The sequence below is a fragment of the Protopterus annectens genome, chromosome 6.part1, assembly GCF_019279795.1.
Source record: "Protopterus annectens isolate FY-2018-M chromosome 6.part1, PAN1.0, whole genome shotgun sequence".
NCBI lineage: Eukaryota > Metazoa > Chordata > Ceratodontiformes > Protopteridae > Protopterus > Protopterus annectens.
Window position 1 is genome coordinate 5,422,209 of NC_056738.1, and position 144,179 is coordinate 5,566,387.

Below are 144,179 nucleotides of genomic sequence, written 5' to 3' on the forward strand. Positions count from 1 at the left end.
CATATGATGTTACCTGTGCCACATCCCTGTCATTCATAACATTGATGCAGGGAATGGCTAATATGGTTCTGATGCACATGGTTACTGTACTACAGTGTACCACAGTACTGCAGTGTAACATGTTGTCAGGAGTATATTTTAATGCATACATGTCAGGTAGTGTAGCCATCCAGCAATGATGCATTATAGCTGTTAGTAACACTGGTTGATTGTGATATTATCCATTTGTGTTGTAGGTGTACACATGTCAGCAGAAGAATGGCCTGCAGTCATATTCCACAAGGGGTATGGCACTGTAGTGACACCATGGCTGTGACATATCTGGGGTACAGTTGAACACATGTCACAGGTTTGTATGACAGTTATTGCCTGTGCCACATGGACAGGTGACCCGCTGGGACGTGTATAATCTGAAATCTGATGTAGACCCATTCACACACATGCACACTCTTACTTGGCAACACCGGGACTAGACCCCTACCTAAGTATGTAGTGCTACTGAAGTGTGTGTGGCTTTTATTGCACACACCACACAGTGTTTAGTGTGAGGTGTGTTCCAGGTTACATGTTACATGCAGAACATCCCCAGACATGTACAGTATGCTAATGGGGGATGTAATGGTTTTATATGGGCAATACATAGTGTGACATACCATCATATACACATTAACAGACACATAACAGGCAGACACACATCCAGGAGACCTGGGCCTATCGCTGCTAACTAACATGACCATATGTCCAATGTGTTACAGGTAGGTTGCACACAGCACATGCATAACTGGGCTGGATTGTAGTATCAGTTACCTGTATGGTTGATGGTGACAGTGGTCACCATAAAGTTGTACATGGGACATATACCGGGTGTACCTTGGTGTAATGACAGTGTACACAGCACACACATCCCTCAGTGGATATTGTACTCCCTGAATTGACACTTTGCCATACCCACCATCACACATTGCCCACTACTGTGATACAACCCATTGTATATCTCAACAGTGGTACTACAGGTATATGCATCTAATGCACATGCCACAGGCATAGTAGGGTGTTGCACTGTCATGCCTCACCTATGAGCAGCAACAACACTATTTGTACTACTGTGTGGCAATGGGTATTATAATATATATGTGGCCTCGGAATGCTGTACCCTACAGATATACAGACATGCACACATACACACATTTGCCAGAACTCAGTGGGTATCCCATGCCTATTGACCCATTTGTCCAACACTGTTGTGCTGGCACTGCAAGGCTCATGTAGCCAATAGGGAGAGGAGTGTAACAGGGCACATGTAATGTCCCATACAGCAGCAGCCACAACTGACTATTGCAATAAGTGTTGAGGTGGTTGTGAAGGCCTTCATGGAATTCCCAAGTACAGGTGTACTAACACACAGACACTGCTATCTTCAGTAATGCACACGTACGCATGTGTCAGTATTGGGGTGCATTGCTGCAAGTGGTCATAGCTGTGTACCTAGCTATTGTCCATGGAGAGATGGGTTGTGTAGGGGATGTGTGTACAGTGGTATCCTGCCACCTGCCATGTAGCAGCCTGCAATCTATTGACAGACACCACTGTGGGGACCCTCAGGGTGAGAGTGATATGCATCAGCCAATCCTCTGGGTGCCTCCTGCACATGGCCACTGAGGTGATCAAGTTGACATGTATGCAACATGTATTACAGCACATGGTTAGTGTCTGTGATGGAGACCTGTACCCCAGCATGTTCTGTTGACTGTGGTAGTGTAGTGGAGGTACCCACGGCATGTGGTGCATACAGGGTGTTGTCTCCTATATGTGCCATTTCTTACACAGCTGGGCAGACATGTCAGTGTCAATCAAGCATAGGTTGCCTGTACATATCCCAGCTGGATACCTGCCATCTGTACATCTGTACAGGGACTGACAGTCATCAGCTTGGCAAGTAGCTATGCAGCAGGATGAATGTGTTGACAGACAGACATTTGACAACTATATGTATGCCATAACTACATGTTGGAAGCCCTCACTAACATGTGCTGTACAGATGGTAGTCTACAGTAACATTCCACATGTCAGATAATTATCCAGTAGAGGATATATACTGTGACACAGCTCACACACCACGGACACAACAGGGAGGCCTCAGAGTCCAGCTATGCCTGCAGGTGTGCCTGTTGTCAGTACTATATTTAGCACTCTACTCTTGCCTGGGAAAGCACTGTCAATAGTAGTACCACCATGATACACTACATGCCAGTGTGACAGCATGTACCCTGGGCTACTAACCCTGTATGTAACACATTCACATGGATTACAGTGCTGTACAGGCCTCATATACTTGTGTGTCCCAGACATGACACTCATACCCCTTGCTACTGTAATGACAGCACATAGGTGCATGTATTGTGCATGGCATTACACACACTTATTACAGATGTCATTACCCTGCTATGTTATTGGACTGGGTGGTGAGAACTGGTTACCAGGGCTAAACCATGCTTATCAGGTATCAACATTACTCCAATATAACAGCTAAGCTGATGTGTGCACTGGTAAGCGAAGCCTACACTGTGTAATGTAAGCACCCATACGTTTACCCGTAGCTTAGCACCACTTAGCTTCACGCAAACCTGCGCAAACGCACTTAAAGCTGCTCAAAACTGCCTTAACCACTCTGTATCCAACAGCACTTGTTCTGCCTAGCAGCAAAATGAACAGCCCTTGAGCCCAGGACCCTGTACACTAGAGTCAAAACACTTAACCACTACGCCATGACCACTGTGAAGACAGCTGTTGTTTTTCTAATATATCTGTGAATACACATGTTGATTAGTATTGAGCAATTGCCTTTACATCCACAATTGTGTAGTACTTGTTATTAATATGACTGTTGCATCACATATGTTGTTTTATCATAATGTACACATATCAGATACATACGGTGAAATACATCTGGGAAGGTATACACAACTGTGATGTTTACACATGACAGGAATATGGATATATGCCTATGCATATGTTGATATATGTCTACATGTACATACACATGTATATTCATACATATGTCTGTATACACATCTGTATAGTGCATCATATATATGGCCATGTGTGATATGGCCATGTGTAGATCTCTTTATATATATATATATATATATATATATATATATATATATATATATAGATATATATATATAGATATATGTATATATAGCTATATATGTATGCACATCCTATGTGTACAGATATGCCTATTTATGTAGATATATATGTAGATATCTATAACTATATGTGCATACATATATATTCTGATATACCTATTACTGTCGATATATATGTAGATATCCATAAGTATATATGCATATATATCTATATCTGTATATGTGTAGACATATATTGCTGTGTATATGTATATATTTCAGTGTTTATATGTATGTATATATATATATATATATATATATATATATATATATATATATATATATATATATATATATATATATATATCCATCTATGTATATCAATATGTATCTGTGTATATATCTATATAGATATATGGAGAAATATATATATACATATATGTTCACCATATGTCCAGAACATGGAGTGGAGTCCTACTTCAGCCCCAATAGTCCCAACCTCTTAGTGCAAGGGGATGTCAGGTATATATTGCAGGTATATAAGTAGACTGTTGCTACTGTAAAGGGGGTTGTCTTAACAGACATGTTGTGTGTGGGAGGTCACATCTGCTTTTAACATGTGCACCATTGGCTACTGACAGATATCCTAAGGATATCATAGTACAGTACCACTGCTAGCACAGTAATGATCCTGTGAACTACAGCAGAGATATGATCAATATATGTGGACAGTCTGGCACTCTGTGGTCAGTCCAGAGGTGTATACATATGCTCTTCATGTGAGACATGTGGACCACGCCTCCCAATGTGGATGTTAATAGCCATGTACATGGGTATATCATGTAAATACTGGACTACATATGCCCACACAGTTTATGCATGCACACACACCAGTCTGTCCTGACACATAATACCTGGTGGTGCAGGGGTCACATGGCCACATACTACCCAGTAGTTAGTGACATACATCTGTACAGAATCCCACTGATTTGTCAGAAATACACAACAGTCATGGTGGCCTGGCAGCAGTATGTCTTGCAAATAACTGGACATATCAGCACACTGGGTAATTACACTAGGCTGCTAGGCATGTCACAAAGCACTGTGCAAACTACAGGTAGACTGCCACAACACTGGACTACATTTTGTATGGGGGACTACACATGTACCTGCGATTATAGCGGGCTCTACATGCATGTCACAGCACAGAGTTACAGACACCTGTATGAAAGTGCAAACCCACAACCAATGTAAGCACAGCCACAGCCATATATGGTACACACGCATAATATGACACTATATGGACAATCTGATAAACACCATCCTTATATGTGCCACTCACACACTGACCCTACATACACTGGGTCATGGCACTGTGTGGTCCGATGGCTGTCTGTGGTATGGGACATGTGAGCCAATAGGGTACCATCCACTAGAGCAGCATGTCACATCAGCTAGAACAAGACTGACAACAATGGCATCTACCACAGTCTGTGCACAGCCTAAGATACGTATGTGCAATACACATACTGCTGACAATCACCCTAGGTACACAGACCTCAATACTTTATACACAACCACAGAATGGCCAAGCTATGTCCTCAGAAACAACCCCTGCTATACATAACATGTCTAGCAGTCTGATATCTGACTGGCTTGTTATCAGGTATGATGTCAATAAATAATGGTGTACAGGACATATGCATCTCTTACTGCAGGACATATGTACAAAGGTTTACAGACTTGTGGCTGGAGCTACGAACACTGCCCCAGTATTGGCATGTTGCTGTGATAACCTCATACATTTACTGTTGTAACCAGGGTTTGTTGTGACATATGCTCTATGAGGGATATGAAGTCAGTAACTCTCATGGCTGTCACCATGTACTGACTGCAATTCTCACACTATGCTTTTGCAATTCTCAGGTAGGTGTTCTGTGAGTAACACAAGAAACGAAAGGCTCCACACAGTCTGCTGATGACCCTACAGATGGGGGTTTCCTTAAAAACATAGCACTGTCATTACATGTATTAAAACATGTAGACCAGCCATATCCACGCACACCCTGTTAAACCGACATTACTCCAAATGCAGAATAGCAACACTTACATTCTGTAGTCATGTCAGGCACACCCCTCCTGTGTGTTGGCCTATTTCCACAGTGTATGTTGTTAGAGGTAAATCCCAAATCCGTCTGTGATGCTGTTTGCCAAACAACAGATCTAGGTCCTGCTCACAGTGAATGAAAAGGCCCAACACCAACATGATGTTCCTAGATATTGGAGTGTGTTTCCATGTAATTGGCTATGGGAATGTTACCACAGCTGTTCCACATGCAATCAGCTAGAGGAGGGCTGCAATTCATGCAGAGGCTATCAGCTGATCATGAACATCACTTAGAAAACACAAGCTGCTGCCTAAGCAAAGTAGCTGTAGTTCTCCACATCCACCAGAGAGGGAGTGAGAGAGACAGACAGAGACAAAGTAAGTCAGGGAGGGGGTGGGAGAGAAAAACCTAAGCATGTTTGTGTCACACACCTACCAGTACAGGGTTTCATGCCCCTGTCTAACTATGTATTGCTATCACATGTCTATGCAGTTATTGCATGCGCCACATAGCTTAGATATTGAGGAGCTGTCCAAACATATATGTTATGGTGAGTGACATCTGCAACAGTGATATAGTAGCAAAACAGTAGGTGTAGTACACGTACCTGTCCATATATAAAGGTGTCAGCATCAACACAGCCACACTCTCTCAGGGACTCACACACATTGACACACTTGGCAGGGTCAGGAATTCACTTCCTAACTAGTTAGTTTGCCACAATACAGTAATTTGCAGGTATCACATGCACTACAGGGGTTATCAGGAGGTTATATGGGCAAAGGGTATGTGAAGGTGTCTGACATCAGCCAGCATGCTTCAGTATGCCAATGGGAGTTGTAGTGAGTGTGAATGTGGTCGAAAGCATCATACACCACACACACAGACACAGTGTGCCAGTACTGACATGCTTGCATGCATTGCTTCACGGGTGTGTAGTGGTTGACTGTGCCAGAAGGCTATACAAGGCTAGGTGAAGGGTATACCTTGGCAGCAGGCCACATGACAATATATGCAATGTGGCACAGGGGTGTAGTGTCTGGATTGGCCCACACAGGTGGGTATTGTATTCACCATCCAGTTACCTGGGTAACTATTGTGTGTGGCCATTGCTGTGCAATGCTTGCCATGTATGTGTTTTTTATTCCATGACACGGATGCTGTCTGGGATGTGCACACGTCCCACATGCATGTACAGTGACATGTGGAACTGTACCTGGGGTGTGTGGCCCATGTTGTGCACACAGATTATAATCAGATGTGCCAGTCCTGGCCTCATGTGGCAGGAACTGGTAATGGACAGCAGGTTGACCCTGCACCTACATTGATAGCATGATACAGGTATTCTCTGGAGTCAGTGGCAACTGTCCATACAGGGCATGTGTTTAAGGCATGGTATGTCCTTTGTGGGACACATTTGATGGCACCACAGGTGTTGCAGTTGTCCAGTGGTGAACATAGTGAAGGCGCACTGTCTGCATGTACGTGCCTATTGTACTGATGGACAGGGTGCCATGTTCTCTGTGGTCCACTGCAGTCACACCATGGCTACTATCTGTGGGCAATATGCAGGGTGCTACCAACATAGCGGTTGTTCCCTAGGCCAGTGTGTTTGTGTATGAGACATGGGTTGAGAGTGTTCTCTGGGTAATACAAGGGTTGCTAACTTTGTTTGCCAAGCCTTGATGTCACATGTAGGGGTAAGCATTAGCACCCCAGCCTCTCGACTAGTTCACATCTGTTATCCTTGTAAGGTGGACATTGTGACATATAATAGGGCCACCATATAAGAAATTTGCAAAACCCACTCCGCAGTGAGTGTCACAGCCACCTCCACACAGAATGCAAATGACAAACACAGACACACTTGCCATGTCTGGGATTAGAACTCCTACCTAACTAGTTTATTACACTACAGCATTATGCAGTTATAGGACATGCCACAGCGATTACTGGAGTATTTTTCCCCAAAGGTGTATTTCACTGGGAATGACATCAGCAGGCTTGCCAAAGAAGGTCAGTGGAGATTGTAGTGACTGTGAATGGCCTCAAAAGCATTGCACCCTACACAGACAAAGAAAAACACACACAAACGTCTGCCATGTGTGGGAATAGAACCCCTGCCAAAGTACTATATCACACAACAGTATTATGCTGTTATAGGATGTGCCACAGAGATTACTGGGCTGATTCTTTCCCAAAGGTGTATTTCACATTGAATGACATCATCAGGCTTGCCAAAGTAGGGCATTTGAATTGTAGTGAGTGTGACTAGCCTAAAACGCATTGCTCCCTACACAGACAGAAACACACACAGTTGTTGTTTCTAGGACTAAAACTCTTAGCTAACTAATTTATCACACTACAGCATTATGCAGTTATAGGATGTGCCATAGAGATTACTGGGCTGCTCCTTTCCCAAAGGTGTATTTCACATTGAATGACATCATCAGGCTTGCCAAAGTAGGGCATTTGAATTGTAGTGAGTGTGAATAGCCTAAAAAGGAATTGCTCCCTACACAGACAGAAGCACACACAGTTGCCATGTCTGGAATTAGAACTCCTACCTAACTAGTTTATCACACTACAGCATTATGCAGTTATAGGATGCGCCACAGAGGTTACTGGGCTACTCTATTCCTAAAGGTGTATTTCAAAGTGAATGACATCAGCTGCCTTGCCAAAGTAGGCACTTGAATTGTAGTGAGTGTGACTAGCCCAAAAAGCAATGCTCCCTACACAGACAAAGACACACACACAATTGCCATGGCTGGGATTAGAACTCCTACCAAACTAGTTTATCACACTACAGTATTATGCAGTTATAGGACAGACCACAGAGACTACTTGGCTACTCCTTTCCCAAAGGTGTATTTCACATTGAATGACATCAGCAGGCTTGCCAAAAGTAGGGCATTTGAATTGTAGTGAGTGTGAGTAACCTAAAAAGCACTGCTCCCTGCACAGACAGAAACACAAACACAGCTGTCATGTGTTGGATTAGAATTCCTACCTAACTAGTTTATCACACTACAGTATTATGCACTTATAGGATGTGCCACAAAGATTACTGGGCTATTCCTTTCCCAAAGGTGCATGTCAAAGTGAATGACATCAGCAACCTTGCCAAAGTAGGGCATTTGAATGTAGTGCGTGCGAGTAGCCTAAAAAGCATTGCTCTCTGCACAGACAGAAGCGCGCACACACACACACACACACACACACACACACATACACAGTTGCCATGTCTGGGATTAGAAATCCTACCTAACTAGTTCATCACACTACAGCATTATGCAATTATAGGACACGTCACAGAGATTACTAGGTTCATAGGTTCATAGGTTCATAGGTAGGTACTAGGCTATCGGCCCAAGGGCCTACGTAAGCCTAGCCAGCAAGGTACCATAGCTTACGCCACCCAAGAAAGTTATTTTCCTGTGCCACTGTCCAGCAGAGACACAGAAATGATCCCCAGGGTGTATTTCCTATTTACCATCCATTCATCAAGATTTTTCTTGAAGAGTGCTAATGAAGAACTTTGCTTGACATAGACGGGTAGCTTGTTCTAGTTGTCACTATCACTCTATTCCACACATCTAAGTATGTGTACTTTTGGCATATTATAGTATGTTGTCCTTGGATATATGTGTGTATTCCTATCCAATGCATGTGCAAATCATGACTGGTGCATACTGAGGAGTGTATGCACTAACATCTGCAACTGTCAGATATGTATGGTCCACTGTTGTTGGCAGACATGAGCTTCATTTGTTAAGTGTGTGAACATACCCAGTATGACCTTTCAGTATGTTGTTGTCTGACATTGCCTTCATTTCTCTAAGTGTGTGAGCATGCCCAGTATGCCTTTCTGTATTGAATGTGTGGATCCTTTCCAGGTAGTTTGTACTCCAGTGCAGACCTTTGTGTTCTACACCTACAGGTCTCAAACTGTTTCTGCAGGATATCTGTAGATCAGTTGGCAATATGGGGTCAAACTGTGTAAGGGATAGAGTGTACTGTAGGTGATTGTGTCTGTGCTGCTTCTGCTACATGGTACTGGTATTAGCAGAGATATTCAGACATGTGTACTGTTATACACTGTGATGTTTTATGTCCTCAAGTACTGTCAGGTGGACATTTTTGCTCACAGTGATGTCCTGGGGAACACAGGGTGAATGCAGCTATGTCCAGTATTGTGGTCAAACGCCTACATATTCATGGAAAGTTATGCAATTCTGGAGGGGGAGCTGCAGACACTTGCTGTTGGGTCTGGACATCCAGTTCAGCACCTTGGTACAGTGCTGGCAGAGGATCCCATGCTTGTGCATCCATTGACAGGACGGTATAGCCTTATCTTGCTATGGAAATACCTCACAGCTGTACAGATTCACACAGGTTACCCAGAGGCAGGGGTCATAAGTCATGACATTACCCCTATTGTGGTGTATGGGCAGCTTTTTAGCCACCCATTTTGTGTTTGCAGCCAGGCATAGTATGTGCACATGGCTGTGTGTCGGACCTTGCACATTCCATCTGCCCATGCTCCCACCCCTGCCTCTATTATTCTATCATCTTCCATACATTATGCATACATTCTCTGATACTTTCCCTATTGTTATCACCTCATCACAGCTGTGTTTTGGTGTTGGGCCACAGTTCATGCAGTGGGACATGGTGGACATGTTACTGTGGTTTGTCCACATGGCCTTGCATATGGCTTATGTGGAGTGTGTTATGTTGTTATTTGGGTGTCCATGACATAACATACATTGGCAGTACGGGTGAGACGCAGGCCTTTGGCAGAGGCCTTTAGGCCTTTTGGTAGTGATATAGGCCAGCTGTAGCAGGCCGTTGCATTCTGTCAGTCCTACAGTCCCAGACTGCCATACAGTATATTCCCCTGAGGTGACAGGGTAGGTGTGCTAGGTGTTCATGTCAATACTTTCTATCAGTATTGATCAGGTGGTGTGGATGCTGGCAGGGTGCTACATAGAGCTAGGGACACACCTGCATGGGACATCTGCACTGCCTGCTGCATTCTTTTGCTATTGCCATACACAGGTGGGGGTCATATTGTACCCATTCCCAACAGCAGGGATACAACCAGAGAGGTACCTGTGGGTGGTGTTTGGGTAAGCTGGGTGCATGTGTGCTATGGACACTACTTGCATCTGACTCACAGATATGTATGGGGCATTCCAGTTATGCTGGCTTATGCAGGGACATCAGCCATTTCCCAATACATCAGTCCTATCACCTTTGTGATCTGCAGGTGTTCGGCCAGTCGACATCGGTATTCCCTACTACAAGCCCAGATAATGTGATGCATACCTGTATGTACAATTCCAAGGGGGTGTCTATTTCATGGTTACACATTATATACTGTATGTCTGGGGTACTTTTCCCTGTGTACTGCATGTATATCTAGCCCAACAGTCATGCCTTGTCCGTCTTTCAGATGGTGACACATATTACCACCATGCATTTACGATGGCTTACTGCTAGCATATGGGTAGAAATGTCTTTGGCACTGCAGTTGTGAGGACTTGGCCCTGTCATCGGCAGTAGTGGGCAATGGCCACCAGGTCAAACCTCAACATGAATACATACTGACCACTTTCACACAATATGAAAAACACACCAACCTAACACATGCATACCTGCATATTGTACAAATGCTACAATCTATCCTGCTACCTTGGCCACCTCAGGTAATCTGTGCTCTACTGGTATTGTACCTACACATACATGTTACTACATGTCTACATCGGATTGGAGGGAGGCACACCTGACTGTTACTATATTTCTACATAGGATTCGGGGGGCACACCTGACTGTTACAACATGTGCACATCGGATTGTGGGGGCACACCAGACTGTTACTCTATTTCTAAGTAGGATTGGGGGGGCACACCTGACTGTTTCTACATTTCTACTTAGGAATGGGGCGGAGCACACCTGACTGTTTCTGCATTTCTTCATCGGATTGTGGGGGACACACCTGACTGTTACTGCATTTCTAAATAGGATTGGGGGCACACCTGACTGTTACTACAGTTCTACTTAGGATTGGGGGGACACACCTGACTGTTTCTACATTTCTACATAGGCTAGGATAGGGGGCACACCTGACTGTTACTACATTTCTACTTAGTATTAGGGGGCACACCTGATTGTTTCTACATTTCTACATAGGATTGGGGGCACACCTGACTGTTACTACATTTCTACTTAGGCTTGGGGGGCCCACCTGACTGTTACAATGTGCCTACATCAGATTAGGGGGGACACACCAGACTGTTACTACATTTCTACATAGGAATGGGGGTAGGGAACACCTGACTGTTTCTACATTTCTACATAGGATGGGGGGGCACACCTGACTGTTTCTACAGTTCTACACAGGACTGGGGGGGCACATCTATTTCTACATTTCTACACAGGATTGGGGGAGGGGGTACACCTGACTGTTTCTACATTTCTACACAGGATTGGGGGCACACCTGACTGTTTCTACATTTCTACATAGGCTTGGGGGGCACACCTGACACTTGTACACATTTGCTATGACTGTACTGGTATGTCAGGTACTCCATTTCATTCTGTATTCTAACCTATCATGACGACTAGAGGCATATCAGTGTACTACAGGTCTTAGGTTTGATTGACCTACATATCAGTTTCTGACTCCCTACCCTACATCACACTGCCTGACCTGATGTAGTCTGTCTGCATAGGCCTGGGGGAGGTTACCCATAGGCATCATTCAGAGGCCTTAGCACAGCCTTTGTTTGTGTTTGTCTACACCTGTCCTGCTGGCTGAGACTGTTGTTGGGTATGTGAACCTCCCTGACTGGCATGTGTGTGTCATATGGACACACATGTGGCTTAGCACATTTCCTGAAGTGGGTTTTGTCACCATGTGTAGTACTGGCTACTATGGTAACACCAGTATTTCTTGCAGATCTCATGCTGCCACTGTAGATGTCTACTGTCTGCTGGCATCCCATTCAGCCACCCAATTCCCTTGCATGCTCACATCCGAACCATAGATACAAGTAACAACACATACTACTCCATTCAGCAATTGGTAAGGAGAGTGACTTACCTTGTGGGTGTGCCAGTATTGAGGATGGTGCTGGAGGGCTGCCTATGTCGGATGCACATAGTACACTCCCTATACATGGTTGAGCACAGGTAGTGTCATGTTTGGCATCCCTTTTACTGTATATGTGAGTCAGAGAGAGGTGTCATTCCCTGGGTCCCTACTGTGTCAGTGTATGGGCTATCCATTGCCTCTTTGCCAAGGCCAGGGCACACTGGGCATGCCTCCATCTGCCTACTGGGGCAGGCTCAGGTTGTTCCTCCTCTGAGTCACTCTGTGCCTGTGCAGGCCTTGGCATTGATGGGGGGGGGGCTGTGTGGCCCTGCCCCATGCTGTTCCTGCTGCAGCTGTTTCCACAGGATCATATTGTGTAGCATGGCACATATGATGACAATTTGAGTACATGTAGCTGGTGAGTACTGCAAGGCTCCACCGGATGTGTCCAGGCACCTGAACCATGACTTGAGCATCCCAAACACATGCTCTATTATGGTTCTGGTCTGTGCATGTGCCTCATTATGGAGTTTTTGTTTGGGTGTGTGTACATTTCTGATGGGTGTCATCAGCCACAGCTCCCCCACTAGGTGATCGTAAGGGATGTCCCCATTGGCAAATCTCTGGTACAGCTGCATCAGATGCTAGATGTGGGAATCATGATAGCTTCCAGGGCAGCCAGCACACACATTCATTATAATGCCCTGGGCATCGCACACAACCTGACAGTTGATGGAGGGGAAGCCCTTGCGGTTGATGTAGACCCTACCCTGCTCACCTCGTGGCACTTTGATACATATGTGCATGCAGTCTATAGCAACCACTACTTCAGGGTATTTTGCTGTTTGGTGGAAGAGAGATGCATATTGCTGGCCAACACCTCATAGGTGTTGAGGAAATATACGTGCTCACTGGCATGTGCTGATATAGCATCCAGGAACTGGTGGAATACCCTAGATGCTGATGCCTGTGAGATCCCCATGATATCCCCAGTTGGGCTTTGGGAGGTACCTGTGGCTAGTATCTTAGGCCTACAAATACCTTAGTATCCACTGGGATGGGTTCCCTTCTGTTAGTTCTGTGTGTCAGGTGTGGCGTGCACAGCTCTACAATTTGCTGTAGGAGGTCCCTGTCCACCCTATAGTGCTACACTATCTTCAGCTCGTGCAGCCCCTGGTAGGTTACCCTGGGTCTGTACACCATTCTCCGTCTTCTCACTGTGGGTTGGTTGACAGAATTCTCATCCTCACCACCCTCAGCCTCTTCCACATGTTGATGTCTGATAGCTGCTGCAGCCCCTATCATTTTGTTGTTTTTGTTTGTTAAAATTTCCCTGCTTGTATACACCGGTGGTGTAGAGTATGTGGGAAAAAACAGACGGAAAGGTGTTTGCATAGTTTATAGTAGTGTTCTGGGCTGGGCTGGTCTACTGCCTATGTAACTGGCTGATTCTGATACATTTCACCTGCCAGCTATACTAGTTCTCCTAGATTACCTTCGTACTGCTGTTTTCTCTTCCCATTGCCTTCCTGTTTAAGCCTGGGGGCGCACTGCACAAACACAGTGCTCAAATGTGCACAGAGCTGCTATTTCCTGGTTTACTTTTTCTTTTTCCCTTTAAAACCCTGTGCGTGGTGCCCACACCCGCTTAGGCAATGTAAAGAGTGCTAGGCAGCCTCAGACACACCCCCTTGCTTAGCTCTGCTAAACTAAGGGCAAACCTGAGCCACAGGACTCCAATCCACTTACAGTATGCCTGATACACACCTCTATGATGTCAGCTAACTCCTAGGCTTGCACCAAGCTATTCCTGTTCTTACACTGTTGGGTGCTGACTAGCATGCAGGGGAAATCTGAGATTCAGTATCATTCCCCTCATTTGCATAGGATTGCATGCTGATGCATAGTTATAGGTCCAACACTAAGCCTCCTCCCTTAGCAGCCACTATTCACTGACTTGTTGTCTTCTGCCTGCCATTGAGAATAATGGCAAAATAGTGATTTTTGGTTAGAATGCTTATTTTAGGTTTTTTATTTTATTTTTCACCCGATTCCATTTGCGTGCCACTGCCCTATACTTAAACAGCCTAGACTGGCTAAAAAAAAAATAAAAGTTAATTTTTTTTTATTTTTGCAACTGTTTTCCATGCCAGTGGCCATATATTTGGCCACTGACATGCTTTCTACATAATATCCATAGGTTCATAGGTTCATAGGTTCATACTAGGCTATCTGCCCTAGGGCATTTATAAGCCTAGCCAGAGTGTGTGTGGCTTTCGCCACCCCTTGGAATGAGAATACTATGCCCATTTAGGGTTTAGTTTACTGTGCCTCTGTCTAGTAGTGACACAGAGATGACCCCCGGGGTAAACCTACGATCTCCCATCCACTCGTCAAGATTTCTCTTGAAGAGAGTCAGTGAGGGGCTCTGCCTAACATGGACTGGGATTCTGTTCCAGAGTGTAGGGAGCCTCTGGGTTATGAATCTGTCCCTCCAGCACGTCCTATTTATTTCTGTGTTGGGGTTTAAATCTCTCGCTCTCGTGGCTCTGGTGGATTTGGATTTTCTGAGGTGGAGCATGTCCATCAATTCTGGATTGGACATGGCCTTGTACGTCCACCCTTTATTTGGAGCTGTCATGGCTCTGTTTTGTAGTTTGCAGAAATGTACTCAGTTACTAATCAAGTACATTTCTGCAGATTACACTAGTCCTGCATGGCCGGCTTCCAGCTTCCTGGATCACAAATTCACCCCATTTGCATGGATTTCACCTGCAAATGGGGTAATTTACATACAGGAGCTGAGTCCGTGCAGGACTAGTGCAGGAGCACTCGTGCACATCCTTACAGCTTATTTCTGGATCGCATGGCAGACATATTGCCTGCTGGAGCTCCTGCACTAGTCCTGCACACCGTGCAGGGCTTGCTGACTGTGGGGGTATGTGTGTTTGCAGGTATGGGAGAGGGGAGCTCTGTTGTTACAGTACTGTTTCCTGATATACTGTTAATAAGATGGATTCTCAAATGTACAAACTGTTGCCATCAAGTAGCTTGACTGCTGTAACATCATACTGATATTTTCTGTTTCCTATATATATATATATATATATATATATATATATATATATATATATATATATATATAGGTTCATAGGTTCATAGGTTCATACTAGGCTGTCTGCCCTGGGGCAATTATAAGCCTAGCCCGATTCTGTATGGCTTACGCCACCCCTTGATTTGAGTATACTGTGCCCTTTTTAAGGTTTTGTTTACTGTGCCTCTGTCTAATAGTGACATGGGAGTAATCCCTGGGACAAACCTACGATCCCCCATCCACTTATCGAGATTCTTCTTGAAGAGATTCAGTGAGGTGCTCTGCCTCACATGAACTGGAATTCTATTCCAGAGTGAAGGGAGCCTCTGGGTTATGAACCTGTCCCTCCAGCAAGTTCTATTTATTTCTGTGCTGAGGTTCAAGTCCCTCAGTGTGGCTCTAAGGGATTTAGATTTACTGAGGTGGAGCATGTCCATTAATTCTGGATTTGACATAGCTTTGTATGTCAGGCATAGATCGCCTCAGTAGGCGGTATGCAACTGAGTAGAGCTGGAGTTTTTTAACCGAGCAGCATATGGCATCTGTTTGAGACCCTTGATCCTCTTGGTGAGATACTTTTGGGGTCTTTCTAATTGCTGCAGGTGTCGGGTAAGGTACATCCCAAAAGGGGCATTGTATTCTATGATGGGCCTGATGAGGGATGAATAAAGGGGCACGATTACCTCTCTTGATCTAGATGTGAAACCCTTCGTGATGAGGTGGGCTATGTAGAAGGTCTTTCTAACCACTTTGGCAATGTGGTTTTCAATGGAGAGATTGCTATCAACTTGGGTCCCCAGGTCCCTAATAACTTTCTCTGTACTTAATGGGTTTCCACCTATGTGGTAATTTGTGGGCACATTGTTTTTGCCAAAGGGTATGACTAGACATTTTTTGGCATTTAGCTTTAAACCATGGCACTGGCACCAGTTATCTGTCTCTGTGAGACCTTTTTGAAGGATGTTTGTGTCAGCTGGAGAGTTGATTATGGCGCCCAGTTTGCAGTCGTCTGCAAACTTGGTGAGCCATAGTCCTCCCATGTTTGCCTGTACCTCGGAAAAGTATATACCGAACAAGAGTGGTCCCAGGACAGAACCCTGTGGGATGCCACTTGTGACCGGTTTCGAGTCTGACATGGCTCCAGCAACTCTCACTCTGTGGGTTCTGTCTTTGAGCCAGTTTGCGACCCATCTTGTGACATAGGGGTTTATATTTAAGCTGGATAGCTTATATATGATGCCAGAGTGGGGTATTGTGTCAAATGCCTTTGCAAGGTCCATATAGGCTGTGTGGACTACCTTCCCTTCATCTATGGCTTTGGTGACTGTTTCAAAGAAGTCAACCAGGTTCAAAAGGCAGGATCTGCCCTTGACAAAGCCGAACTGGGTAGGATCTAGTGTCTGTAGGTCCCCAATGTCTTTGTTTATGAGCTCCATGATGATCCTCTCCATAGCCTTGCAGACTAAGCTAGTCAGGCTTATGGGGCGATAGTTTCCAGGGTCCGTAGAGGCTCCACCTTTGTGGATGGGACCACTGTTGCTGTACGCCATTCTGTGGGCACATATCCTGTAGTGAGGCTGAGATTGTATAGCTGTTTTATTTGAGGGATTAGTTCCTCTTGTAGTTCATGTAGGACGCAACCTGGGACGCCATCTGGTCCCATGGAAGCAGTGTTTTTTGCTTTGGAGAGGGCAGCCTTCACCTGAGCATCCAAGATGTTTGGGAGGCAGCCCTCTGCCGGGATAGATACTTGCTCTTTTGGGGGGGAGGGGGTGGAGACGTTTGCACTGAACCTGTCTGCCAGGATATTGGTGATGTCTGTGGGTTCAGTGTATTTTTTGTCGTTTAGAATCAACTCAGAACAAGTCTGGGAGTTGCATACCAGGTTTCTAACATAACTGAAAAAAGCCTTATGATTGTCTTTGGTGTCCTGTGCAATTTTTCTCTCGAAGCTGGCCTTGGAGGATTTTATGAGGATCGTAATTTTTGCTAGTACTGATCAGAGATGCCTTCCTATTAGGGATTTTGCACTATCATGTAGTAGCTTCCTCCTTCTGTTGTACAGTTTATTTATGGCAGGGGTCCACCAGACTGGGCCTGCCTTTGGATGATTGGGTCTTGGTTTTGTTTGGGATAGCATGATCCATGCATTCCTGGAGATGTCCGTAGAATGCATTTATATAGGATTCTGCAGTTTGGGCTGTAGTTTCCACTGGCCCTGGGGCCTTGAAGGATTCCACTTCGGTTTTGGGAAGTGAGAAGTTCACTTTTGAGAAGTTTTTCACTGTGGTTTTCTGGGCTGGGGGTGGGGTCGGGATGTGGACATCCAGTGAAATTAATTTATGGTCTGATCTTACCAATGAGGGATATACTTCTGGTGTGGAGCATAGAGTCCCCATGTTGGTAATGATCAGGTCTAGTACGTTGTCCCCTCTTGTGGGAGTAGTGACTAGTTGTTCCATAGCATTTGAGTTTATAATTTCCAGGAATCTTTGGGCTAAGGTGCTGGGGCTTGAGTAGTGCTCCCAGTCAATGTTTGGGTAGTTGAAGTCACCCAATATAATGGTGTTCAGAGAGATCTTCATGTTCTCCAATGTTTTCAGGAAAGCCGAATGGGATTCCTGACTTTGAGAGGGTGGTCTGTAGGATGCTATAAACTGAAAAGCAGTCTTGCCCACTGTTAGTTGCACATGGATGGTCTCTGATACTTCGTGCAATGCCACTAACCTGGAGGTGTGGATATCCTTGATAAATATGGAAACTCCCCCTCCTTTTGTGGTTCGGTCCGGGTTTTGGGTCCGAAAAGCATGATACGAGGTATAGCCTGGTAGTGCTGGGGTGCTCTCTGGAGCCTTGAACCAGGTTTCTGTCACTGCACAGATATCGATGTTCTCCATACTGAGGAGAGCTTCGAGTGCGTGCATCTTGAGGTTAAGACTTCTGGCGTTTAGCAGCATTACCCTTAGTTTCTTGTTCCTTGTGCTGTCTATGGGGGTGGGTTTGACTTTTGAGCCTTGCCTAAAAAAGGCACTATGGGGGTGGGAAGAGCCTTTGCCAATATCCAAAAGGCCAGTGGTGACAGGTGCAAGCCATCCCTAGCGAAGCAACGTGGCTTGTCGAGCATGTCATCCCAGGCTGACAGACACTGGATCCCCTTTGAATGACACCAAAATTTTAGCCAATTGTTAAAATCAATCATTTTATCTTTGTACTGTGGCATCATTCTAGGTGAGGGTAAGATGCTGCTCACGGTCAGGGTCATACCAGCCTGGGCTACATGATCAGAGAGCTCCTCTATGTCTCTTTTCATGTAGTCCAGGGAGGTACATCTCAGGTCATTCACACCAGCATGTACAATGACTGAGTCATATTTGTATTTGCTTTGGAGTGACCTGAGTGCTTGCGTTATGTGTCGGATCCTAGTACCTGACAGGCAGCTCACCGTGACCTTCTCTTTATTCAGCCTGGTGAGCAGGACATCAGTGTGTCTGACAATAGAGTCACCTATAACAAGAGTATCAGGTGTGTTATTCAGCCTTAAGGGCTGTGGCTGCTTGGCACACTGACTTTGTGGGTTATGTGTTGTGTGTGTTTTGTTTTGAGGTAGCGTTTGCTTGGATGCCTGCTTTGGAGGTCTCTGTTGCTTAGGTAGATTTTTATTTAGAGCCTCCGAGTATGTTTTTGTGTATTTATGTGTTTGGTTCGCTGATGTGGTGGGACTATGTGATACTGGAATTGTGTTGTGTGAGGTTACCTTCTCCTCCTGACTGGTTACACCAGTTTTGAGATGAGAGAGCTCAGCCTCCAGTTTGGCTAAATAGTTGCATCTCTCACATATATTTGAACCTGTTTGGAGGAGGAGAGGGTTGTCCGTGTACATGAGACAGTTGTAACATTGCCTCAAAATTCCCAGATTCACCAGCTGGACTGGAGAGGAAACCATTGACTGACCTTTGGACATGCTAGAGTAAGAGGGAAACTGAATTTAAGATGGACCAATAGAGGACAGGGTAATCGTAGAGAGTATAAGAGTAAGTAGTGCTTATGGTTTAATAGTGCTAACTTGTAGGATTACTTAATTGGACCAGTGAAGGGCCTTAGAATGAGAATATGGTGTTTAAATTGAGAGATAGAGCAGTTCTAAGGGAAAAAAGTGAAGAACAGACTTTGTGGAGCCAGGAATAGTTTAAACCCAATTAGGCGGCGCTGCCCGTTGTTGCGCTATGCTCAAAAACGCGCAAAACTGCACAAAAGAAGGTTTTAAGAGAGGAAGATGAAGGAGTTTTGGAATTGACCCAAAATGGCCAATAAAACTACAGTTTCAAGTCAGTAACCACTCCCACAGGGGCAGGCAGGCTGCTCAATGTTTTTCACTGCCACTGATCAACAGAAAGAATTTCCTTTAGCCCAAGCAAAAAATGGCCTCACAGAAACTTACAAACAGTTCAAGAACAGCAAGCCTGTAACTGAACTTTTTTAAATCTCAGAAAAGTGGGAAAAAAGCAATATTTTTTTGTTTTTTTGTTTTTTCAGAGATATCAGAGGTTAACAAGTATCAACAAGTTATAACAGTGCAGTAAATGACCCCACACAAGAGTGCTAGGCCAAAGACAGATAAAATGCAAGTTTTGAGAAAAAAAAACGATTTTAAAAATAAGTGCAAACAGGAAATTCAGTAAACAGCTCTAGGTTGTGCTCTAAATACAGTTACTAATGCAGAAATCAGATTTAACAAGCCAGAAAATGCTCAAAATAGGCGGCCATGCAGAAAAACTTAGCAAATAAACAGAGGAAAAATACTTAAAGTCTCAAAAGTGGCTCCTTTCTTCTCTCAGCGTTTTCTCCTCTTGGTGGGTGCTTCACCAACAGCCAACAAGCCTGAAAAGATGCCAAAACCACGAGGCAACCAGGTTTTAAGAGAGGAAGATGAAGGAGTTTTGGAATTGACCCAAAATGGCCAGTAAAACTACAGTTTCAAGTCAGTAACCACTCCCACAGGGGCAGGCAGGCTGCTCAATGTTTTTCACTGCCACTGATCAACAGAAAGAATTTCCTTTAGCCCAAGCAAAAAATGGCCTCACAGAAACTTACAAACAGTTCAAGAACAGCAAGCCTGTAACTGAACTTTTTTAAATCTCAGAAAAGTGGGAAAAAAGCAATATTTTTTTGTTTTTTTGTTTTTTCAGAGATATCAGAGGTTAACAAGTATCAACAAGTTATAACAGTGCAGTAAATGACCCCACACAAGAGTGCTAGGCCAAAGACAGATAAAATGCAAGTTTTGAGAAAAAAACGATTTTAAAAATAAGTGCAAACAGGAAATTCGGTAAACAGCTCTAGGTTGTGCTCTAAATACAGTTACTAATGCAGAAATCAGATTTAACAAGCCAGAAAATGCTCAAAATAGGCGGCCATGCAGAAAAACTTAGCAAATAAACAGAGGAAAATACTTAAAGTCTCAAAAGTGGCTCCTTTCTTCTCTCAGCGTTTTCTCCTCTTGGTGGGTGCTTCACCAACAGCCAACAAGCCTGAAAAGACGCCAAAACCACGAGGCAACCAGGTTTTAAGAGAGGAAGATGAAGGAGTTTTGGAATTGACCCAAAATGGCCAGTAAAACTACAGTTTCAAGTCAGTAACCACTCCCACAGGAGCAGGCAGGCTGCTCAATGTTTTTCACTGCCACTGATCAATAGAGAGACTTTCCTTTAGTCCAAGCAAAAAATGGCCTCACAGAAACTTACAAACAGTTCAAGAACAGCAAGCCTGTAACTGAACTTTTTTAAATCTCAGAAAAGTGGGAAAAAAGCAAGATTTTTTTTTGTTTGTTTGTTTTTTCAGACATAGCAGAGGTTAACAAGTATCAACAAGTTATAACAATGCAGTAAATGACCCCACACAAGAGTGCTAGGCCAAAGACAGATAAAATGCAAATTTTGAGAAAAAAATGATTTTAAAAATAAGTGCAAACAGGAAATACAGTAAACAGCTCTAGGCTGTGCTCTAAATACAGTTACTAATGCAGAAATCAAATTTAACAAGCCAGAAAATGCTCAAAATAGGTGGCTATGCAGAAAAACTTAGCAAATAAACAGAGGAAAAATACTTAAAGTCTCAAAAGTGGCTCCTTTCTTCTCTCAGCGTTTTCTCCTCTTGGTGGGTGCTTCACCAACAGCCAACAAGCCAGAAAAGACACCAAAACCACGAGGCAACCAGGTTTTAAGAGAGGAAGATGAAGGAGTTTTGGAATTGACCCAAAATGGCCAATAAAACTACAGTTTCAAGTCAGTAACCACTCCCACAGGGGCAGGCAGGCTGCTCAATGTTTTTCACTGCCACTGATCAACAGAGAGACTTTCCTTTAGCCCAAGCAAAAAATGGCCTCACAGAAACTTACAAACAGTTCAAGAACAGCAAGCCTGTAACTGAACTTTTTTAAATCTCAGAAAAGTGGGAAAAAAGCAAGATTTTTTTGTTTTTTTGTTTTTTCAGAGATAGCAGAGGTTAACAAGTTATAACAGTGCAGTAAATGACCCCACACAAGAGTGCTAGGCCAAAGACAGATAAAATGCAAGTTTTGAGAAAAAACGATTTTAAAAATAAGTGCAAACAGGAAATTCAGTAAACAGCTCTAGGTTGTGCTCTAAATACAGTTACTAATGCAGAAATCAAATTTAACAAGCCAGAAAATGCTCAAAATAGATGGCTATGCAGAAAAACTTAGCAAATAAACAGAGGAAAAATACTTAAAGTCTCAAAAGTGGCTCCTTTCTTCTCTCAGCGTTTTCTCCTCTTGGTGGGTGCTTCACCAACAGCCAACAAGCCTGAAAAGATGCCAAAACCATAAGGCAACCAGGTTTTAAGAGAGGAAGATGAAGGAGTTTTGGAATTGACCCAAAATGGCCAGTAAAACTACAGTTTCAAGTCAGTAACCACTCCTATATATATATATATATATATATATATATATATATATATATATATATATATATATATGTGTGTGTGTGTGTGTGTGTGTGTGTGTGTATCTATGCTTCTGCATATATTGACATTAAAGGCAAAGTCATTTGCTACTACATTTTTTGTAGACCATCGTTAACATCTTTTACTGAAGTTATTACCTCATCTACTCTGAAATAAGTCATCATATCTGGTAATCATTAATGATTTCCCATTTTTATTTAAGAAAAGCCCTGTAGGTTCCAGTGGGAATTGTTTTTGAGGTAGACAGGTAGCTCCTACCTTCATTTGTAGTGTGCTGTTGCTCAGTCAGTACTTTGCTTATTGATTTATGTACGAGTTAAAATTTAGTATTATTAATTTGTCAGTCATTCACTTATGTAGGATAGCAATGAATTCCTTAACAAAGTTAAGATAACAGTATGCACTCTTGTCTCTTCGACAAGTGCTAATGCTATCTCTTCAAATTCTAATATGGAATTAAAAATCCAAGCTGTCCTCTTAACTTAAACACATGGCTCTGTATTTAACTGCATTAATATCCACATTGTATTTTGTATACTCTGACATATTCCATGATTTTACATAGAATGCTGAAGAGGTGAGTAGGTGTAAAATTGGGTCTGATAATGCACCCCTTTATAAATTGGTACCACTGCAGCCTGTCACCATTGGCCATGGACATGTTTGCATGCCAGCAGTTTATTTAGCATGATTTATGGGAGGTAGGCTTTCTTTGCTTCTGTGTAGTAAAACCACTGTGTATGTTTTCTGGTCCCATGGAGTTGAGTTTGTGTCCACTGTTAGAGTAAACCACCTTCCACAAATGTATTGTCTTCTTCAGGGAGGATCACTATAGCAGTGAATCATCACACTTGCGTGAATTCCCAAATGGTGGTTGTATACTCATTGAGGTGGACAGTTACATGATTCCTAAGAGGTCAGCCAAGCCAAAACTTAAACTACTACTGGACTGCTCCTAAATTGTAGTGTCTCATGAAAGAGTATACTGTAGTCCATGCTGTAGCTTTTAAGGTACCCTGCACATAAATGTGAAGTTTGATTGATAAACAAGCCATGTTTGAATTAAATATATGAAAAATAGTGCAACAGCAGCCTTGGTACAGGGCAATGTAAAAGATCTAGTCCTCATGAAGCAGTCCAAGTGACACATCTCAACTTCTCTAGGTATGGTTTTCCATATTTTTATTCACCTTTCTTCTTTTATGATAATCAGTATGTAGGTAGAATTGAACTTACAGTGGGAGTCAGAATTCTTCCAGGTTGACAGATTTGGAGTTTTGAGACTGTGAAGCAATCTCTTATCTTGTGATTGTCTATTTGTGCAGAAGCAATGGCCATGGCAGAAGAGGGATCAGGCTCATTAGCAGGGAATGCCATGGTTGTCTAAGCTAAGCAAGACCTATTAAGGTAACATTGGTTTTGTCTCATTTTGTTCTGAATTAGAGGAAGTTGAGGGAATGTATACATTAAGGTCTGAGACCACTGAAAGCAGATGATATACATATGTATTCTAGACTGTCTCGTGAGAAAAAAGGGTACACAAACAATTGATTTGATTGGAGTGATTTATAACAAAGAGGTCCACTTTTGGGATGCTCCACAACTGTACAATGCCTTCAAATATTTATGGATCCAGTTTTTATTCATTGCCCAATATATTTTTGCTTAACGTATGTACTGAATTAATCTGTAACCTTTAATATGACCTAATGAAAGTTAAAGGCTGTGTTGTAAGGTCTGTTCCCAAATCTGGATTATCTCTCTGCACAGTTGGAAGGACTTTGCTCTTCCTTGTTTATTTGCGTATCATACTACTTTAGTGCTCTCTGTAGTAATTTGAAGTGTCCTTGTTAAAAAATGTTCTGAAAGGCTGTCAAGGCAATGAGAACAGCTATTATCATCTTCAGAGTGATGTGAAGTAACCTTTGTAATCAAGACCACTTACCCTTCACTGAAAAGGTAATGAAGTGGGCTTCTCAAATACAATATGGAAATTTTGTTGATAGATACTGAACTTTGCTTGAAAGAAGTAAAATAATTCCAGCTGGTAATTTTATTCATGTCTGTGCAGTTAAATAATTATTTCCTTAACATTGGAGAATAGAGATTATTATTTCCACTGAATCTGTAAATTGGTTCCACAGATTTTTGAGATGCCATTGTGTCATTATTATAGTAACCCTGTACGCAATGTTAGGAGAATGCAAGAAGGCAAGTTCCTCTGGGATCTCAGAAAATGTCTTGCTGTGATTACTTGTCATTGAAAGAGTTTTGTGAGAACTGTTAGAAATTTTGCAAGATTTGATGAGTATGTATTTTTTATTCTTGCAATTGCTTACTGCTGAGATAATTTTCTTGCGGCTCTTTGAACTTCTGTTTGTTTGTACAGATATTTTTATTGGACTGTTGGACAGTACAAACAAATCCACACAATGTTTATCTTATATGATCTATCTCAAGTGTCTAATATACACATGGAGGTAGACCTTAAAATATAAAACTATCACAATCTCTCTTCAGATTGTCTTTTAAACCTACAGAAAACATTATCTAATCATCACCTGGAGCAGTTTAAAAGAGTTCTTCTTGCTTGTGCATAATTTATCTACTCTAGCCTTTCATTCTCTTACAATCATAGATTTTGACACAAAAGAACACATTACCATAATGTTAAAATACAAACCTGATCAAGACTTATTTCCTGCACCTCTCCATGCAAAATATGTTCATATACAGATGTTCTCTTTGCCAATGGTTTGTTCACACTCACTCACTCAAAAAAAAAAATAGGAATGGTTTTCTGCCTGCATTGTACTCCCTGACTCACTCGGAGTATATTATACGGCTTTAACTCATCTGCATTGTATCTCCAGCACTTATTACCATTTGACTCCTTGTACATAAAATGTAGTTTGGGTTAAGTACCATAGCTTGATCCTAAACCAACAGCCAGTGCTTAATGTAGTCTAACATCATACTTAGTGTATGACCTTCTTTATGTTCTCATATTATACTGTTTGAAGCCTAACTATGATCTTATTCTCCAACTTATCCATATCTATATATATATATATATATATATATATATATATATATATATATATATATATACATATATGTATTTTCCATGTAATTTCTGCTATCTACAAAAATGTCTACCTTCCACTTGCATGCCACTTCTGCCTTTAAGTCTTCTTACATCAAACCATTAAGATCTTGAGATTCTGTGTATTCCATTCTGTTACTAATTCTGCTCTTGTTTGGATGAGATCTTATATCTATAGGTTTCTGAATTCCATATGTTTTTGTTTCAAAATTCCACTTTCTTTCCCTTGCAAGGTAGCCTTTCCCCCCTACGTTGCTCTAATTAATTGATAATTCAACATTTTGTCTACATTAATCACTTTTCAGAACTAATAAATTCCAAACATATGTCTCTGGAGTGTTTCTCCCTTGACCTCTGCTGAAAATAAGCTGTGTTCTAGTCGGACTTTCCCAGTCAACATATTTTAAATAAAACAAACAAACAAACAAACAAACAAACAAACAAACAAACAAACAAATAAATAAATAAATATTCTTATATTTGCAGTTCTTTCATGTGTTTCTCTAACCACTTTTGACAATGCACTTGTCCCCCCCCATACCTCTCTTCCCCTCCTTTGCATCCTTTACCATTGAGCTATCACAGATGCGACCATACATATTAGGAAACAGGGCAGGCTGCAGTCCCCGTATTTGCCTGTCAGAGAACTTAAAGCACCAGCTGCTTACTTTTCAGTCTCCTTCTGTATGGTCTCTAAATGCAGTTCTGCAGATTCCTTGCATATGTCTACATATGTGAATTATGAGTGGTGTTATCCTATTCTTTAAATCAGGATGTTTATTAATTCATTCAGAAAAAAAAACATGATTTTACATTTCCTTTGGTCACAACACTTTGCACCGTTATGTTTTCTGTTAACTTCAGGTTTATCATGCTCTCATTCTTCCTGAAACCTGATCTTTATAAATCTGCTTGCAACAGTAGTACTAGTCATATCCTCCATACTGAAAATATAAATTGTGTAAATTCTTAAGTGTGCTGTCATACAGGAAAGCATTTATAACATACAAACATCAAACTTCTTAAACTTGTTGACAACTCAGATAATATCAAAACTATGCTTAAGTAAAAAGTTTCACAAGCAGGACACACATTTAAATAGTGACACCAACCAACGCCTATTTAGAAATAATAAACACAGCTCTAAGAAGTAACTATTCTACAACAGTGCAGCTATCTAGAATTACTCCTCTACCTTAACATGACAATCAAATGCCTTAAATGCATCAGTATATTACAGCAATGTCTATATCTGTTGTTTTTCATTTTAATTATTAACCTGTGAATTTATGTAATGCACTATCCATATCCTGTCTCTTTGCAGGTGCTTATATTCCACTCTCGTAAATCCCCCAGTCATTGTGTGACACCCGTGCCCTGGCCCAGCAATCAAGGAGCCTCAATTCTCACCACTAACACCAGAGAGGGGCATCTCATATAGGAGGAAAGGATAACAAATGCACACAGTAAAGTGCAATTTCCCTTAAGAGCACACAGGGATCACAGTCAGTCCAGGGCTGGTCAATCTCTTGCTCCCCAGGTCCCCAATAAGACTCCCCACTGGCGCAGCTATAGGGTCCAGATCTCAGCCTAGCTGGGCAAGCTAAAATCTCCAGCACCCTCTCTATCCAACCAGTGCTTCATGTCCCTGGCCAAGTAGCTGACACACGCACACTTTGAGATACATTTATACAACCACGCAAACACTCCTGGGGAAGGCTAGCACAGGTTCTCCAGCTGTGCCCCTTTTACTCAGACTATTCGGTAGTACCCTGCCACCACCCAGCTATTAATTATCAGCTACTCAAAGGCTCTTAAAAGGGTATCCAATTATTACTGTGAAATATTATTAACTAATTGGTAGTATGACTAAATAGTCTCAAGGCTTATTAGAGCGACCTGGTACAGGATCCTTATATATATGCAATGTACTCTTAGAGCTTAACTTATCTCTACACAAACCAGCCACAGTTAAAAGGTTTTAAAATATTTAATAATAAATAATTAAAACCACAAGTCAATACTTTCTACTACACAGTCAGTGCTAGTCAAGAGTTCAGAGATCAGAGAGAAATACTTAAAACAATACAGTAGGAAAGTTCTGATATGAATACAGAAAAACACTTAGTCTCATCTTTCTAATTCCTAGCTACTTCTAGGAGAAAACACCATTCTAACATACTACTTACATAAAGAGAGTATAGGGCAGTGCTGATTTGGATGTTCAAGACAAAAATGCTTAATGCCTTCTGATTCTCTCGGTTTAAATTGCTATTGCAGTTCTCATAAACATTACATCATCTTTTTACACTTTCCTGGTGTCCCCAGGCTACACATTAACTGCATTTACATTCTTAACATCTCTCTTTTGTTATCTTGCAGCTGGTCAGGAACAGAGCAATAAAATACATTTGCATGCTTAAATCTAGCAATTTAACTATTGGTTAAAACAATAGAAAGAATTTCTTCATCTAGACTTTTCGGCACCACTGCTACTTCAAAGGGTCACCACATGCTTTACTTTGGTAAGTAGAGTGCACTGTTGTCACATTTATTTCCAGTTCCACATGTAACAGTATTCCTTTACATTTAAGACAACAAGCCTGTAGTTTACATTCATATTTACAAATGATAGAATTATCTGCAAAAGTCTATCTGACTAGGCTGGCACCTTCACCCGTCTCTACCAGTCTTCACACATTGCATAGGCAACTATTGCCTGGCCTGTTGCCATTTGGTAGTTGTTTGTTAAAAACCTTTACATGAATTTCCTTATCATTCCTTCAATAAATGCACTATATCTGAAATGATAACCAATAATCCAGAATCATAATAGTTTTCTTCCTCATATTCCACAGAAATTACATGATCCCACTTAATTCTATATAGTCAAATTACCACTATAAACTTATAGGATATCTGTTATGAGTAGCATGTTCTTCCTTAAGGAGTCATATCATGATAAAATAAAGATATCAACATGCATCATCAGACCCAAACAACCTTAGCAAAGTCTGTCCATTTATGTCATGCTTTCACCCTAACTACCTCTGCCAAAAACAGCTGAACAGAAGTCACTCACCAGACATTACTGTTCAATTGACTATTCTTGGTAAGATCCATAACAGCAACTTTAACCACCATGTAGCCCTCCTATAAATTGTTGAAAAAATGAAGACCAGCAACACAGTTGGCACTTAGAGGGATAGTCATAATTTTAATTAGATTTCCTTGACCTACCAGTGACTATATCTTGTCTGCAACTTTCTTTTCAAATAATATTTGTATTTTAAACTTAAGTGTAAAGGATTCATGTGGATGGCATCCTAAAATGATACTTCCAATACTAGTCCTATGTATTTGAGAAAATTTGCCCCTTGTATATCCCTAATATTTCTTCTCCACTTTCCTAACCTATTCAAGCTCAGACTGTCTTATTGCAATTGTAAATATATTTAAGACTTCTGGGAGTGTCTGATGCATCTTTTCTGCCACCAAAATACAATCATCTGCAAATAACCAGAATAAGGCCTTTCTTCTTCTCATTCAAGGTCATATAATTGTTAGCTATCCTTTATTTCAAGTACCTTGATAACTAATATAAATTACACTAGGGATAGTAAGAAACTCTTTCTGGAGCCTCTGATTATTTTGGTCTCTTTTTGTTACCAGTCCTTTCATGAAGATATCAAATTGGGGTGAGTGGTATACAGCTCTTACCCACCTATGAGCCTCCCTCACCATATCTTCTGTCTCTTAGTACTAGGACTATAAAGGCCCAACTCAATGAATCAAATACTATACAAATATCAAACAATACTTTTCTCATTTGTGGTCACCCTTCATTTAATTTTCCAGGAAGTAAGCTACAAACTATCAGCTGTCACCACCCTATCTGCATTTGACAAATCCTGCTTGCCCTGTTTGTGTAGTATGAGAAATTACTAATCAAACCAGTTTGTGAGGACTTTAGCTAAGCTAATATGTTTATGTCCATGTGAATGATATAGGACTATAGTTCCTGTGTCCCTTAGGTCCTTCACATTTTTCAATATGACTTTTATCTTGGCCTTAGAGTCTGATGTGGGTATATTGTCTCAAGTCTTAATACTATTGCAGATTTCTTTTGAGATCTGTTCTAATGCCATGATTCACATCATCTCAGATTTAATAGAGAAGCCATCTGGGCCTCCCATCTACCCTGCTTTTATCCCTTCACTTGCTTTCTGTACATTTCTCACTCAGATGTGTTTATCCAACATTATTATTTATTTTTTTGATAACCACCTATCTTACCATACACTGATTATTTTTGGCTATGAATTGAAACTAGTCTCTGAAACAAAAGGAAACCACAAAGCCTTCTTCAGGTATGTCAGGAACCTCCATAGCAAAGCCCATGCTTGTTCTGAATTAGTACTTAACGGTACCACTTACACTGATCCTGTTGGCTTAGTCAACCTGCTAGCTGATAGGTTCAGTGCAAACTTCACCCCCCCTGCCCCCCAAGGCCCATTCAACATCCCTGATACTTGGCCTGCACCTCACATGTCCACAGATTAAGTGTTAAAGGCCCTATCCAAGGCAAAGAACACAGCTTCAATGGAACCTGATCATATCCCATGCTGTATTCTGCACCATCTCCAGCAAGAACTGGCTTTGCCATTGAGCACCCTATTCAACCACAGCCTAATTATGGCTTCATTCCAACAGAGTGGAGAACTGCCATTGTCATCCTATTGCACAAAAGTGGTGCCACTACTGACCCAGGAAACTATCATCCCATTAGCCTGACAAGTCTGATCTGTAAAGTCATGGAGCGTATTATTATGAATCTCATAAATAAGGACATAGGCAATCTCCAAGCACTTGAACCCACCCAATTCGGATTCGTCAGGGGCAGATCTTGCCTGCTGACTCTGGTTGACTTCTTTGAGACTGTCATCAAAGCCCTGGATGAGGGAAAGTCAGTACATACAGCTTACCTTGACTTGGCCAAGGCCCTTGACACAATCCCCCACTCGGGCATCATCGAACAGCTAACTCAACTTGGCATAAATCCCTGTACTGTCATGTGGGTGACCAACTGGCTCACCAATAGGACCCACAAGGTCAAAATAAGCACCATCACCTCCAACAGCAGACCTGTTACTAGTAATGTTCCCCAGGGTTCTGTCCTGGGACCCCTACTGTTTGGCATCTACTTCACAGAGGCCCAGGCAAACACAAAGGGCCTGTGGCTGACTAAGTTTGCAGATGACTGTATGTTGGGTGCTGTCATTGACTCCTCAAATGATATTAACATGCCACAAGAGGGTCTCATAGCAACAAATTACTGGTGCCAACGTCATGGCCTTAAATCAAATGCAAAAAAATGTGTTATCATACTATTTGACAAAAACATGGCCACTACTGATTACCACATCAATGGCAACCCCCTTAGCACACAACCTATGGTGAGAGACCTGGGTACTCAGATTGACAAGAATCTCACATTCTACCATCATGTAGCAGCAGTGGACAGAAAAGCCTTTTACTTGGTTCATCTCATAAGTAAATGGATTGCATTCAGAAAAAAAGGAGGTTATTACCTCTCTGCACTCCTCCCTCATTAGGCCTATAACTGAGTATAACACCCTGTTTGGTATGTACCTCTCCAAACACCTGCACCAACAGGGAAAGGCCACAGAAATGCCTCACAAAGAGAATCCATGGCCTTTGTGGACAGGCTCAAATCACTATCACTGTACTTGGTATTGTACAGACTGCTCAAAGGTGATCTGTGTCTCGCCTACAAGGCAATATCACATGCTGCCATACTAGAGATGCTCCATATTTGTAAGTCTAACTCCTCGTGCACTACCCACTCGAAAGGCCTAAATCTAATATGCAACATCAACAAAACCTGCTTGAGAGACAGGTTTATCTCTGAGAGGTTGCCCAGTCTCTGGAATAGATTTCCCATTGATGTCAAGCAGAGTACCTCACTGACCCTCTTCAAGCGCAACCTAATACTAATGTCTTTTGGCTTTTCCCGGTTAGGGGTCGCCACAGTGGAACTCCTATCCGCTTATGATTGGCAGTGGATTTTTATGGTGCCAAGGTGCCAGCCCGATGCCTAACCTTCAAAGAAGACACACCCATTCACGCATGCACCTACGTGCATGTCTTTAAACATCCCTCGACCATGGGGAGGACATGCAGACTCCACACAGAAGGCGCTCCACCCGAGAATCAAACCGGAGAACCTCTTGCTGTGAGGCGACAACACTAGCACAAGAGCAACCTGTTCCACCAAATATCCTTTTCTGGCACTGTTCACCTCCAACATGAACATTATTAACTGTTCCAAGTGGCTTCACAATGAAGGATTCAATTCCCACTGTTGTAATTGTTCTCTATCTAATACTCCCCCTAAATTGTTTAATCTTTGGACTTCTACTAATCTTTTGTCTAATTCCATGAGTGTTTCCTTTTTCTTTTTTATTCCCTTTCCTGCTGTTGCAATCAGGTTTATTCCTAATGCTGCCTTATCCCAGTCCACCAAATGATTCCCATCTCTTTTGCCATGCAATTATTGTTTCTGATGGCTTCCTCTACTATTTCTCTTAAATGAGTTAACCTCTCAAAGGTGAGCCACCTGTAACTGTCTGTATCTGTGCATTAGATTATTATTCTTATTAGGGAATGATATATGTGTTTATCCCTGATTTCTACCCTGACACACATTACTTATAGTTCTCAAAAAAAAAAAGCCAGGATAACTAGCTCATTTATCAATGTGCCTTAAGAAGGTAAACTGTTGTGCTATGCCATGCCCTTCATCTAGAAATCTATATACTCTCTCTATCTCTCTCTCTGCCATAGCTTTTTTAAGACTGTTCAACTTTCCAGTTCATACCACCTTTCTCAACAACATAATTTATTGGTCCGGTAGGTTATTGTAAGGTAGAAGTCACAACCTGTCAGCTCCTCCCCACCATCATTTCAAAGCATTACAATTCCTAAAAAAAGTTGACAAAGAAATAGGGATAAACTCACTTTGCAGGTAAAGCTTTCATAATTGCTGTCTGCATGTCCTGCAAGTGTTATTGATGTTAACAGAATCATAGATTTATAGCTTGTTAACTCTAGAGATTGGAACTGGAAAAATGCCGAATGTTCTGGATCTACAAGTTCCTTATCTTTTCAACTATCAAGCAATAATCTAGAAAGGAATATTTGGAAGTATTTTGCTTTCTCAGATATACAAACACTGAAATTAAGCATTCGAGAAATACTTCTGAGGCTGTGGTTCTTCAAGATGGCAGAGCTGAACAGGGTGAGTAAATCTGGACTACCTAGTACCCGAGTCACTTCCTGTGAGATGGTCTTACTGGGATGTGAAGAAATGAGTCTTCCATATTTAGGGATGTCATATAGGATTCTCGTCCTATTTGCAAATCTTTATTTTTATGAACATGTTTGAATTTGAGAAATTCAGAACGGGGGGGGGGCATATCTCCCAGCTTATATCTATGTAATCAATAATCATACAACAGCGGGGAAAAGTGCAACCTTAATGTTCACTGAAGGTGGTTTTCAGTGATATTCATTTGCAAAAATTACTCTCACAGAAAAAGAAGCCATACAGTTGAGTGGGTACCTTAAGAGACCCCTACTGACCACCACAATGGTAAAGCTGCAGTTGATAAAAACTCTGGCTGGGAAAGAAGAGACCATAAAGTTGGTAAGCCACTCCTTGTAAATGATACTTACACATCAGCTCACATTTGATGAACTCATGATTTGCTTTCCCCATGGAATTTTAATATTAGTGTTACATATTTTAGGTTCATGTGTGCCATTCAAGTAAAACAAAACTATCTTACATCTATGAACTAACAGACAACCTAGCCTCTCTATCTTAAACTACCTATTTTATATACTTCTGCACTATTCCATTGTACTCCAGTTCTACTTTTAAATTGATTGCACAACCTACAGGAAAGCATGTACACTGATTATTCATTTTTCCATGTGTTACTGCATTTCTATTTCATTTTCTAACTGCTATGCTATGTACTATTGCATTTCATATTGATTTTATTTTAAGCAATAACTGCAACATAGTACTTTGTATGTTATTGTCATGTGATTTATGATTTTATGTAAACATTATGTATTATGTATTAATTGGAGCTTTTCTCCCTGAGCCTCCTCTGAAAAAGGACCTGGGTCCAGTCGGACTTTCCCGGTAAACAAATGTAAATTAAAATAAAATAAATCAATGTACTACATTCTTGCTGTTTTATATCAGTCATTAGAATGTTTATGTCTTTGTACTTCATCTTGCTTTGCTTTTTCATGTCTTTCATCTGGTATTCGCATTTCTTGAGCTGTTTAGGTCTCAGGTTCACTTTTTAAAATTATTATCTCTTTTTCAAGTTCTGGTGCTGCAGGTGTTCATCCGTATTTTTCTTTTCATACTTCCTTATCTGTCTACTTATTTTATACATTTTTTCTTTGCAGATAGTTATTGCGCCATATTCATGAATTACTTATTTCAGCCCTGCTATCATGTGCACATTGTGGCATGAAGCATACACAATAGTGAGCAATTTTCTATTCATTAAATGGTTCTACACATTGTGAAGAGCTGCCAAACAAAGGTAAACAACACAGTATGCTAAATCAAGCATAAGCAGCTGAATTACTTGCAGATGAACCAATCCAATATGGTGGAGCCATTCAGGAAACTAAAAAATAAAGTATAAAATAAAATAAAATATAAAGTAACCATGTAGAGATGGTGTAACCCTTGGCTCTGAACATCAAAATCGATTGGAATAAAGCCACCATCCCACTAAAGCCACCATCCCACTTAGAAAAAAAGCAATGTTAGGAGCCGCTGCTGCTCCCTTGCATGAGTATGTGTAACATGCTGAAATCTATGCTGCTGATGCTGCAGATAGACCTTGTCCAAGGAAAAGAAGGGTGTTCAGAGCCTGTTTAACATATCATCGACTGCATGATATTGAAATAGTAGAGCAATACAGGGTTGATAAGGAAACCCTACAGGAAATCTGCAACCTCTGCTGCCCCAGCTCAGACCCAGGCGAAATTGAGGGGACCTATACCAGTGGAAACTAAGGTATGTGTAGTATTAAGGATATTAGGCATGTCAAAGGCCTCAGCTTCCGGAATATTTCACCGATATCTAAATGCTATGCTACATCATGCAAGGGAGTACATCTTATTTTCCATGCACAGCAGAGGAGAGAGCAAGAACATTGCAGGAATTATCTGCTGTAGCACTCTTCCCTGAAGTCTTGGGGGCCACAGACTGCACTCACATGCAAATAACAGCCCTACCTGGTGAACAGGGAAGGATATACATCAACAGGAATAGTTCCACTCAATCAACTGCCAGGTTGTCTGTAATGCCTGAGGCATTATCTTCAATGTCTTTGCAGGCAATCCAGGTAGTTATCACAACTTGCATACATAGCACACCTCATAGCTTTACACAGGGTTTGCTAGGGGTGATGTTCCACAAGGTCATCTACTGGGTGATGGAGGCTATGCACTGGAACCGTGGCTCATGACACCCATGAGAAATGCACACACACCCACAGAAGAAGGATATATTAATGCCCATGCTCAAACTAGAAACATCATAGACCATGTGTTTGGCATGCTGAAGTCATGTTTCTGCTGTTTACGCACATTTGGGGTGCCCTGCAGTACGACATAGGCACCTGTACAGAAATTATCACAGTCTGTGCTATGTTGCATGATATCATCTTGTGAAAACAGTTGCAATAGGGACAGCAAAGAGCAGGACCACACATTTCTAGACCACAGGCAGGGCCAGCATTTCCTGCACATACAAATGAGGAATCTGAGGGGGTAACCTCCAGCTACAGCAGTAACTGGTAGAAGTAGGTGTACACAATATGCCCATGCCCTGGCTAAGAGGCAAAGAATAGCACACACACACTCACTGTTTAAGACTCAAAGGTCAGTGCACATACCCAGCAAATAAGAGGCAAATGGTAGCACACACACTCATCATCAGAGGACTACACATAACAACCTAAGCAAATATATATAGTAAAGTGATGCCATACGATGCCCACAGACATTACATGTAATATCTGTGTATGGATAGGATCAGACAGAGACAGCCGCAAAGCACATGACTCCTAACTGCGGTGATGTCAAGGTAAGTGTGCAATATGAAGTAGACAAATAAATGTATAAAAAGATAAACTACCTGCATACTGCCAGTCTTGTACCTATCCACTCTATGCATCTCACACATATTCACTCCTAAGTTAATCAGAAATTAACAAAGCCCATGGTACAGTCATCGTTATTCTCACAGGGTGGAGGGTGTACTAAGAGCTGCCAAATGTGCAGTATAGCAGAAGTGATATTTAAAAACTGCATACATCACATTTTTTTCCATTACATATTGACATATATTCCAAATATGAACATGTAAGCAGTTTGTATAGAGGACAAGCATAACTTATGAAATAGTGCAGTGATTTGTAGAAGAATTTCCACCAAATAACTATTAACGATGCTCTGTCTGCATCCAGACCCCCCTCCTTCCATTTCCATAGCACAGTGAAGATGCAAATGAGGTGTGAATCATTATCATTCCTGAATACAATAAAAAATCAGTTGGTGTAGGGGATGTTAATATGGCACAGGACTGCAGGAAGGAGCAATAATAATTATTAGCTGCTAATGGCTGGCAATTGTTTCTGATTGCTCTGACAATAACAACAAGCAATTCTGAAGTGACTGTTCTTTCTGAATTGTTTGTATCATGCAGAGCAGATTTAAAATAAAAGGGTGTAAGCACCTTGAGAGATATGAAAACAACCTTAACAATATTGACATTCTTGTAGTAAGAGAATACTGTCCATGTTCTGCTTAAAATCTGTCTGAAATGCTGATCAACTATATTACACATTGAAACAAAGATGCAGATAAATGACCATGACATTGCATTTCTGTAGTTAAGCTGACAAAAGGGGAAGATGGTCAGAAAACAAAGTGAAGAAGTAGCTGGCAGTGTTGTCAACCTGACATTAAAATGGTGTGGACAATTATTGCTGTAGTATTTGTCAATATGATATTGATCTAGACATGTTGAAGTAAATGAGAAAGTAACGTTTCCTAGTCCTTTATTGTGGCAAAAAGGGATAAGAAACACAACTGAGTATATGTTGCTATTGTACTGAGTTAAGGGTTCAATTCCAGGTAGTGTGGTGTCTGACAGAGTTAATGCATAATGTCTGGTCATATGATCTTGTTGTACCATACACAGACCTAGGAAACTTCCTAATTCTGCCTTTTCATATTTATTACCCTATATGTGTTACCACTGACACGTGGTGGTGCTGCGGTAGCGTTGTCGCCTCACAGCTAGACGTTGTCCCATTCGATTCTCAGCTAGAGCGTCTTCTGTGTGGAGACATGCGTGCATGGGCGTACCTTCGTTGAAGGTTGTGCTTCAGGAATGTCAACTCGGCACGTAAAAATCTACTGCCAATCATTAGCGGACCAGAGTTCCGTTGTGGTGACCCCTAACCGGGAAAAACCGAAAGACACACACACACACACACACACACACACACACACACACACACACACACACACTGACAATTGCCTATTACTTTTTTTGTTCCTCATTTGTGCTGTTTTTGGCAGATAGCACTGCTGACTGGCACTATTTGAGGCAGTGAACAAGATTCCACTGCCCAAGGTACGCACTAAGAAATGGAACTGGCCTTGCCATCAGTATTGCATTGCACATTTGCATATGTGCACTTTGCTGTAGCACTCTGAACAGCAATAAGATGAAATTGTGTGGAATATAAATTGTTACATATGTTCTTTTGCCTGTGTAATGTCAGCACTGCTTAGCAGAGTGCAAACAGGACTCACAGTTGAAGGAAACTGAATAATTTAATTTCTGTAATCTGCATTAGAGCAAACATGTTTGGTGCTGATCTGTGGTATTTCTAATGAGTGAATGGTATGCACATTTTGTATAGCTGTCTCTGTGGCAAAAGCTGTAAATGTAGTGACTTTGGTCCCTTAACACAGTTTTTTCTGACATTCAAATTCACACAGTGTGGAGGGACTGAGGAAATTATAACTCCAGGTGTAGGAATCACTGTCATCATAATTTATATGTTTTTTATTACTGATTTTGCCTTATGCACTTGCTCATACAATCAAACTTACCTGTTTAAGGAGAAATGTAAACATTTTAATTTGGGCAAACGTCTGCACTGCAAACAGGCTTAGTGGTGATGTGTGTCCATCAGCACTTTGGACAGCACTTAGTGGAGAAACTGGGTCTGTTAACTTAGCTTTTTCTGTGGCACAAACTATAAGTGTGGTGTCTTTAGAAATATCAGACAGGTGAGCCAGGGTTCAAGTCAAGATAGTGTTCCAAAGTAGGGTGTCAGAATGCAGTTTCTAACAATATTTGATTAGGAAGGTAACACTACATACAAATGGCTATCATAATTATGTTTGTTGCAAGAAATATCTCATTAATGCTTTGATAGATACATTTTTCTAAGTAGCATATCTTATAAATGATTTACTTATGAAACATTTGAATGTGTGTGCAATTGATTAAGCTGGATAATTATGATAATGACTTAAAAATGCACTTGCGCATCTACAATGGGCAGAATACTTAATTTAAAATCCTTTCTCCTCACATAGGTCAACTCTGTGTTTAGGACAGTATGTGTAGTGACGTATGTATGTATGTATGTATCATACCCTAACCTGCATTAATCAGCTCATGAAAGGCTATCCATCTGACATACATTTACAAACAATGATAATGCCTCTTTCATAGAAATGCATTGCACAAGACTTCTTAAAGTCACACACGTGTAGGTCTACTTTAATATGTCTCCAGCAATACTGAGTGCAGTTTGTCTGTAATAAACAAGATTGAAAGGGGGTTGTCCTGTAGTACTGACAAATAATTACCTTATAACAAATTATGCATTATTTATTCCTTAGGTTTGATTCCTACATTGGTCAATTAACTTTTTACAGTGTGTAATTCCAGAAAGTTATGTGCCAAGTCATCCTATTTAACCTACAAAATACCAAAGGTAACACCCCAAGCCACTGAAGCTGTTAGTGTTGACCATCTGAAAAAGTGTGAATAAGTTAAGCATCACACATAGCAAATCTCATTGCCATGTTTTAAACCTTCATTGCAGTCTGATAAAATGCCTTCTGCCTTGCTTACAAATGACTCTTTGTGCTTACTATTCTGCAAATGCAGTTGGCATGGATGTGGATGTTTGTGCACTAGCCATCAAACACGAGACTGGAATTTGGCATAAGTTCATCCTTAGAGCTGCTGCTTGATGTCTGCAGGCATCACTGGTGTGGGAGATGATGGTGCAGAATTTAGAGCACAGATGTAGGGCGTGGAGGAGTCTAGGATTTTTGTGGCACTCCTTGTGAAGTGCTACAACTGTAAGCTACTGCAGGGGGACTGCAGTGAGTCTCAGTACAAGACTGAGGCTTGGAACAAAGAAGCCAAGGCTGTCTGCAGTGCAACTGAATTTGGACGCAGTGGAAAGACTTGCCATCACCACTATAGTGACCTGAAACAGTGCAAGAATGACCTCTTTAGCAGATAGCAGGATGAGTTTAGGATTACTGACATCCCATAGTTGCGCAAGTATACTGAGTATTTGAGTATGTGAAATAGCTGTATCTGTATTAAATGATATAGAATACAGTACCCAGGCAAGACTGATATTCAGTATGCTTTCATGTCTCTTCTTGTATTCTTCTGTTTTGCACAGCTGCTGAAGACATTGCAGCAAATGTGAGGCGCAGCAAGAGAGGTTAACTTGTCTCAGCGAGGCATGGGATGTGTATGCAGCTGGTTTAATGTAAGATAATAAGTATTGTAATTGCATGCAAAATGGCAATACTGTAATAAACAGTGGTATTTATGATTTCAGAGCAGTGAAGTTGATTAATGGTACAAGAGAGGAAGACCTTCCCATCATACCTGGATGTGGCAAAGATGTATAGACTGGATATTCATAAGGGTTCATACAGTCATCAGATATGCCATGGATCTAATTCCCTCTCTCTCTCTTTTTTGACTCACCCCCACCCCTTCTCTCCCCCCCTCTTTTTTTTTGAGGTGGAACATTTTATATGTCTAAAAGTGTTCTGTTGTCATACATTTCTTCTTATAAAAACCTGATGTGCAGCACTGAGAGGTAGACCAACCACTGCTGATCAGCCTTCAATCCCTCCATTGGTTGCAGTACCAAAATCCAGCACTTCATGGTCCCAACCTGTCAGCAGTGCCACCACAACTACTGACCTACCTAGCCCATCCACATCAGGTAGCTCTGCCCTGAAAGCTGGTGCACTTTTACCCTGCAGGAGTAGTATTAGTGGAGGTGGTGATTTTTGTCACCTGGCAAGAGCTGACAGGTGACAGGGCTGGTGGAGGTTATTATGGAAAGGGGCTTTGGTGCCCAAATAGGCTGTCATAAAGGTACTTTGTCACATTGTGAAAATGATGTCACGTCAAACACGGGCACATGAAACTGAGACAGGAGAGTGCAATGACAGTTCTGAGGATGAGGACTAGATTCTCACTGTTCTCAGGCTTCACATGGGTGTGCCTCCAATGCCCCCTACTTATCCCCATATCATGGTGTCCCTCAAACTTTTGTGTCCATCACCATCCTTGACTGTCTAGTTTGTCTTGTATGTTTGTACCTGCTTCCTCACGTAACCTTCATACTTGTCCCCTCACATTCATAAGCACCTTCCCCAATATTCCAGTCTCTTTGAAAGAAAAAAAGTAAAATATAGGCACCTGTCCCACAAAAATAAATAAATAAATAAAATAATGACCCATACATAGCTCTCCACATCATATATGTGTCTTCTTGACACACGTGATTTAGTACAATTGGCTCTACAACATTATTCTGTTGATGTCACCTACCCTTGGTAAGGTGACAGTCTAAAATCAGCAAATTCTGGATACACTTCTACATTTATGTTTTGAAGATGTGGATAGCTTTGGTCATGTCCCACTACCTTCATGAAAATGTTTGTATTCTTTCCCCTGTGTCCTCGCCTCTGCTTGCCCCACCCCCACTTCACTTTCCTATCAACCCAATTTTCACATGTTTAATCTGGTCTAAAATTAGAATCATACACAACACACATGGTCAAAAATGGACTACAAAAAAGCTGTCACATTTTCTCCTCAGCTTTTGCAAAGAGTTTGTCATTGTGTACCAATGGCAAGTGATGGTGAATGGCTGTTTATGTGTTATGGCAAAACCTGGTCAGTTGTTGGAGTCACCCGCAGTAGTCCACTTATCATCTCACAAAAGTGCTTAAGCATGCTGCACTTTTGGCATACAGAGTAAAAGCAGAATAAAGGCAATACTTTGCAACATGTTACTCAAACAGTTCTTTGACTGCTGGATGTAACAAATTGCAACTTCTTCTGTGGAGTGTTGATGTAAATCACTTCTCTGAAGATTGCTTTTTTGGCCATGGCATCAAGGGTTCAAGTCCAGCTGTAGGCCACATTATTTCTTATTCTGAAGTTATACGTCAGTGATATGTTTACTAACATTCATCATAATTTTTATCCATTAACAAACTTTCATGAACAGATTTTTATTACTGTTGTACACAAAAAGCATTGCAAACACATCCATGCACATAAGGACAAATAATTAAACTACCCTTACTCACTTACTTACTTACTTATGTCAGCATCAGTTTTTGCCTGTCCTACAGCTTTTTCACCACCACACTCATCAATTACTAACCCAGAACCTGACTGATTAATACTGAGAACATACCATTAAGATGTATATTAATGGCCCGTAACAGCACCCTTTCATATGTGTCTATCTTCACCCCTTCGCCCTCACCCCTTTGTACTGTTGACTATTCAATAAGCTGATGCTCACCTGGTTAACTTGTGATTTCTTTTGAAGCATGCCTGTATGTAGTAGGCATAAAAAAGGACTTCAGTAGCTATTGCATATACAATTTTGCCAGGAAACATATGTATAATAGTTATTCCTAGGTATTCTTAAACTCATGATAAAAAGTTAATATAATAATCACATTCTGACACTCTGTAAAATCATCCGCATACTGAAGTCAAACCCTACTTCATCTCTACTTTTTCATTTAGCTTAGAGAGTTTACACCTTGTGCCACAGAAACAGCAAGGATAACAGGTGGATTTTCTCCACTAAGTACAATCCAGCATGCTCACGACAACACGTCCCCACTAAGCCTGTTTGCACTGTAGAATGCAAACCATATGTAATGTTTCACTGTTTCCTTCAGCAGGAAACTGTGCTTACTCACAGTATACCATTGCACAAATGGGGAAGATAAGTAGAACATTTAATTTTTAAACTGAGCTTTGGGTCTAACATGGATGGGTATAATAAAACATGCAGAGTACCACTGAATACTGGTAATTCACAGGCCCATTTCAACACATCAAAGTATCATCACGCATTTGCTAACGCTTTGCCAACCTTTTCGCAAATACATTTCTCAGCATTGTGCTTTCAGAAGAGATTTTGAACAAAGGTAAGTGCTGCTGGATGATATTACTTCATTACATGGAAACATACCTCTTAACTGTACAGATTTTTGCAGAATGTCCAGATTTTGGCCTCATATTTTTGGTCAGTTTTTCACAAAATTGTGGTTTTCTGTCAAATCACTGGCAAATTATCAAACACTGAAGTCAGTAAATAATGACAGACATTTGAATTTCAGAATTCATGCCCTTAAGAAAATTCATGTTAATGCAAAACCTGTTATTCTGTCAACTTTCTAAGTTTGTAAGAGCAATATTTAAGAAATTGTCTCTATTTTTGAGCCTTTGCCCTCCATTATTTATTGCTTTGTCCAGATTTCTTGCTCTAAGAGGTTGACAGGTATGCATGGAAACTGTGTAATGTACTGATGTAAAATACAGTGAACTGTGTGATTAATTGACCACTTCATTCTGGGCAGTTGGCTCTGCACTGCAACACTGACAGTTACAAATGATATACAACCACATACAGACTTGTCATACAGAAATTATCATGTTTTATTGCTCCTGCACCAGAGCATTACATTTTGATTGGTTTTGACAGGAGACATTTTCCATGCATGAGCATATACCATGGCTAATATCAGTAATATTCTTTTTTGTTTATATACCATCATCATAACTTGATTATCCATAAATAATTTATTCTCCATCCTGTATTTCACAAGTGTATGTGTCACTTATACACAAGACTGGTAGGTAAATGTCATTGTCAGTTCTGCAGTATACACTAATGACAACATAGCTGACATAAGTCAGTAGTAGGTATGTGTTACTGAGCATAACATCGTCCTGACTCCATCATATCAACTGTGCTAATCCTATCTACACTGCATTGACAAGAGTATAAAGTTAGATTTATGCAGTGGTACTTGCATCAAGTAATGTGCCTTCTAGACTGCACAACTAGATAGGTAGGGGTTCTAATCTCATGGCAGTCAACTTGTGCATGTGTCTGTATATGGCATTGTGCAGGTATCACCTGAACTACTGTTGTCCACAATACAGTAGTAGCCTGGAGTTCCTTTTAAACTGCAGGATGAGGCCAAATTAATTTCAGACCCTTCTCCCAACATCATCATCTCTGGTAAACTACACTGATGTCATCCTGTATAAAGTGTACTCTCACACTATATAGGGCAGGCTTCTGCAGTGATGCTTGCATTAAGTAATTTGTCATCTAGATTGCATAACTGGGGGAGTTAATCTCACTGTGGTTAACTTGTGTGTGTGTGCATGGAATTGTATATATATGATCTTAACTACTGCTGGCCTTATTAAAATAGTGGCCTAGTGTTCATTTTACACTACATGGTGTGTCCACATCAATGTCAGACCCTTCTTCTAGTATCATCATCTCAGCAACACAACACACTGATTTCATTCTCTATAAAGTACACTGTCAAACTATGTAAGTCAGACTTCTGAGGTGGTGCTTGAGTTAAGTACTGTGCCTTCTAGGTTGTATAACTAGATAGATAGGGGGTATAATCTTACAACAATCAACTTATATCGTGGTCCAATGCATCACTGGAACAGCAGGTGTGTGACTCCAACTCATGAAAAACATTTACATGATGAGATCATTCCCACATCCCTTTTTCACTATTTCCATAAACACATACTGTCTGCAACACACTGATGAGGTCATCACTTCAATAATGCACTTTCACACCACAAAAGTCAGACCTCTCCTGTAATGTGTGCGTCTAATTCACTTGTGTGTAGAATGTGTCATTTGATAGGTAGGGAGTTCAAATACAGCAGTAAGACTCTTCTGATTGTGTGTTTGTGTGAATGTAACTGGATGCCAGAGTGTGTTACATCTCTTAGTATTGACAACATTTAGAATTCCACATAACTGCTGAAGTCATTTTTGCATGCACATCTCATTTGCATGACACAGCTGATGTCATCCATTCAGAGATGCAGTATGGCTTACATGCACTCAGATTTCTCCTGTGGCATGTGCATATAATATACTTGTGTGTAGGTTAAGTGCATAGGTAGGGAGTTGAAATACAGGAATGACTGTCATCTGTGGTTGTGTGTTTCTTCCTCTTACTGTGCAGAACAGGCAGCAAATACTTATATGAGGTATATCTATAGAGTGTGCTGTGCAACCACTTTTTTTAGCAGAAACATGAAGGTAATATGTGATGGTTATGGCATCCACTGAAATGTATAGTGTTACAGTCATCAAATAAGCCCATAGTTGCTCTTGTATTTCAGCAAATCTTCATTTGCCCGTGGGATTAACTATAAAGTTAAACTCCCAATGTCACCGCTTACAGTCAATGTACATGTTGTTAACAGTGTTGTCACCCACATGTTCTATGTTCATGTGTAGATGTTGCTTCCTTTTACAGGAGTTTACTCTACATTTCCTTTGGAAAGGCTGTATTGAAGACTGATACTGTCATTTGAATAGATTGTTGTTGCATCACACTTGCAGTGAAACAGCTCCTAAGGACTGAGGACATAAGATACTATAATGTAAGTTGTTGTCTAAGTAAGGCATGTGCTCCAATACAGGATTATATCCACACTGGACATAATTGTTGTTCTCCCATCACAATGACAGTAGCAGGGCATTACAGGGGTACATGGGTATACCTATCACCAGTCAATGTTGTCTGGCATACAGCAAGATTCTTTATAAGTAATTACATGGACACATATTCCTTGATCCACACACATGATGAAATGCTTTCACATAACTACATATATGACAATTGGTGATGCACTTATACCATGGCTCATTTATTGATCCCATTATGGTGCTGATTTTCTCAATGCTTAGGCAAGTGTTCAAAACCAGCAATGAGTGACTGTAAGCACTTGTATCCTTAACTGAAAGACATTCTCCCCTAATTATACATTGTATGTATAGAGTGGCAGAGGCCTCCTCCATCAACTTTTAACAGAGAAATGTTATGGCCAGATAAAATATAGCTGTTTTATTGCTTCACATAGGTGGAGTTTAGCTGCTGTTATAACATTTCCACTGTGGCAAAGGTGATTAATTGCCATCTTGTTATTTGGAGGCATTGTATAGCCTGATGTTCAATGCTAGTATAGGGATTCATTTTGTGTAAATGTACTGACTTCACACAACAATCATTACATCACAACAGTGTTATCTCTTGAGATGTTCCACAAACACATGTGACTGTAGCTTTAGACTTCCTGAAATTACACATTTGTTCTGCCAATATAATAGTGAAAGTGCTACTTTGGCACATGCATTGAGTACTGTGGAGTACACGTGTGTGCTACACTTCTTGGGTGGCATGTATACAGACATACAGAAAAGCCGTCCTTAACCATGGAACATTAATATAGGACTGATCACATTTTTGTGCACATGAGCAAAGATATTTTACTATTTAAGGAAGGGTTTGTGTTTCATTCATTAACATCTGATAAAGCAGTGGAAAAACTGTGAAAGTGCTTACATGTGTCTATATACAATAAACCGATTTTATTAACCTGGCTCTGACATCATTTTGCACTGCCCTTTTGTGGATTTTAAGACAATTAAAGCCTTTTTGACTGACCTATGAATGAGAGCTCATAGGAGCTGTCACTGATAGGTCATCATGCTGCACAGAGTCAGAAAGTTGGCGTGCTATGGGCTACTGTAGAAAGTGGCAGAACCAGTGTTTTCTACACCAGAATGAAGTGGTTGGTGTCATTTCTCATTCTCCTCCCTGGTCTTCTGTGTAACCCTGGGATCAAATGAATTAGAAAGCTAGAATAATTGAATTTATTTATTTTATTTTGTTTTAGTTATTTTACATTTTATTTTACATTTGTTGACCGGGCTAGTCTAACTGGATACACGTCCATTTTCAGTAGAGGCCAAAGGAGATAAGCTCCAAAAACACAATTACAAAAATGTTAGTACAGTACAATATTATAACAGATGATGTTAGTAAAATAACTTACTATTTAACAATCTAAACAGAAACACTAAAAATATGCATTAGAATGGTGTTTCTACATACATTAGCATAATTTACAAGATCATGGTCTCTATGGTTATTAAGGAAAAACTGAAGTTAGTACAGAAGAGTAACAGGTAAGCAGTGCCCAGTGATAAACAGATAGTGAGTTAGTCAGGGTTAGTGCAGGGGCATAACCAATGTGTTCTACGGTATAGTTTCAGTTTATGTTTGAAAAGTGATATTGAAGACAGTGATGAAAGTTCACTGGGAGGTAGGTTCCAGTTTTCCCCAACAGTGTTAGAGAACAGAGAGTCTCCTGCCATGTTGTTGGATTTACTTATGCAAACAAGTAGTTAATTTGATGAACGTTAAATTTTTAAGATTTTTATAGGGGGTAATGAGGCTAGAAAGCATTGGAGTATTGGTAGGTTGGTAAAGGGTCTTATGGGAAATGGTAAGCTGGTGAAATTGAAGCTGATTTTGTAGCTTTAGCCATCCTAACTGCTTTAGATTAATAGTAGTGGGTTCTAAATGGAGTGCCAGTGGCAAATCTAGCAATATTATTGTAGGAGTTTGCCAGTTTGTTGAGGTTGTTTTTTGACAGATTAGTATATATATAGGCGAAGCATAGAGAAGTGTAGAGATTAGATGAGTGTGGGCTATAGTGGTTCTAGCTAATGGTGTAAGGAAAGGTTTGATCCTATACAGGGAGCCCAGTTTTCTATTGATTGTTTTTATTGTGTTGTTAATATGAGTGTCAAAGTTAAGGTTGCTGTCTATTGTTATTCCTACGGGTTTGGTGGTTGGGTCAGGAGATATGAGAGTGCCGTTACTAGATATGACTGTGAAATCTACTGGGGTGGACTTCCGGGTAGGAGTGAAGAGCAAGAGTTTTGTTTTTTTTGGGGTTCAGAAGGAGGCAGAGCTGTAGAAACCATTTTTCAACTGTATTAAATGCCTTTTGGGTTAGGGACTGTAGTTCAGATGGTGAAGTGGCTGACCATATTATTGTGGAATCATCCGCGTATTGTATACAGGTAGCTTGAGGAATTGCTGAGTGTAGGTCATTAATAAAAATGGAGAATGGGAGCAGGCCTAATATGGAGCCTTGAGGGACACCAAGGGTAATGGGGAGGTGGGTAGATAGATTATTATCCCATAGCAGAGCCTGCTGTCTATTGTCTAAGTATGATTGGAACCATTGTATAGGCAGTGCATCCAGTGAAAGGGATTTGAGTATATTTTAAGTAGCTGGTGGTTAACCATATTGAAAGCTTTAGAAAGATCGATGAAGAGAGCAGAGGAAAGAATGTTGATGTTACAGTTTTTGTTAATGCAGTCAGAAAAGGATAAGAAGGCGGTGGTGGTACTGTGGAATGGTCTAAAACCATGTTGACAATTAGCAAGTAAGTTGTTTTGGATTAGGTGGTGTAGTAGTTGCCTATGTATGCATTTTTCCATTATTTTTGCCAAAGGAGAAAGTAAGGCTATGGGGCAATAGTTTGAAAATTCATTTGAGTTACCACCTTTATGAAGGGGGATAATGTCAGAGATTTTCCAAATAGGTGGGATGGTACTTTCATTTATGGTTCTGTTAATCAGTATGGAAATGGGATAGGCTATGGCTTTAGCTGCTTTTTGCAGATATTCTGCAGGTAGTTGGTCAGCTGAGGGGGTGGCTGGTTTTAGTTTTTGGAGAAGAGTGCAAATGAGGGAAGTTGGAACTGGTTGCAACTGAAATGAAGGGCATGAGCTAGTAGTGGAGGTTGGCAGAGATGGTGAATCATAGAAAATACAAGACAGCAGGGCCTAGTTGCAATTTTTTTTGCCAATACCACCCTTAGAACTTACCTCTTTTTTCAAAGCGCAGCAGACCTGTCATGCCTGGGGTTAATTTCTAGATACCCATCCAGTTGTCTAATACTTTTTGAAGGAAGAAAGTGTGGCACATTGTTTAATTTGGAATGGAGGTTTGCACCTGTGAAGGGGTATGTATTGGGTAATGAATCTTTCTCATCAACATGCTTTGTTTATTTGCTGAATCAGATTTAAATCCAAGATTGCAATGTTAATGGGACTGTTTGATTTGTGAAAATATAATAGATCTTGGACTACTGAATCCCTAATGACCAAAAAGGCAGGGCACAGATCGCCTCAAAGATGTCTATAGGACAGTGAGTATAGGGACTGTGCTTCCAACCTCTACTGGTAGCTCTTGTTTTTTAAGCCGGTGATCATTTTTGTTAGGCAGATCCTGGGTTTCTTATGTTGCTTGATATGTCTAGTAATACACACACCAAAAGGGGCATTGTATTAGATAATAGGTATGATCATTACAGCATACACAGGGACAAAAACTTCATTGGATCTAAATGAAATACTGTTTGCATTCATCTGTGCAAGGTAAATACATTTCCTAACCACTGTTCCTACATGAGGGTCAATAACAAGGGAATTGTCTGCACTTTCATTTTGAAGAGGGGTGTTGTCTATATTATAAGTTGTATGAAGGGATTGTTTATCAAATGCAATGATATTGCACTTTTTACCATTTAGTATTAAACCATTTTTTTCATCACCAGTTGTTGACATGTGTGTTCATTTAGAAGAAACAGACCACCCCATTCCAAGGAGAAGGTATCTGCTGCCCAAGATTCTTTTGGAGGTAATCTGAAGCAGAAGTTCTACATTGTTTGCTGACTGGAGAAGCAAAGAGGTCTATTTTTGGTACACCCTACCATTATGTAATGTCTTGGAATGCCTCTCTTTGCGGCTTCTATTTGTTTGTGTTCATCAAGGTCGGGTTCAACTGGTCAGCCATATAGTTCTCATGTGGGAAATGTATGACACTATCAGGAGCATCTTGTATTGCATGATCTGATCTCTGGCCTACATGACTAACCTGCTTTGGTAGTAGGAGTGAGTTCTCTCCTGTTTGTTTGTTTAATTACTACATTATTTGCTGTTGTCTGTAATTACCTTCAGCATCCCTAATACCCTGACTTTCTTGAAAGCTCTCATAGTATAAATGACTGTTAAAATTTGCTTTATGTTTTTGTGTGGGTTTCTCACCTGAATGCTGTATACGCCATGCACTTTAAGGTTGAAGATGTGGACTCCCAAGGCTTGGTGTAAAAGCATATCTGTTTATAGTGTGGTTGGGGCTTGTTTGTTTGAAAGATGTCCCATCATTTCTTTGAATCTAGTTTATCAACTGGTGTAGTTTTTTTTGGAATGAAGTTTTCTAGAAGTTCTATTTGTTGGACTCAGGTATTCTTCAGGAATCATTGCAATTTGAAGCATTAGGGTGGTTAATACCATGTGTCTTAGAATTTTCAGGGTCAGACTGGCAGTTCATTTGATAAGTCTGTTATGTTTTTGAAAAGGCATTCAGAGACTCTGCTTTCTCTATTGGATGAAAGGTCCTGCAAATATTTATGTCCAGGATTGCCATGAAGAGTACCATCTTCTTTGCTGAACAGGTTTTAATTCAGCTGGTTTAGGCTGAAACCTAAACTGTTGTGGCACTACAGCATGTAATCTAGGATCATCTGCTTGTTTATGAGTGATTAAGCCTGGATCAGGGAGTCATTCATGTAGGGATATATATGGATATCCTTGGTTCTGCAACATGCTATCATTGAGATCAGTCATTTGGTGAATAGTCTGGGTACAGAAGCTAAACCAAAGATCAAGGAGGTAAACTGGTAATGTAAGCCCCCCTGCCACAAGCCTCGAGTACTGCCTGTGCCTTTTGAAAACTGGTATATGATGATAGGCATCTTGGAGGTCTAGTGTTAACAGGAATGTTTGAGGATTCAGAAGTGGGAGCAATGGCTGCAGAGTTAGCATTTTCAATTTTTGGTATTTGTTTAGTTTTGTAAGGATGCTGAAATGGGTCTCCAGGAGCTATCATTCCTTGCTGCCAGAAAGAACATTAAGTAGAACCCTCTTCCCTCCTGTCCGAGGTGCATCTCTTGTGTGGTATCTTGGGCCAACATTTCCACCAGGATAGGCTTCACTTTAGGTTTTTGGTGCTGATATAATTACCTTCTTCTGTGGCCTGGACAAAAAGTGGGATTTTGTATCCTATTGAGAGTACATTGAACACCCACTGGTCTGTGGCTATGGAACCACTGTTTGGCACAAGAGGCCAGGTGGTCTCCAATGCCAGTCTTAGGATTTTTTGTAAAGTTTGCTTGAGGAGATGGTGGGGTGTTTGGAATTTGGCAAGAGGAGGAGTCTGGTATTGTCAACACTGTTTCCTGCTAGGGGTATGATCCTGAGGTCCCCCTACATCCCTTTGTCATCGTGTTGCCATTTTATCTTCTGAGTGACCTTTCCACATATGACTTGTTATTATATTTTAAGAGAGGAATGTTGAACATGTGTCTCACTGACTACATGTTTTTCCCCTGTCCTCAAGTTTCTTGATCATATTATATGCATGGGAGAAGATCATTGAAAAGGTGTACATTGAGGAGCTACACCTCTTCATCCTGAGATCGGGAGCAAATCCTCAGCCAAGAATGTCTACTGAATATTGATTCCATTGCAGTAGCCCTGGATGCTGCAACTACAGTGTCATACTCATATTTCAGAGCATGCTTTTCTGGTTGCTATGATGTTTGATCTTGTCTAAGGAGGGGAACCTTTTGGGTTTCTTCTTGCGTTTCACAACTGTTAATAGATCACTTGAGGATATGCTCCTGAAAATTTGGCAATTTAAGTCCTTAAATTCCAGGACCGCAACAGCATATACTTTTTTTCCTTACCAATAATCTGGTCTATCTAGGGGAATCCTAAGTGAAACCCTTGCTCTGATGGAGTTTCTAGTTGAATCCAGAGCAGAAGTTGCTGTTGAAAAATAGATAATTAGTAGGGCATATAAAATATACTGCATGATAACTATATGAATCAACCAGAAGAGGTTAGAAAAGATTGGAAAGAGAGATTGGATAAGCAATTCACAAGGAAACAATACGAGGACATGTATACGGCTCCTAAATATGCAACAAAGTCTAGAAGCTTTGGGAGTTCTGCTTGGAATTGTTTGCAAAGGTACTTTTATATCACAAACCGACTTTAAAGAATTTTACCTCTGGTAGATGGCAAATGTTGAAGGTGTGATGGAGATTCAAGAAGTAATTGGGAACATATGTTTTGAGAGTGTGATGAGTTGGTAGACTTTAAAAATTCCCTACAGAGTACTTTGTTAGAAATATTGGGTGAGCAAATGAGTGCAACTAAGGAGATTATATTTTGAGTTGGGATTCCAGATGTGAATTGTCTAGACATAGAAAGGCCTTATTAAGTTTAATTCTAGTGTTTGACAAAAAAGCAGTTACTAGAATATGGAAATCGAAGCCTAAACCAACTGTATTTTAAGTATTTAATATTGTAACAGAGATAAAAAAATGAAACTGGGATCTTTAGAAAAGTGTAGGAGCAAACTACATGAAAAAAAGGAAATTGTGGGAACAATACATGCAGAACAGTTTTGTGGAGGAGGTGTGAGGTTTAAGGGAAGGCAGGAGTTGATCAATTTATGTAATGTTGGATTGATAATTGTATAAATAATATATGTGATGTATAATGTGCAACTGTGAACATGTTAACATTTTTTTTATATAAATGTATGTCTTAAGTGATAATTCAATAAAGGTGTTTAAAAAATACTCTACTTTCTGCGTGATAGGGAGAGTGTTGCACCACAGAAGCATCTGGTTCTTCTAGCAGATTTTAGTGACAGTGTGCCTGGATCTGCAGTGTGATTCTTGTAAAATAACTTATGACCATCCTGCACCTTGTACAAATGGTCAGGCTTTGTATGGGCAGGACCAGAAAAAACTGGTGCTTGGGGGGATAGCATCAAAACATCCAGGTGAGCTTCCTGGACTGGAAGAGCTAATAGTTTGGGCTAGGTGAATCCTAGAAGTTTCATCACTCTTTTATGGAAAGTCAAGGCCTCATGTGTTTGCAGTTAGAATCTTTTGTCATTAAAGAGAATATATCAACAAAACAAGAGGTCCTCATGTGCCTGCAGTTAGAAAGCTTCTGTCATTAAATATTTTATTTATTTATTTTATTTTACATTTGTTAACCAGGCTAGTCTAGCTGGATATATGTCCATTTTCAGTAGAGGCCCGGGGAGAAAAGCTCCACACATAAATCAATACAAAGAGACATATTAATAAAAATTTAAGTACAATAAGAATATACATTTAGTAATAAGAACAACAAATACCTAAGGCACACACAAAAAATATACTAGGTCAGTAGAAGCATCACAATTAAAATGCTAAAGATTAGCAATTAGTTTCAATAATCCGTCGGAGAGAAAGAAGTATAACAAGAGATTAGAAGGGATTAAAGTAGTAATACAAGAGAGGAGAAGAGTGAGAAACAATAGTCTAGTAAGGAGAAGAAGTAAGAAGATGGAAAAGATGGCAGGGGAGAGAAAAAGAGGAGTGAGTCAGAGCATAAGAGGAGAGCAACAGGGCAAGAAAAAAGTAAGTATATGTGTAGCTAATAAGCACAGTATATAGTTAAAGTAGAGTAGGGGGGAATGAAGAAGGTTAGTCAGGAGTCCTACAGGAACAAAGCCAGTGATTTTGGAAGTACAGTTTGATTTTTTGTTTGAAGAGTGGTAAGGAGGAGATTAGAGTGATATCTGTGGGTAGCAGATTCCATGTCCTACCTACAGTATTAGTGAACAGAGAGTCACCAGCTAAGTTATGGGATTTTACAGATTTGGTCATGAGTTTAGAAGAAGATCGAAGGGAGGTAAGATTGTTATAAGGGATTAAAAGTTGAGAAAGTATAGGGGTGTTATCAGGTTGGTAAAGTATCTTGTGGGCAATAGTAAGTTGTGAGATCATAAGACAGTTTTGTAGCTCTAGCCAGCCAAGGAGTTTTAGGTTATGACAGTGATGTGTTCTGAAAGGGTTACCGGTGGCAAAGCGGGCAATGCTATTGTAACAAGTTGCTAGTTTATTTAGGTTAGCCTTCTTAAGGTTAGTGAAAATAGGTGAGGTGTAAAAGAGAGTAGATATCAGATGGGAGTGGGCGATAGTAGCTCTGGTAGAAGGTGTAAGAAATGGTTTAATACGGTATAACGATCCTATTTTTTTGTTAACTGTTTTGATGATGTTATTGATGTGTTGATCAAAAGTGAGATTGTTATCAATGTTTATTCCTAGCAGTTTAGTTGACGAGTCAGGAGAGATGATAGTGGTGTCATTTGACAAGATGTTGAAGTTTAATGGGGAGGCTCGAGTGGTAGGAGTGAAAAGGAGAAGTTTAGTTTTTTTAGCATTGAGGAGGAGGTACCGTCTAGTAAACCAAGTTTCTACAGTGTTGAAGGTAGTTTGAGTTAGAGAGAGTAGCTCTGAAGAGGTAGATGCTGAACAAATAATAGTGGAGTCATCAGCATATCGGATGCAGGTAGCTTGAGGGATTACAGTGTTAAGATCGTTTATGTAAAGGGAGAAGAGAAGTGGCCCAAGAATGGAGCCCTGTGGGACTCCAATAGAAACAGGCAATAATGAAGAGATATGATTGTCCCAAAGAACGGCTTGATGTCTGTTGCTTAGATAAGAAGTAAACCATTTAATAGCCAGGTTATCAAATGAGAGGGATTCAAGGATGTTAATAAGGGAAGAGTGGTTCACCATGTAAAAAGCTTTAGAGAGGTCAATGAATAGAGCAGATGAGAAAAGATTGGAGTTACGATAGTTGTTGATGGTATCAACAAAGGAAAGGAGGGCAGTGGAGGTGCTATGGTGAGGTCTAAAGCCATGTTGACAGTTGGCTATAATGTTGTGTAAAGAGAGATACTGTACAAGCTGCTGATGGATACATTTCTCCATTATCTTAGCTAGAGGTGAGAGAAGAGCAATAGGTCTAAAGTTAGTGTAGTCAATAGAGTTACCACCTTTGTGTAGTGGGATAATGTGAGAGACTTTCCATATATCTGGTATGGTTCCCTCTTGGATAGTCCTATTTATGAGTATAGATATTGGGTATGCAATCTGTTTAGCAGCCTTTTGCTTTGATGCTTTGATGCTAAGAGAGTATGTCTACAAAACAGAGGACCTCTGGGGGTGAGTCAGAGGGAAAGTGACCTCACTATTTGTGTCACAGGATAGAGAGAAAGACATCTCCAGCTTATAATACAGTTTCTTCTCATCTCCTCTTAGTCTGAGGAGTCTGATTCCCTCACAGGAGACTGTTCTACTTTTTTTTTTTTTTGAAAGTTGGACTCTAAACACAGAAAGCTGTCCTGGATCAGGCTTTAAATTTTGTAAGAAATGGAAAAAAATCCTGATTCATCTTATCCCAATCTTGGAAGGAAGGCAGGAATGAACTAGGGACTTGTGACCCACCAAGTTGCTTGGTGTAGGTCTCAGAAGTCTGGCTCTTATAATAATTTGTGGCCATTTGGGATTTTGAAGTATGAGTGGAGATGTTCCTGGGGTCCCCTTTCTTAGCAGCATGGACATCCTCCTTGACTATCCCCAAGGGTTTACTGCCCTCCTGTTGTGTAACAATCAAGCAGTGTTCAGGAGGGGACATCTGTTCATTATCTTCTTTCAGCTTCTTTGATGGTTGTTCAGTTCACTGAGACATAATAGGAACCGACAGCACAGTGGCCTCTACAAGTGTATTGCCAAAGACCTGAACTATAACAGATGTCAAGGGCAGGCCATTTTTTCCCTTCCACATAGCTGATATCTTTGAACCTATGGTCCTGAAGAAAGCTGTCCATCTCCCTGGACTACCTTGGCTTTGCCTTAAACTTCTCAGTTTTTTCTGCCTTTTGCGGATCTCCATGTAGCTAGTGTGAGAATCCAAGGACATAGTAGACATCTAAGATGGTCTCCAGCTTATTTTTGTTTAGGTAAACCAGGACAGCTTTATGTCTGTCCCTAATAATCTTGGGTCTGAATCACTGACAAATATTGCAACTACTGATATCAAGATCTGACCTCAGACAAAAAAAAAAAACATAATAATCCCAAAAATCTTTATAAGGAATATAATGTCTACAAGCATATTTAATAATTGTATTTGGAGTGGACACTTTCATGCTGGACATGCATCTCATAGATGCTGAGATAGTCTTTAAAAAATAGATGATAAAGGCTCTGTAGAAAAAATAAAATGGAAGGGTCCCCATCAGAATACTTATCTTCCCTGCTCTTCAGTCAAAGCCAGGACTGACAGACTTAAATACATTATCCCTGCTGAATGGTGGATTGCATATTAAGTGAACGTGGCTATAAAGAAGTGTATATGGCATGGCTGGGCATCACTTTTATACTACGTACATTAATATATCTGAGGTAAAGTAATGGCAGCCCACCTGAGGTGGAATGGTGCTCACATCTTAAATTCTGGCCAGACATCAGACTTTAACATGTAGCAGAGTTCTCTAAAGTTACAACCTCGGCAATGATCCACACAAAGAACATATATGCATGTGTGTGTGTTTACCTATGTGGTTTCATCTCTTTCTAAAACAGTAACTTTCCAGTTATGGAGTAACTAATTTTGCCCTAACAGAACTGAGTAGGACCTTTACAAAAAATGAATACTCAGTTGTAGTTGCTATGAATACTTGCACATTGTTAAATTGGCATGTGATTAATTGCCACTAAAATATCTACACCTTCATGAAAATCGCACTCCAAAATTGTGATATTGAGGACATCATTCAACACTACTAAACATTTTTTGCAGGAAGTGCAAGACCCCCTGCACCCCAATGTGAGGATAAGCCCCTACTCACATTATTTTTAAATACTAACACTGAGGTCACACAAACTTAGAAAAAGTGTAAATAAGCCCACCTTTTCCCACTTTTGCAAGTTCTGCATAACCAAAAGTGAAAACACAGCATCTGTGAAATGACTTTCTCTTGTGTTTTATGAAATAACTTAATACTACATGATTACCTGCAGTGTTACATACTCATCTTTACGTTTCTGTCCCACATATATGAAATTTACCTCTGGGGAAATAGAATACTGTGTGCTCAACAGCCGCATTAACTCATGCACCTGTTTAGTGTTGTAACATTTTCTGTAACTACAATATTGTATGAAATGAATTCACTGAGAAGCAATGCAAACAATCCAAAGAATGACTTATAATTTATGAAGTCCAATTCATTTGACTTAGCCTCCATCAGAATTATCTTTTGTCTATTACTGTCCCATTGTTTGCCCTTGTTTCCCCCTTTCTTGTAACTAGTCTAGTCAAGATAAAGACTTGTTGTGTCCAAGACTGTAAGCCTCTGAGCCCCCCAAGCCTGTCTGTGTTGGTGGGAAGCCTTCTAGCTTATCAGTGGGAGTGGTAAGCACTAGGTAGCCTATCTACCACAAGAGGAGTGGTTTCTGGTACAGAAATTGTAGTTTATTGGCCGTTTGGGCAGTTTTTCCATCTCTCTCAACTTTCTGGATTAAAAGCCCACATTTGCTCTTGTTTCCTGCCTTTCCCATAACTAGTCTAGTCCAGATACAGACTTGCTGTATTCAGGACTGTTTGAAAGCTTCTGAGCAGTGCCAGAGCCTGCTCTTCAAATTTTTTCCCTTAGATCTACTAGTTCTCTCCTCTCCTGTACTTATACTAGCTTATTAGTCTAGCACTTTACCAGACTTCTTGTAGCAATTACTGTAGCACACGAGTCCTACCAGCACTAAACGTTCTATAAGGAAACAGATCTAGTACTTATCATCAATGCCCACCCCGCCAGGCATGTCTAAAGGTCAGTTCCCTGTGCTTTCTCCTATTAACCTGGTGACCTTGGCCATCCTGAGGCAATGTAGCAACTGCCTCATGTACACCGACAACCCTCTCCTCTTACCTTCCAACACTCATACTTGCGAGAGATGCACTTATATATCCAAATTGGAAGCCACACACTCTCCAGGCAAGACTGGAATAGCTGGTCAAGAGGAGAAGGTCAACACTTCACCACACGACATGGAACACATAGCCTTCCAGAACACACACCAGTACTGCCCTCACATAAAAACACAAGCCACACACCCACCTTCATGGAGGGTCTCAATACAAATTTACCCAAGCAGCAGAGCCCTCCAGGACAGAAAGGCACTCGACCACCACAACACAACACTAATCACAAGACACATAACTCTCCTAAACAGTGTGCCACTCAACCAAAGCCCCTAAGGCTAAACAGCATGCCGAACACACTAGTTATAGGTGACTCGATAGTGAGGCACACTGATGTCTCACTCACTAGATTGAATAAGGAAAAAGTAACATTCAGCTGCCTGTCAGGTGCCAGGATCCGACACATAAGCATGCACTCAGGTCGCTCAACAACAGGTACAAATATGACTCTGTCATTGTTCATATAGGTGTGAATGACCTGAGATGTACCTCCCTGGACTACATGAAAAGAGACATGGAGCTCTCGGATTCATAGGTAGGTTAGTACTAAGCTAACTGCCCTTGCAAGCCATTGTAAGCCTAGTCAATTATCCCTTGTGAGACTCAAACCCTGCACCTTGTGTTTGTAGGGCAAACACCTTAACCATTAGGACACCCTCCCATCCCTTTTATGTAGCCCAAGTGGGTATGACCCCAGCCCTGAGCAGCATCCTACTATCACCCGGAATAATACCACAGAACAAGCAGAAAATGATTGATTTCAACAATTGGCTAAGTTTTTGGTTTCATTCTAAGGGGATCCAGTATCTGTCTGCCTGGGATGACACGATTGACAGACTTCGATGCTTTGCCAGAGATGGCCTGCATCTGTCACCCCTGGGCTTCTGGATACTGGCCAAGGCTCTTGCCACCCCTATCGTGCCTTTTCTAGGCGGTGTTCCAAAGACCAAATTAGCACCGTAACAGCTACAAACAAATGCAATCTGAGGGTCATGTTGCTCAATGCTAGAAGTCTAAATCTCAAAATGCACTCACCCGAGGCACTCCTTAAAATGGAGAACATCGACATTTGTGCTGTAACAGAGACCTGGTTCAAGGCAGCAGAAAGCACCCCTGCACTACCAGGCTATAACTCATTCCACACCTTTCGGCCCCAGAACTTAGACTGAAGCTCCAAAGGCGGTGATGTCTCCATATTCATAAAGGATGCACACACCTCCAGACTGGTAGCCCAACATAATGCATCAGAGATATTTCAGGTGCAGCTAACATTGGGCAAGACAGCGATTCAGGTTGTAGCCTGCTATAGGTCCTCAGCCATGTCCCAAGACACGCACTCCATATTCCTATGCACCCCGGAGAATATTAGGGTCCAGCCTAACACTCTCTTCTTACTAGGCGACTTCAACTACCCCTCCATTAACTGGGTAAACTACTCATGTACTGATGCACTTGCCCAACTTTCCCTGGAGTTAATTAATTCCAATGCCCTGGACCAGCTTGTTCTTACCCCCACTAGCAGTAGCAACATCCTTGACCTAGTCATTACTAACATGGGTGACCGTTGCTCTGCACCAAATAGTCAGCTTCTCCCTGGTTAGATCTGACCACAACCTAATCACCTTGGAAATCCACATCCTTCCCACCCCCCCAGCAAAGGTAAACCACCATGAAAAACTTCTCCAAAACTAACTTTGGGTTCCTAAAAACAGAAGGGGCTAACTTCACGGCACCCATGCAAATGGAGAATAGTTGCGTGACTGAAGAATCATACACCAATGCACTCTATGAACATGTACACAAATGCATGGATCTTGCCATACCCAGTAGAACCAAGACACACTCCTCCAAAAAAAGGAAGCCCATCTGGTGGTCCCCTACCATAAACAAACTCTACAACAGAAGGAGGAAACTGATGTGGAATAAGGTGAAGTCCCAAGACTGGAAAAACTCCCTTATCTGCCTCAACAAAAAGTTGAGATCCCTCATCAAATCCTCTAAAGCTAGGTATGAAAACAGAATTGCAGCAGATAGTAAAGACAACCACATGGCCTTCTATAGTAATTTAAAGAATCTCCATGGCAATACCCAGATTTGCTCTGCGCTACTCCACAATGGTACCTCCTATACCAAGCCAAAAGATATTGCTAGTATACTGGCCGACAGATTCAGTGCCAACTTTACCCCCCCCCCAAGGGTCAATCACAATACCAGTAGATCGCCAGGCACCCAGTATTACTGCTGCAAAGGTTCAAATAGCACTGTTCAAGGCCAAGAATGCAGCTTCTATGGGACCTGACAATATCCCTGGTTGTGTTCGTGTTCCACATGAACTACAGAGTGAACTGGCACCTCACCTGTGTGTGCTGTTCAATCACAGCCTCACCTCAGGCTTTGTCTCTGCTGAATGGTGCACTGCTACAGTTATGCCTATTCACAAGGGAGGAGTGATTACAGACCATGGGAACTATCGCCCCATTAGCCTGATAAGTCTGATATGCAAAGCTATGGAACGCATCATCATGGACCTAATAAACAAGGTTATAGGGAATCTCCAAACTCTGGATCCCACACAGTTTGGTTTTGTGAAGGGTAAATCATGCCTTCTCAACTTGGTCAACTTCTTTGAGTCAGTCACCAGAGCCCTGGATGAATGCAAGGTGGTTCATACAGCCTATCTTGATCTGGCCAAGGCTTTTGATACCATTCCCCACTCAGGAATCATAGAAAAACTCACTAAGCTTGGCATCAACCCCTATATCACTAGATGGGTTGCAAACTGGCTCACAGATAGAACCCACAGTGTGAAAGTAGCTGACTCCAAGTCAGACTGCCAGTTAGTCATGAGTGCAGTCCCACAGGGTTCAGTCCTGGGTCCTCTCCTGTTTGGTATCTACTTCTCTGAAGTCCAGGCCAATACAAAGGGACTCTGGCTGACAAAGTTCACAGACAATTGCAAGTTGGAAGCTATTAATAACTCCCCAAGTGATGTTGACATCCTACAGAATGGCCTCACTGTGACCAACGACTGGTGTCAGAACCATGGCCTTAAGCTCAATGCCAAAAAAATGTGTCGCAATCCCCTTTGGGAAAAACCCAGTTCCCATGAATTACCACATTGATGGTAGTCCACTGAACACAGAAGACGTTATAAGAGATCTGGGAACACAGGTTGACAGCAACCTCTCTTTTGATCACGACATTGCCACTGTGATCAGAAAGTCCTTCTATGTGGCACATCTCATTACTAAAGGTTTTGCATCCAGGAAGAAAGAAGTCATTGTCTCCCTCTATTCTTCCCTCATTAGGCCAATCATCGAGTACAATGCCCCATTTGGCATTTACCTCACTAGACACCTGCAACAACTGGAGAAGCCGCAAAAGTACCTGACAAAGAGGATCCTAGGCCTTAAACACTTGTCTTATATGAACAGACTGAAAAAAACTCCAACTATTCTCCGTCTCATATCACCTACTTAGAGGCAATCTTTGCTTGACTTACAAAGCCATGTCTGACCCAGCCCTGTTAGAAATGTTACACCTAAAGAAATCCCAATCCCTCCACATCACACACTCCAGAGACCTCAACCTCATTACCACAATTAACAGAACATGCTGGAGGGACAGATTCATAACCCAGAAACTGCCCATGCTATGGAACAGACTTCCCATACTTGTTAAACAGAGCACCTCACTGACCCTCTTCAAGAGAAATCTTGATGAGTGGATGGGAAACAGCAAATTCACCCCAGGGATAACACCAGTGACTCTACTTGGCAGAGGCACTGGGAACTAAGGTCAGGTGGCACTATGCCAGGGTAATCCTATGGCTAGGCTTGTAAAGGTCCCAAGGCCATTAGCCTAGTACACACCTATGAACCTATGAACATATTGAGACACCCATAATAACATTACATATTTGTGCAAACTGGGGTCAAATAAGATAAAAACTGTTGCACTGTTATATATTTTGACACCAGGATTCAGTTTTCTTTGACTAGTTTCACATATGTTTTTGGGTCCCTGTGCCCCGTAGACTAATCATCAAGATGGACCTTTGAGTTGCTCTGTGGGCTTCTTCATTTGCCTGGGGGATAGCCCTTCAGCCCATTTGTTCCCTGTGGGGAGTAGTGAGAGCCATCATCCATGGACTAGAACTATGTTTTTTTCCATTAAGTCATACTTTTCTTGGCATATGCCATGCACATCCAAACTGGATGGCATGCAATGGGATTTTACAGTGGACACACATCTCCACATACAATGTAATCAAGTGGCCTTACCCTACTTGTAGATTACATGTTCCCGTATGATCCCTGGTCTCCATCAGTGATTCTGGGGATCCTGCACCCCTCAGCACTCCTTTCCTAGAACAGCTGCAGGCAAATTAAGCCTCTTTATTCCTCTACTTTTCAATAGACATCTAAGCCACGGATAAGACTCAGTGCACCTGTGTCTTAGGGCTTTATTTATTTTATTTATTTTTAATTTGACAATTGATACCAGTGCATCTGGCAGTTTCATACAATCTGCATGTGAAATCATGTGTAAAACCATCCACCAATCACATTCTTCACATTTTCACAGTGTACCTTGGCATGATTCCCATTCTCAAGTCTAATATTTCAGGCACTACTTTATACACACAATTCTTGCATACTTCATTTGAACCCATTCTATGTCTTTGTTTTTTGAAATTTTTGAATATATTTTTATACACATTCTTTTGTTAATGACATATATAATGCATTTATTCTGTATACCAGTCAAATCAATTAAGCCTTGAGATGTTGTCATCTATACATTTAGAATAAGCTTTTCCATTTCTCATAGCACCTAACTGACTATTAAAGCTGATGACTACAAAAATTCCAATTACAGCATGTAGTAATGCTCTGTTTTGCTTGTCATACCTAGAGATCTCACAGTCAGTTTAGGTTACTGATTTTTTTTACAGTTATTTTATAGTTTTATAGGTTCATAGGGATATACCAGGCTAATGAATGCCAGGCCTTTATAAGCCTAGCCATGCAACCCAACTCAGTTGTATCCATATGTAAAGTGGGTGTCTGCTTAGAGGAATATGTTAGCTAGGAGATTGATAAAGGTTTAGTTGGGGGGTATGTTGGTTCAGAAATATTTACTGTCAGCCACTGTCTATTAGAGACATGGGGGCCAGACCCGGTGTGGATTTTTGATTTCCCATCCAATGGTCAAAGTTACATTTGAATAGGGTTAGGAATAGTCTCCACTTCACATGGATGGGGAGCCTACTCCAGAGTGTGCGGATCCTTTGAGACACATATCTGTCTCAGCAATATGTTCTATTTATGTTACAAGTAAGGTTTAAATCCTTGGAGCCAGTCCTTTTGGTGTTATTTGTTTTGTAGATGTGCAGAAGGTCTGTCAAGGCTGGATATGAGGATGCTTTATATACCAGGCATAGATTGCCTCTCAGTAACTTGTAAGATACTGAGTACAGAGCTAGGGCTTTAAGGTGATCTGTATAGGGCAGTATGTTAATACTATGGATTCTTCTGGTGAGGAATCTCTGTGGGCATTCCAACTGTTCCATATGTCTCGTCAGGTACATACCAAAGGGGACATTGTACTCAATGATGGGTATGATAAGGGCTGAGTAAAGTGGCACTATAACTTCCTTGGACCCGGATACTATACCCTTACTTATAAGTTGGGTGACATAGAATGATTTTCTTATTACCTTGGCTACATGTTGGTCAAAGGCTAGATTACTGTCTACATATATTCGCACTTACCTACCTAATGGGTCAACTCTTAGAGGTGGCTTATCAATAGAGTAATTAACCTGGGTAGACTTTTTCCGAAAGATTAAAATAATGCACTTCTTGGCACTGAGTTTTAATCTGTGACTTTGACACTGGTCATTTGTGTGTGTTAAACCCTCTTACAGGATGTTAGTGTCATGGGGGGAATCTATGATAGATGCCAATTTGCAGTCATCTACAAACTTGGTGAGCCAGAGGCCTTTGACATTAGCCTTGACCTCTGAGAAGTAAATGCCAAACAGGAGTGGGCCCAGCACTAAACCCTGAGATACTCAGTTGGTGACCGGTCTCTTGGTAGAGGTGGCTTCATCAGTCCTGACTTCTTGGGTCCTATCTGTGAGCCAGATGGAAATCCAGTAAATTATGCAGGGAATTTATGTATAGTTTGGTGAGTTTGTCAACAGAACCCTAGTGGGGTATTGTATTGAACACCTTAGCCAGGCATAGGTAAATATTATGCACTGTTTTCCCCTCCATTGCCTTGCTGACCCTCTCAAACAAGTGTTCCAGGTTAAGTAGGCATGGCCTTCCTTTGACAAAATTAGACTGGGTTGGGTCTAGTGTCTGTAGGTTGCCAATGTCTTTGTCGATCATTTCCATTACAATTTGATCCATGACTTTGCACATTAGACTTGTCAGACAAATGGGTTTGCAGTTCCTGGGGTCAGTCGATGGTCCACCCATCTGAAAAGAGATAACCATTGCAGTCCTCCATTCACTTGGTACATGGCCTGTTCTGATGCTGTAGTAGAAAAGTGAGTCAAATGGATATAACAATACTGAAGTCAAATTGTACATTAAACTGAACATTGTCATATGAGTTTCATCTGTAAGAGTAATACATTTGTTATTTTTTTTTATGCTTGCCTTGTGTCTCACAGTATCACCCACTCATTTTATATGGCCATGTAGTTGGTAGACTTGCCATACTAAACAGTTATCATAGTAATATTTAATCTCCGTAAAGACTTGATGCATGTTTTTCGTCTCTCTAAAGCTGTCTAAAATGCATAGCCATTCTCATGTATGATGCTTCAAACAATCTTCTGTGCCCACACTGCCTGGGACTGAGACCACCTTCAAATTGAAGTATTGACCAAAGTACATAATGATATACCCACGGTAGTGGTGCTGCGGTAGCATTGTTGCCTCACAGCAAGACGTTGTCACGTTCGATTCTCAGCTAGAGCGTCTTCTGTGTGGAGGCATGCATGAATGGGTGTGCCTTTGTTGAAGGTTGTGCGTCAGGCTGGTAACTCGGCACGTAAAAATCCACTACCAAACATTAGCAGACCAGAGTTCCGCTGTGGCGACCCCTAACCAAAAGACACAACAACAACAACCAAAGTACATAATGATATGCTCAGGCTAGTAGCACATGCACTACATATGCAAAGTTATATTAACTAATTAAAAATGTATTATTTTTTTCAGTACCAGGCTGCATATTTTCTTGCTGTAACTAAAGGACCTGACATTTTCTCCCAGCTCAGTCTGTTTTGAGGAATGAGCCATTGTAGTACTTGTTGGTACTTGTGTTCATTTAGTAGCAGTGATCTATTACTTCCTGTACCACAGGGGACAGTCTTACAGTATTGTTTTACAAAGAAAGATATACAGCAGTAATCATGAAATTTCACTAGTAATCATACACATTTGGTTAGCATTTGCATAAATACACTTACCAGATGGTTGCAGTTTTGACCATAAAATTAATATATAATGCATCAAAACATTTCTAAACACCCTTAAAAAGAAAGCCACAATCATTATAGGATTATTATAGATCATGTTGTTGAACAGAGATTGTCAACAAATCCAGAATCATAATGAGGCTCTTATATTACTCAAACCAAGTGAGACTGTCAGCATGTCTAGTGCAAAGACAGGCCATACCTCTGTAACAACATGCCATTGTTTTCATAAAGTTGCAAATTTGTTGAAAGACCATAACATGTTTGCATAAAGTCACACATTTGTACAGCAATTCTTTAATAGTTTGACAGTTCCTCTTGTATTTTCACAAGTCTCCTGACCCAGATTGTTTAGTCTAGAAAAGATTTGTACTGTGTTGTAAGTCAGCAGTCTTTTATAAGAGCAAGAAAATAATTTCTTTACATTTCTAAGGGCATCTCTGCAAAACATAATGCACTCAGATAGTAGATATTATGTATTATATTCCTTGTTCATGCATGCCATCTTTATAACCTTTTTTCTTGATTTTTTATTCTCACAGTGTGTACTCCCTTTTTCTTTCATGACACAGGTGGACAGCAGTCTCTCCTTTGATAATCACATCGTCACAGTAGTCAGGAAATCCTTCTACGTGGCACACCTCATCACAAAAGGTTTCTCATCGAGAAAAAAAGAGGTCATTGTTCCCCTCTACTCATCACTCATTAGACACATTATAGAGTACAACGCCCCTTTTGGTATGTACCTCACATGACATCTACAACAACTGGAAAGGCCGCAGAAATACCTCACAAAGAGGATTACTGGCCTCAAACAGATGCCCTACGTAGACAGACTCAAAAAACTCCAGCTTTACTCCGTCGCATATCGCCTACTCAAAGGTAGTCTCTGCCTAACATACAAATCTATGTCAAACCCAGAGCTGTTGGACATGCTCCACTTAAAGAAATCCCAATCCCTCTGAGCTACACGCTCTAGGGACCTAAACCTTGTCACCACAATAAACAGAACATGCTGGAGGGATAGATTCCTGTTCCAGAGACTTCCCATACTCTGGAACAGACTACCTATCTATGTCAAACAGAGCTCCTCATTAACACTCTTCAAGACAAATCTTGATGATTGGATGGGTAATAAGAAATTCACCCCGGGGATCACTTCTGCAGTTCTGCTTGACAGGAGCACAGGAAAATAATTTTCTTGGGTGGCGAAAGCCAAGGTACCTTTTTACCTAGGCTTGTATAGGCCCTAGGGCCAATAGCCTAGTACCTACCTATGAACCTATGATATTGTAGAAGCCCATATATCACAGTGACTACTTGTCAATGCTTCCTCAAGTTCAGGGATAATGTGTTTTTATCCAAATCTTTTGGTTTGCTGTATGAGCAAAACCAATATTATATAAAACTGTTGCATATAATGCCTGCAGTTCCATTTAAGCGTCTTTAAGAATGTTTTATCAAGGTTTTATGTGGTTCCTGCATTAATCCAGTCACACTGCATTTGTCACCAGTAATGACTTCATGCAGTGTTAATCACACAGCAGATTGAAAGCTGCTTCACATTCCTATTAAAAATACCAAGGAGATGTGGAAACCAGATATTTTATCTTTTCCCATAACAATCTTGTGCATCTTTCCTTTCAAGTTTCAGTTTGCTGCCTTTGCCATCGTCAAAGCTTCCAGGTGCATAGATACTATATGTAATGTGAAAGAACTGATAAGACTGTAGTACACTGCATTTAACTGGAAACAACCGAAATGAAACTGCAATGAAAGTCTTTATCTGTTAAAACTACACACGCTGTAGTTCAGTTAATAAGGCTTTATTAGATGTTAACAATATTCAAATATCCAAATGGCATCTTCAGTTCTGGAGTGCTGACAGTAACAGTGCTGATAAATATATCCAACGTTTCTGCACATGTATATTCTGATTCTCCTGAATAATATCAGCTGAAACAGTCTTTTCCTCCTGAATAGTATGAATATTTGACCCGATTTCTGTACTCAGGCTCAAGTGTCTGCACTGCAAAAGACCCTTTTGCATACCAGTCCAAAAGCTTACTTACTTTCTGAAATGCTGGATATTTAGTCTTTTGTGTATGTCAGGCCGAACTAACTAATGGATTTCACTGACTGTGTCTGAAGTATATTCTCATAATACCAAATCCCTGTAATGTTTTGCATGCCTCCTTAGCCATGTTTTCCCAAGTCTTGTCTTGCATGTGCCTTATCTAGTATTCCACTGCAAGTACATCTTTCTCTTGAGAAAGGAACAGTTTGTATTTCTGTTTTATCTTTCCTTTCTAATAAATTGTCTTTCCCTGAAACGGAATGCATACATGAAAACACAAGTCTGATTCTATATTTTCAGGCCTGTTATTGTTCCTTAATGTACTATAATGAATTCACTAAGAATACCCTCACTCTAACATAATGTGTAGCACATTGTACAAAACGGTAATATTTTCATTTATAAACAGAGCTCCTTGAGCTTATTTTTTATTGTCACTATTCCTTATTAATGTAACACATGGCATAATGGGCAGGATTCAGGAAGGCTTACATGGAGTTCAAGAGTAGTGTAAGCCTCCGTGTAAGCCTCCCGATTCAGGAACAGCCCAAACCTCCATGTAAGAGACAGCTAACACGTCTCTTACACGGACTGGGCCTGGAAATGCTCAATACCTCATTTGCAGCTCCAAGATATGCAAATGAGGTATTTGAGCGATCCAAGAAGCCCAAACCAGTCCGTGTAACGGACGTGTTAGCTGCAGAAATGTACTCAGCTGACAACTGAGTACATTTCTGCAAAAATGAAAACAGAGCTATGTCAGCTCCAAATAAAGGGTGCATATGTTTCATTAAGCATGCCAATGGCCAAATATGTGGCCATTGGCATGAAAAAGTGTTGCAAAAATATTATAAATAACTTTTTTTAGTGGGATTATGATGTTTAACTGCAGCGCACACCCGCGCAAATGGGGTGCGCTACCTAAAACTGAAAACCGAAGCTTATAAGCCCACAATTGTGGGATTTATGTATTACATGGAATGTCAATGGAGGGACTTGCAGACCAAAACAATATGGCCTCCGTTTAGTGGTTGTCAAGGGGAAGCTCCGTGTAAGACATGTAACTAAGCATTACTAGGCAATCCTATGTAAATGAGGGTTACAATACTGAATCACACTGCCACATAGGTAATGAGCATATTCTGAGTAGTGTAAGAGTTATAGAAGGGGGAGGAACAGAGTAAGAGGTAGGTGACATCACGGGGGGGAATGATAGAAATAAATGTATCACATTGGAGGGCAATGTAACGTGACAGATGACAGACAGACATCAGGGAGAGAGGTGTGTCCCAACAGAACACTAGGAAAGTCAAGAAATAGAGGGTGCACACTATCCCTACACTCAAATTTTCTTGAAATACGTGCATGCGCGCGTGTGCGCGCGTGTAAGGCAGGCTCAACATGTGGGAGCGTGTTGCAAACCGTTTACAATGGTTTGCACGGGCGTGCACGTGTGGAAGGCAGTGTGCGCGCGTTTTAACATGAATCAGCCAAGTTCACACTGTGTAAGGATGTGAGCGTGCGTTTAAGTGACTGTGAGTGTGCTTAAGCTGGTGTGCACATAGCTCCCCTTGAGGAAACAGAGAGGAAACAGGAAACAACCAAAATACAGGGAAACTGCCAGAGGATACTGCTGGAGTTAATTGGTGGAAACAATTGGAAGCAGACAATTACACAGGCAGACTAGAAGCCCAACACAGCACTTAAAACACTGTAAGGAGCAGTGCAGGGTGTTTCTCACAAGAGATACTGCAAGAAAGTAAGCTATCAGAATTGAAAACTGAAAAAAGCTGAACTCAGAGCAGAAATGCTAGGGGCTGCCATAGCTGTTATAATCAGGCATAGGCGAATTGCTGAGGGTGGTGACAATGCAGATGCTGACAGACATCCCAGAGTGAGGAGAAGGAGAAGAGTGTACAGGCCCAGGGTCACCTACGATGGGTTACATGAGCTGGAGATAGTAGAGCACTACAGAGTGGACAGAGACCTTCTGCAGCAAATTGTTGAGCTGTGCAGGCCACGCCTCACACACAGAAACAACAGAGGGGAACCCATCCCAGTGGAAACCAAGGTATGTGTTGGCCTAAGAATACTAGCAACAGGTACCTTCCAGAGACCAACTGGTGATATGATGGGGATATCACAGGCATCAGCCTCCAGGGTACTGCACCATTTCCTGGATGCCATGTCAGCACATGTCGGTGATCATGTATATTTCCCCAATGCCCGTGAGGTTGTGGCCAGCAATATGCGTTTCTTCCAGCAAATAGCGGGATACCCTGAGGTATTGGGTTCAATAGACTGCACGCACATACGCATCAAAGCACCAGCCGGTGAGCGGGGTAGAGCCTACATGAACCGCAAGGGATTCCCCTCCATCAACTGCCAGGTCGTGTGTGATGCCCAGGGCATAATAATGAATGTGTGTGCTGGCTGCCCTGGGAGCTACCACGATTCCCACATATGGCATCTGACGCAGCTGTACCAATCATTTGCCAGTGGGGACTTCCCACATGGACACCTAGTGGGGGATGCAGGTTACACACTTGAGCCATGGCTGATGACACCCATCAGAAATGCACACACACCTGAACAGGAATGCCATAATGAGGCACACGCACAAACACGTAACGTCATAGAGCGTGTGTTTGGGCTGCTCAAGTCACGGTTCCGGTGTCTGGACACATCTGGTGGAGCCTTGCAGTACACACCAACTACATGTACCCAAATGATCATGATATGTGCTATGCTACATAATATGATCCTGCGGAAACAGCTGCAGCAGGACCAGCATAGGGCTGGGCCAAACATACCCCCACCATTGCCAAGGCCACCACAGGCAGAGGGTGACTCGGAGGAGGAACAACCTGACCTTGCCCCAGTAGGCAGAAGGAGGTGTGCCCAGTATGCCCTGGCCTTGACAAAGAGGCAACGCATAGCACATACACTTGGTCAGTAGGAACACTGGGACTGATACCCGCTCTGACTCACTCATATAGTAACAGGGATGCCTAACATGACACAACCTGCTTCCAAACATGCACAGGGAGTGTAGTATGTGCATCCGACAGAGGCAGCCCTGCAGCACCACCCGAGGCATGAATGCCATGTGTCAAGTAATGTAACACCATGTACCATATGCACACCTGAGGACCCTGACTAACATCCACCCTCATCCATCACAAACCACACAAACACAAACCCACATTCATAGGTACCACAAGGGATAGGAACCCAGATGTAATGCTACCCAATGCCAGAAGTATAAACAGCAAGATGTGTGCAGTGTAACCGCACACAGTATAGAGGATGTACATATCAGTGTTGTAATAGACAACTGGGACAAAGCCCACACCAGCACCCTAAAACTACCAGGTCACACCTCATACAGGGATGTACATGTGCAAAAACATGGAACAAGCTACAAAACGAGGGTGACTAGCAATAAATGTCATGGATAACCACACCCCCATGTTGGTACCACAACAAGAAGCAACATGGATTAGCCATGGTCAAATACCAATTGCTAAAACTGCCCACTACTAAATAGCTTGTTACAGACCACTGTCCTAATAGCAGGAACTGCACCAGGCCTATGTTCATAGGTGCATAGGTTCATACTAGGCTATCTGCCCTAGGGCATATATAAGCCTAGCCCAGAGTTTTGTGGCTTCCGCCACCCCTTCAGTTCTAAGGATAATATGCCCATTATGTTGCTGTGCCTCTGTCAAGCAGTGACACTGAGGTTATCCCTGGGGTATACCTGCGATCACCCATCCATTGGTCATGATTTCTCTCGAACAAAGCCAGCGAGGTGCCCAGCCTCACATGTACCAGGATGATGTTCTACAGCATAGGGAGTCTCTCGGTGATGAATCTGTCCCTCCAGCATGCCCTATGAATAGCCGTATTGAGGTTTAAGTCTCCTGCCCGTGTAGATCTGATGGAGTTAGAGGTTTTGAGGTTAAGCATGTTCATTAATTCTGGGTTGGACATGGCCTAGTATGACAGGCACAGGCCACCTCTGAGCAGATAGTAGGCGACTGACTAGAGCTGGGGTTCCTGCAGTCAGGCAGCATAAGACATACATTTGAGACCTTTTATCTGTCTGGTGAGCAATGTGTGGGGCCTGTCCAATTGCTGCAGGTGTTGGGTCAGAAACATTCCAAATGGGGCATTGTACTCAATCATTGGTCTGATGAGTGATGAGTACAGGAGAACAATGACCTCCCTTGATCTAGATGTGAATCCCTGCATGATGAGGTGGGCAATGTAGAAGGTCTTCCCAACTACTTTGGCAACGTGAGTGTCAAATGAAAGGTTCCTGTCAACCTGGATGGCCAGATCCCTGATAACCTCTTCTGTGCTTAGAGGAGTAACACCTATATGGGAACTAGGGGTGACCTTGTTCTTCACAAAGGGTATGACTATGCATTGTTTAGCGTTTAACTGTAGGCCATGGCTCTGGCACCAGTTATCCGTTTCTATGAGACCTGTCTGAAGGATGTCCGTGTCAGATGGGTTGTCAACTATGGTTCCCAGTTAGCAGTCATCTGCAAACCTTGTCAGCCATAATCATCCTGTGTTTGCTTGTACGTCTGAAAAGTAGATGCCGAACAAAAGTGGGCCCAGGACTGAGCCCTGTGGGACACCACTTGCGACAGGCTTTGAGTGTGACATGGCGCCAGCAACCTTGACCCTGTGGGTGCTGTCACTTACCAGTTTGTAACCCATCTTGTGATGTATGGGTCTACATTTAAGCTGGTGAGTTTGTCAATGATACCCGAGTGGGGTATGGTATCGAAAGCCTTTGCCAGGTCAAGGTAGGCTGTGTGGACTGCTTTGCCCTCGTCAATGGCCTTGGTGACCATTCTGAAATAGTCAACCAAGTTTAAAAGGCATGATCGCCCTTGACAAAGCCAAACTGGGTTGGATCCAAAGTCTGCAAGTCCCCTATGTCTTCATTCATGAGTTCCATTATGATCCTCTCCATAGCTTTGCAGACCAGGCTTGTCAAGCTGATGGGATGGTAGTGTCCGGGGTCGGTGGAGGCACCACCTTTGTGAAGTGGGACCACCGTTGCTGTATGCCACTCCTTGGGTACGTATCCTGAGGTGAGGCCAAGATTAAACAGCTGCCCGAACTGCGGGTTCAATTCCTCATTGAGTTCGTGGAGCCCACAACTGGGGACACCATCCGGTCCCATGGATGCTGTGTTTCACGCCTTGGATAGAGCAGTTCTCACCTGAGCATTTGAGATGTTTGGGGGGCTACAATCCCCTGGTATAGATATCCCTCCCTGTGTGGGGGGGGGGGAATATGCACTGAACCTGTCAGCCAGTATGTTGCCAATGTCTGTAGGTTCAGTGATCTTTACATCATTATGAACTAATCCTGAGCATATCTGGGAGTCACATCCCAGGTTTCCAACATAGCTAAAAAAGGCCTCATGATTGTCTTCTGAGTCCTTAGCGAGTTTTCTCTCAAAATGTGCCCTGGATGATTTTATGGGAGATCTCAGTTCTTTACGCATAATGAGCAGGGGTGTCTTCCCTTCTACGGAATTTGCTCTACCGTGTAGTAGCACCTTCCTTCTGATGTAGAGCATGTTTATGGCTGGGGTCCACCAGACTGCACGCATGCCTTTGGCACAAAGAGTCTTTGTTCTGTGTGGGATTGCCTGATCCATGCAGTCCTGGAGGTGCTGGTAGAAGGCATTTGTAAGTGATTCAGCGGCTTGGGTAATGGTATCTGCTGGCTTGGGGGCCTTGAAAGACACCACACCAGTCTTTAGAAGTGTGAAGTTGGCTTCTGAGAAGTTCTTCACTGTGATGTTCTTTATCTGGGGTGGGGGCGGGATGTGGACTTCCAGTGAGATTAGTTTATGATTTGATCTCACCAATGATGGGTATACTTCTGGTGTTGAACATTGTGACCCCATGTTCTTGATGATGTGATCTAGTATGTTGTCACCTCTTGTGGGGATGGTGACTATTTGTTCCATGGCATTTGAGGTAATGAACTCTAGGAACCTTTGGCCTAGAGTGTTGGGGCTTGATTAGGGATGGATAAGTGATCCCAGTCTATATTGGGATAGTTGAAATCACCCAGTATGATGGTGTTTGGAGATACATTTATCCCCTCCAGTGTTTTCAGGAAAGCTGTGTGAGGTTCCTGAGTTTGAGAGGGTGGCCTGTAACCTGCTACAAACCGCCGAGCAGTCTTGCCTATGGTTAATTGCACCTGGATGGTCTCCGATGCATCGTGTGTTGCCACCAACCTTGAGGTGAGGGTGTCCTTGATGAATATGGACACCCACTCTCCTTTCATGGTGTCGTCCGGATTTAGGGGCCGGAACGCATGATATGAGGTAACACCTGATACTGCTGGGGTGCTGTCAGGAGCCTTGAACCAGGTTACAGTCACAGCACAGACATCAATGTTCCCCATACTGAGAAGGGCTTTGAGGGCCTGCATCTTGAGGTTGAGACGTCTGGCATTGAGCAGCATCACCCTTAGTTTACTTCCTTTTTTGTGTTCTAGGGTGGTAGGTTTAGAATCTGAGCCTTGCCTAAAAAAGGCACAATGGGGTTTTCAAGAGCCTGAGCCAAATTCCAGAAGCCCAGGGGTGACAGGTGCAAGCCATCCCCTGCGAATCAGTGTGGCTTGTCCAGCATTTCATCCCAGGCAGATGGACATTGGATCCCCTTTGAATGACACCATAGATTAAGCCAACTATTACAGCTGATCATCTTGTCTCTGTATTGTGGCATCATTCTTGGTGAAGGTAGGATACTGCTCAAGGTCAGGGTCATACCTGCCTGGGCTACATAAGCAGAGAGCTCCTCTATGTCTCTTTTCATGTAGTCCAGGGAGGTACATCTCAGGTCGTTCACACCAGCATGGACAATGACTGAGTCATACTTGTACTTGCAGTTGAGTGACCTGAGTGCTTGCATTATGTGGTGGATCCCAGCGCCCGATAGGCAGGTTACTGTGACCTTCTCCTTACCCAATCTGGTGAGCGGGACGTCAGTGTGTCTGACTATGGAGTCACCTATGATGAGTGTGTCTGGCATTGTGTTTGGCCTTAAGGGCTGTGAATGTTTGGCACACTGACTCTGTGGTCTATGTGTTGCATGTGCTGTGCCCTGTGGAGGCAGTTGTTTGGGTGTCTGCTGTGGTGGCCTCTGCTGGTATGGTAGATCTGTGATCAGAGCCTCCGAGTAGGTCTCTGTGTGTTTATGTGTATGATTTGAAGTTGTGATAGTGCTATGTGAGACTGGGTTTGTGGTGTGTGTGTGGTCACCTTCACCTCCTCTCTGCTCTTGCCAGTCCTATGTTGAGAGAGCACAGCCTCCAGGTTGGCTATATAGTTGCATCTCTTGCATGCATTTGTGTTTTGTGGGAGAAGGAGAGGGTTGTCTGTGTACATGCGTCAATTGTAACATTGCCTCAATATTCCCAGGTTCACCAGCTGAGCAGGAGAGGACACTAGCAACTGATCCCTTGACATGCCAGAAGGAATCGACAACAAACTGTTGGAAGACAGGAAGATATCAAGCCCCCCAAACCACATTATATCGCTTGACTGACAATACCTACACATACACCATAGTGTCATAGTTGCATAGTTTACTACTAGGCTATCTGCCCTAGTGCATTTATAAGCCTAGCCATAGTGATGTGGCTATTGCCACCCCTTATAGTGGTAATACGTGTACAGAATAGATTCCGAATAATGTCCCTCTCACTTAGTAGTGACACATTATGACCCCCGTACATAACTGAATACCTTGACTGTGCCTCTGTCTAGTAGTGACACAGGGAGGACACCTGGGGTAAAACTACAATCCGACATCCAGTTGTCCAGACTTCTCTTGAAGAGAGTCAGTGAGGGACTCTGTCTAACATGAACTGGGATACTCTGTTAGAGTGTGAGATGCCTGTGAGTTATGACTGTGTCCCCCAGCATGTCCTATACATGTATGTGCTGAGGTTCAAACATCAGCTCCCATGCTTCTGGTGGATTTGGATTGCTTGCAGTGGAGCATGTCCACCACATCCTGATTGGACAAGGTCTTGTATGTCAGGCATAGGCCACCTGTAAGTATGCGGTATGCCACTGAATAAAGCTGGATTTCCTTTAGTCTGGAAGCATATGACATGTGTTGTACACCCCTGATCTCATTGGTAAGGTACTTTTGGGGTCTCACCAGCTGTTGCAAGTGCTGGGTGAGGTACATACCAAATGGGGCTTTGTATTCAATCATGGGCCTGATAAGGGAGAAGTATAGTGGTACAATGACCTCCTGTGATCTGGATGGAAAACCCTTCCTGATAAGGTGGGCAAGATAGAAAGTCTTTCAAACCACTTTGGCAACATGGGTGTCAAATGAGATGTCACTATCTACATGTGTCCGCAGGTGTCTGATTTGTATTCTGTGCTCAGTGGGTTGCTGTCTATGTATTGATTTGTGTGTACTTTGTTCCTCCCAAAGGAGATGACCACACATCAGTTGCAGTCAGTTTCAGGCCATGATTCCGGCACCAGCTAACTGTCTTTGTGATGGCATTCTGTAGGATGTGTGTGCTGGCTGATGTATTTGCATATGGTGCCTAGGTTGCAGTCATCTGCAAACTTTGTCAGCCACAACCCTCCTATGTTTGCTTTCACATCTGAAAAGTAAATGCCAAATAAGACGGGTCCCAGGACAGATCTTTGTGGGACACCATGTGTGACTGGCTTTGAATCTGACAAGGCACCTGCAATGTCGATGTCATGGGTTCTGTTTCCTAGCCATTTTGCAAACTATCCTGTGACATATGATTTGATATTTCAGCTGTTGAGCTTGTCTATGATGCCTGACTGGGGTATTGTGTCAAAGGCCCTGGCCAAGTGCAGGTAGGCTGTGTGGACCGCGTAGCCCTCATCAATGGCCCTACTGACAGTATCAAAATAGTCAAACATGTGCAAAATGCAGGAAATGCCCTGTACAAAGCTGAACTGGGTGGGATCAAGGTTCTGTAGGTCACCAATGTCTCTGTTTAAGAGCTCCATAATGACTCTTTCCATAGCTTTGCAGACAAGGCTGGTTAAGCTTGTGTAGTGGTAGTCCCCAGGGTCTGTGGAGGCATCTCCTTTGCGGAGTGGGACCACTGTTGCTGTACGCCAGTGTTTAGGTACATATCCTGTAGCAAGGCTAAGGTTAAATAGCATTTGTATATACGGGTTTAGCTCCTTCTGGAGTTCACATAGCACGCAACTGGGGATACCATCAGGTCCCAATGATGCTGTGTTCTTGTCTTTGCTGAGTACGGCTCTCACATGGACATCTGAGATGACAGTGAGGTTACATTCATCTGTGATAACTATCTTCTGTTGGGGGTGAGGGAGGGGGAAAATTGCACTGGCCCTGTCTGCCAGAATGTTGCCAATATCTGTCAGGTCACTGAAATATATGTTGTTGTGTACCAACTCAGAGCATATCTGAGGGTTCCCACCCAGGTGTCTGACATAACTGAAGAAGGCAGTGTGGTTATCTCTACTGTCTTTGGTGTTTATGTCTCAAAGTTGACCTTGGATGTCTTTATGAGAGAATGTAGCTTTCTACTAGTGCTGCTCACAGCCACCTTCCCTTTAGGAGATGTAGCTCTGTCTTGCATTAGTATCCGTCATCTGTTATACAGTCTGTTTATGGCTGGGGTTACCAGACAGGCCACATTCCCTTGGTGGAGAGGGTCATGTTTCTATTAGTGATTGCATGGTCCATGCTCTCTCAGAGATGTCCGTAGAAAGTGTCTGTGAAGGAGTCACCATTGTGTGTTGTGGTGTCCACTGGCCCAGTGGGCTTAACGGATACCATCTCAGTCCAAAGAAGTGTGAAGTCAGCTTTTGAGGTGTATGTCACTATACTCTTTGTATTATACTAGCACTGACACAAGTGTAGACAATTTCCCAGAATCCATCAAACAAAACGGACATGCAAAATGTAACACTTCCACAAGAGGGGTAAGCATACTGGATGTGATAATAAGAAATATGTGTACTGGATGTCAAGATGAGAAGTGTATCCCTCACTGGTAAGACCAGACCATAGAGTAAGCACACTGTAGTTACACATCACGACCCCAGTCCCTGGCCAGACTACCACAGTGAAACACATGTATAAAGCATAGCTTGCACCCTACAAACCAATGTGGAATCCATGAAAAGCCCTGTGCAGGTCCAGAATATGGGACACACTGCAGAACATGTTATACAGGCATACCAGGAACACAGCCAAGAGTGCTTGGAGTCTGCAATCACAAACAACAAGACACAATGCCATACACCCAGGCATCTGGCATGCTGGACACCATAAATTACTAAACCTTTGAAGAGAATGAGGAAGCTACCACATGATAGATCTAACATGAAAAGTGAAGTAATCAGTGATCACTAGTATGGCAATAAAATGTGTCCACACATACAATCCACTAAGGCCAGGCAAAACAAGTAGAATCTGTGAATCCAGTGGCAATGTGACACCTGTCCCAAGTACACACACAACAACAACTCACCCCAATAAATACAAATGTATGTGATAGACGCAACCAGGTAGCCAAACCGGGCCTGAGCACCCCAAATCAGTACTGTCAAAACTAGTCAGGAGGACAAGGTAACCACATACACCACAAACCCAGTCCCACATAGACCTACAACGACTGTAAACCAAACACATAATCACAAAACATTCCCAGAGGCCCTAATTACAAACACACAACACCAACACAAGCCTCCAAAGCAGACACCCAATAAAACAAACTCCAGACATAGCACATGTAACACATAGTACACAATGCTGGTGTGCCAAACAGTCACAGGACAGAAGGAGAAACAACATGCCTGATACAGTTGTAATAGGTGACTCCATAGTGAGACATGCTGCTGTCCCAGGGATGGCTTGCACCTGTTACCCATGAGCGTCTGGATATTGCCTAAGGCCTTTGCAAACTACAGAGATCCTCCCGTAGGCAAGGCCAAAAAGAGCAACCCACCACCATAGAAAACAAAACTGGAAAGAAACAGAAGGGTAATGCTGATCAATGCCAGATGTGTAAACCTCAATATGCATGCTCCTGAGGCCCTCCCCAGTATGAAGAACATTGATGTCAGTCCAGTGATACACACGCAAGCCTCGTGACAGCACACCAGCACTACCAGGTAATACCACATATCATGTGTTATGGCCACAAAACCTGTAACAAAACATAAAAGGAGGGTGAGTATCCATATTCAGCACAGACAGCCATACGTCCAGTTAACCGACAATGCCTATGTCATTGCAGTCCACCCATGTGCAACTACCTGTACGCAAGACTGCTGTACAGTCTGTATAATTCTACAGACCACACTCTCACACACAGGAACCCCACCCCACTGTCCTGAAGACAGTGGACAGGATGAATGTACCACCAAATACAAAACAAGATACACACAAATTACCACATAAGTGGTAAACCATTATGTGTGGAAGGAGTAATCAGGGACCTAGTGACACAAGTGGACAGTCACCTGTCATGTGACAGCCACATCGCCAATTTGTCTAGGAAGACTGTCTATATTGGACACTGTATCATGAAATGAGTCACATCTACATCAACAAAGGTCATTGTGCCCCTATATTGTTCCCCTATCAGACCATATTGTAATACAATGCCTCATTTGGGATGTACATTACCTGGCACCTGCAGCAGTTAGAAAGACCTCAATGGTACCTCAGCAAGAGTCATAAAGGGTCTCAACTATATCTCATATGCCACCTGGCTGTAGACACCACAGCCGAATGCAGTCACATACTGCCAACACAGAGGCATTGTATGTCTGTTGTACAAGTCCATGTCCAACACAGAAGTAATGGACATGCTCCACCCCAGAAAACCCAAAGCCATCGGAGCTGTGTGAGTCAGAGATGTCAACCTTAACACATAATCAAATAGGATGTGCTGGAGGGACAGATACCTAACCCTGAGTCTCTCCACACCGTGGAACAGAATACCACTACATGTTAGGCAGAGCCCCTCACTGACACTCTTCAACAGGAAGTTAGCAAAATTGATGGATAATTGTAGATGTACACTGGGGGTTTTTACTGTGTCATGTCCAGACAGAGGCACAGCTAAGTAAATCATAAGTGGCCATAATATCCACATAGCAAGGGGTGGCAAAAGCCACACGCACTGTGGCTATGCTTACAAATGCCCTAGGGTGGATAGCCTAGTATGAACCCATGAACGTACTATGATACAAATTGTACGGAACACTAAGGATAACTCCAAGGCTGCTGCAACTGATGGTAGTAAGCGTGTCGTGAATTCCTGGATATGCTCTGGATCACACAAATATTACAAACAACATACCAAACACACACACGTATTGCCAGCATACATCCTGACAGGTGCAGTGCAAACCCCCCTCCCCCTCATAATGCCAAATATCTTTCCCAGCAGATCGCTGCCTCCCTGACATTATGTCAGCCTTACCACAGGATATGTACCCAAAGAGCAGTGTACAACAACAGTGGGTGTTCTCAAGAAAGGTGTTGCCTGAATGGATACTAAAAACAACCACCACAGATTCCTGAGAAGCTTGGTCTGCACAGCTATGGTAAGGATCAGCATGTACCGCAGACATAACAATATTGGGGATCTATTGACACCCGACCCTAGCCAGTGTGGGTTTATGAAGTGCAGACCCTGCCCCTAAACATGTGTGACTCAGTTGAAACAGTGATTGAGGTCACTGATGAGGGCAATGTGGCCCACACAGTGTAGCCGGACCTTGCAAAGCCTTCCATACAATACCCTACGTGTTCAATATAGATATGCTCACCAGCTTAAATATACACACCAATGTCACTAGAGGGGTTGCAAACCAGACCAACGACAGAACTGACATGGCCAGACATGCTGTAGCCATGTCAGACTACAAACCACATATAACAGGCATCCCACAAAGCTTGGTCCTGGGACCTTTCCCGTCTGGTATATATGCCCCATAGGTACAGGCCAACATGTAAGGACTGTGCCTGAACATGTTTGCAGAGGACTACAAACCGCCTAACATATCTGACACTCCAGCTGACACAAGCGTCCCACAAAAGGGCCACATAGAAACAGACAACCGGTGCCATAGCCATGTCAGCATGTGAAATGGAGACAACTGTATAGTCAACCTCTGTGGATATACAGTAAGTGACCACCAATTACCACATAGGTGTTAACCCATTACATACATCACATATAATGTTGGACCTGGGTACACAAGGGGATAGATATCCTGCATAGGACAAACATGTGGCTGTAGTGTTAACAGAAACAATCCATATACCAACGTAATCATGAAGGTTATGACATCTAGATAAGGGGAGGTCATTGTGGTTCTGCAGTTATCCTTCACCAGCGTTACAAATGACCACAACAGCCCCTGTGGGGTGTACCTCAGCAGACACCTCCATCAACTGTAAAGTCCACAACAGTACCTCACCAGGAGTATCAAAGAGCTTGAACACATGTAATGTGTTGCCTGATTAAACAGAGTGCAACTCCACACACTGCCATGCTGGCCACCCAGACGCAAGCTGTGCCTGATGTAGAAAGCCATGTCCAAGCTGGAAACAATGAACATGCTGCACCTTGTACAATCTGAATGGCAGTGAGCTATGCACATGAGGGACCTGAACCCCAACACTGACATACATAGGACAAGCTGTACTGCATTATCCATAACACAGAAGCCACCCCCACGCATGAGTAAACTACCAGTACAGGTTATCCATAGAGTCACTCATTGATTCTCCTCAACAGGAATCTTAATGAGTGGATGGGAGACGGTAGGTTTACCCTGGGTATCAATGTTATGTCACAGGTAGACAGAGGCACAGTATACTACACAAGACATATGTCATGGCAAACTACACTTACAATGTGTCGAAGGACAAACACACTCTCAGACTAGCATTAGAAATGGCCTAGGGCACATCGGTAGTGTTTGCCAATGTACACCTATGTTGTGGAATACACTACTGATGTTGGATGAGGCTGTTGTAAGTAGTTCATATCCGAACATAATGCAACATGGTCACATAGGTTCATAGGTTTATACTAGGCTATCTGCCCTAAGGCAGGTATAAGCCCAGCCCAGAGTTTTGTGGCGTACGCCACCCCTTATATGGAAACAATACTGTGTCCATTAGTTTGTCGAGCCTCTGTCCAGCAGTGGCACAGAGACGGTCCCCGGGGTAAACCTATGATCTCCCATCCACAGGTAAAGATTCCCCTTGAACAGAGCCAGTGAGGTGCTCTGCCTCACATGGACCAGGATTGTATTCCACAGCATAGGGAGTCTCTGAGTGATAAATCTATCCCTCCAATATGTCCTACTTATATCCCTGCTAAGGTTTAAGTCACTTGCCCTAGTGGTTCTGGTGGATTTGGCGATTTTGAGGTGGAGCATGTCCATTACTTCCTGGTTGGACATGGCCTTGCATGTCAGGCACATGTCACCTCTGGAGTGTCTTCAATCTGGCAGCATATGACAGATGTTGGAGACCCTTTCTCCTTTTGGTGGGGAACTTTTGGGGTCTCTCTGATTGCTGCAGATGTCAGGTGAGATACATCCAGAATGGGGCATTGTACTCGATCATTGGTCTGATAAGTGCAGAGTGCAGGGGAACAATGACCCCACTAGATCTGGATGTGAATCCCTTCCTGATCAGGTGGGCAATGTAGAAGGTCTTTCTAGCCACATTACCAATGTGAGTGTCAGGAGAAAGGCCACTGTCAACCTGGGTCCCCAGGTCCATGATAACCTCCTCTGTGCTTACAGGAGTGCCACCTATATGGTAGCTTGGGGTTACCTTGCTTTTCCCACAGGGTATGACTATACATGTTTTGGCATTTAACGTCAGGCCATGGCTCTGGCACCAGCTATCAGTGTCCGTGAGTCCCTTCTGAAGGATATCTGTGTCTGATGCACTGTCCACTATGGTGCCCAGTTTGCAGTCATCTGCAAACCTTGTCAGCCAAAGTCCTCCCATGTTGGCCTGTACCTCTGAGTAGTAGATGACGAACAATAGGGGGCCAAGGACTGAGCCCTGTGGGACACCACTTGTGACCAGCTTGGAGTCTGACATAGCGCCAGCAACTCTAACCCTGTGGGTCCTGTCCTTAAGCCAGTTCACAACCCATCTTGTGACATATGGGTTTACATTTAGGTTGGTAGGTCCTTCTACAATACCCGAGTGGGGTATTGTGTCGAAAGCCTTTGCAAGGTCAAGGTAGGCTGTATGGACTGCCCTTCCCTCAGCAATGGCCTTAGTGACTGTTTTGAAGAAGTAGACCAAGTTCAAAAGGCATGATCTGCCCTTGACCAAGCCAAACTGGGACAGGTCCAATGTCTGCATGTCCCCTATATCTTTGTTTATGAGCTCCATTATGATCCTCTCCATAGCTTTGCAGACTAGACGTGTTAAGCTTATGGGGTGGTAATTACCAGGGTCCGTAGAGGCACCGCCTTTGTGCAGATGTGCACAACTGGACCCTAACCAGGCTGTTGTGCACACTGTGGAAATGTAAAGCAGTGATAGGACTAAAGCCCAGGATACTGACCACCAGAGTGAAAGTACTGAACCACTACACTATACAGTACTACAGTGTTAGGTCAGTATGAACAGATGTTGACAATTGTGTGCAAAGTATTCCATGCAAAACCTGCAGGCACAGTATACTCCCTGTTGTGTTCACACAAAAAGCATTTGGACAGTAACTACACAACATGGCACAGAACACACAACCATAAACTGGAGGTATTTGTTGAAGGTCACACTCATACACAAATGTGATGGGCTGCAGAGTTCAACATATAGAAAGCTCACACTGGGCATGCTCACACACTTAGATAAATGAGACATCTTTCACACAACATGCCATGGGAAGGCTGAACTGGGCATGCTCACACACTAAGTCCAAATGTTACTCCTAGCAACTGTGAAAACACACCAGAGGATGCTCATTCCCCTTTCTAGACACTGATCATGTCAGCACCCTATAAGTATATCAGGAGAAAAGGAATCTCCCAGTAATCCGAATAGTGTGTTCTGCTAATGTGTCCATCTCTAGTGTCATAACATAGTTAGGTAGGGGTTTGAATCCGGCAAGTGTGTGTGAAGGGGGGTAAGTGTGTATGAAAGGAACATCCCTTTTGGCAACTGTGTATACACACCACAGGATGCTCATTCCACTTTCTAAACTCTGATGATGTCAGCACCCTATAAGTATATCAGGAGAAAGGAAAGCTCCCAGTAATGCAAATAGCGTGCTCCGCTAATGCGTCTGTCTCTAGTGTCATAACATAGTTAGGTAAGGGTTTGAATCCAGTAAGTGTGTATGAAAACAACATCCCTTTTGGCAACCATGTAAACACACCACAGGATGCTCATTCCACTTTCTAAGCTCTGATGATGTCAGCACCCTATAAGTATATCAGGGGAAAGGAAATTTCCCAGTAATGCGAATAGCACACTCTGCTAATGCGTCTGTCTCTAGTGTCATAACATAGGTAGGGGTTTGAATCCAGCAAGTGTGTGTGAAGGGGGGTAAGTGTGTGTGTAAGGAGCATCCTTTTTGGCAACTGTGAAAACATACCACAGGATGCTCATTCCCCTTTCTAAACTCTGATGATGTCAGCACCTTATAAGTATATCAGGAGAAAGGAAACCTCCCAGTAATGCGAATAGCACGCTCTGCTAATGCGTCTGTCTCTAGTGTCATAACATAGTCAGGTAGAGGTTTGAATCCGGCAAGTGTGTGTGAAGGGGGGGTAAGTATGTATGACAGAAATATCCCTTTTGGCAACTGGGAAAACACACTACAGGATGCACATACCCCTTTCTAGATGATATCACAATTATTTATGGCTTTTGATTACAGACATGCCACGTGTGTTTTGCCCACACAGAATGCCCATGTGTGCGGGTTGTTTCTCACAATAATGCATGACATTGATTAAACCAGTTATGGCAATGCACACATATGTACCTGTGACCTTCAATAGTTACCATGTGTGATGCCTGCCACATGTGAATACATGGTATTTGCACAGGGTAACATTTTGACTGTGGTCTTCTGTGCAGGTGCTGCATGTGGGATGTGTATATACAGTGTGAGATGTAGATGCTATCAGCCTAGTAGTGAGGGATACACACCTGGTCTGGGGCATATAGTCTACCTGTTGTTGATGAACAGGTGCTGCATCTTTTCACCTGTTGTGGCAGTGGTAAGACGTTATTCCATAGCAATGCAGTGACCGCATGCTAAGAACTGTCCAGCTAGGGTGTTGTAGCTACAGTAATTCATTAGCATTCAGTAATATGTCAGAATCCCTGGTGAGGGTCTGATGCCAACCAAGGTCAGGGTTCTACCAGCCTGTGTCACTTGCTCAGTGATCCCTTCCATGTTCCCTATCATGTATCCCAGTGAGGGACATCCCATATCAGCTGTGGTGGCATGGACAATGACTGAGTCATATGTGTCCATGCATCTGACTGACCTGTATGCTTGTGTTATGTGGTGGACCATAGTGCCCCATGAGCATATCACTGTGACATACACCTTGTCCAGCCTGGTGAGCATGTCCTCACTGTACTGGACAATAAAGGTACCTAACACAACTGCAGCAGTAGTGTTGTATAGCTGTACAGACTGTGCTTGTTTGGCACACAGGATTTGTGTGCTATGTGTTATGCGCGCTGTGTGCAGGCCTAACGTATGCCTGTGTGCCAGCTGCAGATGTGTCTGCCAGTCATGCAGGATGCTATCCTTAGGCTCCACGAATGGCCCGGTGTGTTTCCATGCTTGTATTGCTGTCAGTGTAGGTCCACATCAGACTGGTATTGCTGTCACTGTAGTATTTCATGCCACCTGACAGGTTATGCCAGTACTGGGTTCAGAGTGCTTAGTCCACAGTTTGGCCATGTGTTTCCATGTCATACATGTGTTGTACATCCATGGGTAGGGGATAGGGTTGACTGTGTACATGTGGCAGCTGTGACATTACTACATGACTCACATATTCCACAACTGTACCATAGAGGTGACTGACAACCGACCTTTGCACATACTACCATAGTATTGAGATAGCATTGGTGATTAACAGCACATAGGGCCAATGGTGAACAAGATACATAGGTCCATAGGTTCATACAGGGATGTCTGCCCAGGGCATTTATCCACCTAGCCAGAATGTGTGTGGCTTTCACCATGCATTGTAAATCTATCTTGCTATGCCCTTTTCCAAGGTTAGTATACTGTGCCTCTGTCTAACAGTGACACATAAGTGATACCCAGGGTAACCCTACAATGTCACATCCAGTCATTAATATCACTCTTGAAGATAGTCACTGAGTGACTCTGCCTAACCTCTATTGGGATAATATTCCAGAATGAAGGGAGCCTCTGAGGTATGAATGTGCCCCTCCAGCATGTCCTATGTATATCACTCCTGAGGTTCAAGTCTTTCCAGCGTGTATCCTGATGGGATCTGGATATTCTGAGGTGCAGCATAGCCATTAAGTGAGGGTTTGACATGGCTTTATATGTCAGGCACAGATTGCCTATGAAGAGGCAGTATGCCACTGAGTAGAGCTGCTGTTTCTTTAACCAGTCAGTATGTGGCATCTGTTGGAGCCCTTTGATCCTCTTGTCGAGAATGCATGTGGTCTTTCCAGTTGCTGCAGGTGTCTGGTAAGGTACATGCTGACAGGGTCATTATAGTCAATTATGGGCATGATGAGGGATGTGTAAAGGGGCACAATGTCCTCCCCTGATCTACATGTGGATCCCATCATAATGATGTGGCCCATATAAAATGTTTTCCTAACCACTTTGTCCATGTTGTTGTCAAATGGTAGAATGCTATCAACCTGTGTACCCCATGGTCCATAATTCCTTCGTCTGCACTTAATGGATTAACACATATGTGGTACTTTGTGGTCACCTTGTGTTTGACAAAGGGGATGACTATACACTTTTTGTCATTCACCTTGAGGCCATGGTTGTGGCACAGGTCGTGTGTTTGCAAGAGGCCCTTTTGGAGGATGCATGTGTTAGCTGGAGAGTTGATTATGGCGTCTGGTTTGCAGTCATCTGCGACTTGCTCAGCCACAGTACTTCCATGTTGGCCTGTACCTGTGATAAATATATAATGAACATGACAGCTCCCAGGGCTGAGCCTTGTGGGACACCACTTGTAACTGGTTTGAGGCTGACATGGCCCCAGCAATTCTAACCATGTGTGTTCTGCCCTTGAGCCACTGTGCAATATCCATAGTGACATAGAGGTTAATATGTACACTGGTGAGCTTCCCTAGAATGCACAAGTGGGGTATTGTATCAAAGGCTTATGCAAGGTCCAGGTAGGCTGTGTAGACCTCCTTCCCCTTGACAGTGGCCTTGGTGACTGTTTCGAAGAAATCAAACAGGTTTGAGAGGCAGGATCTGCCATTAACAAAGCCAAACTGTGTATGGTGACATGTCTGTAGGTCCCCAATATCTATATATGTGAGGTTCATGATGATCCTTGCCATAGCTTTGCAGACCAAGCTATTCAGACATATGGGGCGAATAGTGTCCAGCATCCGTTAAGGCACCACCTGAATGTAGAGGGACCACTGTTGCTGTATGCCACTCTTTGGCCACATATCGTGTAGTAAGGCTGGGATTGAACAGTAGTGTTATTTCTGGGTGTAGCTCTTCTTGTGGTTCATGTAGGACACAGCCTGGGACACTGTCTGGTCCCATTGATGCAGTGTTTATTGCTTTGGAGAGGGCAGCTCTTACTTGAGCATCTGTGATGTCGGGGGGGGGGCAGCACTCTGCTGGGAGACATATTTCCCCTTTTGGTGTGTTGGGGGGGAGAAGGTAGCAGTGAACCTGTCCACTAGGATGATGGCAATGTCTGTGTGTTTTGTATTTTGTGTGACATCTTGGATTACCTCTGAGCATATCTGGGTATTACCACCCAGGTTCCTAACATAACTACAGGAAGCCTTGTGATTATCCTCAGTGGCTTGTGGAATTTTCCCTCAAAGATGGCCTTAGACAATCGTATGAGTGCCTGTAGTTGTCTTCTAATACTCATCAGTGATGCCGTCACATTTTGGGAGTTAGTTGTATCATGTAGTGGCTTCATCCTTCTATTGTATAGTTTGTTTATGGCTGGTGTCCAGCACACAGGACGTCTGCCTTTGGAGGATTGGGTCATGCTTTCATATGTGGTTGCATGATCCATGCATTCCTGAATGTGTCCATAGAATGCCTTTATACAGGTATCTGCAGTCTGGTCCATATTTTCAACAGGCCTGGGGCCTTTGAAGGTTTCCACATCATTTATGAGGGGTGTGAACATGCTTGACATGAGCTGCTGACTGACATCCCGCCCTCCAGACTGAGCAAGGTGAGGGTCACATTTAGCTACCTGTCGGGTGATAGAATGTGCCACATAACACAGGCACACAGGTCACTCCACAGCAAGTACAAGTATGAGGCAGTCATTGTCCATGCTAGTGCAAACAACCTGAGACGTACCTCCCTGGACCACATGGAAAGAGACACAGAGGAGCTCTTACTGCACCCTCTCAAACTCAGGACTCCCACACAGCCTTCATTCTCACACAGGAGAGTATAGATTTATCTGCAAACACCATCATACTGGGTGACGTCAGCTACCCAAACATAGACTGTGAACATTTCACAAGCCACAATACCCAAGCTCTAGGGTTCCCATAGATCAGACACTTTTAGCTATGGAACAGGTAATCAACCTTCCCACAAGAGGGGCAGATATACTAGACCTGATCATCACAAACATGAGTACAAAATGCTCACCACTGGAAGTATATCCCTCATTGTTGCAATTGAACCATATACTAATCACACTGGAGTACTGGATCTCCCACATATGCAAACCTCAAACACATCGATGTGTGTGTGGGAAATGCCCCTATTAGCAACTGTGACAGTACACTACAGGATGCAGATTCCCCTTTTGAAACACTGATGATGTCAGGACTCTATAACTATATTACCTGAATTAAAGTCCTCCAGTAATTCGTATAGCGCGCTCTGCTAATGCGTCTTTTTCCAGTGTTATAACATAGTTAGGTAGGGGTTTGAATCCTGCAAAGGGAATGTATGTGTGTTAGTATGAGTGGGGTTTGTGTGTGTGCATAATGCTGGAAGGGATAAGTGCCTTTTGCCAACTGGGAGAACACACTACAGGGTGCACATCCCTCCTCCTACACACAGATGATGTCAGCACCCTCTATGTACAGCATTAGAAAGGATTTCTCCCACTAATGCAAATAGCACACTCTGCTAATGTGTCTGCTTCTACTGTCATAACACAGTTAGGTAGGGGTTTGAATCTTGCAAATGGAAAGTATGTGTTTTACTGTGGGTGTGGTTAGTGTATGTGCACAATGGTGGGGGTGGGATGTGGCTTTTGCCAAATGGGGCTATGCACTGCAGGGTGCACATTTCCCTTAACAAGCAGTGATGTTGACAGCACCCTATACAAACAAAACTACAAAAGAGAAGGTGGTGGTACCAATAACACATGTAAGGTAACACTTCTTCAAGTAATGTCCACAACACGAAGTAGGATAAACGAACAATCTTTTTACTCTATACAAACAACATGACAACAGACAACTGCCAGTACTCAGTATAGTGTTACATGCTACTGTAACACGCACATGTGCCAGAATATACCTAGATAGTGTTTTGAAGCCTGAATGTGGCAAGTGTGTGGATGTGGGATGTGTCTGTGTGTGCATTTCCGTATGGGAAACATGTTTGATGTGGCAATCAGGGTACCACAGTACCTGATGCACATTACACCTTTGTACTAATGAGGTTGCCTGCACCCTGTGAGTAAAGGTAGAGAGGAGGAAATCGGTAGTAATCAACATAGTGCACTTCTCAAATGTGTACCTGTCATGTATCGACAGCTACTCATGTAGGGTAATAAATAATGGGAATGGCAGGTGAGCGTGTGCATGTGTGGGGGTAGCAGGTGTGACAGAACAGATACATATAGCTGAATCTACATAACAGCACATGATGCGCATTCCCATAGTCAATGGTAGCATGTGATGGTGTGCAGCTGGTACACTTTGGTAAGTAGTATGGGTGCAGATAACAATTGAGGACATTCATACAGTTACTGCAGCAGGACTGCTGGGATATACACACAATCATAGTGGAACAGTGAACAGTTACCAACATGTTACTACTTATACACATCTATGTAGTCACCCTGTGCATCAGCAACGTGTTTACCTGTTCCTGCACCAATGTTGTAGTATGCAGGAGGTAGCACAGTGTCATCATATGCACAGGGTGTGGGTTAGGTATGCCCAAGCCAGCCACTGGTAACACCAATTGACATGTGTGTGTATGTGTGTTTGTGAGGGGCAGCAGTACAGGGTGGACCGGTGTTGGTGCAGTGTGTGTGTGTATGTGTTTGCCCTAGGTGTTAGATTTCTGCATGTGTGTAAGCACGCACACAGTCCCACATAATGGCTGCCATGTACAGGATTTTGTGGACAGCCACAGACTGCACCTGTCAGGTCATCCAGATCAGTGTCTGCGGGCACGGACACTGTACCTGTGCCTGGCAGGGGTGCTATGGGCCGTATCCAGTACTAACCCAGACTGGGTACTGTCATCGGAAGTGGGGGTGTGTTGACTGGACACAGTTCCCTGTTGGGACTGTCCAGAGTCACGTGCACGTGGTCTCCTGGGGCGTCCTGATGACAGCACAGACCCAGCATTGCTTGTGCTGGTGCTGGCACTTGAGGTGCGTGAGTGGGCCTGTTGTCGTCCGCGGCCACTGCCAGCTGGTGCTGTTGCTGGCATGCGGCCACGTCGATGTCACAAACGCACACCATCGCCCTGGCCCATGGACATCTGGTTGTGGAGCAGCTGTTGTATGTCCCCACAATGTCTGTCAACGACATCTGTGCAGTTACGGATAGCATTCGCAACGTCACGCATGCCGTCTGTCATGGCTGTGCGACATGCTCTCAGCTCCCTCAGACCCTGTCTGGTGTACCTTTCCATACGTGCCTGTGCCTGCATAACAGTCCGAACCCAGGACGTATGCACACCACTTATTTATCCTGTCCAGTGGACTACAGATACAGGCACATTGTATAACAATAGCAGGAGGCTACTGCAGCACAGGGCAGATTCACATGAAGGCAAGGCATCTGTGGTCATCAGTGTTAAGATGCGTCACATTCACCAAATGCACAGATATTGGCAACATTGTTGCAGACAGTTTAGGTGCAGGTACCCCCCCCCATTCTCCTACACAAGTGGAATTAGTTATGACAGATGACTGTAACCTCCCTATCCTCTCACATGTGTCCAGGTGAGGGCCACCCTCAACATTGCAGAACACATAGCATCACTGTTACGAAATGGTATCCCTGGATGCGTGCTACGTTCACCCCTGAAGGACATAGCACCACATGACAGACTGATATTAATCCCTGGCCATACTACAGGATATGCACTAGAACAGTGCCATACATACACAGTGGTCCCACACCAATGAGGAGTAACCTCTACTGACCCTGGTAACTACTGCATCATATGCTCAACTGGCCTTGTGTTCTAAGCTATGGAAGTTCTAAGTATGGGCAACATGTACAGCAATATTACATATGTATATATTTCAGGACTATGTACACACAACCTATCTCATGGACATACCTATAGATAGTGAACTATGATACATTTGGAGGTGTCACAGTAAACACAGTATTAACCTGCTACCTTGCATTATCTGTGTTTGTGGCAGCTGTTGCTGTGTCAGTGGTGCTGCTTGCTGCTTGCTGTTTGTTGCTGCTGCTGCTGGTTTTGCTGCTGGCTGTCTGTATATTTTTTTTATTTCTCTCTCTGTCTCTCTCTCTCTTTCTCAGTATGTTTTGTGCAATGACTGTATTGCATGTGTGGAGTGTGGGTACTGGATGCTTTTGTAGGTATCTGCATAGGTCCATGTGATGGCCTCTGCACCAATTGTAAGGCAGCATTGGCTAATTGCATACAGCCAGTTGTGTACTGATTGCATGTCTCACTGTGATTTCAGGACAGTGCTATAAAAGGGTATGTGAGATAGGCGTTGCCCTTTCAGATTGTAAGGGCGTGGACCATGCTGGTATGCTGTTGACATTGTTCTGTGAGTGTGAAGGTTAGTACATCTCTCATGCTTCATGCTGTGTTGTGAATTCAGGTTGCTGCATTTCTCGCCTGTTCCCTGTAGTGAGTGTGTATGCATACTGACACCTACGACTATATTTCATATGTATTGCTATATATACATATGTGTACATATACATACTTTCATATACGTACATTAGCTGACAATATTGGGTACAAGCTAACAATTTGCAGGGCTGTTTCTGTTAACAATACACTAGTATGGGAATCCAGTAATTGGGACAGTAAAAGTCTGCCTGACATGCTTTGGGTAGTACACATACTATATTGCCTTTATCTTCATTCCTACTATTACATGTTCCACTTATTTAGCACTATATTCCTGTATGAGAGTCATGGCTTACTGGTAGGTCATACAGACTAGTGTTACAATGGTGTTGTGGTAGGGCCTACTAGTATGCTTATATTTTGCTTTCAAATTGAGTATAGGGCCTATCAATCAGAGTGCTGGAAGCACCTTTAAGTAGTTAAAGGGGTTAGTAGGTCTCACAGGAGTCAGGCTGTGTTGCAGATTCTGGTTGCTGCATTTATCTTCACTGTTTCCTGTAGTGAGTGTGTATGGATACTGACACCTACCACTATATTTCATATGTATTAATATATATATATATATATATATATATATATATATATATATATATATATATATATATATGTATGTATGTGTACATATACATACTTTCATATATGTACATTACCTTACATTATTATGTACAAGCTAACAATTAGCAGGGCTGTTACTGTTAACACTAAACTAGTATGGGAATACAGTCGTTCAGGCATTACAAATCTACCTGACATGCTTTGGGTAGTACACATCCTATATTACCTTTCTATTGATTCCTACTATTACATGTAATATTTATTTCAGCACTATGTTCTTGTATGAGAGTTATGTCTTAGTGCTAGGTCATACAGACTAGTGTTACCAAGGTCCTGGGTTTGGAACTGACAGTAGGGATTTTTTCTTCAAAACTGAGTATAGGACCTGTCAATCAAAGTGCTGAAGGCACCTTTACGCAGTTAAAAATAGAAGTTATGTTCTTACCATAACGTTCCATGTTAGTTGTCTTCTTGCTGGATGGTTCGGAGCCGCACTGGGCCGACCTCCGCCACTCTAAAGCTCGAGAGTTGGTTCCACCGGCCGAGGCTCCCTATATCCCACACAATGCTAGGCGATAGTTAGTTCAGATCTCGTTTGTAAGCTAACCCCAGCTTATAACAGAAACAGTATAACTGTAAAAAACAGAATCCACCTCTAACAACAGGAAGAAGAAGGGAGACCTACATCCTGAAACAAGAAATATGCATAATAGCATATAGCTAAGAAAGAGGTGGTAGAAAGAGAGGTCACGATCACAACTCCTCTAGGTCTGTCCAGGCCAGGGGAAGGAGGGTGGGAAGAAGAAGGCGAGAAGAAGACAACTAACATGGAACGTTATGGTAAGAACATAACTTACTATGTTGCTGTTTGTCTCGCCTCATTCTTCTGGATGGGATGGGACCGACCCCACTGCCTTCCGGCCCCCTAACCCCGGAACAGACTCCTGAGAACAGTGGAACCAAAATTAGCTCTATGCCTAGAAGCTAAATCCAACTTATAATGGGAAATAAAAGTGTGAGGAGTAGCCCAAGTAGCCGCTGCACAATGGTGTCAATAGGCAGTCTGTCTGAAGGTTAGAGAGAAGTAGCCAAAGCTCTGTGAAATGGGTTTAGGCTTTATATTTTTGGTTTCTAACTGGAAGGCTAGAGAAGTAGCCAAAGCTCTGGTGGAATGGGCTTTTAGCTTATTAGGCAGTTTTTGGTGTCTATCTCATAAACAAGGGTAATCAGAGATGTTAGCCATCTGGATAAAGATACCTTTGAACTGAAGTCCCTTTGAAACTGGAAGTCCCACTGCTTTCCGCAGACAAACAGCTGATCAGATTTTCTGAATTGTTTCGCCCTGTCCAAGTAGTACCTTAATTGACGATGAACATCCAGATAGTGTAATTTTTGTTCAGACCTATTTGAATACTCGGGGAAAAGACACCTATTTGAATACTCCGTGAAAAAAACAGGGAGGTCAATGCATTGGTTTAGATTTGATGTTGAAACCACCTTAGGCAAAAGGACGGTTAGTTCGTAAGGAAACTCTGTCCTTATGGAACACAAGGTAAGGAGAACGACAACTGAGTGCTTGAAGTTCTGAAATTCTTCTAGCTGATGTGATAGCCACCAGAAAGAGAGTTTTCCATGATAATAACTTTAAGGAACATGAAGCTGCAGGTTCGAAAGGGGAAAGAATCAAAGAAGCAAGAACTAAATTTTCCCAAGGAGAAGGAGGATTTTACAGGAGGTCTGAGAAGAAAAACTCCTTTCAAAAAGGCTTTGCAGAGTTTGTGGGACATTAGGGCAGATTCAGAAACCACATGGAAATTAGAAATAGCTGCCAATTGAACCTTAAGAGTAGATGGAGATGAACCTGCATGGAAGAGTTCAGCAAGAAAATCGAGGACTAGTTGGATGGAAGCGGTGAAAGGATCTACGTCCTTTCCTGTACTTAATAATATGAAAATCATCACTTACTCCTCAAATAAATCTTCGAGTGGAAGATTTATGGAAGCTATCAAAATATCTCTAACAGAGTGAGATAATTGAGGAAGCCTGGCTACGGTTGGGAAGAGGAACCAAGCAGTGAGGTTCAGAGGGAGGGAGCGATGAACTGACCCCGACTGATGGATCAAAAGATCTGGAACTAGGTCCAGATTCCACGGTCGCCCAAAAGAAATCGATGCAGAAAGGGGAACCACACTTTGACGAGGCCAGTAAGGAGCAATGAGGATCAATGAGGCCTTCTGAGCAATAGCTTTCTGTATTACTTGAGAGATCAGTGGGAAAGGAGGAATGCATACAAGAAGGTCCTGGGGCAAACTTGGACTAGCGTCCCTGCTGGGTTGGCCTGGTAAAGGGATAGAGTGAAGTTATTCTGCTGCACTTGCTGTTTTGGGGAGTAGCAAAAGATCGCAGCAAGGCTGACCCCACTTGAGAAAAATCTCTCACTACAGAGTCTTTCAGAGACCACTGTTGAGGTATGAGAATAGCTCTGCTCAACTTGTCCGCAATGTGATTGGACTTCCGGGATGTGCTTGCTGGTCAGAAAACGCTGAGAAGAAATCGCCCATTGCCACAGTCTGAGTGCTTCTCGACACAGGGGTATGATCTGGTTCCGCCTTGTTTGTTGATGTACCACACTACAGACATATTGTCTGTCTGGATTGCAATCGCTCCCCAGGAAAGAGTGTTTGAAGGGGCTGCAACGCCAAAAAAAGCACTGCTCATCTCCCAGAACATTTTGTGGCAAGTGGCATGGTTGCCATTTGCCCTGCCCTGGACTGTCCTGCCCTGATAATGCCCCCACCCCATCAGGAGGCATCCGTCAGAGTAGCAACCGGAGGAGGTGGAACAAATGGTCTCCCCACAGGAGCTGGGGGGAACACATCCACCCATGAGATGCTTTTTGCGCACGCCATCATATCATAATGAGACATTGGAAGTTCCTGGTATGACCATTGATGAGAAAAGAGCATCCACTGAAGGATCCCGTGATATCTGGGCAAATGGATGGAGGATGGGTATGGCATGATTCCCAACACCTTTAGAACTAACTAGAACTAACCTTGCTTTTGGAAGTGTTGTTGTTGAGAAGTAGTGATGTACCATTTTGAATGTCTGATATCCTTTGGTTCGTTAGTGTTTGCAGACATTGTTTGTTAGTATCTTAATTCCTACCTATGTAGGTAATAGTAACATACAAGGCTTAAAAATAACTTTTTATTTTTCTTTTTCAGATACCCAGTCTTTGACGCCAGTCCAAAAGACAGTACAGAAAAGTGAAATTCTGGCCATCAGAAGGGAGCTGTTTGTCTAAAGCTGAGGACACAGTCGGCCCTTGTCTCTTGTCAGGTGAGAATCCTACCACTGCCATGCATTTGGTAAACACCGGGGTGGTGAGACCAAGGGCAGGGCCCTGAATTGAAAAAACTGGGTTCCAGCCTGAAGGCGGAGGAATCTCTCTTCTGGAGTTCATTTTATTGATAGTACGTCGTGAATCCTGAATATAGAGAGAGCACAGCCTCCTTCTCTTAGGGAAGAAGAATGGATTGCAGCGCCATCCTGCGACGATCAAACTTCTTCTGTTCTCTTTGACTGATACTGAAGAGAGATCCAAAATTGTCCCCAGTCTTCCCCAAAGAACCTTTTTTGAAAGAACCTTGACTAGTTGTCAGTTCCTGGATTGTAGTGCTGCTGCTCTCACTGGCTGAATAGCCATGAGCAGTTTTTCAAATTGTAAAGTCTGCAAGATCCCTTTGAGTCTGGAAGGTGACTGATTTGGATTTTTTGGAAAAAAAGAAAGGAGAAAGGGAATAGAATAACCTTAAAATGTGTGCCCAAGGTCTGCCATTTGGATAGCCAGGCTTCTGGGTACAGTGACAATCTTCCCCGACTGCCCACCGATGACTCGCATGGGAACCTTCAGAAGGGAGGATGCTGCTTTGAAAGGGCTTCTGACGCCGCTCTGCCCCTCTGTTCTGCTCTGACCCGGCGCCTCTAGGGCTTATCGCCCCACGGCTCTGGACTCCTCTGCCTCTGGCGTTAAAAGGCACTCTTGTGGCTTAAGTCCCCTTGGGATTGTTTACGGAACTATCTTTCTCTGAGCCTTTGGGAAGGCCAGAAAGGAGGGCGAAACGGCTGGGTCAGGGCCTAAGTCTTGCTTCTATCCAGTGCACTCTAGTCAGGTTTTTCACTTGTGGACCAAAAAGAGATGATCCATCAAAAGACGCCTCTTCAGCACGCCTTGAAAGAAAAAGACAAACTGCAAGGCCGCATCCATCCGGCATTTACCCCTAGGCTACGGGGTTCCTGCGGGGTTTCCGTTGCGCTCCATCGCGATTTAAGAGAGGAGGAATTAAGTAGAGGGTCAAAAATAGAATTATGATAGCCTCGCGCGTGTAGTCGGAAACCCGCGACTGTAACATAGGGGTTCATTCAGCTTCCACCGACTTGATCAAGTCTCGAAGAATATGCAAAGGGGTAATTCAGCCGAACCATAGTAAACGTACGCTAGGGAGAACATCCAGCATCCACATCCATCCGGACCTAGATTCCTTGTTAGGTGGATGACAGGCACTGAAGGATCAGCTAAATTCCTTCTTTGTGGCCATCCACCACCATAAAGCATCCACAGACTCCTCCAGTAAAAACCCTAGTGGTGATGAATTTGATGGTCTTGAGATAGTAAGAGTGGACCTGAGAGCCGGGAGATACGCTCCTGGCCTTTTTTTGGCCTTGGCTGGGTTGGCTGGGGAAGGGGCCAGGACTAAGGGGTGGAAGGACGAGAGCCAATAGAGCCAGACAAAGCTCCTCTAAGGGTTGAGGGCTGCCCACCTCCCTCTGGGTCGATTCCTCCAAGTTCTCAAACGAGACATCTTCTCTTCAGAACGGGGGAGAATCAGAACTCATCCGGAAGAATGATAATCCATGAGATACTCAGGACTGTGAATGTGTGTCCTTGCTTCTGTCTTCCCTCTCTAGACTCTGCCTCTTCAGGAGGGCTCCGAGAGAGGATGAGAGGATGGAGGGGAGCCAAGCTCCTTTGGATCTGCGCCTTGCTGGAGGAGCAGAGGGAGAAGACCCTGAGGCGAGGTAGGCTTAGCCGGAGGAGAGAGTGAGGGAGGCACCACGGGCAAGGGCCCGCACCACCAGCCAGCCCGTCAGGCAGAGAGCCCTCACCTCCCGCCCGACTAGTCATGACCCGCCAGAAGTCAGCGCTGGCCTGGGCGCAGGGAAACCCGAGCGGAGCTCAGCCGGGCTCCGTTGTCGGAGCTCAACGAACCGGCCGGTCCGATGTCAGGGAGAGCCGTCGGCAAGGGAGGGAAGTCCGCCACTCGGAGGTCACTTAGAACTCGAGAGCCAGGGGGGGAGTCCTGACAAGTGGTCGTCCGGACGGCAGGCAGTCCGAGTTCCCCTGAGCGGAAGCGACTCTCCTGCCAGTCAAGGAGGCCAGTCTCGGAATCCGAGACACCTCTGCCCGAGATGAGTCTGAGTCTGAGGAGGAAGGATGAGTCGACAGGAGAGGGTAGTCAGTGAAATGAGCGGACTGAAGAAAAATCTGGGCTAGTGCACCTGACCTGAGGTTGTGACTCACCACCCTTGTCAATATCGACAGCGGGGAGACCAGACAGCCTGAGAAACTTTAGCCAAGAGACTCCAAGAGGGAGTCAGGAGAGGCCGAAGATCCTAGAGCCGATCAGGCTCGAGACTAGACCTCTTTTGAGTTGGTGGCCTCAGAATTTGGGGTCCACAGAAACGGGTGCCTTCGAGACACCTCGGATTGGGTCTGTGAGGAAGGCCGAGGTTGAACAGGCTGAGGTTGAACAGGGGCTTGCCGGAGCAGAAGACCGAGACTGGCCTTGAGTGGCCCAGAAGCCAACAACCGAGACCCTCGGGTCACCTCAGGCTTCCCTGTCTCTCGATGAGGGTGTGTTTTTCTTTGGGATGACCAGACCTCTAGCCATGGCAGACACAGACAGCGAAGGAGTCTGGGGGCTGAAGCCATGGCAGACAGCACAACAGTGACACCGCTCACAAAACCCCCTATCAGAGACACAAGATGTGAGACAGCATCATCAGACTTGTTTTCTCACACCTTGTTTGTTACACATAGCTAACTACACACCAACAAACACACACAAAAACAAACCAGTTATAAAAATACAAAAAAAAAACTACAGTTTAAATACTAAAAAATAAAATACAACTTTAGTAAAAAAAGTAAAATAAGGTAAACAATAATAAACAGTAGCTTAAACTACACAAACACTTGGGAAGGAGGGGGCCAAGGCAAACCAAGGGATGAACTAAAAGTTCTTTTTAAGAAAAGCGGGGGAAAAAGGTCGGGATAAAAAAAGTTCATGATACACTAATTCTGACAATAATTAAACTAAAAGAAAGAGGGAAAAACTTTTAAAAGAAAAAATTAAACTCACCAGGAACCGGTAGAACAACCAACCTCAAGCTGCTGCTGCTGGCAGCGGAGAAGCGAGGAGGAGCCTAACAGCATGGCCTATATAGGTAGCTCGAGTCAGGAACCTGGGAATAACTCTCGAATGAATTTAGCTTAGCGAATTCGAACTGGCCACAGCAAGACAACCATGAGATAAGCAATGAAGGATAGAACCACATGGGTTATTAAGTCTCACAGTAGTCAGGCTGTGTTGTAGATTGTGGTTGCTGCATTTATTTTCACTGTTTCCTGTAGTGAGTGTGTGTGACTACTGACACCTACCACTATATTTCACATGTATTAATATATATATATATATATATATATATATATATATATATATATATATATATATATATATACATATGTGTACATATAATACTTTCATATATGAACATTACCTCACATTATGTACAAGCTAACAATTAGCAGGGCTGTTTCCGTGAACACTAAACTAGTGTGGGAATCCAGTAATTCAGGCATTAAAATCTACCTGACATGCTTTGGGTAGTACACATCCTATATTACCTTTCTATTGATTCCTACTATTACATGTTATATATATTTTAGCACTATGTTCTTGTATGAGAGTCATGGCTTAGTGGTAGGTCATACAGACTAGTGTTACCAAGGTCCTGGGTTCGAGACTGACAGTGGATATTTATTTTTCTTCGAAATGAGTACAGGACCTGTCAATCAAAAGTGCCAAAGGCACTTTTAAGCATTTAAAACCAGGTCTGCGCTTTGCTGAGCTCACGATGCAAGACTGGCGTTGAGCTCCAAGACACAAGCACACCACCGCTATTTTCTTTGAAAGAAAAGAAAAAGGGGTGACAGGAAAGTGGTGAAAAAGGGGTCACAAAGAGGATAAGACAGTAGGGAAACAAGCTTGGAATGTGCAGGAAGGATGTAGGTGAGGCCCATAGCTGCCCATGTCTTTCTCAGCAACAGCTGTGCATTTGTATGCAATTTGGTGTGAAATTTGGAACCTTCCACCCCTGAGGGAGGTGTCAGGACAACATTAATACCTGTTGTACAGCCAATTGTAATTAACAGTTTCAATGTCCAGCGGACATGTGTGCAACATGGACAGCTATGTATGGGGTGTAATTTTTTTGTGGGTACAGAGTGCCCTTTTTTTTTTTTTTATCAGGTGAGAGTGGTATGTCAGGTGAGGTAGGTGGTATAGCTGGGGAGGTTGGTTGGTAGGTTAACAGACAAGACAGACAAGACGCATACAGGGGCGGTGTATGACACATGTGGGGGGGTTATACAATTGACGGGGATGGAGGTTGGGATATCTATGGCACATGTGCCCACAGATGGCAACAGTGGAACTGATATCCCCACCCATAGGTAGTTGCCACTGTTCCTTCACAGCCCAGGACAGGGCTGTGCTGGGGGCTGTGCAGGCGGGACAACGGGCAAGCCCGTAAGCTGTGCCACCCAGGCCTCAAGCTGGCGTAGGGGCCCAAGAACAGAGTCTTGGATCTCCCTTCGCACCACAGACCTGACACCTTGGAGGGTGAGTGGACGTGCTCCTCCGGCCACACTTGCCGAGGGGGGACGGGCCCCATCCCCTGCAGCGCTTCCACCCGAAGGTGGCACAGGGCCACCGGAGGAGGGTCCAGCCTGGGCACTAGTGTCAGGTGCAGTCGCCAGCTGAGGTGGGAGAGGTGGGTCCGCTGGGACCTGCCTTCCCAAGCATTCTAGGTTTGTGTGTATGTTATGTTAGTTTGGGTTAGTGGCATATTATTCCATTCAGATTATTTGTAACAGCATGCATTGGTATTCCCATTAAACAAACACCCAGATATTAACACCATTGAACAACGGGCATATCAATATCACATGCATTGTTTCAACAGAAATACACAATTGAACAACATGCAGGGTTGATTAATGGCAACAGGCCATCAGGTTTGCCGGTTTGCAGGTATGACCAGGGCACATGCAACAAGAGACATGCATATATTTTTGAAACAGGACAAATGTCCATGGTTAATGAAATGTTCACATACCAATATTTAGTGTTTTTTTAATTTGCAATTATAGGGTGGGGTGGAGAAAGAAAATGATGGTACATTCATAAATTATACATTGATATACATTTGTAATAGAAACACAATTAACTTGTCGGTGATACTTTCCAAATGATTCTTACTTGACTGTCATGCTAGACCTGTTACAGATACATCACTATCCTAGTTATTGTGAATTTGATCAGATACATCATCCTGCTACACTTTGATGACAGGGCAGGGGACAGCTATGGATGTTTAGTATGTCAGACAATCATTCCTTCTATCTGCAAATTGCTGACTGTGATCACCATATACAGAGTTTGGCCTGAACATTCAAGAGTCAGACACACTGAAATCAGTTTGGGATGTTAAGTTTTAATTCCCACATGCATTTATTTCTGTAGAACCACACGGAAGCTTATATATTCAGGTGCTATTACTACGTTATTCATTGATACATGACCCTTTCTGTCACTCTCACACATCCTGCAATTTCACAGTTCAGGTTGGTACTTCTAGGCTTTGTTCACATATTAGACCTGTAGGGATTCCAACACTTTCCAGCAGCTTCACTTCTGTCATGATTCAGCATTTCAACAGGGGATATATTTCACCTGTGATTACCTCAGCTTCTGAAGCTGTACTCTTGAGACTACTGCAGGTTATACTACATTTAATTAATGGTGGGACATCTGTATTACGGCACTGTTTATTTCTATCACTTATATTTCCAGTTTCACTTGCATACTGATGAACTTGTTGCAGCCATACCTGCAGACCTTTACTTGCTGCTTGCACATTCTATTACTTTTACTCAATACATTGCAGTGTTCTGCTACGTGCTACACTATAATATTTATTTACAAGTACTAGGTGGGGTTACTAACCTGCATGGTGGTGCAGCCGCACCAGTCTGCGCTCATGTGCCATTCGATTCGCAGAGCGGACACCTGCAGCTGTAATACAACACAAGTAATATTGGAATACACATCTCCTTGGTATCAGCTAGTTGAATTCCTTACATACATATGTAAAATGTAACTTACTCAGTAGTGGGGCGTTGGGCATATCCCGGGCCTCCTGGATCCATTGGGTCAACTGGTCTTGCTTACATTGCTTCAGGTCCGTATGGTGGTGACGGACCTGCTCACCAGTGCATGGAATGCCAGTAGCACTGGTCAGATCATGAGCCAACTGGTCCCATGCCTCCGCCCTGTACGCTCCTCATGAGACCTGGCCCTGTATGAGTCGGGCCTCATGATGGTGAACTAGGAGCCAGACCATGTATCTGGACTCCTCAATGCCCCACCACTGTGCTCGAAAGCAATGTCCCTCCTCTACTCCACTCATTCTGCCTGCAGGTCTATTCTACAATCATTTATGCTGTGTATTCCCACCTATGGGGCTTATATATGCCGATTTTCCTGCACATTTCTATGATTGGCCAGTTTAGAATTGTATCTACTTCACAGAAACTGCTTTATCATGCTCCATTTTGGCTTATATCCTATTTATATGCTATTTCTGCATTTCGATGTACTGCTGTCATGGCTTAGTGGTTTAGTACCTTGACTCTAGTGCATAGTATCCTGGGTTCGAATCTGACCACTGAATTTTAAATTTTATGACTGTCTAGAAATGACTTCAGGACCTGTCAATCAATCATGTCTAAAGCACTTTTAAACACTTTAAAACCAGGTCTGTGCTCGTTTGCGCGGAGCTCACGCATGCGCACTGCCGGTTAGCTTGTGGGAGCGTCGCGCAAACGGTGTGCGCTGGGTTACACCTTAATTGGCTAGTACCACACATGTTAAACTCAGCACAGCTAGTTGCACACAGTTTGAGCCTGTTAAACCAGTCCTTAGCTATGGGCAAGCAGTTTGCAGTTTGTGAAACACTACTTAGCTACGGGCACTCTGTCTCACTGCAGTTTAGCTATCAGTACATTTCTAAATGTTTTATTATTGTATTACTTGAATACATATGCTCCATTTCATTCCATTTTACAAAAGGGAATACTTTTACATTTGTACTATACTGTCAGGGGCCTTTTTAGTGCTTATTTACAAAAAAAAAAGGTTGTTGTGGGGGCTCGAACCTTGCCTGCCTGCTCTCATGCCGACAACTCTACCGCTATGCTATTACTTCTTGGCTTACTTTGCATATTTAGTTCTTATATCCTTTTCCACTTATTGCTAACTGCAGTTGTGCTAGTAGCGCACACGAGCGCACACAGTAGCACACATTTACGGGGTTTAAAAAAAATAAAACAGTTTTTATTTTCATTTTACAACATCTGTTCACTTTTTACATTGCTGGTCTGTGGGGGCATGTGTTGTGTAGTGTGGTTATTCACATTTCCATGGCTTCCCTCATGGCTGTTTACTTTCAGCCATTCTAGACTTCTGGGGGGCATGTCTACGGACACGCCCCCTACTCTCTTACACGGACCGTGTAAGAGTTACGGTGTGATTCAGCATGCCTCATGCACCTCATGCATATGCATGACATGCTGACATCACACTATTTAACTGCAGCCTCCGTGTAAGAGTTATAACTCTTACACGGAGGCTTCCTGAATCTGGCCCAATGTCTTTGCAGCTGTTTTGGCTGTTGACTCTACTTGTTTTGAAAAATAATATGAAGTAACTAAGAAATATTTATGATCTTTTCTGGCCACGACCAGGAGTCATTTATAATCAGATTCTAATGTATGCCAGGGCAGTACACATTTCTATGTGTGCATGGCTGCAAAACTTTACAAGTTTTCTTTTCAGATTAGTCTTAAACAACTGCAATATTTTTTGGCATATTGTTTAATTTTTCTGTGTATATTTGACCATTAATATTTATATGTTGTCGCAAGCATGCTATTTGTTACTCCAATGTGTCATTTCTTTACAGCTCAGAATGCCAACATCTCATTTGTTTTGCAGTGGCCTATGTTACATTTTTTTGTTTGTTTAGCAAAACTCCATTTTACTATGTAGTAGCTTCTGTCTACTTACCAGTATATTGAGCAGTTTAATTTCAGTTTTTTCTGTTGCAGTGACTGAAAAACAGCTGATATAGTATGAAAAGCAGTAATTCTTATATATTTACAAGTGCTTTTTCTACTTACCTGGAAGGGCCTTTTAGCATATTATCTGCCAAACTGTGAATTATGTGGTAGCTTTTGACTATGTCTGCCTTTAGTTTAATAAATTCTGATTTTAGGAGGCTTGCTGAATAATACAATTCACAAACACCACATAGTCAGCAAATCTAGGAATAACAATTACATTTTATTTGGCACTTTCATTTCAGTGGTTTGTTTTTGTTATTTGAATCATAAAGCTGCTTAATAAACTGTGTACTTGACAGGGTTCTTGATAGAAGTCCAGTGATTACTTCTGTCCAACTTATCTATCTGCTACATTAAAACTTGAGCAGGCCATGCATTTTTCCATACAAATCATGACATCTTGTTTTGGAATATTTGCATGGCTTGTCTGACATCCTCTAATTCTGATAATAGCAGAAGAAAGAAAATGTAGCTTTAGATGGACTAATTATTTGCTGAGTCACCACAACTGTACAAGTGAAGTTTGGCCTTTCATATGTGCTCCTTAATGGGCCTTCTGTAGACTGTGAACTACTCATTGGTATCACACCCTCCAAAATGGATCATATGTGTTTGACTGTTGATTCTCTTACTTCATATTCACATATTGTATTGATATTCCACAACAAGCTGGGGAATACCGTACCCTTGTAATCATATATTGAACCAGTTTTTATCTTAAAAATGTAACAGACCTTTATATAATTTAGGTGATAGGAGCAGTTGTTATATTTTCGTGTTCTAGCTATATTGCCAGTATAAGTAAAATTTTAATAACAAATTTTCCAAGTCTAACCACTAGTATACATCACTACAGCTGTCTATCTCTCGCTCTCTCTCGTTCTCTCTCCCTCTGTCATACAGAATTTATATCCGTGCAATGTTAGTATATTTTTTTGTATACTCCTATATGCTGTGTTAAACTATGATTTTTTTCAATCAGAATTACTGCCATTATATATTCTGCATGCATAGACTCTGGAGAGAAAATATCACCAGGTTGTGGAGAAAACAATTAGCAGTGTTTTCAATCTCTGCCATTATATTGTGAAATAACTCAGCATTTACCCCTAATTACTGTCATGGCTAACCTCACTGTGAGTTTCTTGCATGGGGTTTCATTAAGTCTGAAAATTTAGGGATAAGATTTATGTCTAAGCTGACTTGTCTGTAGAAATCTCATTAATTCACCTGTTTCATAGGTTCATAGGTTCATACTAGGCTATCTGCCCTAGGGCATTTATAAGCCTAGCCAGAGTGTGTGTGGCTTTCACCACCCCTTAGGATGAGAATACTATACCCATTAATTTGCTGTGCCTCTGTCCAGCAGTGATACAGAGATGATTCCCAGGGTAAACCTACGATCTCCCATCCACTCGTCAAGATTTCTCTTGAACAGAGTCAGTGAGGGGCTCTGCCTCACATGGACTGGGATTCTGTTCCATAGTGTAGGGAGTCTCTGGGTGATGAATCTGTCCCTCCAGCACGTCCTATTTATATCCGTGTTGAGGTTTAAGTCTCTTGCTCTCGTGGCTCTGGTGGATTTGGATTTTTGAGGTGGAGCATGTCCATTAATTCCGGGTTGGACATGGCCTTGTATGTCAGGCACAGATCACCTCTGAGCAGACGGTATGCGACTGAATAGAGCTGGAGTTTCTTCAGTCGGGCATCGTATGACATATGTTTGAGCCCATTTATCCTTTTGGTGAGGAACTTTTGGGGTCTTTCCAACTGCTGCAGGTGTCGAGTAAGGTACATTCCGAATGGGGCGTTGTACTCAATCATTGGTCTGATAAGTGAAGAGTACAGGGGTACAATGACCTCTCTTGATCTGGATGTGAATCCCTTCATGATCAGGTGGGCAATGTAGAAGGTCTTCCTAACCACTTTGGCAATGTGAGTGTTAAAAGAGAGGTTACTGTCAACTTGGGTCCCCAGGTCCCTGATAACTTCTTCCGTGTTTAATGGATTACCACCTATGTGGTAATTAGGGGTTACCTTGTTTTTCCCAAAGGGTATGACTATACATTTTTTGGCATTTAGCTTAAGGCCATGGCTCTGGCACCAGTTATCCATTTCTATGAGACCTTTCTGGAGGATGTCTGTGTCTGATGGAGTGTCAATTATGGTGCCCAGTTTGCAGTCATCTGCAAATTTTGTCAACCACAATCTCCCCATGTATGTCTGCACTTCAGAAAAATTAATGCCGAACAAGAGGGGCCCAGGACTGAGCCCTGTGGGGCACCGTGACCGGCTTAGAGTCTGACATGGCACCAGCAACTCTAACCCTGTGTGTTCTGTCCTTGAGCCAGTTTGCAACCCATCTTGTGACATATGGGTTTACATCTAAGCTGGTGAGCTTTTCTATGATGTCCGAGTGGGGTATTGTGTCGAGCTTTTGCTAGGTCAAGGTAGGCTGTGTGAACTGCCTTACCCTCATCAATGGCCTTAGTGACTGTTTCGAAAAAGTCGACCAAGTTCAAGAGGCAGGATCTGCCCTTGACAAAGCCAAATTGGGTAGGATCCAGTATCTGTAGGTCCCCAATGTCTTTATTTATGAGTTCCATTATGATCCTCTCCATAGCTTTGCAGACAAGGCTCGCCAAGCTTATGGGGTAATTTCCAGGGTCCGTAGAAGCACCGCCTTTGTGGAGTGGGACCACAGTTGCCGTACGCCATTCTTTGGGTACGTATCCTGTAGTAAGGCTAAGAATAAACAGCAGCCTTATGTGTGGGTTTAGTTCCTCATTGAGTTCATGTAGCACACATCCGGGGACACCGTCCGGTCCCATTGATGCTGTGTTTTTTGCTTTAGAGAGAGCAGCTCTCACCTGGGCATCTGAGATGTTTGGGAGGCTAGACTCTGGTGGGATAGATATTTCTCCTTTTGGAGGGGAGGGAGGGAAGAAATTTGCACTGAACCTGTCTGCCAGTATGTTGGCAATGTTTGTGGGTTCAGTGATTTTTTTATCATTTTGGACTAATTCTGAGCATATCTGGGAGTTTCCACCCAGGTTTCTAACATAGCTAAAGAAGGCTTTATGATTGTCTTTTGTGTCATTAGTGATTTTTCTCTCAAAGTTGGCCTTGGATGATTTTATGAGTGATCGTAGTTTTTTGCTAGTATTGATCAGAGATGCCTTCCCATTTAAGGATTTTGCTCTGTCATGTAGTAGCTTTCTCCTCTTGTTGTAGAGTTTGTTTATGGCTGGAGTCCACCAGACCGGGCGCCTGCCTTTGGTGGAAAGGGTCTTGATTTTATTAGGGATTGCTTGATCCATACATTCCTGGAGGTGCTCGTAGAAGGCATTTGTTAGGGTTTCAGCAGCGTGGGTTGTGGTTTCCACTGGCTCGGGGGCCTTGGAGGATACCACTCCAGTCTTAAGAAGTGTGAAGTTTGCTTTTGAGAAGTTCTTCACTGTGGTCTTTTTGCTGGGGGTGGGCGGGATGTGGATCTCCAGTGAGATTAATTTATGGTCTGATCTCACCAATGAGGGATATACTTCGGTGTGGAGCATTTTGTCCCCATGTTTGTGATGATCAGGTCTAGTATATTTTCTCCTCTTGTGGGAATGGTGACTAGTTGTTCCATAGCATTTGAGTTTATGAACTCAAGGAACCTTTGGGCTAGGGTGTTGGGGCTTGAGTAATGTTCCCAGTCTATGTTTGGGTAGTTGAAGTCACCCAATATGATGGTGTTTGGAGAGACATTTATACTCTCCAGTGTCTTCAGGAAGGCTGTGTGGGTTTCCTGAGTTTGAGAAGGTGGTCTGTAGCATGTTACAAACTGTAGGGCAGTTTTACCTATGGTTAATTGCACCTGGATGGTCTCCGATGCTTCGATGCGTTGCCACTAACCTGGAGGTGTGGGTATCCTTTATGAATATGGATACTCCCCTCCTTTTGTGGTTCGTCCGGATTTTGGGGCGGAACGCATGATATGAGGTATAACCTGATAGTGCTGGGGTGCTCTCAGGAGCCTTGAACCAGGTTTCAGTCACAGCACAAACATTGATGTTCTCCATACTGAGGAGGGCTTCGAGGTGCATCTTGAGGTTTAGACTTCTGGCATTGAGCAGTATTACCCTTAGTTTTTCTCCATTTTGTTTTCTAGGGGTAGGTTTATCATTTGAGCCTTGCCTAAAAAAGGCACTATGGGGGTGGCAAGAGCCTTTGCCAATATCCGGAAGCCCAGGGGTGACAGGTGCAAGCCGTCCCTTGCGAAGCAGCGTGGCTTGTCAAGCATGTCATCCCAGGCAGACAGACATTGGATCCCCTTAGAATGACACCAGTAATTAAGCCAATTATTAAAGCTGATCATTATGTCTCTGTATTGTGGCATCATTCTTGGTGAGGGTAGGATACTGCTCAGGGTCAGGGTCATACCAGCCTGGGCTACATAATCTGAGAGCTCCTCTATGTCTCTTTTCATGTAGTTCCCCTTCTTCTAATTGTAGGAATAACCTTGATCTTCCCTATATGAATGGATTCCCTTTTTTACCAGTCTCATTTGCAACAACACATTTATTGTTTACACATCTATTTTCCTACTCATTTCACTTCCATTTTCTTCACATCTCATGCATTTGTCCTTTAGAAATTAACAGACGTAGGAGGATCTCCTTCAGAAGTGACAACTTTGGAATCCTGAATATTTGATGCTAGTACCTTAAGCATTGCTTAGGGTGGCAGCGGTGGTGCAGCAGTTAGCATTGCCACCTCACAGCAAGAGGCTCTCTGGTTCGATCCTCAGCTGGGGTGCCTTCTGTGTGGAGTCTGCATGTCCTCCCTGTGGTCACGTGGGATTTCTCCGGGTGCTCTGGTTTCCTCCCAAAGACATGATATAGGTGGACTGGACACTCTAAATTGGTGTGTGTGTGTGTACCTTCTGTGGAAGGTTGGGTTCCGGGCTGGCAACTTGACACTGTAAAACTCCACTGCCAATCATGAGCAGACAGATGATCTGCGGTGATGATTCCTAACTGGGAAAAGCTGAAAGAAGTACCTTAAGCATTTCTTATGAAACTATTGTAGGCATATTTTCCATAGCTTGTAATTGTTCTGTAAACACATATTATATAGAATTTCTTGTACAGTGGCATGCAAGTACAATAGCTAGCAGTGCGGCTTCACAGTTATTAGTTCTCTAATTCAGTTCTTGGCTGGAGTGTCTTCTTTGTGGAGTCAACCTGTCCTCCCGTTGTCCATGTGGGCTTTTGCTGAGGGCTCTGGTTTCAAACACATCACAAAGTTATGCTGTAGTTAAATTCGTGATAAACTAAATTGTCCACAGGTGTGTGTGTCACGTGTGAGACAGTGTATGTGTGTGTGTGTGTGTGTGTGTGTGTGTGTGTGTGTGTGTGTGTGTGTGTGTGTGTGTGTGAGACTGCACTTCAAATACTGGGATCATATTAAAGATTAGTTTGTCTTCCTTTGATCACCTATGGGGCAGGATAGGCTGCATCTCTCCCAGTACTCAAAAGTAAATTAAGAAGGTAATCAAAGATGGAATGAAATAATGTTTATATTGTAGCTCTTCTCATAAATGCATTCTCTATAATCCATTAACCTAATAATTTGCAGAGTCATTTATCTCCTGTTTGAGTATGGTTTTCTACACTTGTTACATACTGACAAGACTCTGCTTAAGTGTATGTATATTTAGCATGAGAATCTGCTTTTAGACTCCCAAGGACTATCTGAGTTTAGTAGCGTGTCAGGTGAATTACAACACAGCTGTTACTGGATGATTCATGTTTTAATGAGGATATCTCAAGTATTTTCTCTGAGACCTCTGTTTTTAGCAGATAACATATATTATTTTTGGACAATGGGCAAGCTCCCCTCTATTTCTACAGTACCATTACTTCAACGACATATCAAATATCTAATCTGATTTTTTCAATAAACTGTGGGACCTTATCCAAACTCATAATAATCTGTTCTTCTGCTTTAGTTTTTTTTTTTTTGCTTTCATCCATTTCCATATCCCGTGAAGGATTTTCTATAATGCTTGGGCAAAATGTGACTGCCTTCCTTGAGTGTTAATGTCTATAAAATCTAATGCCACCTTTTGCCTTTTAGTAAAGTTATACCAGCAATTATCATTGTAGCTTTTCATAAGCAGTAATATGTGGTAAAATGTAACTGTAGTCTAAGTCACATTTGCCTTAGCATCTCTTATTTTTATTCATCCACTTTATACCTATGCAATTTCAGTTTGCTTTTTTAATATGTGAGCTATTCACATCTTTTAATTCTGTAATGTCTACTGCAGTATCAATGAAATGATTTTTCCCCATTGGTTGCAGTACCTAGGGCTGTAATAGTAAACTTTGAGTCTTATGTTATCATCAGAAAAAAATAGCTTTACCCCACTCTTTTGACATTTTTCATTTGATTTCTTGTTTTTTTTTTGTTTTTATATAACATTTAAAGCATTTTTAAATGTTGAGTTACTGATTAAAGGGCTATAGCCCTTCAGTCTTTTTTCTCCAAAATCATTTGGGCATCTTTGAATGAATCCCCTACACCATACATTAACATAATGAGTGGCCATTACATTCCAGCAGCTGTTTGCTGTGGATTTAATGGAAGTACCACAGTATTAAGGGGGTTGCTACATTTATTGCTGCTGAAAGTGTGACATTGTGGTCATTTGTACTGGTACATTTTTAACTGCTGCTAGTGCAAGTGTTTTTGAATTAGATAACACCATACTGCTTGCTGTGTTTGGAGGCTGGACTGCATATTTCTGCTGTAACATTTTAATACTATGTAAATAATGGAACTCCATATGCATGTCACGGTGAAATAATATGACTCCTCTGTCCACCAGAAATACTAACATTTTTATTGGTGGTACTACAAATGTGATAATTTGTAGGTGTTGTTCCCTCACCTTTTGTTCTTGTTGCTGTCATTGCATTAAACATAGAATTTGATGCACCTTTACTTTGATTTATATCTGGTATTTTATTATGCTGAATATACCAGTCATTTGGAACAGGAGATAGTGATGCAGAAGTGAATGAGACTTTTGAAAGTACCACCACAGTTTCTGCTATGTGTTTTTCTATGTTGCCTTTAATCAGATTAAACACCTGAGGTGTCAGTCATTTGAAAATCTACAGCTTCATCTGTCATGCTATGGCACATCAAGTGCAAATTAATGATTTTTTTATCATACATAGCAGTACCCCCTTCCTTTTACACAAGTTGACTAATGCCAAAAGAAGTTGCAGTTGCATTAACCACTCACGTAGTACATATTCAACTTTTGTCTGGCCTGGATGTCTTAGCTTATTTCTGTATCATGTTACTATGCATGTTTTAGATCTAGAAGTCAGATAACTTTGAATTATTATACCAAGATCCCTTTGTCAGTTAATGAATTTAATTGGGAGCGTGCAAGCCAGTTTTGTGAGTCTCTTCTGAAAACACTTTTGTATAATCTCGTGGATTTCAATCATTTATAACTCTTTACAGCAATATCAACACCAATGTTGCTGTTTGATAGTTAATTGCTTAAGTGTATTCCAGTTTCTGTTTTGTCTTGGTTGATAATTAATTCTTCACACTCCTTTTTGATTGCTCAAAAATGTTTTAAGCTATGGTTTAACTAACAAGATTGTGTCACTTTCTTCATCATATTCAGTCATCTAAGGTTAAAGAATTTTGCAACAGCTTCACCCTCACTTGCCCATAGCTTTTATAGCCAACATCAGGTCACAAAAAAGTTGACCAAATACAAATTGATTAAATGTGGGGTGACTGTCAAGAATATGATTTTTTTTCTAATTAGAACTGAAATAAGTACATTTCCTTGGTGTACTTTGATTATCATGTCAAGTTTATATTGTCCTAGATGTTTTGTAAATTGCAATATTTTATCTAAAAAAATCAGATATCTCTGATGCATGTTTTCTTTGTCTTTTGTCTGTGGATTCTGTTGTCTAAATTGGGTTTCTCTGTCATCTCTGTTTATAGAGTTCCAGGCCTGAACAGAGCTGTTTTAAAGAAATAAAAAGTGTTACATCTATGGCATTTTTGATAATAAAGGGGGAAAAGCAACAAAAAGAAAAGAAAGGCATGTTTAATATCAAATAATATATACTACAGACAGAAAAAAACAAACAAAACCTCAACTCTTCTATGCCCCCATTTTTATTGCTTCTCATATACATTTTCTCTAATTTATTATCATGCTTTCAAACATTTTTAATTTCTTTGCTTTATTATATTATTCTTTTTTATGAAACTCTGCATCTGCACATATGCCTGTGCAAGTCTTCCATAAAACTGTATACAATTGTTCTCCTTTTGCACATTCAGTTTCTCTCACCCTGCTGATATTTCACTAAAACAAAAATATCCTGAGACCAAACTCAGAAATTCTATTTTGTATTTCTGTTTCTATCAGCATCCCCAAATGTCTCAGTCCTTTTTGTACTTTGAAAGTATGAGCTGTGAATATGCTTCTATCCCTATAAATCTCATTATCTAATGTTCACTTTCTAACAAACATTAATATTTTATCTGCTCCATTACTGCAGTGTTTTGTGTCAATCACCTTATGAAATCTGAGAATTTGGTCATGTTTTGCTTACAATATGTATCATTTCTTATATATACCCCTGAATATATATTCCATGCATGTCTTACAATCTTTAAAATATCCTAGATTGTTATACAATGCTTTCCTGTTGTTTTTAGCTTTGCATGTTCATTTTAATGTCCTCATCCTTAAAAACCACCATGGTCACACTTTTCCTAAGCCTGCACATAACTAATGATTTCATTGTCTTCACTTGTCCTACAATGCTTTTTTACTTACTTTCTAAAATTCTCCCCATCAAACCCTTACCTTCAGTAATGAAAAGTTACTGTTAATGGGATATATTAAGGCCTTCCTTTCAGTCCCTAGTATACAGTGTCCCTCATTTATGGGGTTTCCTATTAATTGCAACTCTAACCCTTCTGATATTAGAGATGCTCCTGGATATATAATGCACTGCTCTCATCAAAACTGTTGTTAAATGTTTTCCTTATAAGCAAAGTATACCTCCCTCAGACTTGATTTATTTTGTTGTTCGTGCTGCCTTCTGCTACTGTTTATTTTCTCCTTCTTCTTTCAATCCATATTCTACTCTTATCAGATGAAGACTCTTCTTTTAACCCAGCTTCCCCTACCTTCTATTTCTTATATAAACCCTTACTGTTTTTCTTCACAGATACCAATGTTCAAAACCACACAACTTTTTCCTAATATTATATGGCAAATCCCATATTCTCCTTTGATTTTAGCACTAATTCAATGGCATCCAAGTATGAAAGAGCAAATGAGGATTATGAAACTTCACCTACCTTATCTTTCCAACTGCATCAGTTGTTATCCACTTAATGTTCTACTTTATTCTTGTAAATTCCAAAAAGTTCTGGACTCAGGGGTTATCATTTCTTAGTTCCCTTTTAGGCTTACATGCTGTTCTAAAACATCTGTAGTATTGCGACCATCTAAGATAATTCATAAATGCCTTGAAATCATTTCTGAAATATGATACCTAAAGAATAGTGTTCCAGTATCATCTTGATATTCCTGTGATCTATATTATCAAAAGAATTCAGAGAATTGTTACCCCTAAAAAGTCCTCCCTATTCATATACCTATACTTTTCTACAAACCTGCTCAAGCTTTCTAACACTCACCTTATATATATGCCACTATCTTCAGGCCACCAACACACACTCATATCTAATCAAATATGTACCATTGAACTATCAGCTGCTTCATTGTACATATATTTTATGTAAATAGCAACACTTCTGTGCTATGTTGCCTATCTAGATTTTCTCTTGTAGTATAATGCCAATGTGGATATTAACTTGTTTGCTCTACACTTACATAGGTATTTCATCTTCTGTTACTTACTCAAGTCTATCTCTGTTCTTTATAACTTGCCATTTTATCTTATATAAATTTCTCTGTAACTGTTAATTATTCATTTGTACAATCTTAAATTTATGCATTTTTTAATTTGTACAGTCTTGAACTTATGCAATTTTTTGCATATTTTGGAGGTTTTCTCCTTGGGTCTCTACTGAAAATGGGCCTTTGGCTCAGTTGGACTAAGCTGGTTAACGAATGACAAATAAATAAATACAGTATGTACCACTTTAACCTGGATTTTATAGTCAGTGTTAACTACAATTAATGATCTCCAGTTTTTTGTGTCCATCATCTCCCCTTTTTTACAGCTAACTTTAACTAATTCCTCATACATGTATCCGTCTTTTGTCCCTTCCTTGTACCATTTCTTCAAGATTTCAATAAACAGGCACAAGTGCTACTGAGGTTCCAGACTCTTGTAAATCTTATACTAATCACATCCCTTCCTGGTGAGCTTTCATTAATTATTATTTTCAACATCCCTTCTTCTTCTTTAGTAATATACTTCTCTAATTCTTACCTATTTTCATCCAATGCCTTTCTCACAAACCCTCTTCCCCTTTATTCCTCCATCCCTTCCTTGCATCTCCAAGAATAAGTAAGAGCCTAATCCAATATTTTTCACATTTGCATCTCTGAAATTCTTGCCCAGAAAAAAGAGAATCCTTTTTATTCACAGTGGTACAGTTTTCTCAACTTTTGTTCATTAAATGTTTGCTTTCAAAAATCTTATCTCTGTTTTACCTCTGTTGCCATACAGAATGTTTCTATTATGCCCGTTAACTTCTTTGCTCAAAAAGTGTAGACAGAGCAAAAAAAAAAAAAAAAAAAAAAAACAATAGGACCAAAAATCTAGGACAATTACATATATACAACTCAAATTCTCTTAAAAGGTTATTATAACAGCAAGTTTTATATCAACATGCGTTTTTGAGCAAAAAAAGTGTGAAACATTCATGCCAAGCATTATTAACTATTTCTAATACTCAGTGATTTACCTGAAAATCAAAAAGTATGAGGGGCAGGGCAAAAATATGAGTCAGAATTAGGGGAATTCTACAGAATTTTGAATAATTGAGAAGTATGTTTCCTACCACTTCTTTGTGGTTTCCAACTCTTTTTCTTTCCAAGCCCTAAAACAGCTAAGAACTTACTCTTTTCAAATTTTTTCTTCCATACCTCTCTACTAGCTCATCCAAGAGCAATAAATTCATAACCTCCTGCATATTTTTTTCCACAGCTCCCTTAATGTTTGTGTTTCCACCTGCCTTAACATGTGGTCAGATTTCACTCTTCACACACACAAATTTCCTGAAGGCATTATAGATAAAAAAATCTTTACTTTCTTACTTCCTTTACCACGAAAAATGAAATAAAATAAGATAAAAACTATAATCTTTTACGCTTCCTATTTTCCCTCTAATATATGGGATATGTTCCTCATCCCCAATTTTCAAATTTAAGGACTCAGTTAACTCTTTTCCTAATTGAATAGCTTATATCATCATTTTCCTTTTTTTGTTACCCTCCCCACAATTAAAACCTCCCACCAGCTATATACTCGTGTAGTTGTAAGTATGACTTTATTTTATCAGGCAATTTCTGTTTGTCAGTCTGTATTCAGCTATGGTAAGTAATACCCTCTCTACTTCTTCCTGCCAGTCCATGTACAAAACCATCATCAATTCCACAATTGCATATTAAAAACTAAGGAAGTGTATATCATTATAGAATGACTGAATGGAACAAAAGGAGAGCTCCAGTTATTTTTTTTTATTTTTTATGTGTGCTTCTACAGTTATTTTCCAGTCGTTCCTATTCTTTCTGCTTACTCTAGTTGTGACAGATGTTTTATTTCTCCTTTCTTCTTCAACTTCTACCTCTAATTCCATATCTGAATCTGATTCTTGAATGTCTTTCAGCTGCAAGAAATGTTTTTTGTTTGCTACTTACCGTGACACTACATAGGTGAGTAGAGATCTGACTGCTTGAAATACTAGGATTTAGATTACTTGTGTTAGGAGGGATGTCTGCATAAAACTTTCCTAGGTTGCTAACTTCATTCCCCCCATCCTTATCTTGGTCTGGCCAAGGCTTTTGACAAATCCCTCATGTTAATACTGTTAAATGGACAATTTAATGTAAACCCCTATGTTATCCACTGGTTTGCAAACTGGCTATTCAACAGATTCCAATCTGTGAAATTTTCTGGTACCTCTCTAAGTTAAAATTGTAACTAGTGGGGTACCAAGTGGATCAGTGTTGGGAACTCTCCTGTTTGGCATTTATTTTGCAGACATCCAGTCTAATATCCCAAAAGTGTGATTGACCAAGTTTGTTGATGACTGTAAACTGGGCACTATGATACTCTCACCCACTGATACTAAATAGCTCAAGTAATGGCTGGAATATGCACTTACCTGGTGTACTGAAAACTGTCTGAAGTTAAATACAAAAAAATGCAGCATACTAGCATTCATTATAAAAGCTGCTCCCACCTTGTATGTTTTAAATTATACTAGTCTTCAGACAGACACAGTCATAAGACACCTGGGAACTTTTGTGGACAATTCCCTCTCATTCGATCATCATGTTCCACCATAGTCAGGGAATTATTTTATGTGGCCTTGTTAATTCCTACAGGAATGTCTACAAGAATCAGAGAAGTCAACCTACCACTGTACTCTTCCCTTATCAGACCCATCACTGAATACAATGCACCCTTTTGTATATATATATATATATATATATATATATATATATATATATATATATATATATATGTATAAATTGAAGCATATTGCTCAGCTAGAAAGACCCCAAAATACCTTACCAAGAAAATCAAGGCCTTAAATCAACTATCCCAATAGATTAGCAGAACTCTCATTATACTCCGTAGCCTACGGGATGCTATGAGATGATGTGTACCTTTCTTTTTGAGTCATAAAAGAAATCTTATTTGACATTCTCTTTCTTTGCAAAACCAGTGGCTGTACAAAAACCTACACAGGAGATCAAAACTGACACCAGAAATAAATAAGACTTTCTGAAGAGACCGGTCTTTAACATATTGCCAGCCTATGGAATACATTAATATTATAAGTCAAACAAAGTACTACTTTTACAACTTTTAAGGTTAGTCTTGATGATTCAATGGGTAGCAACACATTTACAACAGTATTGACATGTGCAGCCCTGTTCAAGTTTGGTAGCTAAGAACTATTGAATGTTTAAAAAGTAGGCATGAACTTTTAAGTATTTCTACTTAAAGGTGCATATGGCTAGACATTTTAATGGCCCCGTGATTGCTTACCTGGTATTACCATGCCACATAATGCAATGATCCTTCCTGTCTCCAGTTCTTGTCTAAGTGAAAGCTGTAATACAAAGAAACTACTACAGCACAAGTCAAGGAGATGGAGGGAGTGTTGGTTTCTGAACTGGCACTTCTACTCATGTATCTAGCATTATAACAAAGACCCATAAAAGCCATATCTGATATCACAGGTCTCCAGCTGCAAAACCTGCTTGGACAGAGTCCCATGCTTACATTCTTACATTCCTGGACAGCTACCTTAAAGGAACATAGCCTTATTCACTGTGATATCAAAGGAAAACCTAGAGCTGGAAGTGATATTCAGCTAGTAGTGCTTTGGAAATTTACTCAGAGATGGCAAGTTGCTATACAAATGTCATCTAAAGTTACATTTTAAAGACAGAAGATGTATTGGAAAATCTAGTAGAGTTGCACTTTTTGGGGTAGACTATAACATATAATTTTCTATATTATGCATGACAAATAAATGCAGTTCAGAAGCCATCTAAATTGACACTATTTAATGATTTTTTTGCTTTTCTGTCTCTTACCAAAATATATAAAGTTGGACTTTCTTTCATTTGGACTGTGTTTTGTCACCATAATAAAAGAACTGGACATCTATAACAATGCAACGAAGAAGATACCTAACTAGCCTACTGAACAAAGAATATAGACAAAAGAAATGCCTGACTGAGATTCGTTTTAATGGCTACTCCAGGGCTGAATGAAAGGTTATTTATTTTTATTTACTAAGAAAAAACTCTCTTTGTAAAAGGTAAGATACAGAGGTTTAACAGAAACACCGCACAACTTAAAACTTCTTTTGACAAAATAATTGCTCAAGAAAGATATTCCAGAAAGTCACCTTTGCTGAAGCAGCTGTCTCACCTCAGGAAGAGTAAGTTTCTTTAGCAGGAAGTATATCTACCTTGGTGTGTTGGATCTCTAAGAGCAGGCCTGATAAGATAAGTACCTCTTTGAATTACCTTGAACACTTTAAATAAAACCAACAACTTGGAACTCTGATCAGTATGAAAGGTGAAGGCTGTAAATGCCAAATTAGTGAATGTTGATAGAAAAATAACAAGGCCTGCATAAGGCATTCCAAACCATGCCTTGACACTTGGGGAACTGAAGCTAAATGGGCCTGTACAAAAAAGTCATCCATTTCTTTTTGTAAAATTTGAGGGTTAGTAGACTCTGCAAAGGTGAAAGGATTCAAGTTGCCTTATTAGAAAACACTACCAAACTACCAATCTGGTTATTAATGAAACTGAGGTAACTAGGCCATCAGTTTGGAGTGTATAAAGATCTGGATATTTTTTTTCTGGGCAGGCAAGTTTAAGGCCTTCAATGTGGAGACAGCTGAAGGGGACTATCTAGGAAAAAACGTTCTGTAGCTTGGCAAATCTTCATCAAAATCATGCTACCAAAATTACCTTTTTGCAGAAAGTTTTGCTTTGTGAATAAACTTCATTAACAGAGGAGGGGTATGGCATAAAGAAGACCCAAGGCCATGACCTCAGTAAAGTAACCTGTGCTCTGTCATTAGGTAGCAGAATCAGGGAGAAGTATTTGTGATACTAGATGTTGGCAACTGGCCATAAACCTATTCACTGTTCACTTTACTTATTGTGATGCATTGTAATTATTGTTTACCTTTAACCCCTTCTGCAAAGCTGCATGCACTCCCTAAGTTTTCATTATGCTTTTTTATGTTTTAGGTTCAAGTCTTCAAATTATCTCCTATATTCCCACTTAAAATTATCTTTTAAACACCCCAGCATTCCATTCAAGTCTCATGAAATAATCTTACTTCATCATGCTGTACCAAACAAAGCTGTACGTATTTTTTCATATAACACTTTTCAGTTCTGAGACTTGTAAGTATAAGTTTCGGAATGATAAGTCTGAATGTGCAAAAACTGGGGAGTTACGTGTATTAAGTCTGATACTGCAGTCTCAGATATTGGATTTAGTATACATAAGTAGAGGGAGTGTGGGTGGTTTGCCCCCACATTGGGGAGAAACAGGTTAGTTTCCTTCTGCAAAGAAAATAAAAATAACTTTAAAGGTGAACAACAATTATTGACATACTCTGTTCTCCTTTAGTATCACTGTTTTTTTTTAGTATTCTTGGACTCACAATTACAAATACCTCAAATACAGTAGGGAGCTGTTATTTCTTATTCTCGTCTCACATAATGTCCCAGGACCTGCTTTATTAATCATCTTTAACTCCATTAACCTAACGTTTTCACCTAAATAGGCCAAGAATTCTGTTTACCCTACCTGTCTCAGTGGGATCCAAATTCTGCTATGAAAGATATAGCAGAGTTTAGTATTATCCGCCTACATGTAGGATTCTTCACCATTACATTCATCAGACCCAAGAACTCCACAAATTCCATTTATATATTACTTTGTTATGACTCTTTCTTTCTGCCTTGCACAGCTCACAGTTTAAATCCCCTATGTACATTAAACCCCTGTGTACTTGTAAAAAAGGCCTACCTAATTCAAAGACTACCAATTCTTCAGTATTGGGGCAGTGTGTAATACAAATTCAGAAACACTTTTTTTTCAAGTATGGGGTTGTCCTGGTTCAATGACCATACATTTTAACTATAATCTGGAATTTGCTGTTATTAACATTTCCACTTCTGAGCATTTTTCTTTCCCCCCCAACAGACCACCTACAATGCTCTCCATAATCTTTGTACCGCTGTCTACTGCAATTCTGCCTGTAGTCTTGTGTCTCATAAGCAAATAAACCCCCTACAGTCTTTTTGAACCACTTCAACACATTCTATTTATTGTAATGTGCATTATGACTATTAAAATTTAGAAGTAACAACATCCATTGTTTCATACTAAATTTGTGTCTCTACTCTTTCAATTTCTTTGTTCTTTTTTCATTTTCATATGACTCATCTTAACAGCTATGGAACACATTCTCTGATCTGTCTTTGTATCTTCTTCTGCGTCTTCATCAAGTTCTTAACATAGCACATCCTGCAATCCAAAATATTTATTATAATCCAACCTTGCCACAATCCTTTCTGAGGGACTATGTTTATTTTCCTTCTTGTTTTAATAACTTCTAAATTTAGAATTTTGGTATATATCCTGCTTTGGAGCCATATCAGTTGTTCGAGTTTTCAAAAACTCAAACTCCATATGGTCGGGATCATATGACTGAGTTTTTGAAAACTCAAAGCTTTTGAATGGAGATTGTGGTACAACGAGAGTTGGGAAATTTACCCTTTTCCTCACTGTAGTGCAATCTGGGAATTAGTATATATAATTTGCAGGGGGTGCGGGGCTTGCCCCTCTGCAAAAATGTACAAAAAAGTAGATTTTTGTGGGGTTTTTTTTTTAATGTTTGTTTTTGGAAACTTGATCATATGGTCTCTTCAATATTTTTTTTTGTTTCTGAAAAGTTGATTATCTGACAGACCCTCTTTTCTGGATTACTTAGTGCAGTTTATTCACTTTTTACACCAATAGTCTCATAGTTTTGACTGCTTATTTCTCATAATTTTGTACAATCTTTTCACTTGGCTGTCAAGCCAAAAGTGCCATTGTGATCCATTCCTACTGTCAACTCCAACACATTTCACCACTGCATACCTAATGTGTTTACAAACATGATGCTTTTAGGCATTGTGCACTAAGGTGTCTTTCCACTGTTTCCAAAAAAAAATCATGACTTTACTTGCTGTGTATAATTCATCACTGAGCAATCATTTTCAATAGATAAGATCATTATACATATAACTAGCAACAGTGAAAGCAATGTATATTTTTCAGTCCTGCAGTCCAAAGTTTAGATTTATCCATGGAACTGCTACTATTACTACATCACAATGTTTTTGATTTTTCTCAAAATGTCATGTTTCAGTATTTTGTCATGCCTAAAAACCCTAAAAACACAGTCTAAACTGCCTTTTGGAATTTAATAATACATGTAGGAGTTCACAATATTTCTGTGAACTTCACCAAGTTTTAAACTCTATGAACTGATTGTCCAAAAACATTTCAGTTTTAAAGCTTATATCAAAATGCTTTCCATTCTATCATGAATACGTGCTCAAATGCCTTTTATCTGAATACCTAAAGGCACTACAATGTTGTATGAAATTAAAAGATACACATACCTGACAGAAATGCTGCATGCCCCAGGTGTTTGAAACAGGTGAATGCATAACTGTTGCATAAGTCTGCCTTTGACTGGCCTACTTCACCTCCTCCACTGATATCCTGTTTACACTTATCGCTGTAGGCTCTAAGGATAAACTATTCCCAGTGTGCTGTCTTGTGATTACATCTACACAATTTAACTTAATAGTATTCCTCCACATCTTTTAGCCTGTCCTTTTCATGCTGCATCTCTGTCTCTGAAAATTCAGTTCTCAGGTCCTCCATTATGTTTCACTATGGCTTTCTAAAATTTCTTCCTTGGTGGTCTGGCAATGTATCCAATTTAAACAAAGCCTCATTATATGGCTGTCCAGTCATAAGTTCCATACCCTAAAATTCTATATGTCAAATAACTGACACTGTTTCCATAACTGGGGCACTAAGTAGCAACCTCAGTAAGAAGAATAGATGAATTTCATTTGCACCCAGGCCAAATGACCACCAGTGACTATAATTATTAGTTTAGGTAGCCTTTCAAAGCAACCAACAAACCTAGTGGGACTTATCAAGTGAACAAAAATGAAATTAAATGAAATAAATAAATACCACATTACTCAGTCCAAAATAAAGTACTATAACAGAGTTTTACAATCCACATTATTCAGTCTAAAATATAGTACCATATTAGCATTTTATGATCTGTTTTCATGATACCTGTATGCATATAATGAATCACCACAACTGATGTAATTCCATTTACAACTCTTACCTTTTTACAGTTTTCTTTAACTAAGCCTTTCACTGGTTGCATATATGCAATCAGTGAAACACCCAACCTAGTCATGTACTCTGTTAATGACTTCTCTAACCACTCCATTTCCTAAATTTCTTTTCATAGCTGCCTGACAACTGTCACCTTTCATTTTATTCTGTTACTGCTAATCATCTCTCCTGTTACACCTAATTATGTCTAATGTTTAACATTCTCTTTCCATATACACCTCTTAATTCGATGCACTTATTCCATTCCCCCAGTTTCTGTTTCATCTCCTTCTTCATTAATCCAACACTTGGCCTGTATTCCAATGTTTCTCATCAAGACTAACCTAAAATTCCATTAATTACAGTTTGTCTTTGCTCTTGTTTACTTTGTCATCATCCTGCTTGAAATCATTTTTTTAATGTCCTTATTTTACATCTAGTTTTACTGCTCTGTAGGATCTCACAGTTGATATGTCTTTCCTTTTACTTTTTCATCTTACCCACCATTATTCAAGTATCTCAGTTATTGTCTATGACATATAACATTAATTAAATCATGTACCAAATTCACAGTACATCCAATTACTCATCATGAGCTAGAGTTATTTGCCTACTGAGGGACTGTGTTGCTCTATGCTACAGACCTGGGAGACGCAATACTAAGAACTGTATATTCTTCTCAATGGCAGAGACCCAAATCAAAAGTAAATCTTTTCAAAGATATAAATATGTTGGTTGCTCTTACTTATTGAGATGGCACATTCCAGTGGTATTATCTGTTCTAACCTGACAGCAACTCAGAAACAAGTTGTCCTGAAAAGCTGTAAATACTTTCTACTCTGGTTTCATTTCTTTCACGCTGGTGTCTAGAGGCCTTTCTTGCTGAATACAGCTGTCTCACAGAGATGAGTGTTTAGAAGGACTACCTAGTGTTGTTTGAAGAACTGCTAAGATATTGTGAGAGGAAATATGGGAATTCCTTGTTTGCATCAGTCCACTATATAAATATCTTCTTTACAGCTTGAGAAAAAGACATCATTGTTTCTGTGGAACCGGATGGTTTGTTTCCTATATTTATGTTAGTCTGCTGGGAACGTCTGACACAGAGTCTGGCATGAGGAACCAAGACAAGATAACATGCTATGTATCAAAGGGCAATTACAATGTGCCTTGCTGTACTGGCATGCAGCTAAGAGAAATCTGTCAATTTATTCAGAGTCTGCAACTCTTTCTGTTTAAGAAGAAACATTAACCTAGACAGAGTTTATGACTATCTAGAAAGCTCCCTGAAGTTGTACGGTTGAGGGATGATTTCTTATAGCTTACTGTGACTCCCAAGGTCACAAAGATGTGATGCAGCAACAGTTCCAGGGACAAGGCAACTAGTAGACAATTTCCCAGATGAAAAAAGATGTCCATGTTATGTTTATGACATATGCAAATGCTGGAGCTAAAATTAAACACTGATAAACTATCTCAAATCTGAGGTACTTCCTGTGGTGTGGCTGTACTAAGGTATGCAAGTAAATAGGTTTCCTGTTGAGTGCTCAAGGCCTGCAAGTGCCCAAGTGCCAGGGTTGAGGAATTCAATTTAAAATGTTGATGTTATTTTTTTCTTTCTTAATTTAGACTATTGGCATATTTGTAAACTGCTTTTAAGTTCTACTGAATCTGCAATATGTGTCTTTCCTGTGGCTTGAAAATGTGTGACCTTTTATCTGTAAAACACTGCAGAAAAACAGTTAGGGGAATTGCATGAAGTTTGCATGTGAAGTGTGTTATATAACTTATTGCGTCTCTTATGCTAAGAATCAAAGAGTCTTAAGAATGCAGTTAAGCTCCACTTCAGAGAGGCAAATGACAAATGCAAACAATTAGTTAATAAAAAAGTTAACAGATGCATACAAAATCCTGTTTTTTTTTTTTTTTATTCTCTGTTATTTCTGTGAATAGAAAAGGGCTGTTATAAATAGCCATTGTTCACATGAAACTGATCCACCACATTTGGGGGGTTTCAATGTGGAGAAAACTGTTTAGTTGCTAGTATTTTTTTATTTGTAGGAACAGACATGATTACCTGAGATGTGTGTATGTATGTACGTGTGTATATATATATATATATATATATATATATATATATATATATATATAGAGAGAGAGAGAGAGATGTGTGTATATATAGAGAGAGAAAGATGAAAACAAAGACAGTCTTGGTCTTGCTTTGGATACCTTGGTGATCATAGCTATGATTTTTGCTGTTTATAATTCTATCATGTATAATTTTCCTAATTTTAAATAGTTAGGTCCAGTATTTTTTCAGTAAGAGACAGCTAAGACGTTTATCTAACTGTGTTAATTTTCATCTTTAAATATTCTGTCTGTACAACTGAATAGTATTTTTATATTCTCTGTGCATTGTCTTGACCTCTACATATGTAATGTGCATCAGCACTGTCATAACTTATTTATTGTTTAAGTAAAGTTTTATTAATCCATTTAAAGGTCATGTAGATGGTATGTATTTGCTTGTTTGTTTGTTTATTCACATTTTGTTCACCATCTGAAAGGAGGGTATTATTTAGCATTGCAGATTGGCAAGCTGGTGTATCTTCATCCAGAAGTCAAAGCACTTGAACATACCAGAGAGATATTACTTTTACATATGTTATATTTTGTTAAATAAAAAGTGGCATATAACTGGTATGATTTGATCCCTAGCCATAAAGAGAGTAATGGCAGTACTACCTTGACATGAAGAAAAGTGTGAAGAATTAGTAATATTTATGTGTGTGTTGGGGGGGGGGGTAAAATATTTTGTATGCAAGGAAGTTGCCATGGATAAAGTGCACATGGGTACTGGAAGACATTATGATTTACAGAGGGAGTAATGAGAAAGAAGCTTGGGGTATGAGGCCAAAAACTAGTGTGTAGTCTATATCTGGGTGTGGATGTTAGACTCCCACACTCAGGACAGCAGTGCATATTCCTTTGTGCTATTAGGAACTGTTTACATTTGGTGAATTGGTTACTGAGTTTGATTTCAGTGCCCTTTTCTTTTTCTTTTCATCCTTTTTGGAATCAGTGGGGTGACTCAAAAGATCACCCCTGTGGTGGTTAGCCTATCTCCTTGGGGGTGTGTAGTCAACCCAGGGGCCAAGGCCAATGTCCCACATTTATGCAGATGGCACACTAATTAGTAGTTATGGAATTTAAACCCTCCAGTGCCAGTATTGTATTCGAAATGCACCATCTATCACAGTGCAATCATCAGAACTGTAACAATTTAAGTGTAATTAGATGGAAATATGTAATGAGTCCAAATTTGATGTTTAGAAGCCAGGGCTAGTGCCAGGTTAAATGAAAGTGATATGAAAATATTATGTATTTTTTTCTCTTTCTTGTTTCTTACTAGCAAAACATGTGTAGCTTTGAGACCTTTTCTCTTGTAAAATTAAAAGATTAAAAGATTAAAATATCTGAACTATAATGTTTCATATAGATATTTAATAGAAGACCGTGTGATGTCCCCACTCTGGGCCAGTAATCAAGGAGCCTGAATCTCACCACTGACAATGGAGAGGGACGTTCCCTTGGAATACAAATGAATGCACTCAGTATTTCTAGATGCAGACCTTTCTGCATCAAGCACAATTTCCCCTTAAGAGCACACAGGGAACACACTCAGCCTGGGGTCTGCGTTTCTCTCTCTGTCTCGCCCCAGATTATCAGTAAGGCTCCTCACTGGCACAGCTGCAAAGATAAGTCCTCATCCGAGTGTCCAAGCCAAGTCCTTCACCCCTCTCTCTGTGAAACCAGTGCTTCATCTCCTTGCTCCAAGTAGCTGACACACACACTCTTTGAAATTTGATTTGCATACACAGGCACTCACACATACACACACACACACACACACACACACACACACACACACACACACACACACACACACACACACACACACACACACACATCTGAGAAAGGTTGGCACAGGTTTACCACCTGTGCCCTGTTATGCCCAGACTATAAGGTAGTTACCTCTGCCACCAGACACTACAAAGCCAGCTATGTAAGGCTCTTGCAAGGGTACCCAATTATACTGACTGAAATCAATATTAATACAAATGGTAATGCTGAACAAACAGCCAGGCTTTCAGGAGTTACCACAGTGTCACCAATAGATACAAGTACTCTCAAGGGTTCATATATTTTCTAAAGGACAAGCCTCAGTGAAAAGTTTAAATATATTTTATAATAAATAATAAAAGAACATCAAAATACACAATATTTATTTACAGTAAACACCAGAGTTTCAGCCACAGGAAATGTTAAAAATAACACAGCTGGAAAGATTCACACAGTTACAGAAAAAGAATACTTAACTATTCTCACTATATTTTCCTGACTGATCTAGAGAATTACTGTTCCTACTTACATAATATAGCAAGGCAAGATGAGCATTCAAGTAAACATTTCTTTACTTTACCATAGTTTAAACAATGAAACATCAATTACAGCTTTACCATGGAGTAAGTGGTCAGGAACCATACCCAGAGCACTTGGTCATCATTATACTGTTTACATACTCTTTCAAAGATATGAATAAAACTTTCAAAAATTATCACCCTCTGTAAATTGTGCAAGAAATGTACTGACCTTTACTGCTTTTGAGGTTCGGTTATTCCCTTCCTCATTACCTCCATGACCCTGTCAAACAGTCAGCATAACCCCTCATGTTGACACTGGTTCTCCTTTGCTTCGGCCTCCAAATGCCACAGTCTATCATTCTCTTTGGCCTTCAAATGCCACAGTCTCTCTGCTGATTCTAGTTCCAAATGTTTTGCCTCCAGCTCAAGTTTCTTTAACTCCAGACAGATTTTAAGTCCTCTGAGGAAAAGGTGAACTGTCCTGTTTTTCAGGGCTGCAGATTCCCATCAATAGACTGGTTATCCTCCTGGTTGCTAGTCTGAGCTGTGACTAAGGCTGAAATCACTTCCTCTTTAGTCAGTCTGGCATGCAGCAGTCCTTTGGCTTCATACACTTTGGCCAACTGGCTCTTTATCAGCTTGCCATAATCCTCTGCTGACATCTTTACCTGCTTTCCCTGACTAAACTAAACTAACAAAAAATAACTAACTAAATAAATAAATAAAACTGTTGTGAAATGAAACTCCTAATGTTTACCTAGTGGCTGCTTCAGAGTACACTCACCTTTAGTGATTACTGCCTACAGGCTACAGAAGTTCAATTAATATCCACACCACTGCTCACCAATATGTGACGTCCTCACTCTGAGCCAGTAGTCAAAGAGCCTGAATCCTCACCACTGACACTGGAGAAGGACATTCACTTAGAACACAAATGGATACACTCATTACTTAAAGATGCAGATCTCTCTGCATCATGCACAATTTCCCTTAGGAGCACACAGGGATCACACCCAGCCCAGGGTCTGGGTTTCCCTATCTGTCTCTCCCCAGGTCCCTAGTAAGCATCCCCACTGGCACAGCTGCAGAGTTAAGTATTCAGCTGAGTGTCCAAGCCAAATCCTCCACCACTTTCTCTCTGTGAAACCAGTGCTTCATATCCCTGCTCCAAGTAGCTGACGCACGCACACTCTTTGCGATTTGATTTGCACATACTCACACACCTGACAAAAGCTGGCACAGGTTTACCCACTGTGCCCCCTTCTGCCCAGACTATAAGATAGTTATCCCTGCCACCAGATACTACAAAGCCAGCTACCCAAGGCTCTTTCAAGGGTACTCAATTACACTGAGTGAAATTAATATTTACACAAATAGTAATGTTGACCAAACAGTCAGGCTTTCAGGAGCGGCCACAGTGTCACCAATAGATATAAGTACTCTCAAAGGTTAAAATATTTTCTAAAGAACCAGCCATAGTGAAAAGTTTAAATATGTTTAATAAGAAATAATAAAAAAATGAAAATACGAAATATCTATTTGCAGTAAACACCAGAGTTTCAATTACAGGAGATATTAAAAATAACACAGCTGGAAAGATTCACACAGTTACAGAACAACAATACTTAATTATTCTCAGAATTATTGTTCCTACTTATCTAATAGAGTAAGGCAAGATGAAGTAGGTGAGGGATCCTTCTATGTCAGATTTCAGGTAACAGACTGCTTTGAGACTTCAGTCTCGGCTAATATTAAAACACTATTTCTGTACAGAATGACATCACATACATCTGGTCATCTGACTTCTGGTTCCCATGCAACCCCCCCCCATTGCTGAAAACTGCCATGATTTATCACCTATATGTCAGTAATACAAACACAAGAACTTTGCTCACATCTGGTGCAGCCTCTGGAAGTCACAAAAGAATTGCAAACTTCTGCTCCTACAGATACTAACAAACCATGCTTCTTACAGACATTGTGCCTCTAGCTTCATTCAAAACTGTGAGATACCGTTTTTATGACCTAGGCCAAGTAATTTAATTTTCTTACTATTGCTCAAAGTCAGGTGGATTCAGATTAACCTCTTCTCTGCCAGTATCCTCTGTTACAATATATGCATTTAAACAGTTACAATAATGCATGTACATTTCTTTTCTTCCCAGCAGGGCACACTTCTCATACATTTTTAACACAAGCAGCTTTACAAAATGCATTTTCAACACAAGTTTCTGTACAAATGAATTTGATATTCAAATAACTTAGTCATCTTTACTAAAGTCCAACTAGTTGTGCTGGCATATGTTACACACCCACTGCCCTATTTTTCCTGGCATAGCTGGCAGTACCTCACATTGTAGAAGCTTCGATGCACCAAAGCACAGAAAACGGATGTAAAAACACAAAATTTAATGCTCAAATGTAGTTTTTTAAAAAAACAGTCACTCCAGATCCAGTTAGTAGGGTACTTCGACACCCAACACGAAGTCACAAACAAGTAAAAGTAGTATTGACCGTAAAAGTTAAAAGCACACAATTCCAACCCTGGGTTACAAGGCAGCCAAACAGAAACTAAAATCCAGTGACTTTGTGTTGGGTGTCGAAGTACCCTACTAACTGGATCTGTTGTGACTGTTTTTTAAAAAAACTATATTTGAGCATTAAATTTTGTGTTTTTACATCTGTTTTCTGTGCTTTGGTGCATCGAAGCTTCTGCAGTTTGTGAATGTTCATTAGTACCTCACATTGTCACAGACCTTATTCAGGTATATATGGTACACTACCTCTGGGTATGTTTGGGGGTTATCAAAGAGTACCAACAAATCATCAGGCAATCTATATAGGAGATTTATAAGATGAGGGATTGAAAGCACAGCTGCAAGTGGTTAAAACTTTCTCAGATGACATAAGAATGATATTTTGTCTTGATAAATGCAAAATCAATAATGCAGAAAAGCTCCAGTACCAAGAAAATATCAATCTAGGACAGGAATATGACATAAAGGAACTTGAATCAGGAGGAGTATATAACTATTTGGGAATTGATGAAAGATTGGCAATAAAACACAAACCTATGTTTTTTCTCCAACTCACTATTACCCATAAGATCCTGCATCATCCTACAAATACACCCATACTCTTTACCCTTATTAGCCCATATAAAAATCTAACAACCCTATGCTCAGCTAATACGTTACTAGTTGCCACCCTTAAATCTAACAACAAATCTGGAGACTGTCCATTTAATAATACCATTGGTAATTCTTGGAACAAGTTTCCTAACAAACTAACATCCCTGGAATCCACACCACTTTTCAAAAAGCAACTAAGAATCTACCTATCTTTACAACGGCTTTGCCCATGTACTAATCCTGACTAATATTTTCTTCCTCAATCAACCACCTTCACATGCACAAAATATGCATCCCTTGATAAAAAAAGCACACCCTGTCTTGTCTTTTTATATTAAGTATGTGTCTTTACTCTCTAATATTGCTTAAGCTTTTCACATATTAATCCTGTTATAATCATGTCATTTTTGTATTCTCTTATGTAATGTATATTCACTTTTATTGGTCTCTATGTCTAATTTTTTTTTTTAAATATGTATTCTTACGTACTTATTTGTTTTCAATTTACATAATGCTATAATTGAGCTTTTCTCCCCAGGCCTCAACTGAAAATGGACATATATCCAGTTAGACTAGCCTGGTCAACAAATGTAAAATAAAATAAATAAAATAAAATAAATATGTGAATAAAACTCAGTAAAGAATACTTCAGAAGATTTAAACTTAAACTGAAAACAGCCTTGACATCTTGGAATAAGGTGCAAGCTATAAACCAATTTGCTCTTCCTGTTTTATCTTGCAATTTTGGTGTGATTGACTGCTCCAAAAGGTATTGAATCAGTTGGGCAGAAAAACAAGAACAATGCTTAATGCTAATCAAATGATATATAAAGGGGAGTGTATACCTTGGTTATATATTGCACACTCTGAAGGAGGTATGGACCTCCTCAAAACTGATTACATGTATAAGTCTGCAATCATGCTGCTGCATACATATCTGCTGATGTCATCAGATTCAAACATAGTGAGGAAAGAAAGTCTAAGATGACCTCTCTGTTTAGTTTAGCAGAAGCATTCAGGTGAAAAGCAGGAATGGAAATCAAACCAGAAGTAGACAAAAATCAGACGGTACAATTGTGCCAGGAAGAAAACTGTAGGGGAACTTGGGAATTCTACCATCTTTCCTTGAGAATTGCAAGCATATGTGTGGGTGAAAACAATAACTTGTGTGAAAGGTGATTACTATGTATATAGGTCATTGGAAGACATGGTGGTTCACTGAGTCCATGATGAGGAAGGGGTTTAGGATGCTTGGTCAAAGACTCAGTGCTGAAGGTGGCCTGTGTGCAGTGTAACCTGAGAGTGAATTTTAAAAGCTCATACCGAGGACAGCATGGTCTGGGAGACAAAGTGGTGCTGTTTTGTTAATTTGGTTAAGACTTGTGTGCACTTTCTTTTAGTTTAATCTGCTGGATACCACTGATGTGACTTGAGAGACCATTTATCTGGTACCAGCTAGCACTATCTCTTCACATTTGGTGGCAGTGTGTGCAACTGCTTCTGAAATAATTGGTTGGCAGGGTGTGATCCTAACCCAATCTGTGCCATCAGTCATTACATATTTGGGTGACATTGGTGGTATTCAAACTGCAACTATAGTACTGTTTGCCACAGCTGTAACTCAGATAATTCCATTTTCTCCAATTACAGAATTCTAGGAGTTAGTATATATAAGTAGTAGGTATGTGAGGAGTATAAACTGTCGCATTAGAGTATGGGGGGGGGGCTTAACCCCCTGCAAAATGCTTTTAATATGTAACAGCAAGTTTCACATTTCCCTTCTTATTTTGCAAGGCTTGAACTTAACTTGTCACAGTTTTGAGACACAATACTGAGTCTGAAACTTCCAATAGGTTGCCAAGTAAGTACTCTCTCTGTCTATTGTTGCAGTGTAGAGCCCTTGTTCTGTATACAGCAGAACTGCTTTCATTATTACTATCCTGAATTTCTTGGCACAAATTAGCTCACTTTAAAAAAAAAAGATAGGCATCATTTCAAAAGTGTTACCCTTCTAGTGTACAAGCAGCAGCCTGGAAGAGAAAGCCTTGACTTCTGTGAGAAGGAGGCATTTATTGTATTCCCTTCATTAATAATGACTGATTCATAAATAGCAGAGTCTATGTTACCTGATATGATGGGGATTGAAACAGAAGGAGCTTATAGCTTCTGTAGAAGTTCTCTTGGATAGCCATGAGTGATTGTTTTTAATACCCATTTAACCGTGGTTATTTCTTATCAAGCAGATACATGTCACTGGAAACTACTTCCTGAAGGAAATGGATGTGTGGGACGCCAGAAGAACACCATATAGACACTTAGGAGAGCTCTACTGGTCTTCTTGATTTCCACCTGATGATGTATAGCAGGAGACTGCCTTCCATTGTAGTGCTTCTGGTCATGATGTTGCTGAACAGATGTACCTTGCCTGTAAAATATTCTTTTTTTTCAAACACCTTTATTGAATTATCACTTGTGACATAGACAAATTTACATTCATATAAAAGTAAACATACAATATTAATATAACAAACATAATACTTCACATACATTACTATATATCATATAACCTAAGCAACACTACATAAATTATTAAATTCCTGACTTTTTTAAACAAGAAATATCTTTATAAAACATCACTTACTACACTGGCAATCATACATTTATATAAATGAAAATAAACCACACAAACACAATCCTAGCTACAAGCATTTTACATCACAAACCATACTGACACACTCCCAGTTGCAAACATTATACATCACTTATAATCTACCCAGTCTTTCTCACTCAGACATTACATAGCTCATTTAAGTCCTGCTGCCTTTTAAACCACATTCCTCCCTTGTATGCATTGTTCCCACAATTCCTATTTCTTTCTATGTAGTTTGCTCCTACCCTTTTCTAAATATCTCAATTCCAGTTGTTTTATCTATGTTACTATGTTCTCTACTTCCAATATAGTTGGTTTAGATTTTGATTTCCATTTTCTAGTAACTGCTTTTTTGACAGACACCATCATTGCTTGTGGTACAATTTTATTTGTGTAAATTCCTTTAAAATATGACTTTGTATTTCTCAAGTTAAATATAACATCTGCTTGTTGTCAGAACAACATATCCTGAGTGACTAGTATTTCCAATAGTGGCATCACATATTTGGCATTTGAAATTCTCAGGATAAGTCTTAATCCTAAGCCAAGTATATCAGTTCATCACCACTTCTGACATGGATGAACTAAATGAGGTACCTCGTGTTTGATATGTACATTAACAGTGTGAACCCTAGTTTTATCAGCCACAGCAAAGGATTTTTCCACTTTGTCTCTGTCATCATAATTTGTTAGTTTTTGCAAAGTCTTCTATATTTGACCCAAGACAGAGCTCTAAAAAACTTTACTTGCACTGATTCCACTATTAATAATTGCATCACATTTAATTAATGCATGATTATTCAAACCCAAAATGTTTAAAACCTTAGGAGGTCACTAGTCAAAACAGCATAACTCCCTTGATAACAAAACACACAAAAAATATTGCAGGAGTAAGCTATCCTTCACCTCAAAGTGCGGGCAAGCCTCTGCACCCTGAACTGTATACATACCAACTCTGAGACTACACAAACTCAAAGAAGAGGGCAACATTAGACAAATGCTAACTTACTTTTTTGGTCTTCTTAAGAGTACAGCTGCCAAGACAAAATGACAATGATCTTTTAGGTTTGGCATTCTGAGCATCGATCAACTATCCAGCAAGAAACAGTAGGGCTCCTATATGGCCTGTATAATTTGAAGCCCATTTGTCCACATTACTGGATGTATATGCTTTTATGCTACATCATCTGTGTAGAAACATTGATTCTGTTTCAAATGGAAACATGGCCATTGGTATGGATTCTGTCACAAAGCTGAAGGGGACATATGGTGAAGTGCGCTGTTTATTACTGATAAAAAGATCCTGCTCTTTTCCAGATACTTCACAAAGTCTGTCTTCTCTTCTTCAGGCTGGTGTTTGAGTAACTGGGCATTGATCACTAACTTTCATCTTCATCAATTCCTGAAATGTCTGTAATAGAGGTTGGCATGTCCATTTTGAATCAGAAAGTTTAATCACCTTCACTTATCTTTTTCGAGTAGAGGATAAATCCCCTCTTCATAATCACAATGGAAGTATTGTAGTTGGGCTCAGTAACACAAGACAGGGAAGTCTTATCTTCAGGATGTGAGTGTTTGTATGGGGGTAGACTCAGAATAGTCAATGAAGCAATGTCTTTGTTTTCCTTGGAGGATAAGGGATTGTTTTGTGTGTGTGTTTTTATGTTTTCTTGTATTACCAGGTTCTTTGTTCATGCTGGAAAATGGCCATATTTTCTACACACAAAGCATCAACCAAGGGGGTAACAATGTAGGCCCCTGTTGTTGCCTGGCAATTTCCTGAGCAATAATTAAATATTTTTGGACAAACAACAAGGAATCAAAAGCAGGAGAGAAAACAGAAAAGCTTGTAGAATGCTTCAAAGTTGGAAGAGCTTTTGCAGAAGTGTCAGCATTAGTCTTTCCCATAATAATACAGTCTGGATCTGCAGACTCCCACATGTGGCGTTATTCCACATGGTTGTGTTGCATGTGGCAGTGAACATGCTGTTTTACACTTTTAATGACAGTAGCACCAGTGTTGGAGATTGACCTTTGTGTAGTTTACCAAAGTGATTTACTTAGGAAACTTGTTTTAGGGTTTGGTAGATGTGATGCACCCTTCTGAGCAGAACCAGTGAAGAACTTAACATTTTACTGAATTTTAATTCTGCCTCCTCTATTTTGTCAATCTTTCAGGCTAATCAGATTATCAGATCTTTGACTTTCTGTCTCTGTCTGATGCTCACTTTATCTCTCTCTCCTCTCTCTGTCTCTCTATATTTCTGTCTGTCTCTCCCTATCTCCCTTTATTTTCTCAAATTTTCTATGCTTAAAAGTCTTGTTTTCTTTGAAAGTATTTGCTATTGATATTAGCCTTTTCTAAATAAGGTTAGAGGAAAATATTCACTTCAGTTTAGAAGTATTGCTGACATTTCAAACAGATTTCACAAGATTGTAACTTTTAAGACCTTAAACAAAGCAAACATTGGTATGGTATAACAGGTGTTATTTGTTCACCACAAAAACATGAGCTTGATTTAGAGGACTGCAACATCGTTGCTCATTTCTTATTTACTCAGAAATGTTTGCTTGATATACTGTTTTCCAGTGTTTGTTTGCTCACTAGATACCCAAACAGTAATGTGTACAGTTCAGCTGTATGTTGTACAGTTTACTCCAACACGACACCACCTACAGAAACAGAGTTATTATTTTATTTGCTTTCAATGATCAATTTTTTCCCTCTAAGCTGAAGCAACGTCAGACTAAAAATAATGGAATAAGTTGAAATAAAATGAATTTTCTGCATGCCACAATGTGCTGCATAGTTTACCAATGAGTACATGTTTAAATATTATGTGTTCTCAATGAACTAGTTTTTGATCAGTGTAGCTTGGTTTCTAGGAATTACATTGGAATCCAGCTACACTTGTTGATGTACTTATGAGGAAAAGCTACACCCTTAATACTTTCAAGCTCCAGAGAAAAATACTTTAATTTCATATTGATGTATTTCCATTTGAAAAAAATGATCAACATATGTGAGCATGAGATAGTTTTGCCTCAGCTGGCAGTGATTTAGACTGCAAATAATATTTCATTAGTCACATATCATGTAAATATTGTATCAAATGGCTCTGGCTAACTAAATTTGCAGATGGCTGCAAGCTAGGAGCAGTCATTAAATCTCCATATAACTTAACTATCTTACAGGAAGGTTTGTTCCAAATATATAAGTGGTGCCAAAATCACTGACTGAAACTAAATCCCAAAAAATGCAGTATTGTATCCTTTGTAGAAGTACCATCTGTCCTTCTTTGCACAGGACAGCCCCTATTTTGACACTTTTGACCTGTGTAAAAAAAGAAAAATATTCTGAGATTTATAGGAGAAAAAAATCTTGACCTTCCTTTAATAGTTGCATAAAACAAGTATTTTATTTCTAAAATACCTAAATATTATATGGAACAACAAAGCAACTCAAATGCTACAAAATTTTATTTTGGCAAAAAAGTGATGCTCAGTCTTTTGTACTGGCTGTGGGTTGAGTTTGTCCTGCAAAATCGCATGCTTCCACAAAAAATTACCCTCTTTCATCATCTGAAAAGGTGGAAACCTTAATCCTTTGGGAAATCATCTATCTTAGGGAACTGCAACATTGACAATACACCCCTAAGAGTTAACTCAGTTGTTCAGACTTGGGAAATTATGTGGATAGTGACCTAACTTTTAACCAACATGTGTCCATTGTTGTAATAAAGTCCTTTTATATTGCACAGCTTATAAACAAAGGGGTTGTGCCTAGATCTAGGGATGTCATTGTCCCCCATTACTCAGACCTCATTAGACCAGTCATTGAATACAATGTCCCCTTTTGCATGTATTTGTCCAGACTCATGCAGCAACTGGAAAGCCCACAAAGATACCTTATTAAAAGGATACAAGCCTAAGCAACATGTCCTACATGGACTGATTGAAAGCCATATCACTACACTCGGTATCCTACAGACTGCTAAGAGGCGACCTGTGTCTGGCATACAAGACCTCATCTTCCCCATTACTGATGTATTTACTGCACATAGTCAAGTCAAACTTCATCAGTAGTACTCAAGCTAGGGATCTAAACCTCATCTGCAACATAGTTTCATAGTTTCATAGTTTACATCAACAGAAATGTTTGGAGGGACAGGTATATCTCACCGAGGATACTGCTGGTCTAGAACAGACTCTCCATCCAAATAATACAAAGTTCATCCCTGTCCATATTCAAGTACAACTTAAATTTATGGATTGGAAACAGAAAATCTACCCCAGAACTGCCCCCTGTATTACTAATGGACACAGGCAATTCCTAATTGCTTTATCCCATGTGTGGGTCGCATCAAATTATCAATGGTATGATCTCAGTTATTCTCATTAGGAGTAATATATAATTATTGACCATGGGATGAGTAAGGCCCATCTGTAACTAAATAAGATAAGTTATTTTGAACACAAAAAGGAAAACTGGCTGGGCTTAAAATAGCCCATAAGGGGAGCTTGCTTAGTACTTACCTATGAATCTATAAAACTGGCACCATGTTGATTTTGTCTTCTTTTTAGCATAGTGATTTACTACCATAAGTATGCATTCTTATTTGTTTTTTTAAGTATTTGTTTGCTTACTTTTATGAAATGCTCAAGCACCATGTAGGATGTTGAATGATCTTAACAAACCTTTAAAGAGAAACTGAATTCATATTTGTTGCAACTTTATATTTTCTTTATAATTCCATATTGAGAGATATTTACATTAATGAACAAACAAGAATAGTCCTGATCAGCAAGAGAGTAACTCTGGATCCTCCCATGATAATTCAGATCAGTAGCCATATTTAACAGAGGCTACCACATTAAAGTAAAATATTATTTCATTTATGAAATTATCTGCCATACTGCATATTATGCTCCCACCGTGGAATAAGTCTTTTTACAGCAAATGGCTCATTACAAAGAAAGTACACATGTGTCTTCTGTTAATTAATTTACTTTTGTTTAGCGGGATAGCCTGACTGAGTGAGAGTCCATTTTCAGCAGAGGCCCTGGGAGAAAAGCTCCAGAGACAAATTCTTCAAAAACCTAAAACACACACATCATAAATGAACATTTTTAAAAACACAAAGTACACACATCATAAATGGGTTCCCTATTAGAACTGCAAAGGTCCACTTATGCGAATACGGAAATGTCGACACATATTCAACAAACCGTGAAAACACTGAACGTCCTGAAGCACGAAATTCGAAATGTCGAATCGTCATAGTTGGCCCTTCTGCGGTATAGCTCCTTAAAGTAAGTGTGCAATAGTTATGGACCTTAAGGTTAGGGTGCGGGTTAAGGTAAGTGCATAGATAGTAATGTATACAAGGTTTAGTGCAGGGTTAGAAGTAGGGTTTTGTTTAGTGTATGTGTGTAGTTTATTTATTGTGTTTGGGTAGGTAGTATGTAGTGGGCGGTGGTGTTGGCCAACTATGACGATTCAAGATTTTGAGGTTCATGGTTTAGGGTGTTCAGTGTTTTTGTGGTTCGTGCAATATGTGTCGCTGTTTTTGTATTCACTGAAAAGGTCTTTCATGCTTATAATATAGACCCCATAAATGTACATTGAGTGACAGAGGTTTGATTGATTATGACATATTACAGCTTGTTCAAAAAAATCGTATAAGAGTACAATCCATCATTCATTCTACAGAGTTGTAAGTAAGTAAGTAGACTGCAGATAGGGGGAAGCATAGGTTCATAGGTTCATAGGTAGGTAGGTACTAGGCTATTGGCCCAAGGGCCTACGCAAGCCTAGCCAACAAGATTCCCTGGCTTACGCCACTCGTTATTTTCCTGTGCCACTGATGAGCAGACACACAGAAGTGATCCCCGGGGTGTATTTCCTATTTCCCATCCACTCATCAAGATTTTTCTTGAAGAGTGCTAATGAAGAACTTTGCTTGACATAAATGGGTAGCCTGTTCCAGAGTATGGGAAGTCTCTGGGATAGGAATCTAACCCTCCAGCATGTCCTGTTTATTGTGGTGACAAGGTTTAGGTCCCTAGAGCATGTAGCTCTGAGGGATTGGGATTTCTTTAGGCGTAGCATGTCCAACAGCTCTGGGTTTGACATAGCTTTATATGTTAGGCAGAGATCACCTCTGAATAAACAATATGCTAAGGAGTAAAGCTGGAGTTTTTCGAGGCGGTCAGTGTAGGGAATTTGTTTGAGTCTAGTAATCCTCTTTGTGAGGTACTTCTGTGGCCTTTCCAGCTGCTGCAGATGTCTTGTGAGGTACATTCCAAAAGGGGCGTTGTACTCTATAATGGGTCTAATGAGTGATGAGTAGGGGGTAACGATGACCTCCTTTTTCCTGGATGAGAACTCTTTTATGATGAGCTGTGTTATTTAGAAGGACTTCCTGACTACTGTGGCGATGTGACTATCAAAGGAGAGACCACGGTCCACCTGGGTCCCAAGGTCTCTTATCACGCATTAGGTGTTACGTAGATTGCTGCCTATGTGGTAGTTCATGGGTACAGAGTTTTTACCAAAGGAGATGACACTGCACTTTTTGGCATTGAGCTTGAGGCCATGGCTCTGACACCAGTCATCTGTCCCAGAGAGGCCCTTCTGTAGGATGTTCACATCATTTGGGGACTTGACTATGGCTCCTAGTTTGCAGTCATCTGCGAACATCATTAGCCAGAGGCCTTCTGTGTTTGCCTGTACTTCAGAGAAGTAGATACCAAACAGGAGCGGTCCCAGGACAGAACCCTGTGGTACTCCACTTGTCACTGGTTTGAGGTCAGATCTGGAGTCTGCAACTTTTACAGTGTGGGTTTTGTCAGTGAGCCAGTTGGCAACCCATCTTGTGATGTAGGGATTTATGCCTAGTTTATTGAGTTTAGCTATAATTCCAGAATGGGGGATGGTGTCGAAAGCCTTGGCGAGGTCAAGATAGGCTGTGTGAACCACTTTACCCTCATCTACGGCTTTGGTGACTGCCTCAAAGAAGTCGATCAGGTTCAGGAGGCATGATCTGCCTTTCACAAACCCAAGCATGATTACCGACTTTGGATACATTACAATGGAATTGTCTTTACAGGGAAGTTAGGTAGACAGAAGAGAAGGGAAGAGAGGTGTTAGTACAGAAGAGAGCAGAGGAGAGAGGAAGAAATCAAGAGAGGGAGAGAAACAGATGAATCTAGGTAAATAGGTGAGGAGACAGAGGGGGTTAGTATATACTAGAAGGAGTATAGTAAGTGAAGAGAAGTTAGAGGGATGAGTTGTGATGAATGGGGAGGTTATGCAATAAGTAAGTACACATGTTGGAAATACATATGGAGGACATGGGATGGGAGAAGAGTAAGTTGGGTTGCTGGACAGTGGAAAGGCTTTAGCCAGAAATTGAGCATGAGCCGAGCTAACTGTTCCTGGGGAAGTATTTTGAAGAAGGAGTTTTTTGAAGTGAGATGGGTCAGCAGTGGTTATAATGGACTGAGGGATATTATTCCATATTTTGGAAATGTAGTTAGAGTAGAGAGAGAGAGAGAGAGAGAGAGAGAGAGTCACCCATTTTATTGTTGGATTTGGAGACCTGTAATAAAGATTTTAGGAGGACTGGAGTAGACAATTGTTAGTATAAGGCTGAAGCATTAGTTGAAGGGCAGGGGTTTTATCAGGTTGGTGGACTTAGTCTGTGAGCAAGGGTGAGCTGAGTGTAAGATAAGTGATGGGATAGTTCTGGCCAGTGTAGTTGTTGCAAGGCAGAGGTGGTGTTATCTATGTGTAGTGTTAGTAGCAAATTTTGCAATTTTATTGTAGCAGGTTTCAAGCTTAGCTAGATCAGTTTTACATAGATTTGTTAAGATAGGAAAGGCATACAGTAGGGTGGAGACAAAATGAGCTCTGGCTGTATATTGCCTTCTGTTGTTAGTAAGGAAAGGCTTGATTATATACAGCGAACCTAGTTTAATGTGTAGCTTCTTGACGGACTGTATAGGTGTAAATTGAATTTCAAATTATTGTCGATTAGTACACCTAATAATTTTGTTTGGGTTACAGCTGATATTATGGTGTTGTTGGAGGAATGTATTTGGAATGGAGTTGAGGGATCACATGATTTGCTGAGGTGAAAGAGTATCAGTGTAGTCTTGGAAGGGTTCAGAATCAGTTGTGATTCAGATAGCCAAGATTTGACTGCTAAGAAGGACTGTTGTGCTGCGGATACAAGTTGTTTTAGGGAAGGTGCAGCAAAAATAAGAGTTGAGTCATCTGCACTTTGGACAATGGAGGCTAAGGGAGTAGTTGAGTGGAGTCAATTATTGAAAATACTGAAAAGTAGAGGACCTAGAATAGAACCTTCAGGTACTCCCAAGGTGACAGGCAGTAGGGAAGAGAGTTCTTGTTGCCATTTGACAGCTTTCTGTCAGACAGATAAGTAGCTATGGAATCAAGCTAGAGAACAGTGATTAAGTTGTAGAGTTGAAAGTTCATCAAGCAGTTTCTGATGGGAAACAGTATTAAAGGCTTTGGAGAGATCTAAGAAGATGGAAGAGACAAGTTACTTTTACTTTTATGTTGGTTTATGGTCTTAGTGAAACTTTGGAGTGCAGTTGTGGTGCTATGATGTGCATGGAACCCAGGCTGTGTGTTAGCTAAGAGGTTATAAGACAGAAGGTAGTTTTTAAACCTGCATGTGGATACATTTTTCTAGTACTTTGGAAAGGGCTGGTGAGATAGCAATGGGTCTGTATTTAGAGAACTCATTAGAGTTGCCCATTTTGTGCAGGGGGATAATATAAGATATTCTTCATCTTAAGGGACTATATTATCCTGAGTGGTTGATCAGAATAGTGACAGGATAGGCAATAGAATCTGCAGCAATTTTTAAGAATTCTCTAGGTAGGTTATCTGCCACAAGGGTTGTTGGTTTGAGTTTGGAGAGTAATTTTTTATGCTGAGAGTTTGAACAGGTTTTAAGGAGAAGGTGTTCATGGTGTGACACCCCTGCACTGGCCCAGTGATCAAGGAGCCTCAATCCTCACCATTGGCAACAGCTAGGGTTCGTATAAACTGGGTGGATGACAAGTACATACACAGTAAAGTGCAATTTCCCTTAAGAACAGACAGAGATCATAGTCACTCTGGGGCTGGTTTCTCCCTCTTTCTCCAGATCCCCAAAAAGACTTAACACTGGCACAGCTATAGGGTTAAGATCTCAGCTGAGGAGCCTTGCCAAGGCCTCCAGCACCCTCTCTGTCTAGCCAGTGCTTCATGTCCCTGCCCAAGTAGCTCACACACACACACACACACACACACACACACACACACACACACACACACACACACACACACACACACACACACTTTGAGATTTGGTTTCTATACAAGCACACACACACACATGGGGAAGGCTGGCACAGGTTTACTAACTATGCCCCCTTCTGCCCAGACTATAAGGTAGTTTCCACTGCCACCAACCCCTTCTTATCAGGTACTATAATGGCATTACAAAGGGTGTCCAATACTACTGTGTAATGTTACTAATAATCCAAATTGCAGTTTTGACCAAGCAAGGCTATTTAGGAGTGGAGTGTACAGTGTCAGCAAATACATATGCAAAAACTCTAAGAGCTTAAAAATGTCTCACAAATATCAGCCACAAAGATAGATTTAAATATATTTAATAATAAATAATAAAAGAACAGGACAAGACTCAGTAACTCAACACAGTGACTTCAGAGTTCAAAATCACAGGCAATATTTTAAAACAACATTTCAGGACAGTCTCAAATAAATACAGAAAACATCTAAACTAAGCTTTACTATATTCCTATCTATATCTAAAAGAGATACCATGCCCTGAATCTTACTTACAGACAAGCGCAGATGATGATGAGTGGATGTTCTTGCTAGGTCCAAGACAAAATATAAAATGCAGTCTCTCTCTGAGAGAGAATTCTTAAATATCACATTTTACTGCTGGATTAGCCTGGGTGACATCACTCTTTGTCACCTGACGTCAGTTCCCAGGCTAAACAGAAACTTAACAGAATGTTAACATCTCTTTGTTAAAAATACATACCTATCTGATGTTTGCTCAGAACTGTGTTGCTGATAGGAAGTCATAAAGCAATAAAACACTTTACATTTTTAAACCTAGTAATTACTTTTCTACAAGACAATAGAAAAAAACTTCTAGCTCTAGACATTGCATCTACTACTGAACTGAAACTGAGAGATAACATCTTTTGTTTATGGCCCAGCTATTAAGTAACTTAACCTCAACTATTCTTAAGTTTTGCAGGTTAATCTTCTATTTTCCACCAGGGTATGCTGTGGTTACATTCTTGAAGCTCAGTACATAACATACAGTTCTGTATAAATCGTATCAGTATTCAGAAATGACATAGAATTATTTACAAAATTCCAGATAGCTGGGCTGGCAGTGTCACACCTCGTATCACTACATAATGGTCAGATAGTTGGAGGTGTATTGAGATGAGAGTTGGTAAGTGAGTGAATGGAATTTGTAAAGAAAGTGTTGAATTGTGTTGCAATGCTGTCAGTGTTTGAAGGGGATGAGGGGAAAGGGGTGGATGTATAACTGAGTTGAAGGAGTTTTTTATGCTGGAGCAGAATTTATTGGTATTGTTCTAGTGCTGTTGCTGTGTGGCAGAATAATATGTTTTTTGTTGAGTTTGAATTGGGACTTAGCTTTGTTTCAAAGTTTTTGCAATGATCTAGGTTAACTTGATTTGTATTGTCATGCCAGAGTGATCAGGCATTGTCTCTTTGTTTTAATAAATTTTTAGTCTCATTTGCTAGCCATGGAGCACAGTGAGATTTTATTTTAGCAGTTCTGCAGGGGGCTAGCCTATTTAGAATGTCAAGGAAGGTTGTGTTAAAGTAGTCTACAGCAGTGTCGAGGGGAAGAATTTTGAGTGGGGTCCAATCACAGAGTCATAAGACTGAGAGAAATGTTTGAGTATTGAAGTTTTTTTTTTGTTGTGAATAAGATGGAAACAGGTTTGTCTGGAAGGATTAAAATGATGCCCTGGCAAATAAGTGGGGAGATGATATGTAATGCTATTGAGGAGGCAACCTCATTGGAAGGCTAGTGAAGGTCTGTTGGTGAGGATCCAATCTAGTATAGATTGTCTTTTGGTTGTTTTGTCTGTTCTAGTTGCTGTTTGTAAAACCTGTGAGAAGCCATGTAGGTTGATGAAATTTGTGGTATTTTCAGAGTTATAAGAGAACCAATCAGTGTAGAGGTCACCTATGATGATGGTTTCTTGTGAGAATGTTAAGGCTATCCAGTGAAGTATGTCCTCAATTGTGTTAGAGTTATTGCTGGGTGGGATATAAATAGCAATTCCTATTAGATATTTATTTGTGTTGATTTCAAGTTTGGTAAATAATATTTTGACATCGCTAAATGCAGGGTTGTTTGGCTTAATAAGTTCTAGTTTTAAATGTTGTTTCCACATTATGGCTATTCCCCCTCCACGCTTGTTTTTTTTTCTATCACAGCTATGTATGTTATAACCTGGAGGGAGAATTTCATTGCTCTTAGTTTTGGGTTTGAGCCAAGTTTTGGTAAGTACAGTGATATCAGGGGGAGTATAGGGATAGGGGGCATGAAGATCATGGACCTTGTTGACTATACGTCTTAGGGTCATGTTAAATAGTAGGAGGTTGGAGCCTTTGGGGGGTAGGAATTTCATAAGAAGAGAGTGAGGGGGGGGTGGATTGTTGTTTTGGGCCAGGGTTGGGGTGGATATCTCCACTGAGTACTAGTCATGAAGTAAAATATATTAATGAGTTTTTGTGAGCTTAGATAGGAGTTTGTTGAGCCTAAGAAATGCTTGAGATTTAGAGTAGAGTTGGATGCTTTTGTATGGGAAGTACCCAATGTAGGTGGTGTTGTAGAGATTAGAGGTGATTTTGAAGTTAGTGTGTAGTGTTTGATGGGGCTGAGGATTGGTTATGGTGTTGGAGGTGTAGTAGTTACAAAGCTGGTATTGATGGGATGTTAGGTGGTTGGCAAGTACAATGAGGACAAAGCTAATTGTGTGAAATGATAACATTTTTAGGTGTAAGATATGGGTAGATGTAGACATTATATGGGAAGAGAATGAAGTCATGTAGTTTGTGGAGAGTTAGAAGTGAAAGATTATATAGGAGGGATGGTTACACAGGTTAGAGACACAGATGTAGAGGGTGCTGGTTACAGTGTGTTACAGTAAGGGAAGACATGTAAGAGGTCGCAGAGGTGATGTTGGTATTGGTTGGTTGTAAGTAGTATGCTGTAGTGGGAATAGGATGTGGACTGATATGGGTGATAAGAAGGAGGGGTTATCCAGCATATGAGGTAGGAGGATGTTGGGAAATGTAAGTAATTCAGTGGAAGAGTGGTGTGAAGTACAGATAACTGGCTATAGGAAGAAAGACAGGTGGAAGTAGGCAAAGGTAATTTGGTAAAAGGATAGACTGAATGAGAGAGGAGGGTGTGGGTGACGTAGCATTATATGATTGGTTGATTGATATAGAGGGAGTGGTTAAGTAGAGATAAATGTAGAGGTAGTGAGGCTGGGTGGGATTTGGGGGGAGGGTAGGGGAGCACACAGAGCGGGCTGGACCAGATTGTGGCA